We start from the raw sequence: 123124 nt of genomic DNA, 5'->3' as shown, positions 1-123124 counted from the left end.
CTGCCTTTGACAATAATGAAAACTCCTATGCGTATTGTTACGGTTGTGGGGAGTGTTTTTAATGAGAAGTATATTTGTGAAGATGTGAAATTCAAGTATGAAGGCAAGGAGTATTCTGCCGATTTTATTGTTTTGCATCTTGCATCTGTAAATCTGATTTTGGGAATGGACTGGTTGTCTAAATACTGTGTGAAGATTGACTGCTGCAGTAAAACCATTTCTGTTTCATCTCATGATGAAGAAGGGAAGTCTCCTTACTTATCTGTACTTCGGGTTATAAAAGCCTTAAAAGAAGGAGATTCTGGGTTTATTATGGTAGGAGGTCTGGTAGGCGCCATTAAGGAGCCCATTTCTGGTATTCCGATTGTTTCTGAATTTGAGGATGTCTTTCCGGATGAAATTCCGCATTTTCCTCCAGAGAGGGAAATTGAATTTGCAATTGACTTATTGCCTGGTGTGGGACCTATCTCTCTTGCCCCATACCGGATGTCACCTCTGGAATTATCTGAATTGAAGAAGCAGATTGAAGACTTATCCAGTAAAAATTTTATTAGGCCGAGTGTGTCTCCTTGGGGAGCCCCGGTGATCTTTGTTAAGAAGAAGGATGGGTCTATGAGATTATGTACAGACTACCGGCAGTTGAACAAGGTTACTGTTAAGAATAAGTATCCTTTGCCGCGGATAGATGATTTGTTGGATCAGTTGCGGGGTGCGACTGTATTTTCTAAAATTGATCTCCGGTCCGGGTATCATCAGATCCGGGTAAAGCCGGATGACGTTTCGAAGACAGCTTTCAGGTCCCGTTATGGGCACTATGAGTATCTGGTTATTCCTTTTGGGCTTACAAATGCACCAGCCGTTTTCATGGGTTATATGAATCGGATCTTTAAAGCCTATCTGGATCAGTTTGTGGTGGTCTTTATAGATGACATACTGATATATTCAAAGAGTAAAGAAGAGCATTCTGAGCATCTAAAGGTAGTTTTGCAGATTCTGAGAGAGCATCAGTTGTATGCTAAACCGTCAAAATGTGAATTCTGGCTTTCTGAGATACAATTTCTTGGTCATGTCATCTCATCTGAAGGAGTGGCAGTGGACCCGAGCAAGATTGAAGCAGTGGTAGAATGGGAACGTCCTAAAAATGTTACAGAGATCAGGAGTTTTCTTGGTTTGGGTGGATATTATAGGCGTTTTATTGAGGGATTCTCACGGATGGTTTTACCTTTGACACGGTTAACCCGTAAATGGAACCCATTTGTGTGGACCCAAGAATGTGAAGTGAGCTTTCAAGAGTTAAAAAGGAAGTTGACTACAGCTCCGGTATTGATATTGCCGGATCCTACAAGTTTGTGGTGTATTGTGATGCTTCTAAGTTTGGGTTAGGCTGTGTGTTAATGCAGTTCCGTCAGGTGGTCGCTTATGCTTCTCGGCAGTTGAAACCGCATGAGGAGAATTATCCGACACATGATCTTGAGTTGGCAGCCGTAGTGTTCGCATTGAAAATCTGGCGACACTTTCTATAAGGGGCCGATTTTATTGTCTACAGTGACCACAAAAGTTTAAAGTATCTGTTTGATCAGAAAGAGTTAAATATGAGGCAACGTCGATGGGTGGAATTTCTGAAGGATTATGATTTCGAATTGCAATATCACCCTGGTAAAGCCAATGTAGTAGCTGATGCTTTAAGCAGAAAGGTGCTTGGTATGGCCAATTTGATGATTTCTGAGTATAATTTGATTGAGAAATTCAGGGATCTCCACATTCCTGTGAATACAGAAGATAGTCCGCATTTATTGACTACTACGGTAGTCCTGAATTCATTAGTTGAGCGGATTAAAGAAGCTCAATTACTTGATGAAGAGATTCAGTCTATGAAAGAGCAGGACTTTGTGTCCACTGATAGGTTCGGTCTTAAGTTTTACAAGGATCGGATCATTGTTCCAAAAGGTCAGATGGTAGATGAGGTATTGACTGAGGGTCACATGGGTAAGTACACTATCCATCCTGGTGCTACCAAGATGTACCAAGACTTGAAACGAAATTTCTGGTGGTCGGGAATGAAGAAAGACATTGCTCTATTTGTGAGTAAGTGTTTGACATGTCAGAAAGGTAAGATTGAGCGTCAGAGACCTTCTGGATTACTGCAGCCCTTGGATATTCCGGAATGGAAATGGGTCAGTATTTCTATGGATTTTGTAGTGGCATTACCGAGAACTCAGGCTGGTTTTGATTCTATCTGGGTAGTTGTTGACAGATTGACAAAGTCTGCACATTTCATACCAGTTAAAACGAGTTTCTCCACAGAGCAGTTGGCTCGGATATATGTAAGAGAGATTGTGAAACTTCATGGTGTTCCTGAAAGTATCATTAGTGATCGAGACCCTAAATTTACTTCTAGACTTTGGGATGCAGTGCAACAGGCCTTCGGTACACAGCTGAGGCTGAGCACGGCTTATCATCCCCAGACTGATGGTCAGACTGAGAAGACTATTCATACCCTGGAGGACATGTTGAGGGCTTGTGCCTTAGAGCAGGGAAATGCATGGGATAAATATCTTCCTCTAGTGGAATTTTCCTACAATAATAGTTATCATGCCAGTTTGTGCATGACTCCCTATGAAGCTTTGTATAGCCGTAGGTGCAGGGCGCCTACTTGTTGGTCAGAAATTGGTGAGAGGCAGTTATTTGGGCCTGATATGGTCCAAGAGACTACCGATCAAATTATGATGATTAAGGATCGATTGAAGAAAGCACAGAGTCGCCAAAAGAGTTATTGTGATGCAAAACATCAACCCCTTGAATTTTCAGAAGAGGATCATGTATTTATCCGTTTGTCTCCGACTACGGGTGTTGGGCGCGCTCTAGGAGTGAGGAAGTTGAGTCCTAGGTTCATTGGGCCCTACCAGATTCTGAAGAGGGTCGGACCTGTGGCTTACCAGCTTGCCTTACCTCCACATCTGTCAAATTTGCATAGTGTTTTTCACATCAGTCAACTTCGAAAATACGTGCCGGATAAATCCCACATTGTACAGCCGGACAATATCGAAGTAAAAAAAGACTTGAAGTTTGTTGTGGGACCGTTGAAGGTTCTAGCGCGTGATGAAAAAGTGTTGAGGAACAGGACTGTCCCCATGATCAAGGTACAATGGGAAGGATTAACTCCTGAGGACGCTACTTGGGAGCGGGAGAATGAGATTCTCCAGCAGTACCCTGAGTTTGACGTCAGGTATATGTTATATTTGATATTTGATTTTGTGGGCAAAATCCTTATAAGGTGGGGTGAATATAATGACCCAAAATGGTAAATCTTAATTAGAGATTTAATTTAAGGATTTAAATGCCATAATTAGATTTAGTGCGTAATTACGAGTATTTTGACTGAAATCATGACTATGTTATGAGCAGTGCGTTCTGTCGGAGAATTCGCAGTATTGTGAATTAGTCGGTAGAGCTTAAATAAGCAAAAGAAAATTAGAGACATAATTTGACAATTCTGACGACAAATATGAGTTCATAATGAAAAATTGTATAGTCTGGCACTTGCCGTAAAAATCTCGTGAATAGTGTTTCTACCGGGTATTTAGTACTGCTGTTTGAGCAACCGGTAGAGTCCAGAAAATAAATAAATGATGGAATAAGAGTAAGAAAGTCCAATATATGCCATACAAGTCAAAATAGGCCCAAGAAAATGATAAGTTTATAAGTGTTAAATTTCAAAAATAAATAAAGTACAGTTAGTGGTTCACAGTGCTTTTCGTCAAAAACGGTGCAGAAACGGTACTGCGAATTATGAATATTGTTCCTTAGGAAATAAAAATTAATGTAAATAACTTTAGAAAAATAAAAATATATGTGTAGCTTTAAGTTAAGTTTCGGGTAAATTTAAGTGAAATACGCGATAGAAAAACATCCGACAAAAGAGCCACATGTGCCTAAATAGCTTGGCCACTTAAATGAATCACTATTCATTGCAAAAATTTCTTCTTCTCTCTCTTGAAGGGCCGAGCTTCAGCCATGGAAAAGGGGGGGTTAGGGTTTTGCTTGTTTTGTTGATTTCTTCTTGAATTCTCAACCAAATCTTATGACCCACCACTTGAAATTGATTAGAAACCACTCAAGGAATCCATTGCACCTATCCATTTGAGCTATAGTTGAGTGTGTGAAGAGTTATTCCTCCTCTTATTTTCGGATTACTATTCATAGGAGGAGAAAAAGTGGGTTTTTGATGGAGCTTTGCTTGGAGGTTATTCTCTAGGCTTTGTACAAGTGATTAGAGGTAAGAAACCTCTATTTCTATGGTATTATTTTGTGATCTATGTTTTGAAAATTTGGAACATGTTTTGAGTGGGAAATATTTGATGTTAGAAGGTGAAAATTATGATGGATTGTTGTTGGTTAGGAAGGATAGTGTTTAGTAAGCATTAATTTGTGATAAAAAAATTGAAAAGCCCTAGTGCACCTTTCCCCTAGGTTTTGGCCTTCATGGGTTATGTAGGGTTCATCATGCAAAATTTTATTGTATGTTTGAAAAGGTAAAATATGTTGGAATGTAGTGTAAATGGATGAATTGGTGGAAATGCCAAAGTTGAAAAAAAATCCTACAAATACTTGCTCTATGTTTCGAACTATAGGATGGTTAGGGGTATATATATATTGGTTACATTTTATTCTAATAAAATGTGTTGCATTTTAATATACTAATGGATGAGCTAAGAAGTGAAATGCTTTGACAAATGGTTGAAAAATACCTTGAGTCCCTAAGAGTATGCTCGCGACTTTTAAAGAAAAATAGCATGATTTATGTGGAAAATTCTTAAGTAAATGCTTGATTAAATTAAAGAACGCCAACGGGTGTATAGAGGTCTAGACTTGTGTATTAGCATAGAATTGGCAAAAATATAAAGAAAGGAAAATAAGCGATAAAATGTATGCTTATGAAATAATAATGGCATAGTATCATTTTATTGATGCATTGTAAATTATTCTCTAGGTGTGCCTAGGGATTGAGAAGGATCGGAAATCTCTTGAAGCGATAAAAGTAACTTGTTCCACAAGTAAGCGTATTGGTAAAGCTTCAAGAGGTAAGCTCTATGTTTAAGGAGTCTTTTCCTACTTGAGTGCTCCACCATGGTTAGTGAACTGTGGTTGGACTAGATGATTGTTGTTGGTACTCTGTATAGGTGCATTCATATAGAGTGATTTGATGATATGATTTGATATGATATGATATGATTTGATATGATATGACTGTTATGATATGAGTTCTATATTGACTTCTGGTACACTGATGTCTTCTTGGGGTTTTCCTGAGATTGACAATGTACACCTCTGAGATACTCTGGTTCCGCTTGGGGTCATCCCTTGGGAACACGTGCGTTGAATTCCGCTTGGGGTCATCCCTTGGGAATTACAGCGCACACCTCTGTTATGATATGGTTATATGTTCTGTTCTGTTATGATATCTGTTATATGTTGTACTGGTATACTTTGTATCTGACTTTCATGCAGGAGTGAGCCAGGGGTATGGAGAATTCTCTATAAACCTGGAGCTTACTGAGATTTAAAATCTTACCCCTCGTTGGGGAAACATCTTCAGGTGCACAGACTTCCGGTGAGCCTTCGTTAGGCAGGGACACGACACGGGGCTGAGACGTTTGACGGATCAGTATTTTGGAGTAGCTGTAGGCTACTAATCTTTTTGGAGTGTACCTATGTATTTCGTATTTCCGTAGTGATGGATCATTATGTTAGATCCTGTATTTTGTATATGGCATGTATATGTCTTGTACATGTCATTCAGTTGATGCATGTACCTTTTGTATTCAGGCATGTTGATATGACTATGTAGTATTCAGTTATGTTTCTGTATTGGACTGCATGCTGTTAGATTAGTGGCACGGAACCAATTTCTGCATGCGCCCATGGATGGGTATCTGATTATATTGCATGACTGGTACTTCTGAATATGAATATTATTGAAACTGTCTATCAGGAACTCTTGGGAGTGGGAATGGAAAATCCTCAGTTGTCCGATTTACAGAGGTTACTCTGTCCGATTTTTGGTTATGCTTTATATGAAGTTAAGAAGAAAAAGAAAAAGTTAGCCCGTATTTCCGTAAGATAAGTCTTCCGCTGTATCTGTTTATATCATATGTATGTTAATTGAACCGGCTCGAGACGGGGATGTTACAATGTTAAGCTTAGTTTCATTTATTCTGCAATGTCATATGGTTATGGTCACGCAATTGGTTATTTTAAATTCGGCTTTGTTCAAAAAGAAAATTTATCTGGATTTCTAATTGAACCAATATGATTGTAATTGTGCTTAATATCATAAAGCAATGTTAACAAACTGGTTCTAGAACGGGGTGTTACACCATATATATATATATATAGGCTTTAACATTTTTACATATACATTCGCTCCCAAAACGACGTCGTTTTACGTTGAAAAATTAAAAAATAATAATGAAAAAGACTATTATAACTAGAGGTGGAAAAATGGACAGCCCGCCCTTCCTCGCCCCACCCCATCCCGCCATCATCCTGCCAAAAAATGAGTTATCCTGCCCCGCCCTGCTTTTGAAAGTGGGCTGAAAAACTCAGCCCGCCCCGCCCCGTTTGGCGGGTTGGCGAGCCTATTTTAGACTGACCCGCCTCGGCCTGCCTATGCCCGCCATCAACCCCCAAAAAATAAGCTTGGCCCGGCCCGGCCCCCTTTTGAGATGGGTTGAAAAACTCATCCCGTCCCGCCCCGTTTGGCGGGTGGGGCGGGTTGTCCATCCGAGCTGCGCCCGTTTTGCCGGTTCTAATTATAACCTTGAAATAAATTACAATTATAAAAATACCTTGATTTTCTCTTCAAAACGATGTCATTTTGGGCTTAATGTAGATAAGTTATCTACATTGACTGTAGAAAAAACGAACCTTGTTGGTCCCGGATGAACTCAAGAGGGGGGTGAATTGAGTTTTATAAAAATAATTTGCTAATTAAAAATTAACTCAAAGCAATAAATCAAGATAAGGATAGAGAGATATTAACACAATAGTTTTTACATGGAAAACCCAAAAGGGAAGAAAAACCACGGGCCCTAAAACCGAAAACTGAAATTCGACGGACAACTCCACTATGAAACTTGCGTACAAAGAGTTCTCTAGATCCTAGTTTCCTAGTCTACCCCTTACACAAATTTTCAACTGGTATCCTAGTTTCCCAGTACGAAATCCTGACCCTGTAAGATTCCAAAACCCTATCACACAAGGGTTCTCAAGTTACTCTCAATTTCCAAAGAAAAAGAGACATGCTGGTATCCAGTTTCCCAGCACAAGAACTGGTATCCTAGTTTTCCAGTACAGACCTTCAAAAAGGTCAAGAAGAAAATTACAATTAAAGTATTTACCTCAGTGCTTCTTTTCCTCAAGCATATAGTTAATCTGAATTCCTATAGAGAAATATTCACTTTGTCAAAGGATGAATGTATGAATGATTGTTCTTGAGAAAGCTCTTCAATTGATGCACAAGAAAGAATCCTAATCTTGAAAATCTAATTCTCTCTTTTCTTTCTTGTATATTCTTCTCTCCTTTCTCTTTTGTATTTTCTCCCCTCATGAATAATATGCAATGAGCCATATTTATAATAATAATATTTTCTCTCTCCTAAAAGCCTAAAAGGTATAATATTTAAATTTGAAATCTTTTCCAAAATCTAACCAGAAATCTTTTACCCTTAAATCAAATTTTAAATGCAATTTTCAAAAATAAGATTTCTGATATTTTCAAATACAAAATATGTAAATCTTAAATATCTTACTCTATTATGCAATGCAATCCTAATCAAATCTTTAGCAAAGAATATTTTATTTCTCTTAAATGAAATCTAAAAGATAAAATCTATCCTAAACTTTACTTGATCCCATGTTTTTCTCTCTTCATGATATCTTTCATATCTTCTCCAATCTTCATGCAATCTTCAATTATCTTGAATATTATTTCAAATCAGAATAAATATTATTCTGAAATCTCAAACAATTAGCTCATTAGTAATTTCAAGACAATAAAATATTAACAATTAAATTAACATTAAATTGATTGTAATCATTAAAATATTTTAAATCAATTAAACAATTGGGGTATAACAAATATCCAACAAACCAATATATACATATATATATATATGTGTGTGGTGTCAGAATACCCACTCCTCATCATCTTCATTATTTGCTTTATGTATAATTGAGGAATGGGTTTCCATTCCAGCATGGGTTTCCATGTTAGTATAGGTCTCCATGCTTGTACATTATTGCTGAGTGTATTGATTATAAATATCATAGAGCTTCAGAAAACTCTCTAAGCTATTCCAATACTTCGTTCTACATGGTATCAGAGCTAGGTTCATTCAGGAACCAAAACCATAGTGAAGATAAGAAATCTTCACCACCGTACATATTCAAAGAGCTTAGAAATTCACCAACAGACCCCAAAACCTCAGTGAATCAAGATGGAAACACTTCCAGTCAACCCAGAAAGAGCCGACGACCCGATCTGGAGCTCCCCGCCGGCAGAAATTGGTTCACGCGCTGCCATGCACCGTCACAGTCAGAGCGCGTGAAGCCCACGCGTAGTCCAACTCTGAGCGCGTGAAGGCCATGCGACGCCTTCCACTGCTCGTCTCCGATCACCGTCAAGCTCGTCGTGTTCGCCTCAGTCTCCTTTTTCTGTTCCAGTACTATTTTCTTTATGGGTTCCTTTTTACTCACCATTTCTAATTGTTTCTTCCTTATCTTCAGATGCCTCACTGTGCAGGCTGCTTCTTCGTCTCTGTCTTCTTAATGTTTACTGTTGTAGGCCAGCAAACATGACAGATTCCTTCATCTGACTCCATATACCTGCAGTGTTGCTCTTTGTGTTAATAATGGATCATCCAAATCTACTTATTGTTTATTTTTCAATCATTTCTGCCTTGTGTTCTTTGGTTCTGTTTTTACCTATATTGAAGTAAATATGGCTTCAAATGATGAAGAGTCTTCTCGTCCCAAAGATCCTATTTTATCTTAAGTTACCAATCTGGTACGTCATGCTCCAGTTTCTTATGCTTTTTCAAGTTCACCAACAATTACATCTGAAAAGTTAAATAGTAAGAACTATTTAGCTTGGTCCTCTTCTGTTGAGTTGTGGTTCCTTGGTCAAGGTCTTCCAGACCATCTTGAAAAGTCAATTTCTGATATTCCTCAAATAGAACAAAGTCAATGGGAAAGGTTTGACTATCAGTTATGTGCCTTGCTATGGCAATCTGTGGAACCCACAATCTTAATTAATTTTCGCACTTCTAAAACATGTGCCACTTTTTGGAATAAAGCTCGCAGCTTATTTGCTAATGATGTTCAAAGACTCTATGTTGCAGCCCAGAAATTGGTTTCTCTTCACCAAAATAGTCATGATATAACAAGTTTTGTTGCTCAAGCACAGGCAGCAGTGGAGGAACTAAAAATGTTTTTACAAGCTGACAACCATCAAGGCTTGTTGAGAAAGTTGGAAAATCTATACGTAGTCCAGGTATTGCGTGCTATGCATCCCGATTTCAACCACATTCGAGATCAACTTTTGACTAGTCACGAAGTACCTACCATGGACTATCTTACCACTCGCCTCTTGAGGGTTCCCAATTCCACTACTTCAGACCAGCGTCCCAACATAATTGACACTTCAGCTTCCGCTTTAGTCACTAACTTTGGCTTTCGTGGAGGACGTGGAGGTCGTGGTGGACGAGGAATTCGGGGAGGGCAAGGTGGTCGTGGTAATCGCAACAACAATCTTCACTGCACATACTGTAAGCGATCAGGCCACACTTAGGAGACATGTTACTCTCTACATGGTTTCCCTGATAAATCTGTCAATCTCACTAAGTCTGAACCTGGTGTAGAAGAAGGGACGAGATTTAACAGATCTGGTGAACAGTCATTTTCTCTTACAGAAAAAGAGTTTCAGAAATTTCTTCAGTTGAAAGCAGCAAAGCCAACCCAATCTTCTACTACCACTGTTGCTCATTCGGGTAATCCTACAGTTTGTATTTATCATACGGGGTAATAATTCCACACCCTGGATCCTTGATTCAGGTGCCTCTGACCATGTAGCTGGTAATCAGTCTCTCTTCTCTTCTCTTTCTTCACCAACTTGTCCTTGTTTTGTAACTTTAGCTGATGGTTTCAAAGTATTTGTCTGAGGCATTGGTGTTGTCTCACCCAATGCATCCATGTCATTAAATTCTACTTTATTCATACCTGGTTGTCCATTTAATTTAATTTCCTTGAGTCAGCTTACAAGATCCCTGAAGTGTTTCGTAACTTCCTATTCTGATTCTTTTGTTATCCAGGACCGTGGTACGGGAAAGACAATTGGCATAGGACATGAATCACAAGGACTTTATTACCTCCAATCAACCTCTCATATGGCATGTGCTACTGTGGAATCTCCTAGTCTTCTCCATCACCGTCTTGGTCATCCCAGTTTATTAAAACTTAAAAAAATGGTCCCAGGTCTTGAAAATCTAAAGTCTTTCATTTGTGAGTCATGTCAACTTGGCAAGCATGTTCGGTCTTCTTTTCCTAGTAAGGTCAACAGTCAAACAACATCTAGTTTTTCTGTTATCCATTCTGATGTTTGGGGTCCTAGTCGTGTTTCTACACCAACTGGGTTTAAATATTTTGTGACTTTCATTGATGATTTTTCTCGATGTACTTGGTTATTTTTAATGAAGGAACGTTCAAAAGTCTTTCCCATATTTTAATCCTTCTGCAGTTAGATTCATAATCAATTTGGCAAAACAATCAAAGTTTTACGTAGTGATAATGCCAAAGAATATTTCTCTACTGACTTCTCATTGTTTATGTCATCTCATGGGATTTTGCATCAATCATTATGTCCGCATAACCCCCAACAAAATGGAGTAGCCGAAAGAAAATCGTCACCTTATTGAAACTACTCGTACTTTGTTGTTGGATGCTCATATGCCACTGCAATTTTTAGGGGATGATGTCCTAACCGCTTGCTATTTGATTAATCATATGCCTTCCTCTGCTATCAATCATCAAGTCCCTATTCAAGTGTTAGACCCTCAAATTCCTTTGTATACAGTTCCTCCTCGAGTATTTGGTTGTACTTGTTTTGTCCATTATCTATCTCTTGGGAGCGATAAGTTGTCTCCTCGTGCTATCAAAGTTGTCTCCTTTGTATACAGTTCCTCCTCGGTGTTATTCTCCTATCACTCATCGTCAGTATATCTCTGTCAGTGTCACTTTTTTCGAAGACACACCTTACTTCACTTCAACCATTGATCCTGTAGTAATCTCTAAAGCTCTACCGGTACCATACTTTGGTGGTCTCCCTTTGTCTTCTTTACAGGTACCTACAAATACTCAGCCTGATCATGAGGAACCCATCGTTTCTCTGCCAGATCATGACCAGCTTGATCCTCCCCAACAACCAAGCATCGCTTACCAGCGACGTTCCAAGGAAGCCATTCCTACAACTGAGGTAGTCACTGAGGATCCTCATGCATCATGTCCTATCCCAACGGCTTTTCCTACTACGAACCTACCTTCTTCTACTGCACCGACATCAACTCCCGAGAAGTCTGTCAGTGATTCTCCTATTGCTATTCGTAGATGTAGTCGTACCACTCGTAATCCTCATCCTATTTATAACTTCTTGAGTTTTCACCGTTTGTCTCCGTCATATTATGCATTTGTATCCTCTGTGTCCTCTGTTCAAATTCCTAACACTGTTAATGAGGCTCTTTCCCACTCTGGTTGAAGGCAAGCTATGATTGATGAGATGACTGCTCTTGAGCACAGTGATACATGGGACTTAGTTCAACTTCCCCGGGACAAAAAGGTTGTTGGATGTCGTTGGGTATATGCAGTTAAGGTAGGCTCTGATGGCAGTATTGATCGACTTAAAGCCCTTCTTGTTGCTAAAGGATACACTCAGACTTATGGTCTTGATTATAGTGAGACATTCTCTCCAGTGGCCAAAATGGCATCTGTTCGTCTATTCCTAGCCATCGCCACTATTGGGCAACGACCTTTATATCAGCTAGACATAAAGAATGTCTTCTTTCATGGTGATCTAGATTAGGAGATTTATATGGAGCAACCACCTGGATTTGTTGTTCAGGGGGAGTCTGGACTAGTTTGTAAGTTAAAACGGTCTCTTTATGGGTTGAAACAATCTCCTCGAGCTTGGTTTGGCAAGTTCAGCATAGTTGTACAAAAATTTGGGTTATCTAGGAGTGAATCTGATCATTCAATTTTCTATCGTCACACTCCATTTAGTCGATGTATTTATCTGGTGGTTTATGTTGATGATATAGTGATTACAGGTGATGATATAGTGATTACAGGTGATGATAATGAGGGTATTTTGCAGTTGAAGGAGCACTTGTTTCAACACTTTCAAACAAAAGATTTGGGACGACTCAAATAATTTCTCGGTCTTGAGGTAGCTCAATCACAAAGTGGCATTGTGCTTTCACAACGAAAATATGCTCTAGACATTTTGGAAGAGACTGGTTTAACATATTGCAAGCCTGTTGACACTCCAATATATCCAAATCACAAGTTATTACCAAATCAAGGAGAACTATATTCAGATCCTGACAGATATAGAAGGTTAGTTGGTAACTAAACTACCTTACCTTAACCAGACCAGACATCTCCTTCCCGGTAAGCGTAGTAAGTCAATTTATGCAAGCTCCGTGTATTGAGCATTAGGATGTTGTGGCTCGAATCTTATGATATATTAAGAATGCTCTAGGAAAAGGATTGTTGTATGAAAATAAAGTTCATGCTAAGATTATGAGATACTCTGATGCTGATTGGGCTGGATTACCCAGTGACAGAAGATCAACGTCAGGATTTTGTGTTTTTATTGGTGGTAATCTAGTATCTTGGAAAAGTAAGAAACAAAATGTGGTTGCAAAAAAGATAATAAGTATAACCTCTCCTTGTATATATACAAGTAAAAAAGTATCTAATATTACTTTAGATAATTTTTTCTAATATTCACCGAAATGACGTCGTTTTGGGGTTGAAAAATTAGAATGCTAAAGACTATTATAACCCTGAAATAAATTAAAATTTCAAATACACCATAATTTCCGTCCCAAAACAACATCGTTTCGGTGAACATTAGACAAAGTTGTATAAAGTAACTTTAGAAAAAATGAACTCGTATATATATATATATGAACAAATATTTCTCCGGGAATTTGAGATAAGTTTATCTTCGGCCACCCCAAAACCACGTCGTTTTGTTTATTTATTTTCTTATATTAATTGATCCACCTTTGAATGGTTATGATTCTATTTTTCTCTCTCTTCCTTTATCACCATTGATCCATCTTTGTACGATTATGATTTAGTAGCCGGAGATAAAATTATTTCAAGCAACTTGAGAAATGATAAGCCTATATATATATAAAGAGATAGAGAGGAATGTTATACTTACAACCTATTTTCGTTTACAACCTCTTACAATCATATCTTAACCATTAATTTTCGTCAATCAACAGTTATTTTATTTTTCAAATCGAACTCATTAATTAATTATTAAATTCACAATAAATGATAAATATTGATTGGCAAAAATCAACGGTTAAGATATGATTGTAAGAGGTTGTAAACGAAAATAGATTGTAAGTATAACCTTATTCACACACACACACAAATATATATATATATATATATATATATATGTGGTAGGATCTTTTGACACCGGTGTCAAATTTCAATTTTGACACTTCATCTCAGAACCGTTAGATAAAAAAAAATCAATGACTCTGATTTGCAAGCATGTGACACCATTGATCTTTTTTTATCTAACGGCTCTGAGATGAAGTGTCAAAATTAAAATTTGACACCGGTGTCAAAAGATCCTACCTCTATATATATATATATATATATATATATATATATATATATATATGAAGGGTTATATTTACAAACTTTTTGTTTACAAACTCTTACAAACTATATTATCTTCTCCCAGGAGAATATTGGGTTACACTATATTCTCCCGGGAGTACATAGTATAATGTGCAAAAATTTGTAAAAAAAATTTGTAAACGGATCATTTTCCTATATATATATATATATGGACCAGGATATTTTTACACCGATATAACAATAAAAAATCTTACCTCAAATCTTGATCATTGATTTGCTTATATCCAACAGTTCAAATATTCAATAAATCACAATCGTTAAATATAAATAAGATCAACGATCAAGATTGAAAAAGTAACTTACACCGGTTATAAAATGATCATGACTCTATTAACATTTCTGCAGCTACTATACGTGCAACAGTCAAATATTTGCCCAGTGGGATCAACGGACAAGATTGAGAGTGTAACTTACACTAGTGTAAAATGATCTTGACTCATTTATATATATATATATATATATATATATATATATATATATATTTGACCGAAAGGTTACATGTTTGAACCCGAAAAATAATCTCTTTGCATATATGTAAAGATTCAACTAAGAAGGATCAATTATGGGCTAAAGTGTTAAGGAGTAAATACAAGATGGAGGAGACTTTGATTCCAAACATAGTTAAGAAGCCTGGTACTTCCAATTTATGGCAGGGAATTGTTCGAGTGTGGCCTCAAATTATGAATGGTTCCAGAGTTATGGTGGGTAATGGGAAGGGCACTTCCTTTTGGAATGATAAATGGTTATCTGTTGGGCCATTGAAAGATCTTACCACTCATGAAGTTCCAGCAGATTTATTGGGATGTGAGGTTGGGGATATGGTAAAGGAGGATGGAGATTGGAACTGGTTGAAGTTTGGCCACCTAATCACGAGAGAAGCCTCAGATCATGTTGCAGGTATTTGTCCTCCTAACCCTTCGAATGGGGAGGATAGGGTCATTTGGGATTTTTCCCATGATGGAAAATTTTCTATTAAATCAGCTTTTGAAAACTGTGATACAGATGGCAGTTTGCAGGATAATCTGAATTGGAGTCTTATTTGGGACTGGGGAGGGCCTCCTAGATTAAAGACTTTTCTTTGGCTTGCTCTTGGGGAAAAATTGCTCACAAATCAAAGACGGATGCAGAGACATATGTCAGAATCTGAGGTTTGTCCTAGATGCAATTTGTTTGCTGAAAATTGTACTCATGTTTTGAGGGATTGTGGTTGGGCAAATTCTGTGTGGAAAGTTTTTGTAGATTCTAAATTCTGGGGTGTATTTTTTAATATGCCCTTATCAGAATGGTTACAATCTAATTTGTTACAAAAGAAGAGCTGTGTGGGGGGTGACAGTGGGCATATCCTGTTTGGTATTATATGCTGGTCTCTTTGGAAAGATAGGAATAGTTTGGTTTTTGAGAATCAAACCTCAAGTGTGGAAACTTTGGCTAGAGGATCTAGTTTGTTACTGTCCAACTATATGGAGGCAAATGCAATGTACAGGAAGGCTGGGATAGGAAGCAGTCCTAAGTCTGAAGTGATGATTCGCTGGAACCCTCCTGATCCTGGCTGGGTTAAGATCAATATTGATGGTTCAGCAAGAAGCAATAACACTCAGAGTGGGTGTGGTGGTCTGCTACGAGATGACATGGGCTGCTGGATTATGGGATTTACAAAAAACTTAGGAAGAGGCAGTTCTACTAAAGCGGAAGTGTGGGGTCTTTATTTGGGCCTTTTACTAGCTTGGAACAAAGGGTATAGAAGGGTGATTCTTGAAGGAGACTCACAGGTGGCTTTGCAGCTTGTCAAGGAGGGATGTGATTCAAACCATCCTCTGGTTTTTTTGGTGCAAAAAATTAACCAGCTGCTGAATTTCGACTGGCAGGTGGAATTAGCTCATGTGTATAGGGAAGCTAATAGTGTTGCTGATTATTTGGCTGGGTTAGCTCATGATTTTGGTTGGGATACTTTCTTTTTTGATGTTCCCCCAGAGGGGTGTATAGATCTAATAGGGAGGGACCAAAGGGGTGTTGCTTGGCCTAGATTGGTCAGAGTGATGTAGTTTTGTGTCTGTTTTTTGTTTCTGTTGATATACAAAAAAAAAAAAAAAAAGATTCAATGAAGAGTGATTTTTATTTCTTTTTTATAACCTTAGTTATTTCTGTAGGACGAATCAAGTCTTCCAAATATTCTTATAACTCAGATAAAAAAAGAAAAATCATATAAATATGTGACTAATCTCGAATCTGAGCGACATAATAATTATCCCGCTCTCGTTCAAAAGGTTGTCTCCGTTATTCTTTGGTTATATATCTACTTAAACAGTTGACTTGAAGTTGTTCGATCTAGTTAATTTAAAATTTTGTCAGAATTATTCAAAAAAAATTTCCTATGTACGAGTAAAAGTACTTAATATGAGTTGTCAAACATTTACCCACTATTACTTATATTTAATAATCAATAAATATTTAACAACTTACATATCATTTTATTTTTTTTTAAGAATTAGGGTGGTTGTCCTTAATTTAATTAGTGGTTATCTAATCAAATAAAAATCATGGCCCAATGACATCATGATATCCGAGAGGCTCACAAGAATTTGTATGCTGTAAAACGGGATAATAGGAAATGACGAATGCCAATCATATTGCTATATTATCATTTAATTATTTGATGCTACAACACTAGGCTAATTCATTCTGAAACTAGCTTTTCCTTCAATAATGATCACTCCAAATTCGGTTGCTCGAAAATGGTCCAATGGAAGAAGTTTCACATATAGTTGAGAAACCCACGGGAGATATAAGATATAACACAATATTTCGACACGTTAATTTTAAAAAAATATTAGATTTTAACACGTTAGAATACATTTTGATATTAAATAATATTTTTAATTATTAGTGTATATTATATTTAATATTTAATAATTTAACCAAAAAATGAAACTAAATTTATAATACCCATCAATTTTGTAAAGAAATATAAGATATCACAAATACTAATATTAAACTCAATAAAATGATAATCGTAATTCAATGAATCTAATAGTTGAAACTAAAAATGTAACGCAACGCAACCTTTGAAGCCCTTTTTTCAGTCTTTGCAACAGGTATTCAAGTGTCGGGGAGTGCCGGACACGACACGTCAAATTTTTTTGTAGTGTCGGTGTATCATAGGATGAGACATATAGGGTTAAAAATATATAATGTCATGATCATTTTACACCAGTATAAGTTACACTCTCAATCTTGATAGTCGATTCTATTTATATTTAATAGTTTTGATTTATTAAATATTTGAGCCGTTAAATGCAAGCAAATCAATGATCAAGATTTGTTGTAAGACTTTTATTCTTACATCGGTATAAGAATATCATGCTCCATATATATATATATATATATATATATATATATATATATATATATAGAATATCATGTATATATATATATATATGGTGAAATTATTTCTTCGGCCGCTGACGTCCAAAAAAAAATTTTATATCGTTGATTGATTTTGATTCCTCGCATTTAATGCTTTTCACCCACCTTTGTATGGTTATGATTCCCTGATTTTATTTGCTGAACGTCAAGCGGCTGGAAAAATGATAACCCCTATATATATATGTGTGTGTGCGCGCGCGCGCGCAGTGGCAAACCTAAAAAAGTGTATTTATGTCTACACATTCAGTGGCAGGGGTTCGGGAGCTGCATTCCCAAAAAAAAATAAAAAAAAATTTAAATGCATTAAAAAATCGAAGAATATAAATAAGAAAAGAAAACTTCAACTTAATATAAAAAAAATATTAATCAAGAGTTATATAAGGTTATAGATTCAAATCTTAATGTCATCATTTATAAAAAAAAAAAAAAATAGGAAAAAATGTGTATCATTTTAAAGGATACAAAGTTGTGTCATTTTAAGTGAGAGAAAGAGATAGATCATTAGAGAGAAAGAGAGAGTGGAAGAAAAAAGTTTTAAAGATATGGGTCTCACCTCTTTGTGAGAGTAAAATGATGTAAGATATGAGTTTCTTAATTTAAGAGGTTGGATTGATTCTTTAAGGGGTTATGCGGACATAGGACAAAGGGATAGGAAATTTAAGGGGTTTTCACTTAATAGATTTAAGTTTTGGGGTTGAATTATTTCTTTATATAGTATCAGAGTCTCGGTATTACAGGTTCGATCCTCACCGCCCCCCACTTTCTCTTGTGGAATTTCTTAGCACAGATAGATGAGTCTGTACATTATCTACCCTTCAAGCCCAATGAGCTCTCATTTGAAGGAACGTGTTAGAAAATAATATAAACTATTAAAAAGACTTTCACTTAATAAATTTTTTGCGTTTTTGCGTGAATTGAATTGATTGTTTACAATAATGATATCTCTAAAGCATTTTGAGCACAGGTTGACTATCAAAAACTTACAATTCTTCCCACTTGCTACAATATGTGATAATCACTTGTACTCTGGCTGATTCTTGACCCCATTTATATCTCTCCAGTACAATTTCCATTATTTTCCCCCAAAAGTCTGTGTAATAGTTAGATGGATTAGCTTCAAATCAAAAATTTCCCAAGAGATATGCATTGTAAAGTCAAGTGCAAACTTATATGATGCAACCCACGTCCGTTTTACATATAGAGTCTATGTAGATGGAATTATTAATACATAGGACAAAGTGATAAGTAAGTACTAGGGGAGTGGAATTTTGGGTATACTTCTCAATTTGTGATTGGTGGTTAGTAGAAAGCATTGCCAACCTTATGCTTCATACTTATTTGAAGTGGGTCATACAAATTTGCATTGACTTCATCCCTCACCTCTCCTTCTCTAGTGGGTTTGTTGGCCACACCTCCACAGGATCTATACAGCTTTCTTTGCCATTGAGCCCTCATAAGGTCATATCATGAGTGAAAGATGCTTTGCTTTGTTTTGCTTTTATATCATCACAAGAGACAAAATACTAAATAAAATTGAGAGAGACAGAGAAAGAGAGAGGATAACTACAGAAGAAAAAAGAGAATTAAAAAAATACCAGGAATCAAAGTGAATAATCCCAAGCTACAAAACAGTGCATTTTATTCTTTTTTCCAAACTTTCTGAAAATATGTATATACGCCCTTTCCTTTACAATCTTAGCTGTAGTTAATTCATAACTTGCTCATGTTATGTATATTTTTTTAAAGCTTTTGAAATATTATATATATAGAGAGAGGGTACAATCCTTTGACATTGATGTCAAATTTGAAATTTGGCACCTCATCTAAGAGTCATTAGATCAAAAAAGATAAATAGTGTCACATGCTTACAAATCAGAGTAGTTGATCTTTTTTGATCTAATGGCTCTCAGATGAGGTGTCAAATTTGGTGTCAAATGATCATATCTCATATATATATAAAAAGGATATTCTTACCTATATAAGAATAAGAAATCTTATACAAAATCTTAATCATTCGTTTGCTTGCATAACGGCTCAAATTTACAATAAATCAGAACCGTTACATATAAATAGGATAAACGATTAAGATTTAGAGCGTAAGTTATACCAATATAAAATAATCTTGAGTCTTTACCCATATTATATATATATATATATATATATATATATATATATATATATATCAATGGAACCCTAACATGAAGTAAAGTAAAGCATGAACTTTATTGAGCCAAACCAGCTACATATATTCATAGCAGATATTGATACTTTCAGCAACCCATGCAAAACCCTAACATGAATAGTGTTTGTCATTGAAAATTAGCAATTCACAAGTTTCCACTCTATATTTAATTATTAGGTTCAGATCACGATCCAATCATTGATTAAAGCTATAACTTTCCCGGTTAAATTTTCAAGTTAGGCATAAATACCCTCTTTCTACGGCCATTGCATACACCGAAGGCTTGTTCATGCATATAACCAAGCAAAATCTATCATTTTTTTTATCTTGAGCTCAATGCCCGTGGAATAAGAGGATTCCCTTCACATGTGTGTCATATTCTATTATTTAACAAAGTAAAAGGAAAGCATATTTCTTCGGAAATGATTATAGCTTCATTACCACTTAATTTATTATAATGAAAAGCCAAAGTTCAAGGATGAGTAATTGATTAAAAAAAACATAATGCAGACCCAGGCAATTTGCATTTGGGTGCTAATCAATTTTGAACATCATTTTATCTAGGCCACTCTAATTCCCATTATCCCATACAATAATTAGTTCCATATTCCTACACAGGAGAATACAATTACTTAGGTCTCAGAGAATAACTAACTCCTTACTCCTGTTCATTATTTAAATTGAAAATGATATAAAGGCAAAATAATATACAGCTATCATTTTCCTTTCCATTGCAATTCTGTTCGTCTTCAACAAAAATTGAAATAATGGTTCCATTATGTCAAGCATTATAGAGAAAAGAAATCCATTGTTTCTGTTACCAAACCAAATAATACATACGGATTAAGCAATAATTCACCACAATAAATAGGTTCAACATATTTTAATCTAAAATCTTAAAGAATTATATTTATTAGTCCTCACACTTGTATGGTCTTCATTTAACACATTATGAACCAATGTGAGATTCTATCACACTTGAATATCCCAACAATATGAAGTACCTGGAATTTAACTAAAGCTTCTTCTCAGAAAATTCATTTTGCAAGTTGTGTGTAAGACATGAACTTGAGGCATAAAAGTACAAGCTTAAATGTCACTACTAGTAAATCTACGTAGGGATCCCTTTCCACATCCCATATTGCGCCTCAATCAATTGTCAACCTAATAATCTAAATACGTTTGCATTGCCACATTAACTGATTCTATATGAGGTTTTTCTTGGATTTTCCATCATTGTCCTTTTATTGTAGACCTCATCTTAGTCATATTCTTCTATTTTAAACCAATTTCCATCTTTTGGGCATATGACAGAGATAGAACGAGTTGCATTACAACGCATTTCAGACTTTTGTCTTCCTTATTGTGGTTCTTATTAGTTAGGTGTCACTGTCAAAGAAGATTTGCAAGTGTCTAGTACTATAGTAAACCTAACGAAATAGCCACCAGTTTGCACATGCACCGAGCACACTTGAAGAGAAATTAAGGCTATATATCCATAGGACTATGGGGGGGGGGGGAATGTCTGAGTTACTTATTTTTTAACACAAAAAGTACATAATACAAACTGAGTAGATAAAAACAAACTCTAATTATAGAATGGTTCTCCAAATTAAATGGCTAATACTCATTGGACTTAGGAGCCGATTCTGATGCCGGATTTGGTGGTTACACTGCCACTCGCATTGGAACATAAAACAATCATTGTCCTACTTCCCGAGGCCTAGCATATCCCAAGAGACCACTGATTGTGGGGGCAACGTTTGTGTTTCAAGGGGGGTTGCCCCTTGCATTGCATGTATATATCAAGTATTTGCAAAAGACAATCCTACTCGATCAAGGATCTAGAAGTAGCAACTTTGAGTGTGTGACCACAAAACTTATTGTGAAAATATGTTGGAATCTTTCTATGGTTTGCATTTCAATACATTATCATAAAGGACATTATTGGTCTCTTATTGGGGGCTAAAGAATGATCACTGACTAGCCAGAGAATCAGTGAGAAGGAATTCATGAGAATCAAATTTACTGACCAATAAAGATTTAGAACGTAAGGAGCTTCACGATATTAAATGCAGCATGGGATAACTTCTGAGACTAGCAATAATACATAAGTAAAAGATGAAATACTTTCTGACGCAAAAGCAGACAATGCTTATGCAATAATATTCCCATTCAGGTACGCTGACATGGACAGCATATGTGCACATAATTTGCCTTACTCTTTCTCTCATCCTTTGTTACCAGTCACCACACATAAAGGGTGGGGCCAATTCAGATTCATTCACATAAATTCCCCGTCGAGGCACGCACGCGGACGCTCACATACCACATGTTACTCTAATACATATTCCAAGTGTCCATATTCCAATTGGTTTTGTTTGGCCCCTATATGAATATGATAGCCATAGAAAGATTAAACATCTTTTGATGATAATGTTATTGATTATCACGAAACCAAAGATAGGGTAAAAGGGATTCCAAATTCTGTGTTCCCATAGCCAAAGCACAATTTTTATCAGTAAGAAGTGCTCATCGGCTTTATACCATACGATCATAAATTATAATGAGGATTTTTCATCAGTGCGTTCGCAACCTCTACTTTTCAGACAACCACTGTTACTTTGACTATTGTTTTTGGAGCAGCTGATTTCCTCAACGGTTTTGCTCTTTCATTGCGTCCCCCATGTTTTATATTGACCCCATTCAACCTCATAATTATTCACGTTGAAGCCAGAGCTTCTGATAAAAACTCATGAAAACTAAGCAAAAGTGCTAAGCACATAGGTGGGTATAAGCTCTTCCTCCATAAAGAACTATTTTAGTTCAGCAGAGTTCTACACTTCTGGACCACAAAGGAAAGGTCATATATAACTAGAATCTCTTAATTGATATTTTTTTTAATTGAACTCTCTGGTCATAATCATACAGTTAAAATATCCTTCATGTATCTATATCCAACACTTTCAGTTTTTAAGATGGGGTTCTAAGGAATTTCTTTTAGGACTATTCGGAAAACTCTAGAGTTGAAATGATAGATTGAACCATAAAAATAATTTAGTAGTCTTTGTTTAATCCCCGTCGAAAACGAAATTAAAGTGAACAAACACTAAAAACATTCAGCAGATGATAGACAGCTAATAAATGTATTCAGCGACAACTCTTCTATTAGTTGAATCATTAAGTAAGAAGGTGGATAATTCATTCATGTCATTCATATAAACGTACATCAACATCACAATTATAATGGGTTTCTGTTCACGTCTTTGTACAGAAGATACCGTGTTCGAGTTTTCCCTAGGGCAGCATACCTGAAGATAGCAGCACATGTATTAGGACACATGTTTGTAAGACTAAATGAAAAGTAACATATAACGTAATAATGTATCATAAGTAATGTACTTATATACTCGGATTGTGCGTTTTTTTTTTAAAGAAGAGAGGGGGAGTAGTTTTATGCAATTTACCATTGTGGGACGAAGGGTGCCATCCAAATGACATCACCCGCCTGAACCGGGTACCTATTCACAGAAAAACCAACAAAAACTACAATAAAAAAACATATCATAGATGTAAAGTGCCACCTTTCAATGATCACAATGAACACAGTATCCTGCATGGAAAGACCGTGAACAATGTATTCCATCCAAAACTCACTGAAGAACACAGCCCAAAATCTAACCCCAAAATTTGTGGACACTGCATGAAGTTATATACCACTTGTGAGACTTTAACAAAAAGAATTTGCAATGCTCTCCACCAAGATGCACATTCATTCATAACTGACCAGGTAAGTTCAATAGCTCTAACACCATTAGTAGCCAATATGGGGCCAACATCCCAAATCCAACCCAAAAACTCAAGCCATCATATAGACATGACCCAAAGTCATAGATTTGGTATATATCAGTCATACCACTTCCTCATAGGCCAGGTGAAACTTTCACTTTCAATGTACTAGTACCCATATAGTTTAATGGAAGCAAAGAATGCCACCATCTTGAACTCCATGCAACATCTAGGCTAATTTTTTTTTTAGTTCAGGTCTATAACTCTTACCAACTATCACCCAAACGATAAATGCCTTGCCCTTCCAATAGCAGTAAACCATGCTGGTTATAATGGACCTCCTGTAAAATCCATAAAAATAATTAAAACAAAAGGCCTATAAACTTGCATAGGAAGACAAACTAACTCTCTCAAAGACTCATATATGATTAACTCTTAAGAAATGTATCATAGACATAGATCCTAACATGAAGAAGTAAAAGCCCCTGCTGATATCAGATAAAATTTTATAAAAGCGCAGCTGTATTAAGTATGTGTATTTTTTGATAAGATATATTAAGGATACATATTCATGATGTCATAACATTACATTATTTAGTTTTGAAAGCGATGAAATTGAGATCCATTGTCAAGCGAAAAAGGCTACTCATATAGATTCCATATGTATCTTGATTTAAAATTGTCCAGGTTGTTGCTTTGTACAAGTTTCAATTGTGATATCATAGGGAACAACCTAAATTTTTATTTGATAATTAAAAAAAAGGAACTTGAGATAATAGGTTAAATCAGAATTCTATAATCAGCATTCATGGTCGATAGGGTAGTTGTTGGAGTACAACGCTACAATGTCCCTGGTTCGAATGTTGGTAGATGAAGGAGAAAGAAAAAAAACCAGAATTCTACATTAAATGCATCCCAGTGATAACTGCCTAGCCCAAGACTAACAGTACAACTTAAAATTCCAAATAATTAACAGCAAGTTTAACAAAAAGGTTAAATTGTAAGTTAAAGTATGGAACAGGATCTTCATATATGTGGTTTTGTCATTAAGGATGTTTGCATGATTAGATTATTAAATTATACAATAGTTAAATGCCATTTTATGAATAGTTTAGAAGTACAAAAGGAGATGTAATTTTTCAGCACATCCTCATTCTAATACGATCCATATGCTTAATGCAGCTGTAAGGCATACATACGTAACATATCCATATCGCTACTTTACAGTAAAAGCAACAGAAGATTACCTTTACATTGAGAAATTCTCCAGGTTGAAAATCCATAATCTGCAGGCATGGGTACATCAGTTACATATAACTAAAATTAACCAGAAACCATAGCAGAGCAAAATTGGATAAACGCAACTAATAAGACTTTGCCAAAAGAATAGGAACCGAAGTACATTACAGATTTGAGCTTACATGGATATTGAAGTCATATGCCAAAGATGTAGGAAGGAGCTTCCGCAGTTCAAAAACCTAATAATGGGTACCAAAAGGAGTAAAAAATGAACGTGTACATACGCACAATGACATCAATGATAAGAAACGACCTGAACCCAAAGCATGTAAGAATTGCTTCCGACAATGAGTAATGACATTAATATTTGTAAAAGTGGCACAAATGCTTTTTAATGAACTATCATCTTAAATTGAAAAATATAATGGTAGAGTTTGCAACAAAGAGGAGAAAAGGATAAACATAACATAATGCCTTTGAAAATATTGGAGTCAACAACTTACCTCGCCAGGAGTTTCAAGGAGTGGCTGCTTATCTGTTGAATTAACCACAGGCTCTGAGACGTGATTTTGTAGCGGAACATATCTAATAGGTTATAGACATTTTTGGTACATAAGTCATTAGAGTACTCATGTGATTGCTAACTATTCGAATGCACGCAACAAAAATATGATATGTAATCCTTGAAAACTGCACCAACTAATGTTGTGACTACTTGTCAAAGAATCTTGAAATATAAAATGGGTTCCTCAATCCATTTTCAATACAATTAATTGCATGAATTCTCATAAAGGTAAGGTCAAGACGATGAAACGTATATTTATATAGGGGGAAGTACAACGTACAAACCTTCGTTCAAAGATCACAATAGTAGCAGATGCATCACACTCAATTGAATGTTCAAAATTTGGAGGAAAATAAGCATACGAATCCACCTGGAATTGAAAGCATGGTATCAAAAATTTTATAGCCTTTATTAAAAAAAATGAAATATCAAGTCATTTTCCTATCAAAGTAGGTTTGCAACAAGTTTCTATTTTGAGTCCTTATCATTTTGCCCTAGTTATGAATGAGTTAACACAAGATATCCAAAACAAGATGTCAGTGTGTATGCTATTTGCAAATGATATTGTGCTTATTGATGCAACCAAATAGTGGTGCTTATTGATGAGACCACGGGTGGTGTTAGCCATAAATTAGAATTGTGGAGAAGCAAATTGAAGTCTAAAAAATTTACATTAAGTTAGAGTAAGACTGAGTATATGAAATGTGAATTTGTTACGACAAGTGGAGATCAAAATTTCGTGCATCCGCGAGGACAGAAGGTACCCGTGAAAGATGCTTTTAGATATCTTGGATCAATATTGTAAAAAGAGGGAGAGATTTATGAGGATGTATACCATAGAATCAGAGCAGGTTGGATAAAATGGCACAGTGCATCACGATTTTTGAGTGATCGCAAAATCCCTCTTAGGCTAAAAAGGAAATTTTATAAAACAACAGTAAGGCCTACAATATTATACGAAGTTGAATGTTAACCAACACATAAGCAACATAAGTATAAAATGAGAGTAGCAGAAATGAGGATGTTAAGGATGTGTGGTCATACAAGGTTAGATAAGATAAGAAATGAAGATATTCGACGAAAGGTAGGAGTAGTACCAGTGGTTGAAAAGATAAGAGAACAAAGATTGAGAAGGTTTAGGCATATTATTTCTAAGACCCATAAATGCTCCCGTAAGAACAAAAAATTGTTACCGAGAGTGTGATACAAACGAGGAAGAGGTCAGCCGAAATTTACTTGGGAGAAAGTAGTAAAACAAGACTTAATGGAGAGGAAAATAAATTGGCCTACGGTGTGTCCTTGGACAAAGTGGAGGAAAGATATTAGCATTATAGAGGGATAGACCCACTTTTCCTATGTTTTAAGCGGTCCTTTTTAGTCATTTTTCCTACATTATTTATTTATTTATCTTTCTCTCTTATTCACTTTTTCTCTCTTATCTATTTTTTCTCTCATTTATTTTTCTCTCTTAACTATTTATCTTTTCCCTAAGTCTTTTGTTGCTTTTTATTCGGTTCATCAACCGTCCACCCCAACTAATTTGGAATAAATGTAATGTTGACGTTGTTACTAAAGAAATGGTGATCATCAAAAAAAAAATTGAATAATGTTATACAAACTAGTAGCCAAAAAAGAGCATGAAAGACCCCACAACTATTTCCACCGATCTTGATTGCATTCTATGCTGCAAATAGCTACGCAGTGTGAAAATAGTGTAAGGTTAGTTATAAGCATCACACTAATTTCTGTACTTCCTTATATAACATGAAAACAAGAGGGTTCGACAAAGGACCCAGTAATGCATTATAATCTCAATGCTAAAAATTTGAGAAAAAGCTGTTAATCAATTTGTGCCTTCATTCCTTCCCTTTTTCCTTTTGTCACGCAATTTTCCTATCATCTTAACTATTAATGCATAAAACTTCTCTGGCAACAAAAGATTGTAATAGCATAAAATTAAATAAAAACACTCCCCATTGTAGTATCATGGTATAAGTAAATAAAATTTTGAAGCCACATCAATCATTGTTGATTTTTATGTAAAAACATTTCAAGGATTGTATTTTGTTAGAGAGGAATCTCGGAATTATTCTCCACGGTGAAAACATTGTTAAATAATCTGAATTCCCTCTGGGGTATCTTATCTGATTTATCTTGAATTTAAGCCCAATTTAAATGAGTCTGGAATCTGTTACTCTATAAATCAAACACTAATAATATTGAACCTAACCTACCACTGAGATTAAATAATGAGCTGGATCATGGAAAAATGTGACCAAAAAAATTAGCTAAAACAATAATAAGAAAATGTCGTTCATATTCCCAGAAACTAACATGATTAATTCAGCACTTCTTCCACAAGTATAATTGTACAAATAATAATAAGAGGAAATGATATATGAAAGCTTTTTCTCCTGAAACAGTATCCCACTTATTTTTGCATTGTGAGATGGCTGCTGGTGAACACTGGGTGCATCATTCCACATTGGAGCAGTTTCTTATGATATGTCTCAAAGGGTGCAACTGGAATTAGGAGGCCACAAGTTTATGGCAATGTGTGGCATATGCAGCTCTCTAGTGTATTTGGCAGTAAAGGAATGCCCATGTTTTTCAAGGGAGTCTCTTTGCCCTTAAATTTGTTACAAGACAAGATTGTGTTTAGAGCTTCTCTTTGGTGAGCTTTGCTCACGGTTGTTTCAGGGGAACTGCCATTACTGATATGGAAAGAGATTGAAAGATTTGTTTCATTTTTTAGCCAATTTGGTTCTCTGTTGTCTTCAACTGTTTCTTTTAAGGAGGATATCTTACTGTCCCCTTGATATTTTTTTCTTTCTAACAATATTTTCTTCTATTACTAAAAAAAGGAGCTATTACTATTTTTAAAAGCACATCAACCAAACCTGATATTTATATAATAATTATTGGGGCATCAACATTAAAAGTAGTCAAAATTAGCGATCATACTGACAGAATAGCTTCATTTACATAACAATCATAAACTTAGTACCTTCAGTATATGGCTAACGCCAGAAACATTAGTGAGTGTAACAGCACCTTCGAGCACAAAGATTAATCTAGTAGGATACCAAACATGCATTTAGAGCCAGAAAACAATGTGAAATGGTTTGGGTGTAATGGAAATGGAATTGCGGAGGAGGAGAATTTAGAAATTTGAAAAGCTGAAATAACAAGTTCACAACCTCTCCACATCGTGCAGGGGTAGTCCTGATCTTGAATTCTCTGCAAAAGGGGCAAAGCATAAATCAGAAGCATACTAGAAGAGGTTTTTACTGAATTGGGAACTATATCATTAAGTTTCAAGCAATGGGAGTTATTCGGCTATCCATGATACATCCAGACCCTTTACCGTGAGGCCAAAGTATATGTTAGAAGCAATAAACATGGGCCCAAAGAGCCAAGTGGGCAGTCTCTATTAGCTAAAATTGTCAGAGAAGTTGTTCAGAGTTAGTTTGTTAGCCCTCTAACTGCAGTGGCATAGGTAGGATATAAATATAGGGAGAGAATGTAAGTGAAGGCAGTTAGTTAGTTGGTTAGTTTGTCTTGGAGGGACAGACCAGGCTCTCAAATTCTTGAGGAAGTTTCCTTTTGTATGATGATAAACCCTTGGTTTACCATGTTTTTATGCTAAATTCTACAATAATTATATGGTAGATTGCATGGAATCAAGGTGTTATATGATAAAATTATAAAGATTTGAAAATTGAGCTAATGTTTTGATATCTTGCTCATTTTGAAGGTAAATCCACAAGATTTGGTGCTAAGAAGTGATAAAGGAATCATAACAAAGATTTGAAGCCCAATCTGCAAGATCTTAAATAAAAACAGAAACAAATCAAGATTTGATTAGGAATTGATAGAGATTCATGGGGAGATTTGATGAAAAATTAAAAGATATGGATTCAAAGGTTATAAATAGGGAGCTTGGGGTCAATGGAATGAACCAATTCATTGACCAATCCAGAGAATTACACAGAGACTTGAGGGAGGAATCCTGTTGCGGAGCGTTGGAGCACTGAGGAACCAAGTCAACATCACACCAATGGAGGCTTGGGGTTCTCTTTTCTTTATTATTGCTTTTGAATTCAGTATGCTAGGCTAGACTTTTATGTAGTTAAGGGTAGATGGAACCCAATTGAATCGTATGTCTTGAATTAAATTGTTCTTGAATTCTTTTCTTTTTATAATTGAATAAATTTATCTGTCTTTAATGCTTCTATGAGTTTGCTCCTTATAGATTGATTTAGGGGAATTGTATGATAATAGGGATGTTGGTGCATGAACCCTGACTTGGTAAATTTATCATAATCCTTGTGATCTAGGGATAGACATAGGGTAATTGTGCAATCTTTCAATTCTTGATCTAAATGCATGTTTTCTTGGGGAACTAGAGTTCTTTCAAAATCACATAGATTTAGGGTAACAAGGAATTGAGCCCTAATTAACTTAGAAAGAATTGATTGGCATTATATTAAAAACGGATTCTTGACAATTTAATTCATTGCATATAGAGGAGATTGGGGGAAGTCGAAACCTTAACTACGCTTGTTCTTAAATTCTTAATCAATCATCTTTTCAATTGCTTTCTAATTTTGAATTTTAATTTGCATGTTATTAATTGTTTTTAATTTCACTTCTCTTCATCTCATTCTTTGTTGTCCAACTAAATCGTTGTTAGAGAACTAGTGCTTGAAAATCAATCATCGTGGGAACGATCTCGTACTCAGTACACTTTTATGTAGAAAATTAGAATTCAAACATGTTTCCGTTTTTATTTCCTATTAATTAGGATTGATTATGATTGATTAGGATTGATTATGATTGATTAGGATTAATTGTGATTGATTAGAATTGATTGTGATTAGGATTGTGATAGGATTGATTAGTCATCGCTTAGTCATTCTTAGCGATTCTTTCTTGTATAAATACTCACTCATGTAATTTATTCAATATCAATATACAAAAACTTCTTTTCAATATGGTATCAGAGCGGGTTCGTTCCTACCCTAATTCAAATCTGAAATAACCATCCAAACACTTCCATCACCGTCAAACACCTCCTAAACACCGCCTTGAATCTGTCCAACACAGAAACCTAGTTTACTGACCTCCGATCAAAAAAGTGAGGTGACCATTCGACTCAGAAGGATCCGACGAGTCGACCGCCGCTGGACCCATCGCCGTCAGCCGCTGCACGCGCCACCACGCGCCGCCTTCCAGACGTTTTTTTTTTCCGTCGCGACTTGCACAGACCTTCTCGCCGGCTTCTCCCCTTCCTGTTCCAGAGGTCAGATCAAAAGTTTATAAAACTTGATTTTTCATCAACGGTCAACCCTTCTCTTTTTATTCATGGCTTCCTCAAAACACTCTTTTTATTACCACGAGCAACCTCCTAAGGCCACTAGTCATGTGGTCCAGCAAGGTACAACTTTCCATGTTGATAGTCAAAATCATTGGATCCTTGATTCTGGAGCCTCTGATCATATGACAGGTAATCTTGGCTTGTTTTGTTCATACACTCCATATTCTGAACCTTCTCGGGTCAAGATCGCCGATGGCAGTTTTTCCCAGATTGCGGGACACGGAACCATTAAACTTTCTGAGCTGATTACTTTGACATCAGTTCTTTATGTTCCTTCTCTGACTTGTAATCTCATTTCCATTAGCAAGCTCACCTCTGAGTTGCATTGCTTTGCTAAATTCTTTCCACATGGTTGTGTTTTTCAGGAACAGGACTCGGAGAGGATGATTGGCAGTGCTAGAGAGGATGGTGGACTTTACTACTTTGAGGAGGATGTGACTCATGAAGCTGTTTTCGTAGAAAAAAACTCTATGTTTCCTTTTGATTCATGTAATGATGTTATGCTGTGGCATCGTAGGCTAGGCCATCCAAATTTTATTTATCTTCAGAAGTTGTTGCCAAACTTATTTATTAATAAAAGTCCAAGTTTGTTTTCTTGTGATATTTGTCAACTTGCCAAGCATACTCGTGCTCATTATCCTTCTAAAGTTCACCATGACTCTTCCCCATTTTCCTTAATTCATAGCGACATATGGGGTCCAGCCCGTGTTAAAAATATTTCAGGTACTCGATGGTTCATTACCTTCATTGATGACCATTCTCGAGTTTGTTGGGTGTATCTTCTAAAGGATAAGTCCGATGCTGCATCCGTGTTTAAAAAATTTCATGCCATGGTTCAAACCCAATTCTAAGTTGCTATACAAATTCTTCGTACAGATAATGGCAAAGAGTATTTTAACTCTATTCTTGGAGAATATCTTTCCCAATATGGCATCCTTCACCAAAGCTCGTGTCCTGACACACCCCAACAAAACGGAGTTGCGGAAAGAAAAAACCGACATCTCCTTGAAGTTGCTCGGGCTCTTATGTTTACCACGAGTGTTCCTAAATATCTTTGGGGAGAGGCAGTTCTCACTGCCTCGTATCTGATAAATCGAATGCCATCTCGCATTCTGAAATTTCAGTCTCCTCTTTCTAGTCTTGTTCGTATCTTCCCTTCCTTCCGAGGTGTCTCCTCCTTACCTCTCAAGTTATTTGGTTGTGTTGTATTTGTCCATATTCCCTCCCATCAACGGTCTAAGCTTGATCCTAAGTCTCTCCAGTGTGTCTTTATTGGTTATTCTCCTACTCAACGTGGCTATAAGTGTTATTCACCCTCTCTTCGTAAGGTCTTTGTCTCTATGGATGTCACTTTTCTGAGAATGACCCTTTCTTCCCCTCGACTTCTCTTCATGGGGAGTCTATAGGAGTAGATGAAGATCAGTCATGGGAACCTATTAATGCCACAGTATTACCTCTACTTTTAGAAACAGGGGGAGCTACAGAATCCTCACCATCAGGAGCCTCCTCAAAATGGGGACAAGTTTATAGCAGGCGAAAGCCTCCTCAAAGTGTGAATAACCCAGAGCCTCTACACTGCCAGGATTCTGAACCATGTTCTAGTTCCAGCACCCCAATACTTGAGTGTCATGGTGAAAATGATCTACACTTGCCCATTGCTCTCAGAAAAGGTACTCGATCTTGTACTACTCATCCTATTTCTAATCATATTTCATATGGAAAGTTGTCCCCAGGGTTTCGTGCTTTCAATACTATGTTGGATAGTACAAAGATACCGAGAAATATACATGAGGCTCTCAATGATAAAAAATGGAGGGATGCTGTCTTTGAAGAAATGAATGCTTTAGAAAGAAATGGAACTTGGGAGATAGTGACCCTACCCAAAGGAAAAAAGGCAGTAGGATGCAAATGGGTGTTTACAATAAAATTCAATGCAGATAATAGCATCAACAGATACAAGGCAAGATTGGTTGCAAAGGGTTTCACTCAGACTCATGGGATAGATTATCATGAGACTTTTGCTCCGGTTGCTAAAGTCAATACCATCCGAGTTCTCTTATCTCTTGCTGCCAATCTAGATTGGCCTCTGCAACAGTTAGATGTGAAGAATGCATTCCTAAATGGTGACTTACATGAAGAAGTCTATATGGATCCTCCACCTGGTTTTGAAAAGGGAAATGGATCAGTGTGTAAACTAAAAAAGTCTCTATATGGATTGAAACAGTCTCCCAGAGAATGGTTCGACAAATTCACACAAGCAGTCAAAAGAAGAGGCTTCATTCAAGCACAGACTGATCATACTCTCTTCCACAAACACTCTAAGGATGGTAAAATTGCTATTCTTATTGTATATGTAGATGATATAATTCTTACAGGTGATGATATTGAGGAATTGAACACCTTGAAGAAATTTCTAGCAGCTCAATTTGAACTCAAAGACCTTGGCACTCTCAAATATTTCCTTGGTATGGAAGTTGCTAGGAGCAAAACAGGTATCACTCTAACACAAAAGAAATATGTTCTAGATCTTTTGTTGGAAACAGGAATGTTAGGGTGTAAACCTGCTGAGACACCTGTGGAACCTAATACCAAGTTAGGTATTGAAGATGGAAATGAGGTGGATAAAGAACAATATCAGCGATTGGTTGGTAAACTAATCTACTTATCTCATACGCGTCCTGACATTGCCTTTGCGGTGAGTATGATTAGTCAATTCATGCACTCACCCAAGGAGAAGCATCTTAGTGCAGTCTATAGGGTGCTTAGATACCTCAAGAATACTCCAGGAAGAGGATTATTCTTTAAAAAGGGGTATAAAAGGACAATTGAAATCTACACTGATGCAGATTGGGCAGGCTCATCAGTAGACAGAAGATCTACCTCAGGCTATTGCACCTATGTGTGGGGAAATCTTGTTACTTGGAGAAGCAAAAAGCAAACAGTGGTTGCAAGAAGTAGTGCTGAAGCAGAATTTCGAGCTTTAGCTCATGGAGTTTGTGAAGGAATCTGGTTGAGAAGACTTCTTCAAGAGTTGAAGATTTCATATTCCCTACCAATAAAACTATATTGTGACAACAAGGCAGCTGTTAGCATTGCTCAAAATCCTGTGCATCATGATCGAACAAAGCACGTGGAAGTTGATCGTCACTTCATCAAAGAAAAATTAGATGATGGAAGTGTGCATTTGATATATGTTCCAACCAAAGAGCAAACGGCAGATGTCCTTACCAAGGGCCTACACCGTCCAGCATTCGAAGACTTGATTGGCAAGTTGGGAATGATCAATATTTACCTCTCAACTTGAGGGGGAGTGTAGAAAATTAGAATTCAAACATGTTTCCGTTTTTATTTCCTATTAATTAGGATTGATTATGATTGATTAGGATTGATTATGATTGATTAGGATTAATTGTGATTGATTAGAATTGATTGTGATTAGGATTGTGATAGGATTGATTAGTCATCGCTTAGTCATTCTTAGCGATTCTTTCTTGTATAAATACTCACTCATGTAATTTATTCAATATCAATATACAAAAACTTCTTTTCAATATTTTATTACTTTTATGACCGGTGCACTTGCCGAAGTCGCAACATATGCCACTCTTGCTCTTCTAATCTTTGGATACCAATTAATCCAGAGTTCGCGGAGGATATTCAATAAAATTTCCACATTCTCTTTACTATCTATTAGCAAGTTAAAAGTTATAATTGATGCTAATTATTGGTTTTTAGTATCTATTTTTATAGGGACTAACATAGGTTGAGCTTGGTAATAGTTTCAGAAGAGCAACGACCCCAACAAAACCAGATGAGTGAAAACTTGTAAGTCCGCATCTCATGATGTGGCATAACATTGTGTGCCACGGCATAACAACAGAGTATGGATTCTTCTTAAGTGGCACTTCATGCTGCAGCGTAAGTGCATAACATTGCATACTGCAGAGTGAGGCCCTTAATGTCCAAAAAAGTTTGAAAGCTTGTTTTCCTCTTGGCTTGGAGCTTTTGAGGTAAGAAAGCATACCTACCTTGAGTTTTTGAGAAGTTATAACATAGGGTTTCATGAAATTTGGGGAAAATGTGATGGGTGGGTTGAATATTGAAATTAATAGTTGATTGGTTTATGTTTGGTGTAGGAATATTGAAGGTAGTAATGACTTTGTATTGACCATCTTTGGGACCCATATTGAACTAGGGTTCCAACCTTAACTTTTGAAGAATTAGGGGGTAAGTAACCTTCTCCTTATAATTAATGGTTTGGTATATTGGTTGATGAATTCATGTGTTGAACATATTGTTGAATAGTTTAAAACTTTAAATTACCTTGAAATAGGGTGTTTGTTGGTGACTTGTGTTTGGTGACCATTGGAGCAAAATAAAGCTTTGGAACCAAACTTAAGAAAAGGTAAACTTTGGAACTTGGGATTAGTCTCATTTAATGTTCCACAATACCCCTTTTTGGGGTAATGGTTATTGTTTGAACGATTGAGTGGATTGTTAGAGTATGGCGTAATGTGCATTCATATAAACAGTTGTTATTTGTTGGTGTGTGATTCAATGAACAAGTACTAGAGGCTAGATTGCATAGTTAGAGTATCGACTAATGTGCAATCGGATGTGTGATATGATATGCTTACGCGTATAGCCATGGAATCATGAGTTGATTAATTGAGGCTCGTTGGCTAAAAGAATATGGTATGGGCTATCTCATGGAGAGATGTATCCAAAGATATTTCACTCTTAGGAATTCCATACGGACGCTCATTTAATGTCTGATTCATTGAGTGGTCCTAATGTAATGGGTACACGAAAGGCATTCATGACTAGGTAGATTCATTGACCAAAAGAATATGGCATTGGCTTCCCTTTGGAGAATTATCCTAAGAGGTGAAACTCTTGGAAGTCTCATGTGGACACTTGTTGAGTGACTGCTCTTCAAGTGATCTTAATGCACTGAGTGCATAGATTGATCAACTTTAGGTTACTTCACTTATTATATGATGTTATACTATACCATGTTGTTCTAACTTTTCATGCAGGCAAGTGAACTTAAGGGCGTAGTGATCTTCAAGGGCCCTTAGTTTACTGAGATTCATCTCTCATCCCTTTTGGGACATGTTTCAGGTTCTCATGGAGGAGGTAATAGCCCATCTCGAGGAAAGGAGCATGCTTAGTCTACTTGGAATAGTTAGGGTGACATGTTATATTTTGGAATGATATCTTGTGTTTTAGCACTTGTGCAAAACCATATTTTATTAGAACTTGTAATCTTTTGGTTAATGATTTATAAGAATAGTATGTACATTTAGATTCAAGTTCCTATGCTATGGTATGTAATCCAAGTATTTAAATACTATGTACATGCTTTGAACGATGCATTTTATTAGAACGCATGTCTGAAAATGTATATGAGATGGCTTGAAGCCATGTTGATGAATCCATTGATGGATCCTTGGAAAATAAGTGTATAGAGTGATGGATTTCATCTATATATATTGTGCCATAGTCAATTAGGTGGTAGAATTGGCGTTCATGCTCAAGGATAGGGTCTAGGGCATTAAAAAGAAGCTCCATGTAACGCCTGGCAGCTTCAAGAATCAATGACTATCCCCACATACTAACACGAGACTTTTCAGTGTGCTTTTTCCTCACTCGCACACTTCCTGGGAAAACTTCCCAGGAGGTCACTCATCCCAGAATTGCTCCAAGTCAAGCACGCTTAACTATGGAGTTCTTCCGTTCCGGGCTACCGAAAAGAAGATGCATCTTGTTAGCATAGGTAGTACCAATTAATTCTTATAAGCTATCCCAAACTGTGCAGTCTCACACCTGCACAGTCTTTGGAATCCCTCTCTTTCGCGTGTCGATTCGATTCATTCATGCATATAACCCCACGCTAGAAGCCTGTTAGGAGCCGCTCCTTGTCCATGCCCTTTCGCACCGGCGATCACTCCCCGCCCTCGTCAGCGCTCGGGATGTTACACCCCATGTCTCTGCCTCAGCGCGTTAAAACACGCAAGACCCCTACAAACCTATCTCAGCTCATTTTAACGCACAGATTGTGCGTTTTAATGCACTGGCTTTTGGGAGAAGCGCGTTTTAACGCACTTAGAGCGCTTTAACGCATTGTGCCTGGAAAATTATACCTTTTCTGCGCGTTAAAACGCGCTATAAGGCATTTTTTAACGCGCTAGACCAGTGTTGATTTTCCCTCTTTTACATCTCCAGTCTTATGTGGGCCACTTGGTTTGAGGTTATAAGCTTGTGTAGGACCTTCCTAGCTAGATTACTCATTGTAACCAATGGGTTAGACATAATTGAGCGAGAAAAGGTTTATTCACGTTTTAACCATAGCTATCAATTTTTTCATAACTTTACATATAAAAAAGTTGTCTTAGATTTAACTAAGTGATTAAAAGTTAATTCAAGTTGCGTTTAATACCATAATTGAGTTAATACATCGGGTGCATACGGAGTGTTACAGAATGATACTCTTACTCTCACTTTATCATTCCTTCAAGAACATCTTCAAGCTTCTTCAATCGAGCTTCTTGAAGTTTTTTATCTCTTCCCAGTTGTCACCAATCCTCCTCCATTTGTTTCATCAAAGCTTCGAAACCCCTCTCCATTCTTATGCGTACCATGAAAATCTCCTTGGATTTAGGACCTCTTCTACTAGTTAATAGAAACTGTACCAGAAAAAGCAAAGAACAAATAGAAAAGGGATGATTTTGTATTGCATACCACTCTTCTCCATGAATTTGAATCCAATAGAATGTAGAATCAAGAGGGAAGATGGAAAAGAAGGAAAGCAAAGAGGTATATCTTACAGCACCAAGAAGTTTGAGGGTCTTGGAGCTCCCTCCCAACCTCTATTCCAAAACCAAAAACTCCCCCTATTGTTTTCCTCCTATTTTTTATACCCTTTCACTTCTACTTCCCCCTCCCTAATATAGATACAATTGTCAACAAAACTAACTCACTTTCTATTCCCCACTCTGATCCTTATTCCTGCCAACACACACCTTTTTATTGGGGGTCTGCTAACAGACAATAGTCCTTGAACCAATGTGACATGAAGAATTGAACTAGAGAAATACCGTTTTGGATTATACAGTAAGAAGAAGCCTCCACTAGTGATGAAATCAGATTTTCTGACTTACACAGTTAGCTTTACAAAGTAGTTTTTCTTTGTTTGCCTTTTCTCAAGTGTTCAATATTTTCCATGTCACACTTCATTTTTTTAATAATATTTGATCTAATGTTAAGGAGGCTTGTACATATCCCCATATGCTTCATATATTCAAGAAAGAAGGAAGTGATTTCAAAATTATGCATCATTCTACACGAACAGAAAATGGCATCACAAAAATAGTATATGAGCAAATATATTTAGTCTGGAATAATTTATTCCCCCATGCTGAAACAACAATATCTCATCGGATGAATGAAAATATGGCCCATATCTAGGCAACTAAGTAAATATAATAGATTCTGTGAAATAAATCAAAATCATACCTTTCAAGTTAGCTAGGTACATTGTAAAGTGTGAACCAATTTCTGGTGAAATTAAATATGCCCCTGATGTATTGATCCTGTCAAAGCAATTCAAGTTACTACACAACAAGAGGCTTAAAAACATCTTAACCAAAACAAATGAGGAAAGTCAAGAGTACCAATCAGGCAATGGGCTATATACATGACTTTCTGGTGATATCAAAGCATGATCTCTCCTATAAACACTACGTGTGAATCCAGGCAAATCTGACAAACAAAACCATAGTAAAGTCAGTTGACTCAGTTCAATACAATATCACTATATATTTCTCTCCTAGAAAAATAGTTGAGGACTCAACAGTAACAGAAACCTCAAGATCTAGAAAACCTTTTGATATAGATCAAAATAAAACAAAGGATCACAATTCACAACTCAAGTAAGTATCATAATCATCAAGCCCAGTAGTTGATTGTAACATTTCGCCTCTTAGGAAAATGCTTTCAGCAACCAAAAATAATAATCTCATGGTAATTGTGAAGTCCACAACTTTATCTTGAAAACAGTTATGACTTCAAAAGTAGGGAGTGGAAATGAATCAAGCAAAGCAGATGCCATGAACTTCTTCAATTTGACCAAACTCACAAGCCTGCTAGAAAGCATACAGTTTTATATTCATTTTTTACACCTAACTTATATTTTTCACATTTACATAACTTGTTTATAACAAAAATGTTTCATATTTACCAAAAAGACCTCCCTCTGTCATAAAAACAGACACAAAACTCCCTTTTATTTATTTCAAAGAAAAAAAAACACTACAGCTAACTTCGAAATAATGTCAAGTCTAATACCCAATTTTAGGTTTATAGAACATATTTATTTGGTGTAGTCGAATGGAAGGTACAAATGGTCATGTGCCAAAATGAACTTTCAATCCAACTACACCAAACGAATGTGGTCTTCCTTTTTTCCCAACATATAAAACTGAACAAGTATAGGAATGAGTCGAATGACATTTAACTACAACACAGCCACAAATTAACTCAGTTAAAGAAACGTTTACATGCATATTGGAGTTAATTGAAGCATTTTTTGGTAAAATAAATATATTACAGTATACCCAGACAAACATAAACATGTACAAAAATATAGTTCAAAAAATTCTGCTTCTTTAGTTAATCAACTAACAAGTCCAATCCTTTGTAACTCAGGATTGGTTTGATTATTCACCCTAGTTATAAATTTTATACCGACATGATCTCAACTTTTACTCTCCTTCATTAACCTAATCAGTAATCACCAGTAGTCTTTATTTGCTTCTTGCTTCATTAACCATTTACACCAACATAACAACAATTTAATAATTTTTTTTTAAAAAAAAAAAAAATCAAAATACAATTTTTAGAACAAAAATAGTTAACTGACCTTGAAGGTGGAGAGGAGAGAGAGTGGGGTTGTTGACTTTCCAATAAAGAGGCTTCGATTTCGATTCCATGCTAAGCACGGAAGGAGCAGAGCAAAACCCTTCTTCAGCCAATGCATAGTTAAAGAAGCCTGAAAATGCAACAAAACAATGAAAACATAACTAAAGCTATTTCCTCATTAACTAAGAAACACTTTAGCCTCCTTTAGCAATCAGGAACAACCAACAAAAGATTAAAAAAAAAAAAATTAAATAAAACTTTGAGTAGAGAATAAAATAAAGGAGAAGGTACCAAGAATGAGGAGAAGGACAGAGATACTAGACATTTTCGGAAGAAGATGAGAAGGTAAAGAAAGAGTGGTTCAAATGTAAGTATGGAAGTGTCACGTACGTTGTTGACACTGTACAACGATTAGTGATTTTAGTGAATGGAGGAGAGAGAGGAAAGTGAGAACTACAAAACAGAAGAAGACAACTGATATCAGCTTTGGGCCTTTGTCTTTTCTTCTTCTTCTTTTTTTACAGCCCGTTTCTTTTTTTGGTTTTAATTAATTAAATAATAACTGGGCGGGCCATGTGAATAAATTTGAGAACAGAATAAAAAATAGATCGAGAGGTTATATTTATGGGTTTGTTTTTTCTGATGTTAATGTAGATAATTTTATCTAATGTTCATCAAAACGACGTCGTTTTGGGACGGAAATCATGGTATTTTTGTAATTTTAATTTATTTCAGGGTTATAATAGTCTTTATCACTCTAATTTTTTAATTTTTCAACCCAAAACGACGTCGTTTCGATGAACATTAGATAAAGTTATCTAAAGTAACATCGGAAACTTTTTTCCCTATATTTATTACTATTTTTTTACTATCTTTTATTATTAAATTTTAATTGTTGATTTTCGTTAATCTAACGGTTATAATTTATTATGTCATATTTATTAATTAATTATTAATTTTTAATAAATTATAACCGTTAGATTGATGAAAATCAACGGTTAAGATTTGATAATAAAAAAAAAAGGTAGTAAGTAACTAAGTATAACCCCTCCCTAAAAAATAATAACAATATTGTAAAGATCAACACAAAAAAAGAAATTAAAAACAATAAATTTGTTTAAATAGTGAAATATTATCAAATGAAAATAATCCTCTTGATTATTATTCATAAAACAATAACACATTGAAAATAATTTTAGTTGTTCCTGATTAACACTTCACCTAAGAAGTAGGGTATAAATATTCATTTTCTTTAGAGGACGTTTGGTAGAGGATATATTTTTTTTGTACCAGAAAACATAATTAATGAAAAAATGATTATCAAGTAAGTTTGATGAAAAAGTTTAATAAAAGATGTTTGGTTCACTGAAATATTATCGGAGAAATTTATTTAAATTTGCAAGATCTATGTTTGGTTAAATGTAAAATATTGATGCAAAAATAGGTTAAATTGACCAAAACACCCCCGTTATAATTTTTTTTTAAAAGAACCACTGCATACAAGTGCAGGGTCATTTCGGTCCACAACTTGAAACCCCTTTTTTCACTTCCCCGTCTATCCTAAAATACAAGTGGTATTTTGGAATAGTTAATTTCACAAACAAAAAAAAAACAATTGTGAACTTGTTTACTAGGCTTCCTATTTACCTGGATTTTTTTTTCCCCAAATTTGAACCACACGTGGTCTTTTTCAATTGCCACCCACATCTTTCCATCAAACTCAAATGAAAACATGTACCAAACACACCCTTATTGATCTCGTAACCCATTTTTCTTGAGGTAGCATAAAATCCTAGTGGTCGTTGGAGCTTGTTCCCTAATTTAATTTGTCATCTACACAAAATTATAAGATGAAAAATATGTCATATGAGCATAATATTCTTATTTATGAAGTTGAAACCAATTAAAAAGCGAGAACAGATGTAAGATAGAGATTACACCATTCATTCAGGGGGCGTTTGGTTTAGGAGAACTTTTTTTTACTAGGGAAATAGAATTAGTAGGAATATAGTGGGGAAATGGGTTAGGTAAGAAAGTTAAAAAAAATTGGACCTCTCAACATGAACCTCTCACTCTGCTTCTCAGTCCTATTCTCTCCCTTCTTCTCGCACACGTCGTTCGCTCCTTCTTCTCGGGTTATTTTGGTCTGCATATAGTTGCCATCTTGCCATTTCGCCGGTTAACTATAGAATACCACCATAAACTTGTCTTTCAGAAGAGTAACTTGTACTTCCATTTTACAAGCATTTCTCAATAGCTATGCAAATACACCAGCCGGGCAAATATTTCAAAACTCTCTACCAAACGTGGATGTCACACTTTTCCAAACTCAGATTCATAGGTAAATATTTGAAAATCTTGAACCAAACGCCACCATATCCACACTTTTTAAATCTATCAATTGTATTTTTAATTTGATTACTTTATTATGAATTAATTTTCTAAGAGTGTGCAAAAAATTCAAATGAACCAAATTGGATTGCGAATCAAACCGAATCATACCAAAAGAATCACATTTTGTTAACCGGTTTAAGAACTGAGCCATTTTATGTAGATTTGATCAAGAATTGAACCACTTTATTTGAACAAGTTTGAGAATGAAAAGAACCGTTTTAGTTCTTTTTTCCTTAACTACTAGCATTTTCAACTTTTTTTATATATTTTATTCAATTTATTGCCTTAAAATCGATTCTAAACTTATTTGGAAACAAAACTAGTTCGTAAAAAAATTAAATCGGTTTGGTTTGATTCAATATAGAAAATTGAACTGAAACGAATCATGCTAGACCCTTAATCTTTACATTTGTTTTGACGTAGAGTAATAAGTCGTTTGGTTTGGTGTGGCCCAAAAAAGGCCATATGGTTTTCTATCAATCTATGGAACGGGGCATAACACCTAGCTAAGCTTCTAAGAGCTCACCATAGTAGATGGTTAACCAGAGTTACTGTTGAGACCTTACTAGCCTTCCTGTACTAGCATGATAAATGTGAACATTCCTCGCTTTTGTCGAGTAGCCTTTGAGTGGAAACAATTACCGTGGAGTGAGGTGGAGTTTGCATAGTTGAAGGTGGATAGCTAAGGATGAAGACTATATAAATAATTATATGATGCTATTATGAATCATGTAAGGACTACTCTAAAGCGTAGGGTATAGCTCTTAGCAGGTAGCGTGCTAGTGAAACTGCACTTATGTATAACTAAAAATGGACTTGTTAAACATGCATATTTGTTTCCCAAGAAACACATATAAATTTTTTCTACCACATGTGAATTTACTTAATGCAATGTTTAAGTCATTATTCTCATTATTTGATATTCCACATGAGATACATGATGACGATAATGATGCATGATCATGTGATAAACATTTAGCACAACTATTAATACCCAACTTAAGAGTTTCATTTTCATTCTTTAGCTTTTTTACTTCCTTATTTAAACACTAATAATTTTCTTTGAAACTCTAAGAAATTTTTCAAGTTTTAAGGAATTTTCATGTATTTCATCAAGAGCAATTTGCAATTCATTACCTAATGGAGAAAATATAAAGAAAGTAGAATTTACCTCAGATTTTAATTTATTTTCATCCTCTTTTGCCATTAAGCACATTTGTTGAATTCTCTTGTGTATTTCATTTGATGACTTTGACTCATGCAAGAAACACATGTTTGCCTCTTCATTTGAAACTGCATAAGCATTCTTTTTAAAATTCTTCTTCTCCTTGAATTGATTCTTTTAAACTTTTTATTTCTTTTGAAGCTTAGGATAACTGGCTCTAAAATGTTTAACCCTTTTACACTCATAACATGAATTAGGGGGTTAAGAGCTCTTCATCTATAAAACTTTTAAGTCGATGTATTATTTGTGAGCTCTAATTTTTAAATAATTTGTCATATTTCTTCACAAAAAGTCTCATTCCATCTTCACCTAGTTTATTGTCGGAGAACTCCTACTCATTTTTCTTCCTCAATTTGATTCTTTAAACTTGTGACTTGTAAAACTAGCCTTTTACTTTTCTTATTACTTGCTCCTTTAAGGTTAGCTTTGTCAACTCTAGCTCATTCTTGAAGCTTCTCAAAGAGTGTTGTTACAATCATTGTTAGGATTATGGCTTCCATACTCAAGAAGAGAGTGAATTGAGTATTACAAGATTTTCACAAAAGTCTCATTCTAGTTTCTAAATAGTCATTTCAAACAAGTTTTGATATGTGGAAAGCTAATCAATATATTCAAACAATCCATAATATATAATGTATTACAATTATAGAACTTATTATAGCACATACAATATATCAAAGAAGCAATTAAAGTGTTAGAAATAAAGAGTTTAGAGTTTAGAGAATTGCAAACACTATATATCCTGGTTCGGTCACCACCACTCGTGACCTACGTCAAAACTGAAGCCGCTCGATCAACTATTTCACTAATGGTCAAGCTTCACGGGTGCTTGACAAACCTTTACAATCTTCCAAGACTTCGGGTTCTTGGATACCTTACAATCTCCAAGCTTGCGGGTACTTGACAACCTTACAATTCAATCCAAATTTACTTAAGTATTTGGCTACCTCTCAAACAACGGGTCTCAACTCTTTCAACTCAATAATACAAGGAGAGAAATATTTGAAAATGAATATACACTCTCAAAGTGTGGATATACAACTTGAAGCAGTATGGGTATATGAATTTTCAATATATGAGCTCAAATATGTTTGATCTTTTAAAGATATGAAAGAATATGCAAATGATAGTGTAGAAGCTCTCAAGCCATCCTTAAGATGTGTAGGAATAATGATCTATGCGTTTTAGGGTCATAAAGAATGTATTTATAATGATTTTTTGCAAAACTAGTTGTTTATAGCTGTTATAGGCTTTCTATCGCATGGGAAATCGATTCTCATACTTCGGAAATCGATTCCCAACCTTTCCAGGAGGAGGGAATCGATTCCCAACCTGTTGAAAGGCTGGAGATTTGACAATAATAAAACTGTTTCGTATTTTGGGCATAACTTGAGTTATTCTTGTCTTATTGATGTGACCTTAGTTTTGTTGGAAAGATAAGATAAAGATCTACAACTTCTATGAAGAACACAAGATCCAAATCCATCATATTGGATACGAAAAATTGTATGGAAGGCAGCAGTGAAATTATGCAACAAATTTTAAGTTCAAATGTGTTCTAGATTGCTTCCAACCATTTTTTTGTGAAAGATTTTGACATGATAAATATGTTTTGAAGTTATAAAATATGTCAAGATCTTTTTCATGGGTTTTTCAAATTTCTTTCAAGTATATAAAGGCTATAATTATGCAATTCGAATAACACGTTTACTTTGAGAAAACTTTGAGCTCATGCAATGCAATCTACCATATACCCTCACATATATTCTAAGACCTAAAGATATATTCTAAATATAATTTTAGACTTAGCTTCAAGTCTTGTGTCTTGAATCTTTACTTGAGTTTGATGCTTTGAATTGTTGGATGTGACAATGCTTGACACTTGTTAGTTTAGATCATTTTTCACCATGGTTAAGATGTTTAGCTTCTCTTAGATGTTGTATATAATTTGTTGTTTTTGATCTTGGTGTTGCTCTTCTAATTATTCCTTGTTGCTCTTGATCCAAGCATCTTGTTACTTTGATATGTCATTACTTTTCTTGTGTGGTTACATCATATATCTTCAATATCCACATATGTTTGATGCTTTTTGCTCTTGATTAATACTCTTCTTTTTTTGTTGTTGCCACTTTGTAATCATCAAAACATACATTAAATCTACAAACATAGTATTGAAGTCATTTAATTCACAAATAATTGTCACTTTAGGTTGTCGTTCCCTATTCAACCTTTTCAAGATTTTAGTGACCAGATGTAAAGCATCTAATGCATCTAAATGAGTGACGATGTATGTGTGAATCTCTTTTGTATGCTTTGAATGGTTTCACCATCATTCATTTTAAACAATTCAAATTGTCTAGTACGTACATTTGCTGTAGAAAAATTAACTTTATTAATTCCTTCATGTGTTACTTCAAGCACATCTCAATTTTCTTTTATCGTTTTGCATTCCAACTTGAATATTAAATTTCTTCATTTCAAAATTCTTTCACCTTCTTAGGAATATATTTGTTGTTTTCATCTTTTTTAGTGGGAATTTCATGACCCTTTTCAACAATGTTCCAAACTTTTAAATCATTAGACTTAATAAAGGTTTGTGTCCAACTTTTCCAATAGGGATAATCGGTGCTAATGAAAACTGAGGTCTTGTAGTTGAAGTACCCCATGTCATTGTTCAAATAAGTCATACATTCTCTTGAAACTGTTAAGCTCTTTATATAAAAGTCTAAGCTCTATATCTAAAAGTCTAAGTTCCAATACCATTTATTGGACAAGTGGCCTCGAAACTCAAGGAGGTGAATTGAGTTTTAAAATCTTTTTCTTAAAATGCATCATTTTTCTTTTTGTAAAATCAATTTCTTAAGATACTTTGATTCAAGATAAACAAAGGTGATAGATAACAACTAAGTCAAGCAAAGAATGCTCAAATTGAAAGCTAAAAATACTAATATAGAAGAGATAAAGAATAGTGAGAATGAAAATTCAATTTATCCTGGTTTGGTCGTAACCTATGTCCAAATTGTAATCACCAAATTGATTCTCTTATATTGAACAAGTTTTAAGAATGTTTGAACAAACCATTACAACCACTAAGATTATGGTTCTTTAGCACCTTACAATTTCACCCAAATTTCAATAACAATGGACTACATTTCGAACACCAAGTGTATCACTACATTTTCAACTTAAGTGTATAAAAAAGAAATGTTTGAGATTGACTAAGTACTCTCAAAGTATAAGTTACACAAATTGAAAGCCTATAGGTATTTTCTCATAAGAATAGAGCTCAAAGGAATTAAATGATCAAAAGTAGTAGGAATGGGCAATAAATTAATTTCATGCAAGGAGAGCAATCAATGATAGCTCAAGATAGATAAATGAGTGACTAAAAGTGGTTGAAGACATAATATATGAGTATATAAATCTTTGTTAATAGTCATTAAAATGCTTATCAACTAACAAACATTCAAATATTTTTTAATTTACATTTGAATACTTTTCCAAGTATTTGATTACTTGGAAAAAAATAATCAAATATTTTTTGTTCTAGTAAAGTATTTGGCTACTTGAAAATAAAGTATTTGAATACTTTCCCTTTAAAGGCCAATTTTATAACAAAATCCAATTCAACTCGATTCCAATTGGTTTTCAACTACTTTTATGAAGGGTCTTGGAATTTATATTTTTGATATTCTACGACCCGTAAAAAGACTTTTCACGAGTTTTCAAATTATTCTCAAGTACCTCAAGCCATAGTTTATGCTTTTTGAAAAATAATATTAGTTTGAACTATTCATTCAATTTTGACCAACTATCTTTATATTTAAGTCTCGGTCCTATGGTTACCAAATAAATAAATAAATAAAATCTAGGTCCTATAAATATACTACTTGTAAGTTTTTGAACTTAGGTTCTTGCTTGACCTTGATCTCCTTTGAATTTAGATATATGCTCGGATAGATTATACATATGTTTACTTTGTTATTTTTCCCCGACTTCTTTTTAATTAGGGATAGGTTATTCTGACTACTCTTATTTTGCCTACCTTTGCCTACATCTTTCAATACCATTAGATTACAATCTCATCCAACAGTGAAGATTTGCATAATAAAATGAATTTTTTCCCCTTTCTTTCTCCTCATTGTCTCCCACACTCTTTCTTTCTATCGATTTGCATAATTTATAACCTGAATTTATATTTGAATATAAATCCATGCAATGATTAATGGCATGATAGTTATGCTGGATGAGTATAATTTTTAAAATTTATTGAATATGATATAATTGAACACGACAGAGACCACAAAATTACAAATAAATGATAATCATGAATAACCCTTCATTTGAATTAATCTATGATTAACGTAACGTTTCTACTTTGCTGTTGATAATTGAAACGAATCAACTTATCTCATTCTTTTTATCTTGTTTTTCACCTTGAAATGGAAAAAAGGATCTCTGTTCTTTCTATGATACGCTCAACAACATGCCTCCTTACCCTGGTTCCATAATATAGGGTATCTGGATTTATTTCTTCTTGACACCCCATTTCAATTTCTTATGTAAATGTTCATAACAATGACTGAGTTGGATGAATTGAGAAAAAAACTTGTACATTTTTTTATGCTAAAACACTATTGAAGAAAAAGAAAGGGGAGAAGAGAGAAAGAGAGGCAGTGTGAGAGAAAAGGGGTAAAAATATTTATTTTATAACGTAAATCTTCACCATTTGATGAGACTGTAATCTAACGGTACTGAAAGAGATAGGTAAAATAAGAGTAGGTAGATTATTCCTTTTAATTATTGTAAGATATATTTTTCCTCACGTATCTTTTCATATTTATATATTATCTTGAAAACTCTTGCAATTTTTTATCTTAGACTTAAATTCATTATCTCCGCATTCTCGATTATATATAAAAGACTTTTCATTATTCATCGCAACAAAGTGTTGTCTATATAACATCCATTGAATATCCATCGATAATGATTTGACCAATCCCTTCTACCTAATCATAATTCATGAATTTAGTTATTATAAAGAAGGAAAAAAGTGTGTATCATTTTTAAAATGTAAAATTATGTTATTTTAAGTAAGAGAAAGAGATAGATAAAAAAGCGAGTGCGAAAAAAATAAATAAAAATGTGGATACCATCTTTTTATAAAAATAAAATGACACAAATTATATAATTTAAAATGACAAAAACTTTTATCTAGAAAGAATGTATTATGAATATTGAATGTTCAAATTTCTTAAATGCAAGATAACGTGAAATTTTGTCTTTGCTAATTTATAGAACAAAAATCAATTATATTTTATAACATTAGGAATAAAAATTTATTCTCAAACTTCATCTTTACCCGATTGAAACGTGAATTAAGTTCTACAAAATATTAGATTTCATTTGTAAAGAACAAAAAAAAGAAAAGAAAGTAAAATGAACTAAATATTATAAAGGATATAAAGTAAGGGCGCGAACAATTTCCGATGGAAGTTGCGGCGGCGAACCCAGACACGTGCTTGAGGGTTTAGCAACAGAGTATTAGGGTTTTACTGAGCTTTGAGCTGAGTAGCCCCTCTTTGATGCTATTTGAGCCAAGAGAAAGCGATGAGCACTGCAATCTCAATCGCTGATACAATGTCCGAAGCAGAAGCAGCTTCCATGGCTTCTCTCGTTGCTTCGCTGTCGAAAAGCTTCTATCAGGTGCCTCCGTCGGCCGTTCCGGCAATGCTTGATTGCATTCTGGTGTCCACGGGTTTGTCTCCATCTTCGCTCTTCGCTTCGCTTCTCCATGATTTCCCTCGTCTTCTCAAGGTACTACTGCTCTTCACTCTATCAATTCTTCTCTTTGCTTGTCCTCATCTATCTTCATGTTTATTCCTCTCTCTCTCTCTCTCTTAGTAATCTGAAGACACTCTTGAAAAAAAAAAAAAAAGCGATCGTGAGAATCTTCGTTAGTGATTTGGATTTCAGTCATTTCTAGAAATGATAGGATTGTTTTTATTTAATTTAATTTTTCTTTTTTAACCTTACATTGAGTGTTTTGGGGTTTGCATTTGGTTGTCTTTGTTAAATTTAATAGGACATTATCAAGGAGGATGATAATTTTGATTCTGCTAAACATCTCCATCTTGTATCACTGTTGGGCGCATTTTGTCACCTCCTGAAGAAAACAGGTGAGTTACCGTCCCATTTATGCCGTTGTTTTATTCTTTTTGTTTTGAACATTCAAAAATGGTTTTTCTGAGCTATATATGGTTTTTTCTCTGTTGTTCATCTTGAAGTGCATCTTTAAGTAGAAACGTAATGCTGTGCTGAAATGGAGCATTTGCTGCTGTCACATTACCTGTCTTCTTCTTCTAGGAACCCTTCCTTTTAATTTGTCTCTTTAATTCTTTGCAGGGGCTGATAGTGACGCATTACAATCTTTTGTGTGGAGATGTTTTGTTCCTTTAGCTAAGGTGCTACAGGGGTTTCAGCATGACTTGCTTAATCCGGTATAATACAATGTTAAATAGCCAGGCTACTGTGTTTTATAGGTGTTTAACTATTTATTGGAAAACATTTTATCATATAATTGTTTTTTCTTCTTTTGCCTCTATTGTTGTTGGATATACATCATTTTGATGTTAGATTACAGAATTATTCATGGATGTTGTGGTTGAAACTCGCACCTGGGAAGTTCTTGAAGCAACTTTGGTGCCAATTTTTCTTAGATCAGTTGGTCTTTCCTTGGGTATGCTTCATAATGATGATTTGAATTTCTATGAATGGAGTAGCAAATCATCTCACCAGGGTTCATATGATGTCAACATCGATCCACTAATGGACAAGGAACTGTTGCTGTCTTCGTCATGTAGTTTCAAATTGACAACATCATGCAATGTTTTGTCTGTAATTCTGGAAGTTTCCGTTCAGTTTCTGCGGACAGATGCAGTCTCTAAATCAGCAGAAAGAAACTGGTGTTTTGCAGATAAATTTGTTAAAATTTTGATTTGGGAATTATGTAATATGACTGAACGGATGCTTTTACATAGTCCAGAGCACAGGTCTTGTGCTGTTGCCTTTCTTCTTCCTACGGTTCTCAAAGCATTTCCTGCCATTTGCTCATTTGAAGTCTCGTTTCGTGGGCAGAAACACGGTTTTTCTTGGTAGAATCAGTTGAATTAATTAATGTTCATCTGACTTATATACATTCTATTATCTGTTTATTAATGCATTTTGTATATTATTGGTTTTAGGGAGCATTTCTTCATCAAAATATGGAACTGCTGCCGTATACTGTTTACGACTGGGGCTTTAGAGAGAAGAGAGGCATATAATATACTCTCTTTGTATTTCTCTTTTTCCTGGCCGACAGAAGAATGTGCAGATGTTGATAGTGATACAATCGTTAGAACTGAAGAATTTGACATACGAGCAGAAAAAGAGTTCTGGGATGAAATTAAGATGGGCCTGGTACTTTAGTTTTGTTTAGTAGTTTTCAGTTAGATTGTCTAATTTGTTGTTGCCCTGCTCACTTAAGAAACAAACTGAACCTTGTCAGGTTGACAAAGAGAGTGTGGTGAGGAAGCAGAGTTTACATATATTGAAGATAGCTCTGAATATACAAGGAGGAACCAATTCCATCTCTAACATTTCAAAAAAGAATACCAATGGAAAGCATTCAGTACCTCATGGTGTGACAAAGAGGGATCTATGGGCTTACAAGGAAGCCAAGTCACTTGGTGTTGGGAAGCTTTCGACTTCAGATGACCTTATTTTCAACAGCCAGCAGTATTGGGATGCATTTGTACTTTTATATGAGATGCTTGAAGAATATGGTACTCATTTAGTTGAAGCAGCTTGGAATCATCAGGTTTGTAGTGATGTGCTCACATTTTTCGTCTTATCTGTCTTAGAGCATTAACACCTTACTGTAAAATGTAAATGTGTGGTTTTGGATTCATGAAGATGGGCTATACTTGGTAGTAAGGAATAAGTTGAACAGTAGAAAATGAGTGAGAAGAACAAAGAGGTAGCAAATTGTAGTACATCCTTCCCTGCTTTATTGATTGCCATTTTTGCCTCATACTTGAAAAGATTTTTATTTATTTTTTATATAGAAAAAATGAGGTGATACTGCAAAGGCTAGGCCCCTTTTTTGTTATTGATATACGTGTTGTCTGTGTAGGTCAGAAACATATGTACATTTATTTTTTAACAATCCTTTTTATATGGTTGGAGTGGTTGAGAAACCCTTTTAAGTTGCAGAGAATGTAGTGTATTTTGGAATATGAAGTTGTGAATACATTGTTCTTCCTCGGGCATTATTTTAAGTTTCTGGATCAAATAAATCCCAGTGCGTGTAACTAATTCTATAACTACTTTGTCCCTAATTCTATAACTTCCTAATATCCTGGGTCCTATCATATACTTTCTGTACACATAGGTACCATCCCCTGTCAGATACTCTTGGTGCATATTTCACTTGTAAAAATGTCTTTTCTCTAGGACTTGGTATTTTGATTTCTAATTTTTGTGCTTTCCACAACCAATGCATCTAATGTGCTAAAATAATTGTTTCATGCAGGTCTCTTTGTTGCTTCAATTCTCTGGGTCATATCCCAATGTTGGAACCAGTTTCAGTGAAGATCATAAAAATCAATTTGAAATATATGGTGAGACTTTTGATTGGTTATCTATTTTATGGGAAAGAGGCCTTCATCATGACAATCCTCAAGGTTAGTTTGGTTGTCTTTATGAACAAGTGAGGAATCAATTAATATTTTTGCTAGTAAAACTTTAAAGTCAGGGTTACAAATACATATTACCCACATTCCATAGTCTGTCATCTATCAAATTAGTCCTTTCATACTTCCTCATCATTTTTCCTTTTATGGTATTTCCCAAATAAATGCAGTAAGATGCCTGATCATGCAGTCTTTTCTTGACATCAATTGGGGGAATTATGAGAACTACATAAAATCAGTGCGTGAAACTTTTGTTCTCGGTCCATTTATGCAAGGGTTGAATGACCCAGTACACCACAAAGAATTTGGTTAGTGCTTCACTCCTTTGGGCCCTTTTCAAATGAATTTCTTTTTACTTATATTGGAATTTATGTTGAATTTTTTTTATGGATGATTTAATATTACTTATATTATTACTTTCTCCAATTTCGATGTTCTGTTTGTTAACATGATAAAATGTGTCTCCTTCATCTGCTTATGCTACTATTATATATATATATATATATATATATATATATATATATTGTACTTAATACTGCCTTGATTGACTTTAAATTTCAGGTGTAAAAGGAGTTTATATGTCAAGGGTGATTGAAGGTGCAGCCCTGTTTCTACGCCATTACATTAGTTACCTAGCTCCAAGGTATGTTCAGAAACTTGTGTTTGTAAGTAGACAGGTAATTTATTTATTTATTTGTGTGTGCTTGTGTGTGTATAAAAGAAGAAATCATCAAGAAATAAATGTGTTCAAAAGCAGGGGGATTAGGAATCCTTTAAGGTCACAAAGAAATGACATCAAGAATAAAAAGGCTGCTTAGACCTGGAGGCATCCACCCATTATGGGGTTTGAGGAGGGAAAAGTTATCAAATGGATTGTGGCCTGTTGCGGCAACCCCTGAAAAATGCTATAGCATTATAGTGAGTTGCGGTTGCAGTTGCAGAAATAGCTGAATAGATCAATAGAAGCTAGATTTACCGCACATATCAACATCAACATCAACAACACCTTTATCCCAAATTAATTGGATTTACCGCACATATATATGCTAAAAAATAAAGACATTCATTCATAATAAAGAATTGTTCCAGAACAAAAAAGAATTCCAAATAGTCAATCAAAAGTATCTAAATATTGTCAATATTCTATTTCTATCAATAAAAAAATTAAAGCATGCTATTACAAGACAAGGACAGTGGCGCAGAAGCATCAACAAGTAACAAAATAATTCTGTAATACAAGTAACACAACAAATTAGTAAGAATAAAAAATGAAAAAAGAAACAGAGAAAAAAACCATTATAAAAAAAAGGAAGCCTTAGATATCAAAGACAGAATAAAAAAGAGTTGGAAACATCTTCATAAAAAAAGCCATCATTAAAAAAATAATTTAAAGGCTGGTTATGGTTTTTTTATAGTAAAACAGAGTTAAAAACCAAAAACAATACTTACAGAACAAAAACAAGAAAAGAGAAAGAGAGTTAAAATACGTTTTGCATACGCAGAGTTTTGTGAGAAAAAATCCATATAGCAGCTGGTCAGTTTACAAAAAAAAAAGAGAACAGTTTACAGGGAAAAAAAAACGAAGAGAACAGAGTAGAAAGGAAGAAGAAGAAAACGGAGAGAACCCAAAACAGAGAGAGTTGTCGCTGGAAGTCAGTCACTGGTCACCGTTCGTCGTTTGCCGGAATAGGAACAGCTGGCCGCTGCTGTTTTGGGTTTTTTGTTTTGATTGTTTGACGTACCAGAGAGAGTGTGTAGAGTCAGATTATAAATAAGGGTTAAATGACAATTTAACCCTTAAAAAAAAAAACTCTTGGGTCTTTATACAAGGGGAAAAAATGAAATTTGAAAACCCATTTTCTGTAGCTGCGCAATTGACTGCAATTCTCCCTCAAAAGCGGACGCTACAGCAGCTACCATGAACCAATGCGTTGCGTAGCGAGTTGTAGCGGATAGTCTCCGTGAAGCGCAATAGTGGCACATTTAACAACTACGGAGGATGGTCAGAGAAAAAATAAAATACATTGGTTCAAATGAAAAGTCTAGTTCCTTTGCATGTAGAAGCTGCAAACTCAAATAAAATACATTGGTTCAAATGACAAGTCTAGTTCCTTTGCATGTAGAAGCTGCAAACTCTCTTTAAGAAAGTACATCACGTCTGGAATTGGAAGAGTTAAGAAAGTTTTGAAGATAGGAACTGATGAGAAAATGGATGAAGTAGAAGGAAAATGCTAGAAACAGAGTAGAGTAGAGGGAAAACTGAAGGATAAATTCTTATATGTTTTGTTTTCCATTGATTTAAGTCAGGTCTGAGATTATGTATTTATACGGATATCGTATTCAATTAAGAATAGTTGGAAACAACTGTCAACTGAAAACAGAGGTAGTTACCAAACTTAAAGACAGTTAATATCTGTTGCAGCTGTTACAATAGACTTAATTACAAGTCTTAACTGACTAGCTCTGTGCTAGATACAGAACCAGTCTTCACTACATGTATCATACACTAAAAGAAAGAAGTCAACATGCATTATTCAATTGGTTTAAAATTTCCAAGCATGTCGGAGTGTTGGAGGAAGTTGGAAAGGTGATCTATTACATTTTGTTCTGGGATGGGTTTGTCTTCATAGCCTTCCTTTTGCGTGCTGCCCATGGCCTCTTGGAAGGAGAAATTGCAGACCATTATTGTATAGATGGCCTTGTTTACTTCTTGTGTTTTCTTTTGTGCCTTAATTTAGGAGGATATATTGCCCTCCATCTCTTTTGTAGTCTCTCTCTCTCTCTCTCTCTCTCTCTCTCTCTTTTTCTATCTGAAAGTTTTAGCTTACATACAATACACCTACTACTTATGGTTTGTTGGATTTTGATTGTTTGATATGACTGAAACATCCATTTTTAGATGCCCTGGTGTTCATACTGATTGCAGTGGGTTAATCCTTAGTACTAATGGAATTAATGTCTTGTTGGGGAAGGAGAACAGGTACAGGGAAGGTTTATGGCACCAGCAGAAGTGTTCTATTGTCTTTAAATTATAAACTTTTCCATACTCTTTTTGGTCGGTGAATAAAGCTTTTAAGTTCATATTTCTATTTACTTTAGCATGATTTCCTAGATATGTATTAGGTCTTTGGCTATGTTGAGACTTGGTGTGTTTATTTTGATCTAGATTTCTATTTGCTTGTTATTGAAATTTTGATTTGGATTTTAGATTTTCAAAGTCTTGCATAAATGCAAAGTGTAAAGAATCCAATCAACTCAAAAGTTTAAGCTCTTAGGTGAAGACCATATTAGGGGTTCTGTATCATATTTCTCTAACACGTTGCTTTACACAAGAACCCATCGGGCTTGGAAGGTGGGGAATGCACAAGTTCATCTACTTACGCTAAGAAACTTCAAACTCCATTATATTTAATTATTTATTAATAGAATAAGGGGCAGTGGAGATTGAACTCCTGACCACTTGGTTACAGAGACTTTGGTTCTGTGTAAAGAAAGCTTAAGTTGTTAGGTGAAGGCACATGAATGATTTTTATATTATCTTTAACACAAAGTAACTGAACCCTATGCTTTTGCAATCTTATTGACATAACCTCTAATAATATGATGAATGGTATGCTTCCTGCCCTGCTTGGTAGATTAGTTTCTCTATTTTAAGGTTTCAGGAGTAAAAATGCTGTTGCTGAATTCTGGTGCTTTTGGCTTGTGTGTAATTTGATAGTCGTTAGCCAGAGATCCTTGCATGCAAAGTTCATGGGTATTTTAGGGGTTTTCTTCATTGTTCATTCATGCAAAGGGACCAGAGAGAATCTTTTGAGCTGATAATACTTTATTCTGAATAAAAGAAGAAAATATTGGTATAGAGATTTTGAACAAAGGTTTTCTTATCTGTTCTTTTTGCTAATGTTTTTATTTGCTTTAGGAGGACTTTGATTCTCCTGTTATTTCTGTTCTGTCTCTCTTTCTCTATGTTCACATATTCTTCTTTTATAGAAAAAATCATGGCATGTATGCATTCATGCTTGTCTGTCTATATTTTAGTTGTAATGCTATCCATAATGCTTTTTAAGCTTATCCTTTATTTCTCTGTTAATGAAATTATGTATTGCAATACTTTGGCTTTACATTTCTTATTGTCTAGAAGTTAGTTACAGGAAACACATTGCATTTTTGTGCAATTTAGCATCTACTGCTAAATATCAATCTTTCGGACGAGCTGGACTTATGGGCCTTGCTGAATGCATTGCTTCAGCTGCTACTGGAATTGGAATACTTAAGCATGCCAGGACAGAATCATCTAAAGGCACTTCTCCAGTGGAATTTGTTTCTGGAATGGAAAATCAAACTGACAAAAAAGAATTACTGGATGTTTTTAGATATGTTGTTGAGAGCAGCAAACAACATTTCAATCCCAGTTACCGTCTTCAAGGTTTTTAATTTAGTCCGCTTGGATTATGTTATTTTTAATATTAATATTCATTTGATTATTTATAAATTTAGGAGCCGTATTAAAAGTCAACTTATACCTTGATTATGGTTACAGTTTGTGGCAAAATTCTGGAGGCTGCTGTTTCTGTTGTGTGTACATATGATATTCCTCTTGAAATTCTTTTACTTTTCATTTCAGCAATGCCAAGGGAATTTACAGATTATGGTGGTAAGTGAAATATCTAATGTTTAGTGCTTTTTAACAGTCTAACATTAGTCATGAACTTGCATCTCTATACTATTTTTAACTGTGTAAACTGTATAAAAAGAAATAATGCTAAAAGCCTCATTTTTTCTTTAATTGCATACGCACTGAAAACCAATAAACCCACATTTTCATCATGTTGTTCATATCTTCTGATCCAAAGAAACTGGATGAGAGAAATATCAAATACTATCCATTTTCCATCCTGAGTTAACAACTGGACATCTTTTATAAATTCACACTTTTTTTTGGTAAACAAATTTCTCCCTGCTTGCCAGCTCATTTTTTTGAAAGTTATCTACTCTAGTGGCAACATCATATCACATAAGATCAAGCATTAACCCAATGAAGAAGCAGTTGTATACATGTTTCATAAAAGATGTTGGATAAATGCGCTGTCACAACACTGAACTGAACCACCGCATATGGTTCATATTCTTGTTTCTCGTGACTTGCTGAATGAATGTGTTCTCATGATTCATCTGTCTAGGATTCACACTAAATTATTACAAATGAGTTCATATATATCAAGTTTGACTGTTTTTTAATTTAATGTCAAAATTAGAAAGGGTTTAATGGAATGAAAGGAATGCAGACACACTGCAAATGTGGGATTCTGAGTAATTATCATTGCACGATTGGACCAACTTTCCCTTGTTAGATATCTACTAAAATCCTTTTTGATATTGTTCTTCCTTCCTGATATTTGTGTCACAATTTGAGTTGGGACTTGGGAGCATTACTAGTTACCGTGTGTGTTGAGATAAGAAATACTAGCAGCACACTATTTGACACACTTTATTTTTGGATGAAATCCCATGCTGCTCCCACTAATTAACCGAGTACCACTCTATTAGTGGGGCTAACATGTAATTTCATGAAATAATAATGAGTGTTGAAGAGTGTGTTGCTAGCATTTCTCTTGTTGGGATATCTACTAAAAATATGGCTGGAGATTGATTTTTTGTTACAATTGACTGCTCTCCCTAAAGTATTTTTCAAGCTTTTGTGTGTAGCCATTTCTTCAAGAAAATCTGATGATATGTGATTTTGAGTAGGTAATTTTGACTACACTCTTCCTCTTCCCCCCCAGGTCAATTAAGGGTGAATGTGCAAAGATGGCTTTCAGGTTGTGGTTACAAGGACAGCTGTGCCAATTGCTGTATGAATGAGATGAAGCTCTGGAAGAGTCTTTATGACTTCCCTCAAAATTTTGTCCGCAATCATCTTTCTATTGATGTTGCTCTTAATTATGATGATGAAGACTTGAGTGCATGGAATTTTGAAGCAAATAGATGGGCTAGAGTACTTTTCCTCGCAATCAAGGAGGAACATCTTATGGAACCCATTTTAATGGTTTGCTTTTGTCTTCTTCTGTAATTTCTTTAATTGCTTATTAACTCCCTGCAATATTGGGCAATTAATTAATTCTAGGAAAAGAAATAGAATCACCATTAATGGCTTGGGTTCTATATTAATTTTACTATACGGCAGTGGTAGAACAATTTTATAACTTGCAACTGATAATGCTAACCACAGTGCTATCCCTGTATCAATTCTCTGGTATATGAAGTCTAACAATAACAACGGATACCTGTTGTTGCAGTTCATTCAAGACAATGGCACTAATATCTTGAAACAAAATGATGATACAAAATACTTGGCAGTCAAATTCTTGATTCTTGCCTCGAGCTTGCTTCTTGAGCTTCATAGGACAAAGGAAAGAGTGATTGAGTATCATAATAAAGCCAGAACAGATATAGGGAATGGCTTCCCTGTAGTAGATGATGACCTGAATTTCACAGAATACGTCTCTGAGAAGCTTGTTGATAAATTTCTTTCTTTATTGGTATAATCTCTTATACCACTTTATGTTATGGTGTAGGAATCCAAATACCTTTTTATGATCCTTAAATGTTTATTGGACTGCAGGATGATCTGGTTCAGTTTGCAAACCAGTGTTGTTCTGTTTTATGGTCTGGTGTTGTTGCAGAGGACACTACACTGCCTGGTGCAGTGAAAGGAAAACTCGGAGGTCCTAGTCAGCGAAGGTTGTCAATTTCTGCTACAACTGCTGTATTGCAGGCGGTAGGTACCTTCTGCACTTTTATTATGGTTGGCTGATTGACTTTTCTACAGAATTCGTTACTAGAAAATTATTCATCGGAGGAGATACCCTAGTTTAGTAAAATTAGATCTAAAGCAGCGAACTACAGACATAATCTTATACAGAAAAGTGGTCAAGTATTCATGCATTCATTTTGTCAATCTTTGAAATTTCTTTTCTGATAGCTTTAACGTTTTACTTTATTCATCAGTGGACTCAGTCTAACAGAAGTCCTTGAATAGTTTGGGCACTCAATTAATTTCTATAGATAGAGCCAAGAAATCGTTAAGGAACCATCTTGGTAAAAGCTAAGCTGATAGGTGTATGGCAATAATATATATATATTAATAATTTTTAACTCACCCCTTGTTGTGAATATTCTTTGGGCTTGAAGCATGCCCCATTGTGCTGAATTTATCTTAATGAAATTGAGTAGCGAGGATCAAACTCATGACAGCTTGGTCAAAGAGGATTTAGTACTAAGTCAAGAACCGTTTCATCAAAAAGTCTAAGCTGTTAGGTGCAAGCTAAGGAATTGGTCTTTATCTGTAATAGAGGGAAAAATTTAGGTCTAAGTTTCTGTCCTGGAGTTATCTTTGGAACTTGCAGGGGTTTTGATTATGGTAATTTGTTTTTTCCTTTATAAAATATCATCATTGATGCCTCAAAGGATGTAGTATTGTACATGCCATATCATTATGAAGACCTACAATTTGATCCTGTTCTATTTCTATTTCTTTTCGAAGGACTGATTTGTTCTTTGCTCAAAGCATGATTTTTTCTGAGTTGATATAGTTAAATGTAAAAGAATACGTTGTGTATTGATCTGTGTCAGGGAGTTACAATATATAGAGATCCTAATGGGCTTAAGTGTAAGGCCCAAACCTAATCCAAACCTAATCCTAATACAGTCAGAATACAGTCAGACTATTTACGGATAAGACAGAATCCAATCATATCTAATCAAATCTAATCATATCATATCTAATATTCTAACACTCCCCCTCAAGCTGGTGCGTATATATTATGAGCACCAAGCTTGTTACAAATGTATTCAACCCGAGGACCTCTAAGAGCTTTAGTGAAAACATCTGCTAGTTGATTAGATGAGTTGACAAAAGCTGTCTTGATTTCTCCTGACTGAATCTTTTCCCGAATGAAGTGACAATCAATCTCTATATGTTTGGTCCTCTCATGAAAAACAGGATTAGAGGATATATGTAGCGCAGCTTGATTATCACAGATGAGTGTCATGGGTTGTTTCTGTTCACAAAGATGAAGCTCCTGAATCAACTGCTTTAACCAGATCAACTCACAGGTAGTATTTGCCATTGCACGATACTCAGCTTCTGCACTAGATCGGGAAACAACAGGTTGTTTCTTGCTTTTCCATGAGATTAAGTTTCCTCCGAAGAAGACACAATAACCAGAAGTAGAGCGTCTGTCCGAGGGTGATCCTGCCCAATCGGCATCTGAGTAACCACAAATTTCTGTATTTCCCTGATCCGAATACAACAAACCTTTTCCTGGTGCTCCTTTGATGTATCGGAGGATCCTCACAGCAGCATCCCAATGTGAATCACAAGGGGAATCAAGGAACTGACTGGCCGTACTGACAGCGAAAGAAATATCTGGCCTAGTCACAGTAAGATAATTGAGCTTCCCAATCAGCCTTCGATAACGTCCAGGATCAGATAACGGCTCCCCCTGTCTGGGCAATAACTTAACATTAGGATCCATTGGTGTATCAACTGGCTTACACGCCAACATACCAGTCTCTTCTAGGATATCCAAGGCATACTTCCTTTGACAGATAGAAATGCCCTGTCTAGATTGTGCTACCTCAATCCCCAAGAAGTAACGCAGCTTCCCAAGGTCCTTTGTTTGAAATGCACTGAATAAATGTTGTTTTAACTGATGGATTCCGTCTTGATCACTCCCGGTGAGAATGATGTCATCAACATAGACTAACAAATAGATGCACTTATCAGGAGATGTGATCCTATAGAACACAGAGTGGTCAACTTTACTGCGAATTAGGCCAAACTCCTGAACAGCAGAACTGAAGCGACTGAACCATGCTCGAGGAGACTGCTTGAGACCATATAAGGATTTTCGAAGACGACACACCTTCCCAGGCTCCCCCTGAGCAACAAAACCAGGTGGTTGCTCCATGTAAACTTCTTCTTGTAAATCACCATGAAGAAAGGCATTTTTGATGTCAAGTTGAAGGAGTGGCCAGTGACGAACAGCAGCAAGGGCAAGAAATAGGCGGACGGACGCCATCTTAGCGACCGGAGAGAATGTATCGCTATAATCAAGGCCGAATATTTGAGTAAAACCCTTTGCAACTAGGCGGGCCTTGAGTCGATCAACATGGCCATCAGGTCCAACTTTCACAGTAAACACCCAGCGACAACCAACTGTAGACTTCTGTGGAGGAGCAGAAACAAGGTCCCAAGTGCCATTGGAATGAAGTGCAGTCATCTCATCAAGCATCGCTTGGCGCCACCCTGGATGGGAAAGTGCTTCACCTGTGGTCTTAGGAATAGAAATAGAAGAAAGACTAGAAACAAAGGTGAAATGAGGTGAAGAAAGGCGGTCATAGCTCAAAAAAGTATAAAGAGGATAAGGGTTACGAGTAGTACGAGTACCTTTTCTTTGAGCAATGGGAAGAGCCTCTGGTGAAGGATCCGGAGAGGAAGAAGCAACAGCAGTGGGCGATGAGTCAGCAAGAGTCGAGTCGACAGGAGGCATAGTTTTGCGACGCTGATAGGTGAGAAGTGGACGGTCCTCAGGTATAGAAGCAATAGGTTGCTCATTTGGAATAGAAGCACCTGCAGCTGGCAAAGGCAAGTTAAGAAAAGGGACAGGAAGAACATGATCAACCTGTGACAACTGAGATGGAATAGAATTAAAGGGTTGTTGATCAAGAAAAGTGACATCAGCGGAAACTAAGTAACGCTTAAGATCGGGAGAATAACAACGATAACCCTTTTGAAGACGAGAATAACCAAGAAAGATACACTGAAAGGCTTTGGATGTTAACTTATCCTTACCAGGAGTGAGATCATGAACAAAACAAGTACAACCAAAGACATGTGGAGTTAGAGGATAAAGAGGAACATCTGGAAGCAATAGGTTATGAGGAATGTCATTGTTGAGCACAGATGAGGGCATGCGATTGATGAGAAAACAAGAGATGAGTACAGCATCTGCCCAGAAGTGAAGGGGAACCTGCATATGAAGAAGAAGGGTACGTGCAGTTTCAATGAGATGTCTGTTTTTACGTTCAGCCACCCCATTTTGTTGTGGAGTGTGAGGACAAGTAGTTTGATGTAAAGTACCTTGTGTGGCCAAGAAATTAGAAAAATCAATAGAAACATATTCCTTAGCATTATCACTACGTAGAATATGAATAGAAACACCAAATTGAGTATGAATCTCAGTATAAAACTTTTTATAAATGGAAAATAACTCAGAACGATTTTTCATTAAATAGACCCAAGTGCAACGGGAAAAATCATCAATAAAGGTAACGAAATACCGAAAACCTAAAACAGACAAGGTACGACTTGGACCCCAGATATCTGAATGAACAAGAGAAAAAGGGGCATCAGCTCGTTTATTGACTCGATTGGCAAAAGAGGAACGTGTATGCTTCCCTTGTTGACATGACACACAATCTAAAGACTGAAGACCGGATAAAAGAGGAACCATTTTCTGCAACTTCGAAAGACTTGGATGACCGAGGCGACTGTGGATAAGTTGTGGAGATTCTGTGAGAGAGAGTGCCACTGAAGGACGAGGCACATCCAGATAGTAAAGCCCCCGTGACTCACGACCCACTCCAATCATTTCCCCCGTACCCGGATCCTGCACAGAAACAGAATGGTTAGAGAAAGTAATGGTGCAAGTGAGGGAATGGATCAACTTACTAATAGAAATTAAGTTATAAGGGATGCCAGGAATGTAATAAACAGATGTCAAGGCCAAGGTAGAGGTCGGACGAGCTTGTCCAATCCCACGAACTGGGGCTTTGGTTCCATCCGCAAGGGTAAAAGAAGGTAAATGATCAGAATAAGTAAGAGATGTAAAAAGTTCCTTATTACCACAGAGATGATCGGTAGCACCTGAGTCAAATATCCAAGTGCCAAGTGATGTAGAATGAGAAACACAAGCAACGGGATTACCAGTATATGGTTGAGACTGAGGAGAAGCTTTCTTGAGAAGAGTTTGGAGTGCAGCATAGTCCGCAAGTGAGAGAGAAACTGAACCAAATGATGCATTGTCTGACTGAGCTATATTCGCAGCAAGAGAGGTAGAATCCTCCGAGAGATCAGTGGACGCTGCTGCCATTTAAAAACAGAATATAAAAGCCGTAAACGAAGGCAAACGATATCCAATCAAGGAGAACCACGCGTCTAAAGTGAGACCCACAAAGAACCAAGCACAGATCCAGAAAGAGGAGAAGAAGGCGAGAAGTTCTGTCCAAGAACGGCCGGAAAAATCCACCGGAACAGTGCACACGCGCCGGTTGAAGGTGGCGCGTGAGAACCACGCGCAGAGGAGAAGAACGGCGCGTGGAGGCGCGTTGATGACGCGACGGTGGTCGGACCACCACAGAACTGGTCGCCGGGATGAGACGGTCCTGATCGCAGGTAGTCTGGGCTGAAAACTCGCCGGAACAGTGCTCTGGTGGCCGGAACAGTGACGAGCGGCGGTTGTTGGCGGCCGGAAGTGGTTCCGGTGGCCTGAACAGTGACGAGCGGCGGTTGTTGGCGGCGGGAAGTGGTTCTGACAGTTGAAGAAACAAGCCGGAGAGACACACGGCTTAGAGAGAAACTCGCCGGAAGAATGCACGGTAAAGTAGAAGAGAACACCTAAGCAGTGGGCTTAGGGTTTTAGCGGAAGCGGATCCCCAGAGCGAAAAAGCTCTGATACCAAGTTAAATGTAAAAGAATACGTTGTGTATTGATCTGTGTCAGGGAGTTACAATATATAGAGATCCTAATGGGCTTAAGTGTAAGGCCCAAACCTAATCCAAACCTAATCCTAATACAGTCAGAATACAGTCAGACTATTTACGGATAAGACAGAATCCAATCATATCTAATCAAATCTAATCATATCATATCTAATATTCTAACAGATATTATCACTTATCAGTTCATTCCTGTTCTCTTCATGTTCTACAGTTTTCTTTGATTAAACCACACCTTTTATGTACAACTTGTCTGATTTTCCTGTTTTTCCGAGCAGGTCATGTCAGTGAAGGCAATATCATTAATCTTGTTGTGGTGTAAACAAATTAAAAGAGATGCTCCACTTAACTCCGCTTTCACTTTTATGTGGCAGTTCTTCTGGAGGACTACTAGATCTCCACTCTCTATCTCAGAGGTTCCTAACATATTAGATGAATTATCTGCCATAAAAATTCTGTTTCTATCATGATTGAACATTGAAATGTGTGATGATGTATTTTTTGTTGTTGCTATGTATGTTTAATGCAGACGGGAGCAGAAATTTGTCTTGCAGCATATGAAGCGTTAGTTTCTGTTCTCAGAGTTTTAGCTTCTACTTGCTTTCCTCAATCTTTTTATCTCACCGAGGAGAATGAGCAATTGTTTTCAGAGACAGAAGGCAGGCCTCAGTTAGATTATATGTGTGTATCTTTCATTCAAAATATCAATGATCTCCTAGGAGCCGGAGTTTTGGCAAGAACTCGAAGGGCTGTTTTGTTGGATATAAAGGTGCCAATCTCACTTTGTCCCGAAACACATATCTTTATTGCCATAGCATCTGATATTTGGGTCGTGTTAAGCTGACTCTGAGTGAACCTTGCATATTCATTTCCTCTTTTGTTTCACTGTTTATTTGTTCTGGTCAGTCATTACCCCTGTGTCTTGGCATATCATCCTTCAAATTAATGGTCATAAAGCTTTAGCATAATGGTTAAGTTTAACTAATTATAGGATGTTAACTGATTAATTGAAAGATTTTAACTGATTTCTTACTGATTCAGTGGGCGTGCCTAGAATCTTTGTTGTCAATTCCTTCATATGCTCTCAAGAATGGGTTTCATTTGGAAGAAAACCATGCTTTTCATTCAGATGGCACTCTGAGATGTATCTTTGGTGATCTCGTCGAGAGGTAAGTATCTGGATGATCTTTTTCATCTGCATGTGTTCGTGTGTGAGCACTCGATTTTTGTTCGATTTGTTTGGTTGCAGTTAGGGTTACTTATGGATTAGACTATCAAACTAGGTGAATATCCAATTATGTGTCAAAACTATGGGTGTTCTTTATATTTTTGGCTATATCTTCTTTACCTTCCCACTGTCTGGTCTTATAGATGGAGCTTAGCTTACTCAAAGCTGTGTTTTGCAGCCTTCAAAATGCTGGAGAAAGTTCTGTTTTAACCATGCTGAGATCAGTCAGAATGTTATTAGAGCTAGTTACCAAAACGACGTCAAGTGCAGTTGTTTCCCATTGTCATATAATAGATGCGCAGGTTTACTTCATAGCTGGCTGTTTATTTTGTGTTCTATATGTTCCATTTACCATGTAGCCTTTTATTGAATGAATTCACGGCCTGCATATTTCCATGAAGCAAACTTGGAGGACTGATATTCAGGTGGGCAGTCAGCATTGTGCCCACATATTAAGTGGTGCTAGGTAGGATGCTGATAACCCCAGTTAGAGAAATATAAAATCATTAATGTGTCTTTAATCTAACAGCTTAAGTGTCGGGTTGAATTAATTGTTTTACATGGTATCAGAGCCTTTGTGACCGAGGGGTCATTCTCACCGCCTCTTCTATTAATAAATAATTAAATATTTAGGAGTTTCTTAGCACAGATAAGTGGGTCGGAGCGTTGTCCACCTTTTCAAGTCCAGGGCCCTTGTGTGAGTGGGCGTATTAGATAAATATAAAACCATTAATGTGCCCTTCATCTAATAACTTAAGTTGTTAGTTTGAATTGTTTGCTTTACAAACCCCAGGACCCTGATAATTGATAAGCTTGCCTTAGTTACTGGTTTTGTTAATTTACGTTTGTAATATGTTGTATGGCACCTGAAATTTCTTACATCTCAAGATGCTATTCTGTGAGGAATGAAAATTTCCTACAATTGTCAAAACTAATTGGAGCATATATGCTACTGTTTTTATTGGAATAGCATAGTCATTGAACATTGTTATCATTGATTGGGAATTTGGGGTCTGCAATTATGGAGGCATTTGGTGCCTAGATATGTTAGATGCTTGAGCAAGATGCCCATGTTCGGTATATAAACATGAAATTACCACATGCATTGCATATTCCCTCTCTTCATCTGAGATGCCCAGTGTATGTGGGCACATGAATGTGATGCCCTGCTAAGTGAAACAAGAGTATCAGCTTGCTTGGGAATTTAAGGTGATTAACAAGTTCCTTACCAAACATGTGAATTATGCCCACATAGCTTGACTTTCTTTAGTCTGCATGACTTTCATTGGTTGAATGGATTTGATCTTAGTTGATATTGATAACTGCTAATTTTGATCCTATAATAATGGTTGGGTAAAGCATTTTTGTGATTTAAATGATTTCTGTATTTTCCATCACATAGCTTCTAACTTAGTTTAGTTTAGTTTTTTCTTAGCATGCATGAAATTGCGAAAGTGTAGTTCACAATGGTTTGTGAATGATGAAATTTTCTTCCTCTCTTCACCGTACCAGCAATGCTCATTGATCTAATGAATTGCAATATTTGATTAGATGATGTGGAATTTGGTTCATTCCTCTTGGATATTGCATATAAGCTGCAATAAGCGAAGGGTTGCTTCAATTGCTGCTCTTTTGTCATCTGTTTTGCATCCTTTGGTATTTAATGATGAGAGCATGCATCAAACAGACAATGCACCTGGTCCTCTGAAATGGGTTTGTGTTTTCTTCAACTATTTTTCTGTTCCCATGTGTTTTCTCTGCTAATTTCTTACAAATAGTCACTGTTTTCTTTTAATGTCTGGCTTTCAGTTTATTGAAAATCTTCTCGTGGAAGGCACAAAGAGTCCTCGTACAATTCGTCTTGCAGCATTGCACTTAACAGGGTTATGGCTCTTGAATCCTAGGATCATAAAGTTTTACCTGAAGGAGCTCAAACTGCTATCTCTCTACGGTTCAGGTACCAAACATGTTTATTTGCTGTATCAGTATGTGATTTACTTGGATGCCTGTTGTTTTACTATATAAATAGCATTGTGAATTTGAGATTATCTCTTTCAGTTGCATTTGATGAGGATTTTGAAGCTGAACTAGCTGACAACAATGATGCAAGACTGGAGTTATCTTTACTGGCCAGAAACCCTGATCCTGAGCTGACTGAAGTGAGCAACTCAACATTTAAGTGATTTCCCTAATTTAATTTTCCGGCTTTCTACCCAAATTTCTTAAAAAATTAATGCATTTGATCTTAACATGATATGCTGATTGCTATTAATTGCAAATTTGTTAATTTTTTTTTTAAATTCTAAAAGCTTTTGAATTTCTAATAATTGGTCAATTCTCTTATCAGGCATTTATTAATACAGAGTTGTATGCACGTGTATCAGTTGCTGTTCTGTTTTACAAGTTGGCAGACTTGGCTAGTATGGTGGGATCACCAAATGAAGATGCAGATTGCATTGCGGCTCTAGAATCTGGCAAATCGTTTTTGCTAGAGCTTCTTGACTCTGTGGTAGTAAATTACTGTCAATTGATGTTCAGGAATAGATTCTATGCTAAATTATGCTGTTATTTTTTGCTACTAGAGTATTTTAAAGACAGAAATATGCATTGTGTTATATATTTGGGCTGCTGTGCTTCTATTCTTCCTGGTATTTTATAACCCAGATTTGCTTTGCTAGTCCTGCTGCTATCTGGCTTCAAATTTTCCAAGAATGTTTTAGGCTTACTTGAAATTATGAATAGGTTTTAAGATAATGTCATCTGGTTTTGAATAATATTGATATATGAAAAGAAAACTGAAAAGTAGCTGCACTGTTGCATGCAAGAAATACTCTGCAGGAAAAAGGAACCCTCAAGAACGTAAAAAGTTGTACGTCTACAGCGGAAATTTAACTGTGTTAAGAGATATATAAAGCTATTAATGTAGCCTCACTCATCAGCTTAAGCTTTTGGGTTGAATTGGTTCTTTACATAGTATAGAGCCTCAATGTTACGGTTCGATCCTCACCGCCCCCATTTAATTGATAATTAATTAAGTCTTGTGGAGTTTCTTAGCACTGGTAGGCTGAGCCTGATACATCATCCATCCTTCAAGCCCAATGAGCTCTCGTGTGAGGGGGTGTGTTAGATATATATAAAACCATTAATGCAGCCTCACTCATCAGTTTAAACTTTTGGATTGAATTGGTTCTTTACACTGTTCTAAGCTAGTAGTTGTTTACAAATCACTGTGACATTATAATGTTGACTGATTGCTGATACAAATTCAGAGAGCATGCTGACTCTAGGAGTATAAATGTTATCATTCTTAATTGATGTGGCTGCCACTATGCTATGCAAATTTTGGAATGTAATTTCTTGTATAATTTTCTTTGGTAATGCCGTATTTGATTCTATCCATGGCCTTTTTGGTGCAGGTTGTTCATTTATGACAAAGTTCTGATTATTATTTTGGAATGCTTATGTTGAATATAATATTTGTGAATGTAGGTTAATGACAAAGATCTTGCGAAGGAGTTATACAAAAAGTATAGTTCTGTGAGTATCCTTTATTGACCCTACACTTTAAGTTTTTGGGCTGAATTGGTTCTTTACAATATATTTTCGACGTGGGACTCTAAATCCAATACCTTACAATTGGATTGTAAAAATCTTCTAAAAAATATTGTGGAATTTCTTAGCACATTAGGTTTGCCTGTGCATTGTATACCCTTTAAGCTCAATGAGCTCTTGTATAAGGGGGCATGTTAGAAATATAATATAAAATATAAAACCATTTATCTGGCTTCACCAAACAGCTTAAACTTCTACTAGAGTTATTTGGTTGATATATTAGAGGAGTTCTTGACTCCTATACCAAGGTGTCTAGGAATCCTAATGGTTAGGTCAAAACTTGGTCGGATTATATTGTGTGATGTTAGGGGGAATGCTTTTTTTGAAAAGAAAGAAACCAGTGAGGATATATACAGGTTACCGTTACAATGGCTGAGGCTTAAGCTACAACAAAATTTAACACAAGTGAGTATGTGTAACAAAACCTGAAGATAAAATTCTTAGATTTTAGAAAGAGAGCTGAGAGAGAGAGAGAGAAGGGAGAAAGAGAAAGAACACTTCTGTAATGATTTACTGAATCTCAGACATAGACCAAAGGAGAGAATTCTCCTTCCAAGGGTTTTCCCTTCAACAAAGGGTTTCCCTTTTTACAACTGAGCCACTGCCCTGTTTTCTGAAACTAACAAATATCAATCTCCCTCTTCTACCCCTCTGTTATTTTAAGCTAAGTCCCTACTCTTAACAACTTTAACCACCCAACCATTTCCATAACTACTTTAACAACTATTCTCTGGGCCCCATCACTAAGTTAGAAGTATACGTACACAATGAGGGGGTGTGTCGAGATGTAAAATAAAACCATTCTTGTGTCTTCACCTAACAACTTAAACTTTTGTGAGAGATGGTTGATGACAATCATTATTAGCATTTAATTAATTATTTTAAATTTGTTGCATTAAATATTTATGTCTCCTCCATTCATCTAGAAGGTTGCCTGGAATAGAATAATTAGCAATGCATATATTGAACTAAAAAAAATAACTTTGATTGATTAAAAATTAAAATCTGTAAATGAAATGTCTACCTGTGAATAATTTTCCTTGACATCAGTGCAGATTATCATTTATAACAGATTCTCTTCTAAAATCACTTTCTACCTTTGTAAAGTTTTTCATTGTACTTGTTAACTTGGATCTGAAGCCTTTATTGTCATGATAATATCTCTCAGTGATATCTATAGTGGCGGATACCTTGCCCTTTGTTTCTCTGTGTAAATGGAATTATATCCCAATTAGCCTCGTGTCTAAGAGAGTATCTCTAAAGATTTGCTGCTTTCAATGGTTTAGATGTGGCGTGAAACTGGAAATTTCTTATTGTTACCCCAATTTTTGCTCATATCAATCTTTGCTATAACTTATTTTGTTCATTTTGTTACATTGATTTTACAGATTCATAGACGCAAAATACGGGCTTGGCAAATAATATGTGTCTTGTCACCATTTGTTAAGGAAGATATAGTTGCGAAAGTTGTAGATTACTTGTACATATCACTTAATGTAAGTAAATTTTGCATTATACCAATCTTTTAATGTTAATTTTCCTATCGAAGTATTTGATATATTGTGCATTTGATGCTACTGGAAGTATATATTTTGAACTCCTATAACATATGCATGATCTTCTCTTTTAAATTTCATGTAAATATTTTATTGGATCTTTTTACTTATGTTTTCATGTCTTCGCTTTGAATTTTATGACAATTACCATGTTTTGCTTCTCTCCTCTTTCTATGTGTTTGTTGATGATGCATGCTAGTCTTCTTGTTTGATTATATTTGCATTGCATTCTATTAAATAGAAATCACTTCTGACCATAAAAAGGAAAATGGCTTAAAGATATAAATTATTTTGTGTCCAGTTGCCGATTTCTATAAACCTAATTATCATTTCGACTCTTGCACTGCCATTTTTTTCTGTTTTCAACATGTATTCATTCTTCTATGATACTAAATGGCAATAATACATCTTTTGTATTCTTGCAGAGAAATAATTTACCTGCTGTTCGTCAATACTTAGAGACATTTGCAATCAACATTTACTTAAAGTTTCCATCACTTGTAAGACTTTCTTCTTCCCCCTTTTTCCTTCTGGCATTTCCTCTCTATATTTATGCCCCTATTCATTTGGAAGTTGGAACTAGTTTTTTTCTTTTTTTGGTTATACAATAGAAATAAAGAAGTACAAGAGCAGAGGATAAGATACCCTTGAAAAGGAAACGAAAAAACTCTTAAAACCAAAACAGAGAAGAAAGCACATCATCTAAGCATAGAACACTAGTCTCTCTGCATGTCTAGCTGAGAATCCCTTCTAAAAGCCATGGTTAAGCACCATATAGCCGCTTAAGACCACTTCTTCCCGTAACAGAGGCAATAGCAAAAAATTATCCTTTTAAGCTCCATATAATAGCAATACCAGATTTTCTGCTTTTGCTTTCTAGGAGAAGTGCCACTTTCTTGATGCATAAAACCACTTTATACTTTGGCCAAAAACCTCAAAAACTTGGAAGTGCTTGTTAAAACTAAAAAGCAGTTTTTTGTTTGTTTTACAGCATGGCCAAGAAAGCTGTATGTTGGTGTTGTTTACTTGAGATTTGGTTTCCTGGGCCTAAATAAATTATTTAAATGAAGTAAGGTTCATCCCTTGGCTTCTTGTACATTTTTTTCGGGGATGAGAAAAAATAATTTCTCTTTCAGTTTCCTTGTGTTTTCAGATTAATTTCACATAAAGTTGTAAGAAAATTATTGGCAGGTTAAACTTCTTGTAAATCTGTTACATACCCAATTCAGTGTCCACCTATTATGCAAAGTTTGTAATCTGTTTCCTGTCTCAGTTGTAATTCTCTTCTGTTCAACTTTTTGTAATGTCAAATTAACAGGTTAAAGAACAATTGGTCCCTATATTGCGCGATTATGACATGAGACCACAGGTAAATATTGTTTTCTATGACATGAGACCTCTGGTTTACTGTGTTGTATTGTTATCATGGACTGGCAGTTACAAGTTCTTCATTGGTTTGACGTAAAAAACACTTATTTCTTATCTTAATTTTTTTAGGTTAATATGTTTTGATACTTCGCAATTTTTTAATACCACATTCTTTAACATAAATTAGGGTTTTACAAATTACATACGTAATATTCTAAGCTGTTAGAACAATCATTCTGCTATATGCTTAAATATATCTCCTAATTTGTTAGGCTTAAAATGCAGGCACTATCTTCCTATGTATTCATAGCAGCTAATGTCATTCTCAATTCATCTAAAGATCTTCAGTCTAGGCATTTGGATGAATTGTTTCCTCCTCTAGTTCCATTGTTAACTTCACATCATCACAGCTTACGTGGTTTTACCCAGGTTAGCATTTATGGTGTTGATTGTTCTCTCTCTCTCTCTCTCTCTCTCTCTCTCTTTCATACTCAAATAAATATGCTTGAGTGTTTTGCAGTTACTAGCATATCAAATTCTGCATAAACTGTTTCCGCTGCTGAATTCTGGATCTTTTGAAATACTACCATTAGAGAAGAGGTGCTTTGTGGATTTGAAATTGTACCTTGAAAGGAATTCAGATTGTGCACGGTATGATTCTAATTTTTATTTCTCTTATTCTATACCTATATTCTATCATAATATTTTTCAATCTATAGTTGATGTACATAAACTTCCAATTTTATGACATTTGTAAAACTCTAAGTGTGTTTGTCATTGTTTGGTATGCTCTTCAATTATATTATGTTGCTGTAAGCTTAATTTTCCAATCTAGAGAAAATTAAGAAAAAAATATGAATAGGAATGACCAACTCATTGTTGTTAACCTTATAAGTAGATATATAACTTAATAGCTATTCTCTAACACTCCCCTTCAAGTTAGAGCATAGATGGTAATCATGCCTTACCTTTTACAAATATAATCTTTTCTATTCTTGTTGAGTGCTTTTGTGAAGAAGTCAACAAGTTGTCCTCAAAGCCTATGTTGAACCTTTTCACTCATAAAGCGACGATGTCTTAGTATGACCATTAATGAAAATGTCCCGGCAAACAATTATACGTATCAAGAACTAAAACTTCTCCTCCAAGTTCATCAAGAACAACATTTGGAAACTTCAAACCACTAGAAAACTAAGGAGGCCCAAAAATTTAATATTGAGGCTAGTGTGCATCATAACCACACTGTCGGTACGATTCATAATGGGAGGTTGGTAAAAATCACATCCAATTCATTACTAATTCATCATTGCATGACTCATTGGTAAGAAAGAAGTCACCAGAATGATCGTTAGTGGAAATAGGACATACATAGGGTCAAGTAGACACTTGAAAGTAAGAACTTGTATTGTATTCAATTGTGTATTAATCTAATACAAAGAGTTACAATATATAGAGACCCTAATGAGCTTAAGTGAGAAGCCCAGAATATTAACAGATAGGAAGTAATCTATTCAAATCTAATCATATCTAATCATATCTAATATTTTCTATTCTAATATTTCTAACACTCTCCCTCAAGCTGGTGCGTATATAACATAAGCTCCCAGCTTGTTACATATATGATCTATTCGGGGACCTCTAAGAGCCTTGGTGAAAACATCCGCAAGTTGATAACTGGAATTAACAAATGCTGAAAATTGAGTAGAAGCACCAACTAATTAGAAAATTAGAAAACATCTAATCATAAGAGCCTTGGTGTAATGTCCCACGTTTCTCCAAAAAATTAGAAAATTCAAGAGACACATATTCTTTTGCATTATCACCGCGCAAGATTTGAATAGAAGCACCAAATTGAGTATTTATTTCAGCACAAATTTTTTGATAAATTGAAAATAATTCAGAACAACTTTTCATTAAATAAACCCAAGTACAACGAGAGAAATCATCAATAAAGGTGACAAAATACTGAAAATCCAAAACAGACATTGTTCGACTCGGACCCCAAATGTCAGAATGAACAATAGAAAAGGGAGCATCAGCTCTTTTATTGACTCTATTAGCAAAGGAGGAGCGAGTGTGCTTTCCTTGCTGACAAGACTGACAATTTAAAGACTTAACACTGGATAAAAAAGGAACCATATGCTGAAGCTTGGAGAGGCTTGGATGACCCAGAGGACTGTGAATTAGCTCAGGAGACTCTGTGAGAGAACATGCTACTAGAGAAGGTGGTGCAATCAAATAGTGGAGACCTCGTGACTCAATGCCCGCTTCAATCGTCTTCCCCGTACCCGGATCCTGCATAGAAAAGGATTGCTTAGAGAAGGTAACAGTACATGAAAGAGAATGAATCAACTGGCGAACAGAGATTAAATTAAAAGGAATGTCAGGTATATAATAAACAGAGTTCAAAGCTAAAAAGGGAGTTGGGTTGCCTTCCCCAATTCCACGAGCAGGAGCTTTAGTGCCATCAACAAGAGTAACAGAGGGTAAGTTATTAGAATAAGAAAGTGAAGTGAAAAGATCCGTATTATCACAAAGGTGATGAGTGGCACCTGAGTCTATTATCCAGGGCCCAAGAGATGATTGAGAAAGACAAGCAACATGATTACCAGTGTCTTGAGTAGGATGCTGAGAGGAAACCTTCTTGAGAAGTGCCTCATAGTCGGAACTTGAAAGATTTACTGATCCGGTAGAAGGTGGTGTAACATCAGTCTGAGCAAAGTTGGCAGTCGGTGGTTTCAAGTGAGGGTACTTCCTGTTGCAGCGTTCTTCAAAATGTCCAAGATTCTGGCAATAATTGCAACGAGGCCTCTGTCTGCGGCCACCCTGTCCATGGCCACGTCCGCGACCGCGTCCACTGTTCCAATTGGAATCATTGGAACGAGAAAAGAATGCAGAGGAATCAGTAGCTGGCACATGTGTGGGAGCTGTTGATTTATCCTTAAGATTCAAAAGACGCTGGAAAGTGTGTGACAGGCTAGGAGTTTCAGCACTAGTTAGAATATTCTCACGAACACTTTCTAACTCCTCGGGAAGACCAGAGAGGGTTACGACCATAAAGAAGCGCTCTACCTGCTTCTTGTATGCAGAGGCATCTGCAGCATGAGGTAGCATAGCTAAGAATTCTTGCATCAAAGAACGAATCTTACCAGTATAAGTTTCCATTTGAGACTCTGGTGATTTGCGCAATTCCATGATCCCAGAAACAATGGAATAAAGCTGCTGAATGTCATTGGTGTAAAGGTTTTTAGCTTCCTCCCATACGTCATAGAAGGTCTCAAAGGAAATGAAAATGTCTATAATCGTCGGATCAATGGACTGCCAGAGGATACTTAGCAGTTGAGCATCAGTCTTTTCCCATTCAGGTGTCTGACCGGCAGACTTGGTTGTGAGATGTTTACCGTATCCCTGACCAGTAAACCATATTTTAATTGAGGTAGACTAGGTCTTGTAAGTAGCAGATCCGGTCAGTTTCATTGCTGTAATGGAGGGGGTAGTACTGGAGATGACGCTAGTGATGTTTTTGGATGCACTACCTAAGTTCTCCATCACAAAAAATATAAAAAAAAACAAAGAATGACAAGATAAAAGCAAAGAACTGCAAACTCACAAGAAATCACGCGAAAGTAAGCAAACAAAATGTCCAAACAGCAGATGACCCACAACAGAGGACCAAACAGAATGTCCAAACAGTGCTGGAAAGACATCCACAGCCAAACAAAATGTTTTTGGCTGATATCTTCTCAACGGACGAGACCCACGACGAACGGAGAACAGATCTGGAAAGATGAGGGAAGGGCGAGCCGTTTTGTGCTGGATTCACCGGAAAAGGACACCGGAACAGTGCTCATGCACTGGTGAGAGGCGACGCTTGAGCACCACGCGCAGTAATGGTCACCCGCGCGTGAGCTGGCCGCCGGTGATGGGCCTTCCACAGAGACAGTCGCCAAAGGGAGGGGAGCCTGTTCGCAGGTGTTCCGGTTGAGATCGTCGCCGGAAAAGTTTTCCGGTGACCTTGAACAGTAGAAAACGGCGGTTTCGGCCGCAAATGGAGGCTGATTTCTGACTAATTAAGGTTAAGGAGGCTGGTTTTTGATTTTTCAAGGTTAAGGATAAATATTTGGTGATTAATTAAGGGTTAGGGCTAAAAAAGGGTTGCCGGTATGATGCACGGCGAGAGAAGGGTTTTACGCGGAAGCTAGGTTTCCCAGAACACAAGCTCTGGTACCATGTAAAGAACCTTGGTTGGTATCAGAGCCTCGTGTCCCGGGTTCAAACTTCTCCGCCCCCCCACTTTCTTTTGTGGAATTTCTTAGCACAGGTAGGCTGGGCCTGTTGAATCATCCACTCTTCAAGTCCAATGGGCTCTTGTGTGAGGGGGCGTGTTGAGATATATAGTCCCACATTGGTTGTATGAGCAACTAATGTGGAGTTTATAAGGCCTTGGGCACTCCGACCCTTTGAGCTAGCTTTTGGGGTGGTGTATCCCAAGGTTCTTTACATAGACAATGCCAAAGCATTAGAGACAAAATCGATGGCCAAAGCATGTCTAGGACAAAGGTTGGGGTCATAGTGCATATAGAACAAAGAATGCTAGGGCTAGACTGTATTTGGGACGAAGATCGGGGGGGCCATACATACACCTTGGAAATTGAAAGTTGGCATTGGAAAAGAGCCAATTGCACAAATAACACTACTGGATAGTAGGGGTGGTAAAACGTGTCGTGACGCACGGGTCGACACTGCATGAGATTGCATTTGGAGTGAAGATTGGGGCCATCCACCTAGGAAATTGAATAGTTGGCATTGAAAAGAGCCAGCTGCGCAGATAACACTACCAAATAGTAGGGGTCGCAAAATATGTTGTAACCCATGGGTCAACCCGCGACACGACATGTCAAAACGCGTATCATGTCGACTTTTGGGCTCAAACAGGTCGTGTTTGGGTTTTGTAAAATGACACGCATTATTGGTGTCATGTCACGGGCTGACCCGTGAGACTTGGGTGTCAACCTGGGAATTTTTTTGTCCAAAACAAAAAAATTAGTTGGAATTATGGTGATTTTGACACGTCCCACTGTAAGTCATGGGTCAACCCGCGTATTTCATTCATGTTTTCTTGCTATAGTCAAGTTCTTTTTTAGAAAAAATCATTTTTTCAATTTTTGCGTGTCAACCAGTGTGACCCGTGACTCACAGTTGTGTCCAAGTTTGAATTTTTGACTTAAACGAATACATATCGTGTTGGGGTTGGACGATTTCACACGCGGGTTTGACCTTGACTCGACATTAACCCTATCCATCCGCCGTTCGGACCGCTTTCTCACGACGATCCTATCTGTCCAAGACCTAGCCTCCATCTCCCTGCGACACACTCACACATCAAACAAAGTCGCGTCATCTTGTCTCTTCCAACGGTGCGTGACAGGCCTGTGACTTGGATAGACTTGGTCGCCCTCCGCTTCCGATTATGGATTTGAACTTTTCGTCTTGATTGGAGCCTGTTCCCATGTATTGTTCATGTACTCCTTATCCCGTGTGTTTGTTTGTCTTTTAGTGTGACTATGGCTAACTCCCAATCTAGTGGTGTGCCCTATGATGCTTGTAACGACCGACTTGGAAATTGAAGTCACCACCAATTTTAATTTAAATTTGAAAAACCTTTTTGTCTTTGTGAATTGGTCTTTGAAACTGAGCAAGGCTCGAGAATCCATTATGCACGAGGAAGGGTGGATAATTACCCCCCCCCCCCCAAAAAAAAAGTATGATGGTTACCTTAGATTGATTTGCATGAATTTTATTTTACCCATTTGATAAAATAAATAAAAATTTTAGGAAAACTAAATTCTAATATTTACAATGAATTAATTTTTAACAATTTATAAGGAAAAAAGGAACAATTAATAAAAAAATTACAAACCAAAAATAAGATTAAATTTTTATATATACACACACACAAAGAATAATAACAAAGTTAACATTTTTTAAACAAATTAAAAATCTATAATAACGTGACAAAAAAAAACTAAATCAATTAAACATCCTAAAATTTAACAGTATCCCCGAATTGAAAAATAATTATTTTTTTAGTTGTTGTATTTTGTTATTTTCAACGTTTTTTAATAATTTTTTTAACATATATATATATATACCCTAAAATGACAAATTCTAAGAACAACAACGTATATGCAGAAATGAGATAAAAAAATAATAAAACTTATCCTTCCTTTTTTAAGTTCAGCACTTACTCTTTTCATTTTTTATTATGTCAATTTAATTTTTTTTATCAAAACCCAAATTAGTGTGTACCCCATCATTATGCCTTTGGACCATGAATGCAGGAAAAAGGAAAAAAATATGAATAATCAGTCATCAGAATTCTATAAAGGAATCAAGACAAATGAAATGAAACAAAGTCATCAATTTACACTTTTAAGAAGAACCTGCAAACATATACTATTGGATTCTTAAAAAGTAACCCCAAAATTGAATAAAAAATATATAACAAGCAACCATGCGGTGTAGTTAACGAGGCGTGAAGATGAAGTCTACCTACTGTTACCATTTGAGTGGGAAGGAAACAATCTAACTACATTTACAAAGGACAACACCATCATTCCACTTGTTATTAAATTTCAAAAAATATATTATAACTGTAGCATAAAGAAAAGTTTGAAAAAAAGAACGGCTAATGTACGGTTTATTTAAAAATAACTATAGCAACACAAAATATTCCATTACATGTAACATCCCGGGCGCTGACGAGGGCGGGGAGTGATCGCCGGTGCGAAAGGGCATGGACAAGGAGCGGCTCCTGGCAGGCTTCCAGCGACGGGGGTACATGAATGAATCGAATCAACACCCGAAATAGAGGAATTCCAGAGACTGTGCTGGTATGGGACAGTACAGTTGGGAATAACTTATAAGAATTAATTGGTACTACCTATACTAACAAGATGCATCTACTTTTCGGTAGCCCGGAACGGAAGAACTCCATAGTTAAGCGTGCTTGACTTGGGGCAATTCTAGGATGGGTGACCTCCTGGGAAGTTTTCCCGGAAAGTGTGCGAGTGAGGACAAAACACGCTGAAAAGTCTCGTGTTAGTGTGTGGGGACAGTCGTTGATCCTTGCAAGTTGCCAGGCATTACAGTACACTTTATGACCATAGCATACAGAAGGTGAGAAGTGGGATTAGCAGGGTTAGGTTACATAAGGATTGTGTCAACAATTAGAGAACAACTTCAGGTGAGTCCTTAGTTTTCTCTACAGAATTCTGTAACAATAATAGCAAGCTTCTCCTCCTCTTGTCCCTCTTTCTCGCCTCTCTGTGTTTGTTTCTCGCGGTGTTTTAGTTCAATTTATGTTGGTCCTCAAGGACTCAAGGTGCTATGATGGAGAAAGGATTCTGTATCTCCTCTTCCTCTCTTTTGCTATCTCTCCCCCTATCCCCTTTTTACGCTTCTGATGCCCCTTTTTATTTCCGGTCAAGAGTGGGTGTGCAATCATGTTGAGGAGCGTCCCTAAAGCATGGACCCCTTCAGTTGTTGGTGCCCATCCCTCTATGATTCATCTGATGATGGCCACGGTATAGAGAGAAGAAATTGTTGTATCCTCTGATCACATGCTGCTTTCTCTTCTCTTTCTAGCCAATGCAAAGAGATCTCCTCAGAAAATCTACTTTCCAATGAAGCATGACTTCCTTTTGCCTCTTTTCAGAGTCATCCCAACTTGCTTGATTATGGAGGGTATTTGTCTTCATAAATCATCAGAATTTCTGCTTCCCTTGAGTATGGCTCCTCTTCCTCTATAATGCATCCATGAGGTGAACCACAAAAAAGTAGGTAGAATAATTGAAAAATGAAATAATCGGAGAGCAGTTTTTTTTTTTTTTAAATTTTTTTTAAAAGTATGGGGCTTGGTCAAAAAATGAGTGCTTACAGTGCTCCAAAGCACAAGACACCAATTTTCTATAATTACGTTCATGCTCTGTTGTATGTGGACATGTTGGATGATTCTAATTATGATTCTTGGGCATTTGAGCTCAAGCTTTGGCTTGATGGGCAGGATTACACCGACCATCTCACCAACTCAACTGAGTCTGTAGCCATCGCTAAGCGCCATCGATGGAAGAAGATTGATGCCCAGCTAAACAACATCATCAAATCTACTATTCACCCTTCATTTAAGCAGATCTTTTGTGCTCACGTCCAGTGTTGTTAAAACGTAGTGTCGAAACGGTCGAAACGTACGATTCTACGTTTTTTGCCTAAAAAACGTGTTAGGTTGCTGAAACGCAAAATGGGTTGAAACGGCGAGTCAACTCGGTTGACTTGGCGAGTTAACCGAGTTGACTCAGTTTTCAAAAAAATAAAAATAAATATTGGGCCGGACTGAGTGCGTTTTGGGTCTATAAAATAAAATAATGACTTTTTTTTGTTTTAAAAAAGGAAACACCATGTTTTAATACCCGATTGTATCTTCTGTCTACTTCGTTTGGTTTTTGGATCTTCTGTCTACTTCTACTCTCTCCTAGTCGCAAGCGGTTGACGGTGGACGGTAAATCAGATTCGGACTTCGGACAAATCAAGCGGTGGACGGTGGTCTTCTACTCTCTCCTACTTCTATTTTCTGATCTCATTTTTTTGGGGCTTCGGACTTCGGTCTTCGGACGGTAATCTTTTTTTTTTTCCTATTCTTCTCTTTCCTATTCTGATATGTTTCTCTCCTAGTCTTTTTATCTCATATTTTTTTTTTTTGGATCGTTTCTTCCGCTTGTTTTTCCCAGTTTTATTTTTAATCAGATTCGGTCTTTAATCTTGTTTTAACCTCATTTACAGATTGACGGTAGTCTCTTGTTCTTTATTTTTTTTATTTTTGGATCTTTTCCAGTTTACGGTAGCCCATTTTAATTTTATATGATAAATATAATAATCATAAAAAAATATATATGATTGTTTCTGGCCATTTTTATTTTATAGAAAAAATTATAAAAAATAATTATATATTTCTCTGAATTTTATATGTAGTTCTGCGTTTATTATGCACATAATAAGGCTCTATCTATGGATTCTGTTTGTTCATTGTATTATCTATTATTTTTTGATTGAAATTTGAAAGCTTAGAACTGAGATCATTTCTTTGAATTTTGATTGAATATAGTTTGAAATCATATGGCTTCATCAAGTGCTGTTGGTAGTAGTAGCAATCCGGCTTCTATTAGTGTAAGTAACACTACTATTGGAGGGAGGAAATTGTCTAGAAATGCTCCTGGAAATAAGTTAGATCCTGGATGGAAGCATTCAATTGAAGTTCCAGGAACAAAAAAGCTTAAATGCAAGTATTGTCCCAAAATAATGTCTGCTGGAGTTTTTCGTGTGAAGCACCATTTGGCAGGAACATCTAAAGATGTTGAACCATGTATAGCGGTGCCAGATGAAGTAAAAATTGAGATGTTGAATCTTCTTATTGGAGGAGCACATCAAGGAAAATCATTGAACTAAAATTTGGGGTGCAATGTGCAAGAAGTACAAGAGGAAGTTGTTAGTGGTGGCTCTGATATTTTCAAGAAAAGCAGAACATCTCCTCCTATTACCCTCAATACCATATTCAAGAAGAACTTGAGGGAGGAGGCATGTCTTGACATTTGTACCGCTATGTATAATAATGGAATTCCTTTCAATTATGTGAATAGCGATGATTTCAAAAAGATGTGTGAATCAATTGCTAAGCATGGACCGGGTTTCAAGCCACCATCTTATCATCAGTGTAGAGTGAAATACTTGAAGCAAAAATATGATATGACAATGGCTGTTGTTGAAACACATAAGGCTCTATGGAAGAAAACTGGATGCACAATAATGACTGATGGATGGACGATAAAAGAAGAAGAACAATAATCAACTTTTGTGTGCATAGCTCTATGGGAATTGTGTTCTTTAAGTCCATTGATGCTTCTCACATCAGCAAAACAGCTGACAAGATTTTTAAGATGATTGATGAAGTGGTACAAGAGATTGGTGAAGAAAATGTTGTCCAAGTTGTGACGGATAACGCTGCAAATTATAAAGCTGATGGGGCTTTGTTGATGGAGAAAAGAAAGAAAATATATTGGACACCTTGTGCTGCTCACTGCATTGATTTGATGCTGGTAGATTTAGAGAAGAAAATACCCCTTCATAAAGACACAATTTATAAGGGGAAAAAAATTACAACTTATATCTATTCAAGAACATCTCTCATTTCAATATTGCACAGCTTCACCAGTGGCAAAGATTTGATTAGACCCGCCATGACTCGCTTTGCCACATCCTATTTGACTTTGAAATGCCTCCATGACCATAAACTTCCTGTAAAAAGAATGTTCATGTCAGATGAATGGAAGAATAGCAAATATGCAAAGTCAACAGATGGAAAACTTATTGAAAATGCAGTGATGGATAAACCCTTTTGGAAAAGGGTTGAGATTTGTTTGATAGGGGCACTTCCTTTGATTGAAGTGCTTCGGTTAGTTGATTCAGATGATGCAGCCATGGGCTCCATTTATGAGGCAATGGATCGTTCCAAGGAGAAAATTGAAGAGGATTTAAAAAAAAACCTTCATTGTAAGTTATCAATTAATTTGTTTAATTCAAAGTTATAGACATTTTTAACTCAAAATTAATTCAATTGTTATCTTTTTATTTTTTTAGTTATCAACCTATTTGGGATGTCATTGATGCAAGATGGGAGAGGCAGTTACATAGGCCTTTGCATGCTGCAGGCTATTACCTTAACCCAAAACAACATTATTGTCCTACATTTAAAGTTGATTATGAAGTAAAGGTTGGAATATATGATTGTATAAAAAGGATGGTGGGAGATATAGCTGTAGAAAGAAAAATTTGATGAACAACTTGAGGAATTCAAGTATCGTAGAGGTTTTTTTGGGTCTACCTTTGCTAGGGATGGAGTTGAAACCAAGAGTCCAGCAGCATGGTGGGAATCTTATGGTGATGGTGTTCCAGAGCTCCAAAAATTGGCTATCTGTGTACTTAGCTTGACATGTAGTTCCTCTCGGTGTGAGCGGAATTGGAGTGCTTTTGAGATGGTATAATTTTTTAATATGAATTGCATTTAATTTCAAAATATGATATTAGTCTAGTATTAATTATTTTCTTGTATTTGTTTAGGTCCACACAGAAAAGAAATCGTTTGATGCAGGAGACAATGAATAATGTTGTTTTTGTGATGGATAACTCAACATTAGGCAAGAAAAAACATAGAGAATCTCCTCGAATTGATTATAACTTCGATGAAATTGAGTCGGATGATGAATGGATTGTGGAACCAACATATGAAGAAACTTTGGAAGATGTTGAAGAAGATCAAGATCCCCTTGGCTTGGATGATCCAAATGAAGAAGAAGGGGACTTGAATGATTTGGAAATTCCGGAATTTATTAGTGGAGGAGGAGACGAAGAAGATGATATTGACTTAGATTCCGCTGATTTAGATTAGAGATGTTGATCTCTTTAATAATTTTATTGCCTTAGTATTTTGATTTTAGTATGTATTATGATGACTAAGTTCAAAATTAATTTTTATTTCCTTAGTGTTTGGACTTATGTATTGGTGTGTTTTGGTTATATGTTGGATATTTTATTTTTTTGGGTATGTAGTAAACTCTTACGTTTCGTTTACGTTTCACGTTTTTACGTTTTTGCTCACCCCTACTGTTTCGGCGTAGACTCTACGTTTTAACAACATTACTCACGTTACTTGTGTATTTGTTTGGTGTCAGGCCAAGGTAGTATATACTAATGACACTCGACGTCTCTATGGAGTTTGTCAAAATTTGATAGATGTTATCGCCCCTCGGCATTTTGGTGGGTCTATGTTTGCCTACTAGGGGAATGTTAATGGCTTGATCCACGATTTCAATAAGCTTCTACCCTTGCTGAGGATCGTGCTACGAAACTTAAGCAACAAAACACTTTCTTTTTTTTATTTATGTTTTTGGCCCTTTATGGCTTGCCCTATGAGTACTATGCCAACTAGGATTCAATTTTGGGCTCTACTGAGGTCTCAACTCTGAACTCTGTTTGTTCTACCTTGCTTAGGTTCCTATTCTTTTTTCCAAGAATTGTTCTCATTGCACTCATTACAACAAGTTGGGCCATATTGCTGATCTGAAAGGGTCTTCGGACTTTGAAGAGTTGCTGGTAGGATGCACAACAAGGATGGCTTGCCAGTAAGATGCGCGACATGGAAGGTATCGGTTAGGTGGCGGGCCTAGCGGGATTAGGGTTTTGCGGAAACGAGTTTTCTAGAATGTAAGCTCTAGTACCAACTTAGAATTGAGGAATTGTGTGTCTAATGTGATCAGACAAGGCTTATATTTATAATAATAGACAAGGCTTATATTTATAATAATAGAGTACATGGGCTTGGCTCTATTTATACCATGTTGGACTAATAAAACAATGACAAAAAAAATATATTATAACATTCTGACACTTAATATAAATAGGTGTCAGTACTTTCTATTTCACATCACCAAATCAATCCAATATCATATTATTCATATTTTCATTTCCTACTCCCCTACCTTAATCCTCTAATTTCAACATTTTGTATTCATTTTCCACTAGTCGGGTTTAATTTGGGAGTGTTTTTTTTTTTTTCTCTGATTGTATTGGAAAAATGTTTAGCTGTGAAATACTGTTATACTACTTTCTAATGAATTAAAATCATTACTTTATATTATCTTTCTTTCAGCTTACGATCATCAATGAAAGGATATCTTGATGCTTATAACCCAAGTAGCTCTGCCACACCTGCTGGGATTTTTATCAATCGAGTTGAGGTGAGGGTCTGTCTGTATTTGAACAATCATATTAATGTTAGGCTTTCAGGAATAAAATTGAAATTGCAAAATGAGGCAGTTAATATTTTAGTTTCAAGTTCTGGATCAGTTAGACATAAGCTAGGTTTGGTCCAATGGAAAAAGATCCAATTGAACATACTTATCTTTTATCCTTTCATATATAGAAACAGTAATTGAATCCTCATATTGCTTTGCTGTTTGGTTGTGTAATTGTCATAAGAAGTTGAAAACATTTTCAATTTTTTGCTGTACTGAGATGGTACCATTGTACCATCACTTATATTTGCTTATAAGTTTGTCTTATTTGTATTTAGAGTCCTCTGGGCTTTCATGCTTAAATTTCTTATTCCCTGAAGCATATAAGTCAGAACTGGATGAAATCTACATGCGCAAAACTCCACTACAACTTCTTGAATATGTGAGCTTATATTTCTGCTTTTAAAGATGGTAAATTTGTTGATTCTCTCTTTTGTTTGGTGTTTAAAGGAGGATGATTTTGAATGCGTTCCAACATCTCTCATGGAGCAAGTTCTCAAATTTTTAAATGTAAGTACTTTGTCATACTTTCCTATCTAAAAGGCCATGTTTTCTGTTTCTTCTTGTAAGTTTTTCTATCCCATTATTGCAGGATGCTAGAGAAGACCTACGGTGTTCAATGGCAAAGGATGTGGTGACTATCAGGAATGAGACTCTGAAGTTCAGTGGAGATAAGAATTACATGGAAAATCTCTCTGGTGGAATTGAAGGAACCCTGCTTAAAGATATGTCTTCAGATTTTCAGAAAAAGGTTACTCTTAACAAGCATGACAAGGGGGACACAGAAGCTGGTTTCCTTCATGGCAATGACGAAACCTACAGAAAAATGGCTGGTATGTTTAAATTTGTTCTGCAACTAATGAAGGGATGGAAAAGGAAATGACAATCTGTTACTTTCGTCATTTTGTTTTTGTTGTGTCATAATGACCATTTTGTTTTGTCTGATGTCTGTGTTCCCAACTTCCCAGTGTGTGTGTGCTTCATAGTTTTGTATCTACCATAATTTAATGTGAATATGAACGTGACAGAGATAGAAAGGGATGATCTCCTTCTGGACCGATTATTGCAGTCAAGAAGATCATCTCTAGATCGAGTTAAGGCAAGTCGACAGGATTTTATCCTCCTAGCATCACTGCTTGACCGCATTCCCAATCTTGCTGGTTTGGCGCGTACATGTGAGGTAAGTTACTCATTCTGCTTCCTTTCTCAATCTTATCTATACTAATATTTTATTTTATTTTCTTTTCTTTTTCCTTTTTTCCCAAGAAAAACTTTATTTTCTTTACTCCAAATGTTGTTTAAAACAGGTTTTTGGAGCATCAGGGCTAGCCATTGCCGATTCAAACATCATAAGCGACAAACAGTTCCAACTAATCAGGTTTTGATAGTAGATCTTCTGTTTTTTCCCATTATACATGTCACAAATTTTGAGGAATGGACTTACTACGTGGGTTCTGCTTAAATGTCAAAAGGATATACTGTTGGCCCAATAACAATTCTAAATGCTCAAATCTTTAGAGAACAGGGATTTTTGATGATGGATCAGTGATTTCTTATATGTGGCTTTGAGCTGATAAGTGATTGCAAAGTAGAAATAAGAATGAGTGTACTTGATATTTCACATTCTTTAAACTTATATAATGGACATATTGGGATATTATTTATTGAAATTTGTTGGCAATGGGAACAGTCAAACACAAACACTCATCCTTAACTTCATGCCTTTTCATATGCCCATTGACATTCACTTGTTTAACAGATCTTCAATCTATCCTCGTCAATAAAATCTTCCTTTTCGCCAAAAGAATCCTTCTAAAGTGACAAGATTATGGATTTGTGGTTGTGTTTCATGGTAAAGAAATTTATTAATTAGAAAAATTAGAGTTTTAGACAGGCTCTTGTCAATAAAAGATTATAAATACACGTGATTCGAATGTGTATTGGGAGTCCAAGTTGGATGCTCAATATCCTGCCCTTTTTTAAGTTGTCTACTTAATGTTTCATAATTGTTTAGGACATCATATGTTAGAAATAATATTAGTCTATTATTATTAGATTAGTCTAGATTGTGGGCTTAGCCCATTAGGTCTTTTAGCATTAGGTCTTTTAGTCTCTATAAATAGAGAGCCTTCTTGTACAGTTATACACACTTGAATATACAATAATATTCAGATTCAATTTGGTATCAGAGCTCTCAACCCGAGGGCTCTGCTTCCGCATATACATATCTTTTCCTTTCTTATTTACTGCCGTGCATCATACCGGCACCCTTTTACCGCCGTGCATCATACCGGCAACCTTTTTCAACACTCCGAACATTGTTAGACCCTTTTTCGATCTCAGATCGTCATCCTCCTTCATTATTTGACCGGAAAACACTGTTCACATCACCAGAAACACTGTTCCGTCACTGTTCATCACTGTTCCGGCCACCTTTCCGGCGAGAAACCACGCGATCAGGCTCCCCTCACGCCGGCGACCGTTTCTGTCCAAGACCCGTCCTAAACGGCCGCAGACCGCGCCCCCACGCGCCACCACAGCTGTCTGCGCGTGGGCCTCACGCGCCACCTCTCTCCGGCGCGTGTGCACTGTTCCGGCCACTTTTTCCTGCCAAACCAAGGCAGACAGGCTCGCCTCTGCCTCCTCCTTAAGATCTGGTTTACCGGTCAGGGCCATGACACACATCTCACCACTAAGACGACTGATATATCCAAAGATCAGACGTCTGAATGGGAGAAAGTTGATGCTCAGCTCCTCAGTATTCTTTGGCAATCCATTGATTCATCTCTTATCAATATTTTCATTCCCTTTGGGACCTGCTATGATGTGTGGACGGAAGCCAAAAACCTCTACACTAATGATATTCAACAACTTTATTCCATTGTCTCCCAGATGATGGATTTGCGCAAATCACCCGAAGCTCGTATGGAAGTTTATGTTGGTAAGGTTCGTTCTTTGATGCATGAATTTTTGGCTATGTTATCTTATGCTGCGGATGCTACAGTGTACAGGACGCAAGTGGAGCGTCTCTTTACGGTTGTGACTCTCTCTGGTCTCCCTGACGGATTAGAAAGTGTTCGTGAGAACTTTCTAACCAGTACTGAGATTCTCAACATATCCCATACCTTTCAGCGCCTTCTGAATCTTCAAGATAAGGTGGCCCCCGCACACGTGCCAGCTACTGACTCTATTGCTCTCTTTTCTGATTCTGCTGCTTTAGTCTCTCGTGGTAATTGGAACAATGGTGGAAGCGGTCGTGGTCGTGGCCGCGGACAAGGCGGTCGCGGACAGACGACGTCATATGGACAGGGTGGCCGAGGACAAAGGCCTCGGTGTAATTATTGCCAAAATCTGGGCTACATTGAAGAACGTTGCTACATAAAGTACCCTCACTTGAAGCCACCACATATGAACTTTGCTCAAACAGATGTTGTGCCGCCCTCTACCGGATCAGTGACTATTTCCGCTGCAGATTATGAGGCCCTTCTCCAGAAGAGTTCTTCTCAGCCACCTGCTCCAGATACTGGTAATCATGTTGCTTGTTTTTCTCAATCGTCTCTTGGACCCTGGATAATAGACTTAGGTGCTACAGATCATCTTTGTGGTAATAAGGATCTCTTTACTTCCCTTACCTTTTCTAATAATCTTCCCTCTGTTACTCTTGCTGATGGCACCAAGGCTCTTGCTCGTGGCATTGGACAAGCCAAACCAACTCCCTTCTTGACTTTAACCTCTGTTTATTACATCCCTGACATTCCTTTTAATTTAATTTCTGTTAGTCAATTGACCCATTCTCTTTCTTGCTCTATCACCTTTTCTAAACAGTCTTTTTCTATGCAGGATCCGGGTACAGGGAAGACGATTGGAGCAGGCGGTGAGTCACGAGGTCTCTACTATCTGCATGCACCCTCTGCTCCAGTTGCATGCTCTCTCACAGAGTCTCCTGAGCTTCTCCATAGCCGTCTGGGTCATCCAAGTCTCTCGAAGCTTCAGCATATGGTTCCTTTTTTGTCAGGTCTTAAGTCTTTGAATTGTCAGTCTTGTCAGCAGGGAAAGCATACTCGCTCTTCCTTTGCTAGTAGAGTCAATAAGAGAGCTGCTGCTCCCTTTTTCTATTGTTCATTCTGATATTTGGGGTCCGAGTCGGAGTATGTCAGTTTTGGGTTTTCAGTATTTTGTAACCTTTATTGATGATTTCTCCCGTTGCACTTGGGTTTATTTAATGAAAAATCGTTCCGAGTTATTTTCAATTTATCAAAAGTATTGTGCAGAAATAAAAACTCAATTTGGTGCTTCTATTCAAATCTTGCGCAGTGATAATGCAAAAGAGTATGTGTCTCTTTGAATTTTCTAAATTTCTGGATACATATGGGATGATACACCAGACTACCTGTCCCCACACTCCACAACAAAATGGAGTCGCTGAACGTAAAAATAGACATCTAGTTGAAACTGCACGTACCCTTCTCATTCATATGAACGTCCCACTCCGTTTTTGGGCAGATGGTATTATCACCTCATGTTTCCTTATCAACCGCATGCCCTCTTCTGTGCTAAATAATGATGTTCCCCACAGTATTTTGTTTTCCGGAGCACCTTCTTATCCTCTGCCTTTACATATTTTTGGCTGTACTTGTTTTGTTCATGATCTTACTCCAGGTAAAGACAAGTTGACATCCAAGGCCTTCAAATGTATTTTCCTTGGGTATACACGTTTTCAAAAAGAGTATCGTTGCTATTCTTCTGATCTCAAGCGTTATATCGTTTCTGCTGATGTCACTTTCCTTGATCAGCAGCCTTTTCACTCTACTCCGTCTCCAGGGTCACAGGTTGATCAGGTCCTTCCTGTTCCTTTTCTTAACTTGTCTTTACCAGCTGCAGGTGACCCTATTCCAGAGGAGCAACCCATTACCTCCATACCTGCAGATCGTCCTCTCCTCACATACCAGCGTCGTCAGCCTGCACCTCCTCCGACTTTGCCTCTTGAGGACTCATCGCCCTTTCCCGTCGGCTCTTCTCCTCCGGATCCTCCATCAGAGACTCCTTCCATTGCCCTTCGGAAAGGTATTCGATCCACTCGAAATCCTCATCCCCTTTATTCTTTCTTGAGTTATGACAGACTTTCTTCACAACATTTTACTTTTGTTTCTAGTCTCTCTTCTGTTTCCATCCCTAAAACCACAGGTGAAGCACTATCTCATCCAGGGTGGCGCCAGGCGATGCTTGATGAAATGCAGGCACTTCACTCCAATGGCACTTGGGGTCTTGTTCGTGCTCCTCCCGGGAAATCTGTTGTTGGTTGTCGATGGGTGTTCACAGTTAAAGTTGGTCTTGATGGCACTGTTGATCGCCTTAAAGCTCGCTTAGTGGCCAAGGGATACACACAGATCTTTGGTCTTGATTATGGGGATACCTTTTCTCCTGTTGCTAAGATGGCTTCTGTTCGCCTGTTTCTTGCCCTTGCCGCCATTCATCACTGGCCCCTTCTCCAACTTGATATTAAGAATGCTTTTCTACATGGTGACTTGCAGGAGGAAGTTTATATGGAGCAACCACCAGGTTTTGTTGCTCAGGGGGAGAGTTCTGGAATGGTATGTAAACTTCGGAAATCTTTATATGGCCTGAAGCAATCTCCCCGGGCCTGGTTTAGCCGCTTTAGTTCAGTTGTTGAATCCTTTGGCTTAATCAGAAGCAAAGCCGATCATTCTGTCTTTTACCGACATAGCTCTTCTGGCCAGTGCATTTATCTCCTGGTCTATATAGATGACATTATCATTACAGACAGCGATCAGACCGGGATTGATCAGTTGAAAGAGCATTTATTCAATCAATTTCAGACCAAAAATCTTGGCAGACTTCGATATTTCTTGGGGATCGAAGTTGCACAGTCTAGGCGGGGCATTTTCATCTGTCAGAGGAAGTATGCACTGGATATCCTAGATGAGACTGGCATGTTAGGCTGTAAACCCATTGATACACCTATGGACCCCAATGTTAAGTTATTACCAGGAAAGGGGGAGCCACTGCCAGATCCTAGTCGCTACCGCCGACTAGTTGGAAAATTGAATTATCTTACTGTGACAAGGCCAGATATCTCCTTCGCAGTGAGTGTGGCAAGTCAATTTGTTGATTCTCCCTATGACTCCCATTGGGATGCAGTTATTAGAATTCTCCGATATATTAAAAAGGCGCCAGGAAGAGGTTTATTATACACAAATAAAGGGAGTTCAGAGATCTCTAGTTATTCAGATGCTGACTGGGCAAGTTCTCCTTCTGATAGACGATCCACCTCAGGGTATTGTGTTCTCTTCGGAGGAAATTTGATCTCTTGGAAGAGTAAGAAGCAAACTGTGGTCACCAGATCCAGTACGGAGGCAGAATATCGGGCAATGGCAAATGCAACCTGTGAGCTCATCTGGCTGAGACAATTGCTTAAGGAACTCCATCTCTGTGAACAACGGCCTATGAAGCTCATTTGTGACAATCAAGCCGCTTTGCATATATCCTCTAACCCAGTATTTCATGAGTGGACCAAGCATATAGAAATTGACTGTCATTTTGTTAGAGAAAAGATCCAGTCAAGGGAGATCGAGACAACATTTGTCAATTCCAATGATCAACTTGCGGATGTATTCACTAAAGCTCTTAGAGGTCCCCGAATATATCATATTTGTAACAAGCTGGGAACTTTTGATATATAGGCACCAGCTTGAGGGGGAGTGTTAGAAATAATATTAGTCTATTATTATTAGATTAGTCTATATTGTGGGCTTAGCCCATTAGGTCTTTTAGCATTAGGTCTTATAGTCTCTATAAATAGAGAGCCTTCTTGTACAGTTATATACACTTGAATATACAATAATATTCAGATTCAATTTTTGTGGGGAACATCATTATTTAGCACAGAAGAGGGCATGCGGTTGATAAGGAAACATGAGGTGATAATAGCATCTGCCCAAAAACGGAGTGGGACGTTCATATGAATGAGAAGGGTACGTGCAGTTTCAACTAGATGTCTATTTTTACGTTCAGCGACTCCATTTTGTTGTGGAGTGTGGGGACAGGTAGTCTGGTGTATCGTCCCATGTGTATCCAGAAGTTTAGAAAATTCAAGAGACACATACTCTTTTGCATTATCACTGCGCAAGATTTGAATAGAAGCACCAAATTGAGTTTTTATTTCTGCACAATACTTTTGATAAATTGAAAATAACTCGGAACGATTTTTCATTAAATAAACCCAAGTGCAACGGGAGAAATCATCAATAAAGGTTACAAAATACTGAAAACCCAAAACTGACATACTCCGACTCGGACCCCAAATATCAGAATGAACAATAGAAAAAGGGAGCAGCAGCTCTCTTATTGACTCTACTAGCAAAGGAAGAGCGAGTATGCTTTCCCTGCTGACAAGACTGACAATTCAAAGACTTAAGACCTGACAAAAAAGGAACCATATGCTGAAGCTTCGAGAGACTTGGATGACCCAGACGGCTATGGAGAAGCTCAGGAGACTCTGTGAGAGAGCATGCAACTGGAGCAGAGGGTGCATGCAGATAGTAGAGACCTCGTGACTCACCGCCTGCTCCAATCGTCTTCCCCGTACCCGGATCCTGCATAGAAAAAGACTGTTTAGAAAAGGTGATAGAGCAAGAAAGAGAATGGGTCAATTGACTAACAGAAATTAAATTAAAAGGAATGTCAGGGATGTAATAAACAGAGGTTAAAGTCAAGAAGGGAGTTGGTTTGGCTTGTCCAATGCCACGAGCAAGAGCCTTGGTGCCATCAGCAAGAGTAACAGAGGGAAGATTATTAGAAAAGGTAAGGAAGTAAAGAGATCCTTATTACCACAAAGATGATCTGTAGCACCTAAGTCTATTATCCAGGGTCCAAGAGACGATTGAGAAAAACAAGCAACATGATTACCAGTATCTGGAGCAGGTGGCTGAGAAGAACTCTTCTGGAGAAGGGCCTCATAGTCTGCAGCGGAAATAGTCACTGATCCGGTAGAGGGCGGCACAACATCTGTTTGAGCAAAGTTCATATGTGGTGGCTTCAAGTGAGGGTACTTTATGTAGCAACGTTCTTCAATGTAGCCCAGATTTTGGCAATAATTACACTGAGGCCTTTGTCCTCGGCCACCCTGTCCATATGACGTCGTCTGTCCGCGCCCGCCTAGGCCATATGATGGCATGGGCCCGCGACCGCCTTGTCCGCGGCCACGACCACGACCGCGTCCACCATTGTTCCAATTACCACGAGAGACTAAAGCAGCAGAATCAGACAAGAGAGCAGTAGAGTCAGTAGCTGGCACGTGTGCGGGGGTCACCTTGAAGATTCAGAAGGCGCTGAAAGGTCTGGGATATGCTGGGAATCTCAGTACTGGTTAGAATGTTCTCACGAACACTTTCTAATCCGTCAGGGAGACCAGAGAGAGTCACAACCGTAAAGAGACGCTCCACTTGCGTACTGTACACTGTAGCATTCGCAGCATGAGGTAACATAGCCAAAAATTCCTGCATCAAAGAACGAATCTTACCAACATAAACTTCCATACGAGCTTCGGGTGATTTGCGCAAATCCATCATCTGGGAGACAATGGAATAAAGTTGCTGAATATCATTGGTGTAGAGGTTTTTGGCTTCCGTCCACACATCATAGCAGGTCCCAAAGGGAATGAAAATATTGATAAGAGATGAATCAATGGATTGCCAAAGAATACTGAGGAGCTGAGCATCAACTTTCTCCCATTCAGACGTCTGATCTTTGGAAATATCAGTCGTCTTAGTGGTGAGATGTTTGTCATAGCCCTGACCGGTAAACCAGATCTTAACGGAGGTAGACCAGGTCTTGTAAGTGGCAGATCCGGTCAATTTCAGAGTTGTGATAGATGGAATAGCACTTGAAATGATGTCGGAAGGATGTTTACTGGTTCCTTCCATCAGAAACAGCAATCAGATGACCAAAAAACGGTAAAAGTCACGCGAAAAAGGCAACAAAGTAGCAACTTTTGCACTGGAAACCCCCGAACGGAAGAGACCCACAACGAACGGGCACCGGATCTGGAAGGAGGAGGCAGAGGCGAGCCTGTCTGCCTTGGTTTGGCCGGAAAAGGTGGCCGGAACAGTGCACACGCGCCGGAGAGAGGTGGCGCGTGAGGCCCACGCGCAGACAGCTGTGGTGGCGCGTGGGGGCGCGTGCTGCGGCCGTTTGGGACGGGTCTTGGACAGAAACGGTCGCCGGCGTGAGGGGAGCCTGATTGCGTGGTTTCTCGCCGGAACCGTGATGAACAGTGTTTCTAGTGATGTGAACAGTGTTTTCCGGTCAAATAATGAAGGAGGATGACGATCTGAGATCGAAAAAGGGTCTAACATTGTTCGGAGGGTTGAAAAAGGTTGTCGGTATGATGCACGGCGGTAAAAGGGTTTGCCGGTATGATGCACGGCAGTAAATAAGAAAGGAAAAGATATATATATGCGGAAGTAGAGCCCTCGGATCGAGAGCTTTGATACCAAATTGAATCTGAATATTATTGTATATTCATGTGTATATAACTGTACAAGAAGGCTCTCTATTTATAGAGATTAAAAGATTTAATGCTAAAAGACCTAATGGGCTAAGCCCACAATCTAGACTAATCTAATAATAATAGACTAATATTATTTCTAACAATAAGTATATGTTGAGATATATAGTCCCACGTTGGTTGTATGTGCAACTAATGTGGAGTTTATAAGGTCTTGGGCACTCCCACCCTTAGAGCTAACTTTTGGGGTGGTGTATCCCAAGGTTCTTTACATGGTATCAGAGCCTCGCCGCCCAGTTTGGAAGAACTACATGGTATTTTGAAATACCTCATTAATGACCTTGTAGTCACTTAAGCTCTGATACCATGTAAAGAACCTTGGGATATACTACCCCAAAAGCTAGCTCAAAGAGTGGGAGTGCCCAAGGCCTTATAAAGGCCACATTAGTTTCCCACATAACCAATGTGGGACTATATATCTCAACACGCCCCCTCACGCAAGAGCCCTTTAGGCTAGAAGCGTGGAAATTGCACTGGCCCAATTTTTGGTTTACCTTTTTGTACTTTTTATTTTTAATTCCACTTTAAAGTGGGGGTGCAGTGAGGATCGAACTTGTGACTTTATAGTCACTCAAGCTCTGATACCATATAAAGAACCTTGAGATACATCACCCCAAAAGCTAGCTCAAAGAGTGGGAGTGCCCAAGGCCTTATAAAGGCCACATTAGTTGCCCACATAACCAATGTGAGACTATATATCTCAACACGCCCCTTCACGCAAGAACCCTTTAGGCTAGAAGCGTGGAAATTGCACAGGCCCAATTTTTTTGCATGGGTGAGGCTACATTAATGATTTTATATATATCTCAACAGTATAACACGTCTTTTAATGTGTGTCCACTGGCTCTCCATGCTTAGTACCTGTTAAATATGGTTATTCCCCCCAGTACTACACATTTTTTTATTACAGAATTAGTACGTCACTGTAGAGTCATGCAATTAGGTAATATGCTTTAGGCTTCTCTTTGTTTATTAATTATAGATAAACCAGTTTCATCTTTTTGAGTTCAGATTTCCTATGTAATAACTTTTCCAGAGAGAAACAGAAGAAATAAGAGGATGAACCTGGAGCAGTAGGTTACCTTCGCTAGTCGGGGTTTAATGAGATGTTTATTTATTTATTTAAAAAAAAAAATTATATAGAATGTTGAGCCCTTCATGATAGCAGCACTTTTCATGATGTATGTTATAGAAAATATTTTAATTCATTGCACTATGATTTTGTTATTCTTTCACCAAATTATTGTTTACAGTGTGACAGCTGAAAAGTGGGTTCCTATAATAGAAGTCCCGGTAGATAGCATAAAGGCATACTTAAAGAAAAAAAAGAGAGAAGGATTCTCCATCTTGGGTTTGGAACAAACCGCAAACAGTGTGCCCCTTGATCAGTATATCTTTCCAAAAAAAACGGTAAGTTGTTCTGACCTTCTAGTTCTTTCAATATTTTGTTGTAAGATCGAGGACATGTCACATTAGTTGGGGACACTGCAATAATAGTCAAATTTCCTCCTTACATACTTTTTTGGACTTATTTTACTTTGGTTCCTCACTCCCTCTTGGATTTTCTTCTGTAAGATCTCTTTCTCTATATGATAGAATAGTTATTTTCATGGAATGTCAAAATTTCTGAGTAGAAAATATTTAAGTAAATGAGAATAATAAATTTTACCTGCTAAATTACTGGCCAATTAGTCGCCTAATGGGCAGGTGAATTGTCTGAGGTTTGCATCTTCAGGTTCCATTGAATGGCCTTGTGGAATGATTACTTGATGGGAGCAAATTTTTCTTTCTGCATGCTACATGTGTAGATAAATTGCACCCTTTTTGAAATTGCACCCTTTTTGGTCACCTTTTTTTTTTAAAAAAAAAAAAGAGAAGTCGTGGATTGAAATTGTAGCTTTCTCGAGTAAAAATTTGTTACGATCAAATTGCAAGGAATGAGACTTGGTTTCCAATATTGGAAACATAAGGTTCTGGTGTGGGATTTATATGGACTTTGAACTCTCCTATCTTACGAGCTAGCTTTTGGGGTGAGGTTCTCGAGTAAAAATTTGTTACGATCAAATTGCAAGGTATGGGACTTGGAGTCCAATATTGGAAACATAAGGTTCTGGTGTGAGATTTATATGGACTTTGAACTCTCCTACCTTACGAGCTAGCTTTTGGGGTGAGGTTCTCCCATGGGTTGTATCAATTGGTATTAGAGCCATCTATTATGTCTCCCACTTGCAATCGAGTGGAGCGGGTGGTGATGCTGGGATTGCAGTGTTCGCCCAAGGCTAGAAAAAGCTAGCGCAAAGGCAACCTGTTGGGTGCCGGGGCTGCGGAGCGTGGTGAGATGTTACGATCCAATTGCAAGGTATGGAACTTGGAGTCTCACATTGAAAACTTAAGTTTCTGGTGTGAAGTTTATGTGGACTTTGGGCTCTCCTACCTTACCGGTTAGCTTTTGGGATGAGGTTCTCCCAAGGTTTGTATCAAAACTAGTAGCGGAAATAATATTTGAATAAGAGGGTGACAAGGTGATTTTTTCCCCTATGAGATATCAAAGAGAATTTAAAATAAATATCAACCTTACTGGTTTAGATGTTGAATCTCTAAAAAGATCTACTGAGATATTGAAAGAAGAAGGTAGAAACAGGTAGGGATAAAGTAAATATACATTAGTTCTCTAAAGATATATATGATATGACATCGGTTATCCATTTATAAGCACATTTTAGCTATCAAATTGGTCCCTAAAATGATATCTAACTGAAGGACGGAACTAATGGAATTAATTATTATTGAATGACCAATTTGATGTTACTGATAAATGAAAGACGAATTTGATGTTGAGTATATATTTGGACTTTGGAGGTCTCAAATGAATAATTAGTGGATAAAATTTTCTGCTGTCGTTTTGTTTTTTTGTTTTTATTTTTATTTTTGTTTGAGATGGGTGAGGAGTTTACAGGTCAAGGATACTTAACACGTTTAGTTAAATTTTATTGAGATTTGTAAAGAACCAATTCAACTCAAATGCTTAAACTGGTGGGTGAGACTACATTAATAGTTTTATATATCTCTACATACCCCCTCACATGAGAGTCCATTGGGCATGTTAGAATAGGAAATATTAGATATGATTAGATTACTTCCTATCTGTAAAGATTACTTCCTATCTGTAAATATTCCTTTTTGGATTAGATCTGGGCTTCTCACTTAAGTCCATTAGGGTCTCTATATATTGTAACTCTTTGTATTAGCTTAATACACAACACAATATTTTATATTCAAGTTGGTACCAGAGTTCTTTTGTTCTGGGGAACCTCGCTTTCGCTTAGAATCTTGTTTTCGCTTTAAAACCTAAGCCCACTGCTTAGGAGTCCTCTTTTCTTTGCCGTGCGTCCTTCCGGCAAGTCATCTAGGGTTGTAAGCCCCTTCTGAGTGATTTCTGAATGCGTCAGCACCTCCGACCACCATCGGAACCATCGTCCGTCACTGTTCCGGCCGCCGGAGAAGTTTTCCGGCGAGTTTTCAGCCCAGACAACCTGCGATCAGGATCCTCTCCTCCCGGCGACAAGTTCTGTGGAGGTCCGACCACCGTCGCGTCAGTCACGCGCCGCCCGTCTCCTCTGCGGGTGGTGCTCACGCGCCACCTTCAACCGGCACGTGAGCACTGTTCCGGCAGCTTTTTCCGGTCGTTCTTGGACAGAGAAGCTTGTTTCCTCCTCCTCTTTCCAGATCTGTGGTTGGTTCTTTGTGGGTCTCACTTTTTGTGCGTCCCTCTTCTTGATTTGCGGTCAGGTTAGTTTCTATTCGCTTGGTTGTTTATCCTTGTGATTTATTATAATGGAAGCATCTTCTCCAGCTCACTCGGAGACCAGTTCTCCCTCTCGTTCTGTCGAAAGTTCCCCTAATGTCATCTCCACCAATGTTGGGCCCATTACCTCTTCAAAGCTGAAGGGTTCTGTTAATTACAAGAATTGGGCCACCTTTGTTCGAGTTTGGTTCTTTGGACAGGGACATGGGAACCATCTCACAACTAAATCTATTGATATTCCTAAGGAAGAAAAATCTGATTGGGAAAGGATTGACAACCAGCTTCTGAGTATCCTTTGGCAGTCTATTGATCCAATCATCTTGGATATTTTCTATTTTCAAACCTGCAATGACATGTGGGAGGAAGCAAAACACCTCTACACTAATGATGTTCAGCAGTTTTATTCCATCATGTCTCAGTTTATGGATCTGCGCAAATCATCTGACACTCAGATTGAGACATATGTTGGCAAAAGTCGATCTTTGATGCAGGCATATTTGGATATGTTGCCCTACCCTACTGATGCTTCTGCATATCGGAAACAGGTGGAACGTCTCTTTATGGTTGCCACACTTTCTGGTCTCCCCGAAGAATATGATATTGTTCGAGATACTATCTTGACTAGTGAGGATCCTGATCTATCAATGACGTATCAGCTTCTTCTGAATCTTAATAAGAAATATGCTCCCGCATCGTCTTCTGTTATTGATTCCACTGCTCTAGTTTCTCGTACTTTCTTTCGCGAGAACATTGGAGGTGGTCGTGGTCGTGGTAGAGGCCAGGAGGACATGGCCAGGGAGGACGTGGCCCAGGAGGACGTGGTCATTATTGTCAGCAACTCGGTCATTATGAGGAACGTTGCTCCACAAAGTATCCTCACCTGCGACCTTCTCTTGCTGCTAATATAGCTCAATCGGATACTGCTTCAACTGGTACAGTCTCTCTCTCCTCTGAAGACTATGCAACACTCCAGACCCTTCTCAGGAAGGCCTCTCCTCAGTCTCAGGCCTCTCCTTCAGAAACTGGTAATCCCGTTGCTTATGTTTCTCATTCTGCATCACTTGGTCCTTGGATATTTGACTCAGGTGCTACTGATCACCTTTGTGGTAATAAGGAACTCTTTTCATCTCTTACATATTCTGATAATTTACCCTCTTTTACTCTTGCTGATGGCACTAAAGCCCCTGTTCATGGGATTGGACAAAATTTTCATGTAAAGAATCAATTCAACTCAAAAGCTTAAGTTGGTGGGTGAGATAACATTAATGATTTTATATATCTCTAACAAGTTTATTCACCAAAATTAAATAAATTATTGAGCTGCATGCATAAGAAACATATTTTCGTGCTAACCGGTTGGATGCTTTTCTTCATCATTCTCTTACATTGCTTATATTTAGTTCCCGTTTGATGCCTCAAATTTCTGACATTCCCTCCATAATATGTTGTTTGGTTGTTTACTCAGGTCCTGGTTCTCGGCCGAGAGAAAGAAGGTATACCCGTGGATATAATTCATATTTTGGATGCTTGCATCGAAATTCCCCAATTTGGGGTTGTTAGATCTCTCAACGTTCATGTCAGTGGCGCTATTGCTCTCTGGGAGTATACTCGACAACAGAGATCTCAATAGCCCATAATTGTGAGTGTAATTTTACAAGCCAATTACATTATATATTCCATATTACAAATTTTTGTTGTATTCTACACTTTGAAATAGTGGTTGAGGGTGTTGGACTAATGTCGCGTTGAGAAACTCATAATGGCTATAAAATTTAGAGTCCATTTATTTGCAGTAATCCATAACAGCTTTTCATACCTCTCAAATAATGATTCCTGTTACTTAGTTTACCGAATGGCTTTAAACTTTTAAATAACCTGATCTGCCGAATTAAGTGTTTATCCGTTTCAATAAATCTCTATGGTTGCGTCTCTTAAACAAAGATGCAGCTCAGACGGTGTCGCGTCCTTGATTCTTTAAACTTGACAGTATCCAAGTGTCAAATCTTTTCATCATCTCTTAATTTCGGTCCAGTCGCACTTTGCTACAGCATTGTATTAACCTCATACTATTTGGCCTTTGGATTAGTATTGTAACCTTTACGACAAGCTCTAAGCCGATTTCATTAATTTTTTTTAAACCCAAAAATAAAATAAAATAAAATAAAATGGTGAGATACTGATCCATCGTTCCCTACATGCATGACTGGATTAGTATTAAAGGAGGCACGTTGCACCTGCACCGTTTTTTGGAGGTAAAGAAGTTCGGAATCAATGTAGAAATTTGGCTATATATACAGGGGTAGGTTATATTTACAAATTTTTTTGTTTGCAAACTATGCTATCTTCTTTCGCGAGAACACTAGTTACACTATTTTCTCGCGGGAGAAGATACTGTAATTTGTAAAAATTTGTACAAAAAATTTGTAAACGGATCATTCCTTATATATATATATATATATATATATATATATATATATATATATATAAAATTATAAATTTTATGTTAAATGTTGCATACGTGTAATATGAAACTGAGTCTCCAATAAAGTAATATGTATTTTTTATTTTTTTTGGAATAAATGCTAGAGTGAACCCCACTTATTCCAAAATTTATAAGGGTTGCGATTCGTAAATGACAACAATGTGGATGCTGCAGTTTCAGCAATATGTAAATCGACTCGGCAGTAATTATTATGAAGGTAAGACCAGAACTTAAATTTGAATAACAACTATTCCCTATATCATATAGATGTTGTTTTTTTTTTTTTTTGATAACATCATATAGATGTTGTTAAATTTAGGTAAAATTCGAAAAGTATAAATAAGAGAAAAAATATATTTAGAATCAAATGTTAAGATTGTTAGGGAGAGATTAAAAGAGACAAAAAAATTTTAAAATAATAAAATTTTACATAATCAATGCAAGAGAATTTAAAACGCAAAATTTTTTAGAAAAAAGGTTAAGGATGACATGTCTCATTAAGGATTGAACTACTCTCAAAAGAATATACTCTAACTAATAAATATCACGTATATTGCATAATTATTTTTAAATTCAGGTAAGATATAGAAACAATTAAAAAAAGTTTTAAGAGAGAAAATATTTGAAATCATAAAGAAAATGTTTATTTAATTTAAAAGAATTTAAATTTATGATTTTAAATTTTCAAATATTCTGCTGGTCTTTATAATTTTACTGAAGTTTTAAATAAGTCCCAATAATTTAAAAAATTTAATGGAGTTCTTATATTTTTAAATATAAAATTATATAGAGCTATTTAAAAAGTCAAATTAAGTATAGGAATCTAGTTAATTGTGCTTTCTGTTACATAAATCTCTATAATTTATTTAAATTATCAAATAGGTTTCTATAATTTAACTAAAGTTAATGAAGCATTAACGACTGATATCGACTAAAAGCTTATTTTTAAACATTTAGATAAAAACTTTGAAACACAAAGGACTTATTTAAAAATTTAGTGAAATTACCAACACTTATGGAGTGATTTAACTTTAAAAAAAAGATAAGTTTTTTTTTTTTTTTTTGAAATCATAAAAAGAAGAAGAAGAAGATAAGTTAAGAAGATTACATATCATTCCTTTAAAATATTAATATCTTTATACTAAAGGATTTAATCACTTTAAAAAATAATAAATTCTAAGTGTGGATTTAATATATAAAAGTACATTACGTCATGGATTCCAGACAATACACCTTGAAAGAGGTGAACGACCAGCACAAAATTGAACCTCAAGCACACTTGCGTGTTGTTGAAAACACATTGGGAATGAGACTTCTTCCTCTCCTCACCTTATAGATTAATTAAAACATATATCAGAGTGGGCATAGTATAAGGGCTTATAATTAATAGCATATTATTGTAAAATTTGCATTCAAATACCTGTAATCTTTTCATTTCATTTCCTGAAAATCCTCCATGCACCTGTTTCTTCTTTTTCTCCTTTCCTTGGGAATTTGACCATGATCTTAAGAAGCTTGGAATCAGAAGTTTCCAATTGCCAAAGCAACCAGGTCTTGGCTTCTTCTTGGAAGGGACCATCTGCAAAAGGGTAAAAAAGAAAAAGATGTTTTTAATTGCATAATTCCTGACACTGAAATGATGTTGCAGTGCAATATAATAAAATTCAGGCACACCCCAGAAAATGGACTAAAAACCAAACCTTCATAACATTAAAAAAAGAAGATATTTTGTAGCTCTTCATGAAATTTAAAATATCATAAGCATCTAATTATTATCTACAATGTCAATGGTACCTGGGTTGGAGGTTGGGGATTGTTGTTTGCAAACCACTTGTTGAGTAAGGGTGTGGATGATTCTCCTCTTGCAGACTCTCTCAGATGATGCGAGTACATAAGCAACCTTGCTCTTCTATCATATCCCTTACTTGCAGAGCCATGAACTACCTCTTCTCTAACTGTGTGATGGATATGATAATGGTGGTGGTGGTGATGATGATGTTGTTCAATTGATGATGATACCCTCTTCCTAGGATTCTCAACATATACTCTCACTAACACTGCCTTATCATTGCGGTAAGTTACCTATAAATGATCACATGAGAAAAACAAATGTACTTCAAGCACAGAACACAACACAAAGACACTAACAAAAACCATGGAAGTAATGAAATTACCTTTTTGGTTGACATTTTGGGATAAGGAAGGAGCATAAGTTTTTTGAGAATTCAGATATATGTTTGGTTTTGCTCAAGTATTCTACTTGATAACATCATGCAGGCCTAGGAGATGTTGGCAATACCAATGAAGAAGTTAGTGTGATAGAAGAATGCATATATATATATATATATATATATTACTTTCTTTGGTTGGATCGATTTCTTTGGATAAAGCAGCATAATGTAATTATTAATCTATCGTTATAACCAATATTGGGGCCAATTGTGGTGCAACGACACCATCAGCTTAAACCTGGGATCTTATGGCCTGTTTGTCTTTTTTCTTTCCTTTGTTTTCTTTTCACTCGACAAAATTGAGTTGTTATATTCACCCACCTAGAGATCTTTTAATTATTTAACTATGGTCGTGATTCATGAATATTACATATTTTTCAGAAAAAACAAGTACATTTTTTTTTTTGTTAAAGTTGAAGCTTTTACAAATAATTATTTTGAGCTCTCAAAATGTGTTAATTATTGAAACTCTTAAATTAAAACTAGTATTGCAATAAATATTTATTAGAGTAAATATCATTTTTGGTCTTCAACAAATTTCATCATGCCCGCTTTAGTCCCTAGCAAATAAAAAGGCCCATCGTGGTCTTTAAGAAATTCAAAATGTACCCATTTTAGTCCTTTTAGGGACTAATATGGGTCTTTTTTGAATTTGTAAGGGACCACGATTTCAACTAAATGGATTCATTTTGAATTTTTTAGGGACCACGATGGCCTTTTTATTTGCTAGGGACTAAAACGGGTATCGTGAAATTTGTCGAGCACCAAAAAGAATATTTATTCTATTTATTATTTATGTTCTGTCCCATATCAAGGGGTGCTTCTGTCACCAATTTGAAAGTCACCAGACTGTTTATACGAAGGAGGTCTACTAGAGAGGAAGGACTTGCGAGAAAAAAGACCCATTTTTGGTTCTCCTTTATCTCTTGTTCTGTCGTTTCCATGTAGTCATTTTGGTTAGGGGGGTTTCTGCACTTGCTGTTGTAGCTCCCTAATCTTCATGAGGCTTTATAGGGTAGGGTGATCATGATCATTTGTAGATGATGAAGCTTGGTTCTTAGTTTGAACCATGTTAAGCATCAAGCTACAGTTGGGAGTTACTAATGAGCTTGTAGGATGGGAACATTTTATTACAACAAGTTTGGATAAACCAGTGATGAGTGATGCAATATTCATAGAAAACCAGTGAACTGGAAACCCAAGGGACACAACAAATGTTGAGCATATAAGGCTTGAGTTGAGTAGAGGATGTTATATGAAGACAATGGGTTATATTATATCACCAAGGCTTTGTTTGAGAGTTTGGAGGGGAGGGGAAGGAAGAGAATTCAAGGGAGAGGGAGGAAAAGGAAAGGAAGAAAATTGAAGGGTATTCCCTTCTATTGTTTGGGAGTTAAAAAAATGGTGAGGAAGGAAAATAGAGAATTAATGAGATATTTTTATCATTTTATCTCATTTTTAAAATAAATATAATTATTATATTTAAAAAATTAAATTAAATTTAAAATTTCTAACAAAATTATTTATGTACTTTTCGCAACACTAAAAAAGATCATATTTTTGACAAAATTTCTATGATGCAAATTATGAAAATTTCGTCACAATTATTTTTTCGTCAGAATACTTTACATTGAAAAGCGATGAAATTTTTTCTCTGATAAAAATTTTCACAAAAAAAAAAATTTCTATCAAAATTTTCGACGAAATTTTATTTTTGTCAAAAGTTTTGACAAAAATGATTTCCTCCATCAAATGTTTTAAAAGAAAAAGGAATTCCATCGAAAATTTTGACGGAATGTTTTCCATTCAAAATTTCGATGGAAATTGTTTTGTCAAAATTTTTGAGGGAAATGTTTCATTCGAAACTTTCGATGAAATTTAGATTCTGTAAAGAATTTTGACATAATATTTTTTCCGTCATAATTTTTTATCGAAATATCTTTCGTCAATTTTTTAGATAGAAATATTTTCTGTCAAAATTTTTAGACAGAAATGTGTTCTGTTGAAAATTTTGATGGAAATGTGTTTTATCAAAAAACTTGACGAAAATATTTTTCGTTGAAAATTTTTTATAGAAATTTTTTTGTCAAAATGTTTAACGAAAATGTTTCTGTCGAAAACTTTCGACAAAATTTAAATTCTGTAAAGAATTTTGATGAAATTTTTTCCATCAAAATTTTTTGATGGAAAAGTGTTTCGTTGAAAATTTTGATGGAAATCTTTTTTGTCAAAATTTTTGATGAATATGTTTTTTTATGAAATATTTTGAGGGAAATATTTTGACAAAATTTAGATTCCATAATGAATTTTGACAAAAAAACAAATTCCCTGTAATTTTTTACTAAAATAGTTTTAGTCACAAATTTTGAAGGAAATATTTTCGTCGGAAGTTTTTGCGAAAATTTTTGATGCAAATGTTTTTCGTAAAAAAATTTGACGTAATTGTTTTACGTCGAAACTTTTTAATGGAAATGTGTTTCGTCAAAATTTTGGACGAAAATATTTTCGTTGAAAGTTTTGACGGAATTTAAATTCTATCAATAATTTTGACTGAATTTTTTTCCGTAAAAAATTTATGTCACTGATTATGGCAAAATCTGGTTTCGTCTCTAATTTCGTCTTTAGTTTTGACGAAATTTTTTTGACGTATATGATTTTCATCAAAAATTTCATCACTATTTTTGACGAAATATTTTTCGTCGATAAATTCTGTCAGTATTTGAGACTTTTTTAATAATGTCACATTTATGTAGTTTTCACATTTTAATGTTAAGGGTAGATAAGTAATTTTTAATATTTTCCCCTTCAAACCCCCCAAATTGGGGGGAACTTTAATTTTATGAAGAAGAAGGGTTTTAGAGAGTTTAATAAAAATTCTCAATTCCTTCTCCTCATTTTTTTAAACTCACAAACAAGATAAGAACTTTCTAAAACCTTCTCTTTCCTTTCCTTCTTCTCCTAAAACCAACTCTCAAATAAAGCCTAAGAGGTTTGATCCCATGTATAGAACAGAGGAGATTAATAATCAGAATTATCATACACCGTGCAATTATGAAAATTAGAACAGACTTACTTGATGTCAGTACTTGATGTTAGTATAATGGAACAGACAGATGAATGTATGTAGAATAACGAAAAAATCCAATCCTACAGAATGTGTCTCCTTAAGACAATTTGCCTCATCACTGATACCAAAGGTTGATGGACAAGTGTCTCCCAGGATAGAATGGATTTCGTCTGAGGAGTGACGGCATTGTCAGTCGATAGCCCAAACGAACACAAAAATATGCCAGAGGAAAGTACACCGGAAATTAGAAAGGAGTATGCAAACCGGAAGAAGGAAAAATTACGGCAAAGTAACAGTGCAGAAAATTGGATAATTTTTCTGGGGGGTCAGGGTCTATTTGTAGATACTGACCGGTCACGATGAACCGCCGTGACTGACGGCCGCTAACGGGCATGATCGATGACCGGTTCGGTGAACAGGTACAGCCGGTGATCGATTCGCGAAAGGTAAGAACCGGTTCGGTTTAAAACGTACAAAAAATCGGTGGGTAGAAATGTTTGGGTTTGAAAAAATTGGAGGGAAGTAAGCGGATAGTCACATAAGGCCTTTGTCATATTAAAGAGAAGTGTGATGCAGAACAAACATTCAAAAACTTCTAAGCTAAGGTACAAAATCAGTTTCAAAATTCCATCAAAATCCTTCATACGAACAACAGCAAGGAATATTTCAATTCTATCCTTGGAGAGTACTTGTCCTATCATGACATCTATCATCAAAGTTCTTATCTTGACACTCCCCAACAAAATAGGGTAGCCGAGAGAATAAATAAACATCTCATTGAAGTTTCTTGCGCCCTTATGTTCATCATGAATGTACCTAAACATTTATAAGGGGAAATTGTCCTCGTTATATTCTGACTTCTCAATTACATGCATTATTCTGTCTTTTAATTTTAGTCTCCAATATTCTCGCCTCCTAAACACATTCCTTTCCTTTCAAACCATCTCCTTTATTCCTTCTAAAATGTTTGGTGTTGTCGTGTTTGCCTGTATCACATCACATCTACAATGTAAACACGATCTGAAATCTCACAAGTGTTATTCTCTATCCTTACATAAGGCCTTTGTCTTTCTTGACATCACTTTCTTTGAATCACAATCTTTCTTTTCCCTGATTTCTCTTCAAAGGAAGCCTATAGATGAAAATCAATCATAGGAACCCATAATGTTACTTCAAGTGAAACAATTTTCCTACTTCCTCCACCACCTAATTCACCACAACTACAATTGCAAACAAGAGGGGATAAACAAATAGAAATAAGATGAGATGACAATAAGCAAAAACAATTAATGGTTTATGGATGGAGAGAGCTACCATAAAGTGTAAGTAATCCATAACCTCTGCACTGCTAGGATTCCATCTCGAGTTCTTGTTCCAACAATCTAAATCCAGCCTTGAACTATACACCCTATCTCTCGATTTATCTCCTATGAAAAAATTGCCTCTAGGATTTTGTGCCTTCAACATCACATTGGATAGTACAAAAGTACCTTGAACAATTCAGAAAGCCTCTGATGATCTTAATAAATGGAGAAATATTGTCCTTGAAGATATGCTTTGAAAAAGAATGAAACTTGTGATATTATGGCATTGCCTCAGAGAAAACAGTCGATGGAATACAAGTGGTGTTTCACTAATAAGTTTAATATTGATGGTAGAATTAAAAGATATAATGAGAGACTTATTGCTAAAAGGTGCACCCAGACGCACTAGATTGATTATCAATAGACATTAGCTCTAGTGGCCAAACTCAACGTGATTAGAGTTCTCTAGTCTTTTGTTGTTATTCTCGATTGGCCCTTACAACAATTGGACATAAAGAATGTCTTCTTGAATGATGATTTACATGAGGAAGCCTATATTGATCCTCCACTTTGTTTTGAAAAAGGAGGTGGCTTGATAGGTAGACTAAAGAAGTCTCTTCATGGGCTTAAATAGTCCCTAGAAAATGGTTTGATAAATTCACTCAAGTAATTAAAGCGAAAGGGTTCCTACAAGTGCAAACTAATCACACATTATTCCCCAATATTTTAAGGACGGTGAGATTGTTATTCTTATAAGTTATGTGCATACCTATTTGAGTTAAAGGGTCTTGGAGCCTTGAAGTACTTTCTTGGAAATTGGAATAGAAGTAGCTCAAAGCAAGACAAGAGTCACAATTTCTCAGAAGATACATATCCTAAATCTTCTTTAAGAAAGTGGCATGTTCGGATGCAAACTAGTCGAGAAGCCTATGAAACTTAATTTAAAGTTGAGCATTGAAGGTTGACAGGTGGTAGAAAAGCAAATATATTAGAGATTGGTTAGTAAACTAATCTATCTATCTCATATACAACTCAATATTGCATTTGTTGTAAGTATGGTTAGACAATTCATGCACTCACCTAAGAAACAACACTTGGATGTTGCCTACAAGGTCGTAAGGTATCTTAAAAATACACCAGGACAATGATTGTTCTTCAAAAAAAGTGGTGGTGGTGGTTGCTAAGTGTAATATTAAAATGATACAATTTCCATGAACTTAGTTATCATGTTTTATAAATCATATAGCAATTATGTAATGTAGTTTTTTTTTTCATGTTAATCCTATAATTCTCATCAAACGGAAATTAAATAGAGTTCTTAGCTTCGTATTTGGTTCACTGAAAACATAAAATCAATTTGATTCAGTTTAAAAGTTAAATCGTAAATTTATAATTCGTATACAAAAATTGAATTGATTTACAAATTGATTTTAATTTTGAATTTTTTCCCTCATAACTAAAAATGGACAAATCATGTTATGACATGTATTAACAATTATATATTCACACTTTTGATATATGATTCATTTTTTCTCATGTGAAAATTTGAATTTCCCCTGCAAATTATATATTTCCTAAAATACATAGTTATAATATTAAAAAAAAAAAATTTTTAATATTATAATTATATATTTTCTAAAATACATAATTATAAGAGATACGAAAAAAATTAATATTATAACTATATTCTTATATTGTTTGTAGAACAACTTCAGATCAGTGCAACATAAGGTGTATTATCTCTTTAATGTATATGGTTAATCAGCTAATAAATTAGCCGACCTATTCAGATTACATTCAATAGGCGTATTGTATAAAGTAAACAATAAATTGGTGGGATTCATGATTATTCAATCACTGATTTAAAAGTGGTGATAAGAAGAAAATAATAATGTTATCTACACCTTATCTTTTTAAATCATTTTTATTATTTTTTAAGAAAAGTATTTTTTACAGGAGATAAAATTATTTCCAATAACTTAAAACAACATCAATTAAGAGTTATAGGAGATTTTTAAGGTAATACTTTTCTTATGTTGTATAAGAAAAGTACTATCTATTACTCAAACAATAAATAAGAGAGAGAGAAGAGTTAGAGATGAGAGAGAAAAATTCTTGTGGGACCCATTTAAAAAATGTGAATGTAAGAGATAATACTTTTTTTATGTAACATAAGAAAAATATTACCCATAATTTTAACTCTGTCATTAATCCATTTATTTTAAATAGCAAAAAAAAATACATATTCTAAGACCAATTTTTTTTAAGTTGTCTAAGATATCCCTTCAACACAACATAGGTCATCGAAAAGATCTCGAAAACCCACCAAAGTACGAAAGTCCAGGTCATTTCGGGGCAAGCAGATCATTTATGATGAAGATGCTTTCAGCAGTTATCCGCTCCGCACTTGGCTACCCAGCGTTTACCGTGGGCACGATAACTGGCACACCAGAGGTGCGTCCGCACCCTTCTACCCTTTACCGGGAGTCAATGACTATTCATAGCTATTACCTTGACACCAAAGAAGAGTTCGACCCAATGCTTTATTTCTGTCCTAGTTGATCCCGATTCGACATTAGAAGTATATTGATTTTTCACCAATAACCTAATACTTTTATCTGTAAATACTGCATATTTTATTCCATTCATAAATTTATTTTCTTCGGCCAACTGCTGAAGATTAATTTTTTTAAGATAAAAGATCACATTAAATAAGTAAATCTCTCGTATTCATTTTTTAACTTTATCTTTTCAATAATGAAAAAAACGTGTCTCGTTCTAGATAAACTTGATCTCATTAAATTTATTGCTTTTAACTGCCAACTAAGCAACACGTCTGCAAGAAAAATCCAAATCAGCGTACCTAGCAGCTCTGACATTTTTATAGAAGTTAATAAACTATTACTTTAAAATCCAAATAAGTGTCTTTTTTGGATAACAAAAATAAAATTTTAATTATAAGGCCTCATGGCCCTCGTGGTCCTCATCCATACGAGGCGACAATTACATGCCAAATCCATTTTAAACCTTCCATATTAAAAGCAATTACATTCACGGTTCTTTTTAACCGACGTATTATATTTATAAATTTTTTTTTCATAAATTTTTATAAAATATATTATTTATTTTAAGGAGTACATGATAATTTATAAATAAAGAATTTATAAATATAACTATATCTTTTTATATATATAATATGATAATAATACAATTAATATAATATACGTTAACCATATTCCACAATTACGGTTCCATTTTCTCCAAAGTTTCACGCAATGCAATCAATGCCTAGTTTCTCTCTTTATGATTATATATATACAAAGAAATTGGTGCGTTTTGTTTTGTATTCTATAACCTTTGATTTTTATTGACAGAAACACTAACTGAGTCTGTCACTGTTGTATTCTTTCTTGTCAGCTATGAATGCTTTAGCAGCCACCAACCGCAATTTTCAACGTGCAGCTCGCATTCTCGGCTTGGATTCAAAGCTTGAGAGGAGCCTTCTCATACCCTTCAGGGAAATCAAAGTATTAATCTTTCAAATCATCCCTTTTTTGGGTTTCAGTCCTTTTTCTTTTTCTCTTCTCTGTTTTTCCACTCTTTTGGTTTCAATTTTTTCATTTTTGTATGGTTTTCTCTTTCCTCATCATAAAAAATTGTTCTTTTTTTTTATTTTTTTTTATTTTTTGTGGGGTGTATTGAAAAGGGTTTCTCTGTGGCTTCTGATTTCGCAGGTTGAATGTACGATCCCTAAAGATGATGGAACTCTAGTTTCCTATGTGGGTTTTAGGATCCAACATGACAATGCTCGTGGTCCTATGAAAGGAGGGATTCGTTATCACCCTGAGGTTCTCATATGTAGTTCTCTTAATTGTTTTGTTTTCTCATCAATACAGATAGAATTGGAATTTGACTTTAGGTTCAATTGAATTCCTTCTGTTTGAAAATTTCACTGCTTGAACTTATGATACTACAATTTAGCCTCCATGCGTTCAATTTAATATGCCATGTTTTTATCGAATTACAAATATTAGATAGAACCCCAATTCATAAAATAGAGTATAAAGTGCAGTTCCACAACCATTGGTGGAAAAATTGTGGGGGGAAATTCTCAAAATTGTATATAAATAAAATGTTGCTTGACATGATGGCTATATTTGATATGGTTTTCTTCCCTATCAGAGAAGAATTTTATAAAAAAACAAATTGATTGACAAACCACGGAAGCTTTGTGTAAGGTTAACTCATAATTGTATCACAGTGCTTCATCTTTAATGTTAATGTACAAATTGCTTACCAAAAAGATATGTTAATCTACACAGTTCTTCTAATGAGTAATGACCATTTTGCGTGTTAATGATTTTAAATTACAGTAATGAGTGTTATCAATATAAATTCTATATACTGCTTTTAAATATAAAACTGTCAAATTTTCTGGTGCCAGGTTGACCCTGATGAAGTGAATGCTCTAGCTCAGCTGATGACATGGAAGACAGCTGTAGCTGACATTCCCTATGGAGGAGCAAAGGGTGGGATTGGCTGCAATCCGAGGGACTTAAGCCTCAGTGAGTTAGAACGTCTAACTCGGGTTTTCACCCAAAAGATTCATGATCTCATTGGCACTCAGAGGGATGTTCCTGCCCCGGATATGGGAACTAATGCACAGGTACTGATTTCACAATATAGTACTTACTTTCTGTCCATTTCTTGTAGATACTAGCATCCAACTGTTTCATATACCCTTCTCATTGGTCCACTGTTTCACAGACCATGGCATGGATTCTTGATGAGTATTCAAAGTTTCATGGTCATTCACCTGCAGTTGTGACGGGGAAGCCTATTGTAAGTATCAAATACACATGCAAAATCCTCTGTTATTGTGTATATCAATGATTAAATGAAATTGGCTTTGAATGTTTTTGCCTATAGGATCTTGGAGGTTCATTAGGAAGGGAGGCTGCCACAGGTCTTGGAGTGGTTTTTGCAACAGAGGCTTTATTTGCTGAATATGGGAAATCAATTTCTGATCAAACATTTGTCATTCAGGTATTTCTTTACCACCATGGAAGGATGATGATATAGTTTAAATTCCACTTTCATCATTCATTTGATTTTTTACCATGATATCCAGGGCTTTGGAAATGTGGGCACGTGGGCTGCTAAGTCTATTTTTGAGAGAGGGGGTAAGGTGATTGCTGTGAGTGACATCACTGGTGCTATCAAAAACCCAAATGGAATTGATATCCCTGCCCTTCTGAAACACAAGGAAAGCAATGGAAACCTGAAGGACTTCACAGGAGGTGAGGTCATGGATCCAAAGGAATTGCTTGTTCATGAATGTGATGTTCTTATCCCATGTGCCTTGGGTGGAGTTCTAAACAAGTATGTTTGTCTATGTCACCTTGAGCTCAGAAATCATAAGCATTAGAGTGAATTTTTTTAGTTTTCTCTTGATTTTGCATATTAAGATTATATTAGCATCCTCCTTATTTAATTTCATCTTTCCCATTGTTCTTTTAACATTTTGGTATGTTATTCTTGAAGGGAAAATGCTGCTGATGTGAAGGCAAAATTTATAATAGAAGCTGCAAATCACCCCACTGACCCTGATGCCGATGAGGTAAGGTTACTCATTTGCGGAATCTACTATTTCTTATGAGGTATATATATCCTGAACTTATATTAGATAATGGATGTGATTTCTTTTTGCAGATCTTATCCAAGAAGGGAGTAATTATATTACCTGATATTTATGCCAATTCTGGTGGAGTGACTGTGAGCTACTTTGAATGGGTTCAGGTAAATGGGATCGATAACACACTCTAGGACTAGCTTGGAAACCAAGCTTAAGTGTTTTTGTTTTTCTTAATGTTAAATCTCCCTCTGGCTATATGCTGCATGCAGAATATTCAAGGTTTTATGTGGGATGAAGAAAAAGTGAACCGTGAGCTGAAGAAGTACATGACCAAAGCTTTCCAGAACATCAAGGCAATGTGTAAAATTTATAACTGTGACTTGCGAATGGGAGCCTTCACTCTGGGAGTGAACCGTGTTGCACGTGCTACACTTTTGAGGGGTTGGGAAGCTTAAGGAACCACTCTCCTTTGCTCCTTTTTTTTTACCTATCAGACGCACCATTGCTTACTACTGAAAAGTAGGAGGATTTTGCTAACTTGCTTATGGTTTTTGCTTTTACTTTTTCACTTTTCGCATAAGGCTTTGTTTTCTATTTTTGATACCTTAGTGTTAGTCGAGTAATTAATTGAGTATAGTCATGCGAGACTTGCCAATAAACATTATTGCTAGCATTAGTGCCCCTGGAATGAGATCAAGTTGCAACCACATTTGTTTTTTACTCTCACTTTGGCACATTAGACATCCATTGAATAACAAGTGGTTTTTTATTGTAACATTTTACTTGCCGCAATGAGCAAGTTAAAATGCATGTAAGTCCAAAAGAAGTTTAATGCATCGCGGATTTTGAAAAACAGCAACTATGTGCTTCTGTTGCATTTCATTTTGAAACCTTAGTCATGGCTTCACCGACTGATTTAAGGAGAATTAACATTCTTCCTTTGACTAGTAGGTAAAATATCCACCAATCTCAAGGACTGTGTAGAGAGGGGATTACCAAATTCCCGAAATACTTATAACTTTCTTTTTCTTGTCATTTGTCGTCGTATCAAAATCAAATCAATATTATAAAATTATATCAAATGAAAGTCATTAATTTGATTTTAGTGGAACGATAACAAAATAATTATAAAGGAAACATCATCATTAATAACTGATGCTATCCGACAAGTATACCGTTTCGCATAAGTAGTAAAGTAGTAAGAAAGATCGTCTCCTCAGGGATTGAAAACCAAGTACTAAAATAATCAGTCACTTTAAGTTGAAAAACTTGATCTTTTGTTGGGAAAATTAAATTGAATCTTAGTAACCATAAAAGTAAAGACTTATTTTTGAGTTTTTGTATTTTCAAGAATGAAAAGAAGAATAATAATGGAGTTGGTTTTGAAAATATGAGAAAGAATTGCAGTTAGGGAACACTCTCCCTATGATCCCCACTTATTACTTTGGATTGATACAAAATACTTATTTATATAATTTCTCAGATAATTATGATCTCAATATATTAATAATTAAATCCCAATCCCTTGGTAACTTAACCCTTTAACCTCACTTAGAATCCTAATCCCTTAGTAACCCCTCATGAGAATTAAGCAATGAACACAGTAATTCCAACATCTGCAATTAAATATACATCTATCCCTAGTATGCATACCAATAGTTATCTTATCTCCTTTCGAGATCAGAAACCCCAATATCCCTATTTAAGGTTCTAACCCTCAAACTATTTTCAACTATCAAATTGATCAGGTTTAATAAAGAAAATATCAAATACGCACAAGATGAGATAAAGAAATTTATATAAACGAGTAAAATAATTTAAATCAATCCGTCATAACAAGGGTTCACATAGGGTTGTGACCCTAACTACAATAAAAGAACTTAGCCAGACATAGTCATATCCGACATAAACAAATATTCAAAAGAAAGCATAAAAACTATAATTACTGGAAAGAATGGAGAAGAAATCTTGATCTTCAGTCACCCTCTGCTTGCTCCGAGTTATGAATTGGTTCCTTTGTTGTGCTCCCAATCTCCTTATTTATAACCACCGGCATTGAGCCCATCCAAGAGTTTGTATTTGATTTAAACTTTGTTTCCTTTTTTTCATGTAACAACCTTGGAGATTTGATTGATAAATTAGAATTTCAAATCTTGATTCAATCTTACCATAAATCATCTAATCTTATCTCTAATTTGGATAGAGATCTCATTGCTGAATCAAAAACTTGATTTTTAAATCTTTTTCTTTTCCAAAATTGCCCCGTTGCAAAACACGGGGTCTGAGAATTTCCAAGCTGACGCTCTCAGCGTCAAATTCACGCTTCAAGCGTGAACGCTTCTGTCTGAAAAATTCCTTCCACGCTGCCAGCGTGAGATCCACGCTTTGAGCGTGAATTTTGATTTTGCAAAATCCTCGTTTTGCTCCAGTTTGTTTGCTTTTTCCTACAAAATTAGCATAAAATCAGTATTCAATCCTTGATTAAGATTTTGACAAATTAACAGTGATTCTTGCTCTTTTTCTCAAGATTTCATCAACATTCTTTCTCTTTTTGGCTCAGATTTCCTTATATGCTAGGCGCATATCAAACAATTCCCAGATTAGGACTTTGCTGTCCTCAGCAATGTAATATATTCAAGTTATCAGCAAAGAATAATTCAGTGAAAACATGGAACACAACATCTTAAGAATTCAGATTGCTATGCATGTATAACTCTTTGTTAAAAACTCCCAACAATGCTTTTCAGTTATGTCAAGAATTAAAACTCCAGCATGAATATTCCTCATCAGTTATAAATATACTCTCATTACGCTCAGTGTTTGAGGGTTTCACACTTATTCCATCAGTGTAGCAGTAATTCCATAGGCTTGAACTTATTCTCAATTCCTAAGAATGAGGAATCCATTTGTCATGCACAGACTGATCAAAAGGTCTTTGATAGGTTGTAACTTGGCCTGGTTTGGGGGTGAGAATCATTTGGTCGGAAGCTTTATTGGAAAGATTGAAATACTGATTTTAACAATACTTCCTTCTCTTCTTCATTATGCCTCATTTTACAAACTTGGGATTCTTTTCCTTTATTTGCTACCTTTTCCTTTCCTTGTTGCAGTTGTTTTCTTTCTTTTCTCTTTTTAGCTGCAATCCTTCTTCTTTTCCTTGTTCAACTACTTAACTTTTCCTTTGGAGAAGTACTTTGATTTTTCTTCTTTTGTTCAGCGTTCAATCTCTCAAGGTGTGTCAAGAGGAACAGGATTAAGTAATTTTTATCAGGTTGAAATGAACTGGTTTAAGGCTCAAAGGGGCTTAACAATGGAAATTCTTATGGGTAGGCTATTTGGCTCTAAGTTAATAAGAATAAAAATGCCCTTATCATTTTAGTTATGCATGACAAGCCAAAGAAACAGTTCAAGTTCTAGAATCTACTACAGTGAGGCCTCTCTAAAATAAAATTTTGTTTAGGCTCAAATCCTCACAGTTAAAATCCAAACTAGAATCTCAATTCATTGTTTCACATCAAGCATTATCAAACATTTTAGCAAAACAGTTATAAAAACGAGCAGTCATCATTCTCAGATTAAAACAAGTAATTGCTCACAGTTATAATGCTTCATCCAACTCAATCTAATTACTTACTGAGTAAGCTCAGAACATTCTGGAACTGCTTGTTTAGGAATAATCTAAATTTTTTTTTTCTGAAAATAAAAATTGAATCTAACTCAAAACAGCAAATAAAATAAAATAAAATAAAAATTGAAGGTTAAAATATCTCCCCTTTTTAGAAAATTTTCTGTTTAGACCGTTCTTTCCGTGGTGTAGTTCTTAACAGGTCTCGCATACAGCATGCCATGCGACAATTCCCAGATTAGAATGTTGCTGACCTTAGCAACAACTATACTAGTCGGAAAGTAATGAAGTGCATAATCATCAGCAGTCCTCCATAGCAGCATCATCATCCTCATCATCAGCAACAACATCATCCGGAACGGCCTGTGATGCTGCCTCTGCTGGAGATGGAGGTGGTTGAAACTGTGGTCTGAAACTCGCAGTGTCAATCCCGCGATCACTGCATAGCCTCTCCATCATCTCCCTCAGGTACCTCTGCTCGATCCTCATCTCTTGTATCTGAACCATAAGGGAATCTGCATGAGGTGCAGCTACGGGCTCTGCATCATGCTCAGGTGCAGGTGGTGATGCTGGAGGTGCTCCACCTGCTGCACGGGTTGCCTTCCAAAGAGCATTCCGACTAGATTCTGCGCTCATAGTAGCAAAATTTGTCTGTGTGAGGTCTGTTTTAACCTGCACATCATGGGGCTCATCATCAGGAATCTCCACTCCAGCCGCTTGACAGAGCTTCTGTATCAAAGAACTGTGAGCAAGGTGGATCTCAGCCTTCTTCTGAGTGATGATGTATACTATTCTGTCAGACAAAGTATCAGCAATATGGAGATTTTTTGTACCCATAAGGGTATATAACAGCACTGCTCTCTCAACATTGACATCACTTAAATTAGTAGATGCAATGATTGTGGAATTGATGAAAGTGTGCCAGAACATTGCTTCTGGATTTAGATCCTCCCTTTTTAACTTTTCTGGCACGTGTGGCTGCCCACCCTTTGATTTCCACTTAGAATGAGGATGAGTGATAGCAGCTCGGACTCTCTCTGCAATTCCAGGCATGTCTTCCCAGTACAAATCTTTTTCAGCCGTAGGTTGCAATCTATTAAATGTCCGTATAGAGTGGCATGGCTTGCTACGGTCATATGTGGTCCCCAGGAATTGCTCTATTGCGTCAGAGGAGAAAGAGATCTCATGTCCTCTCACCCAGCTCTTCCTAGTTTCATCCACTGTCTCTTGGTCAGCATTGGCACAAAATTCTTTCAGAATTGTGCTGGAGCTTGGTGCAGCAAATCCCACTAACTTCCCCCATTTTCTCCTCTTCACTGTTCGTTTGACTGGGCAATCATCATTTAGGAAGGAACTGATTCGCCTTTCTGGTATGATTTTCTTGGGGCCAAACCATTTGTAAAACCTGTCTTGAGCCTCATGTGATAAGAACCTGGTACTATCAAAAACAGATGAAGAAGAGGTCCGAGCCCTTTTTGTGCCAGCATCACGACTTGCTCCAGTTTTCTTGCCAGAACTAGTTCCTTTTGTGGTGATCTGCTTCCTTTCTTTCCCTGCACTCAGAAAAGTAACACAAAAACAGGGAAACTCATGCATGTCAAGATTTAACAATGAAAACCAGTCATGAAATTCCCAGAATTATTTTTCACAATGGTTCTTTTGGTATCTTTGATCATCAGAATACTTATCCAAAATAGAAGTGCACTGGATCAATAGAGTATGCTAAAAAAAATATTACATGCTTACACAGAATATCATAAGCATGGCCTGTAATTTGAACATTTGAATTCCAATGATCATCAATCAGACTTAAAGCATTGCTGACATGAATATTTTCAAACTACTGAAATAATCTAATAAAACCCAATTTAGCATTTAATGCACTCATGATTAGGCCAACTCAGATAAAAAATGTGATGCTCCCAATTTCAGATTTGTCTTGGCAATGAAAACAACACAAGTAATATGTAATATGCTCAATATGAGAGGCAAACACTGATAATAAGAAACCGTAACAATCACTCAATTGAATGCATGGCAGACATTTGTCTAAGCAAATTTTTAACACAAAAATCATCATGACAATCGATTACCGGTGGCACAATTTTTAGCTCGACAAGCACATATGCATTCCTTACCATCATATCGTACTTCTTTATCAGGCAAATCATCGAACAAGTAGAGTGCATGTACGTAACTAATATTTGACCCTTATATGCTACTCCAAATAAATTTCTATCATGAGTATTTTCAGAACAAGCAACAATATTCAAGACCCAATACCAACTCATGCATAAGGAAGTAGTAGAGTTGCAACGATACCTTATCTCCTGCCATGATTGCTTAGTGACCGACCAAAAATCAGAACCCAAAATTGATGTGAGAATGATATACGTTAAGAAGACAAAGTGCTTGTTGGGTTTGTTGTAACAGCCCGTTACGTACCGGTATTGTTAACATTAATTATGATATTAAGCGCAGTTACAATTACAGCAGTTCATTTATAAAAACGAGAATAAATTTTTTCCGACTATTACGCGAGCATTTAAATCATAAAAAGGCGTAATAATTAAAAGCTGTGACCGTAACCGTAAACTCTTGCGGAAGACTTATTTAAACTGTTTTTATCACTTACGTTACTTATTATAAGTTACTAAGGAGTTCCCATAAACTCACTTAGCCAATTTCCAACTTTACGTTTTATACCAATTCGAACATGTTACACTCTAAGTTTTTCTGCGACCAAACCGATCGCAACCAACCCTACTTCTCAGATTATATCTTTGTGTTACTTAATTCCCTTTTTAACAAGCTAAAATACGCTCAATTCGGAGCTCATTTGCTCCACTTATCGCCGTTTGAAGTTGGATAAGCGATTAGCCCAAACAACCCCAAAAACAGCTCCAAACCACTCACATTGCTCGAATTACTGCACTCAATCCACTCAACCATTTGCCCTCAAATTTTTATCCTACAAACTAGGCACCTCAAACTTCATTTTGATATATCACACGCTCAATTTGACCGAGAAACGAAGCGGGAATTAATTTCCCAAATCCGGTCCAGAATCTGCCTCAGGTGCAGGGGCACATGGGCAGTCCGTGTTTCTCTATTTTTTTCAGGCCGAAGATCAACCCAGATTTTCCTCAAATTTGGACACAAGGTAGAGGACATCTCAACCTTCAAAATGGCGTATGGCACGTCCCTAGGGGACTTCTATGGAGGGAGATATGCTCTCCCGAAGTTCTCCTAAAATCTGCCAATTCTACAGAAAATTCGCCAGAGTTTCCTTTGTTTTTCCAATAATCCCAAATTTGTAAAAGATCATTTAACCTCAATTGTACCTAATAAACACATGATAATACAGTAATAATCCAATGGGTGGCACACACAAGGACCAACAACGCCTTGGGGCACTTACAACCCAATCCAGTTTATAGTTATTAAACATAGAGTCCATATTAATCATTCTTAAGTAGTTGCAATCACTAACACCTTTTTCATGCATATTTCCATCATACATATTATCATAACCTAAGATAAGCCTAAGGCCCTTCCATCATAGTTAGACATGCATCAATACTATTACAATATGGCTTTACAAATTACAACTTGAAACTAAAACTTCAAATTCCATTCTTCTAAAATTTCAACTTAATTAAAAGACAACATAACCAAATACATCACTACTAGACTTAGGCAAAATGGCATGAACAAGATGCTAATGAAGCTACTAATAAATACAAATGACATGTTCATGCCCTAAGTCTAGCCTAGGCCACACGGCCAACAAAATGCAAAATAAGAAACGCTCCATCGCTCACTCTGCGGGCCTCTTGCCCGAGGCTCCTGCTCCACTGCTACCTCCTGAAATAAATGCCCCGAGACGGGGTGAGATATACGAATATATCTCAGTAACCAAGAGGTTCTGGAGAAAACTCCACCCAATGGTTCACTTCGATGCATATCAATAGAATACAACAACCACTTGAAAACGGGATATAGCAAGGGATTTAGAGAATGGGGAATATAAAGAAAACAAAATACGACGATACGGGATGGTAACCCCAATTCCACGTACGCCCTCGGCATATATAAGCCTATGGGTATCATCCAAGGTGTGTTCACAGAAACCACAACCATGATGCCCAAACCAACCAAAACGCCAAAGACATTCCTAGTGTGCTCCTACCCGGATCACACACCATGACACGCAGTCAACTGGAACTCCCTCCTGGAGACCTATCCAGCGGAAGTCCGAAAATGCCCGAAGGCTAATAAAAACTGTCTACTGGCCAGAGACTCGGTACTGCAGTACCCATAGCAATAATGCATGCTCATGTGTTCTATACTATTCATACACACTTCCTACCGTTGCCATCAACTGGCAAGGTGGAACAGAAAAGGGGAACAAGCCCCAGTACCAAGAGGTTACCTTAATTCGTGTTTCCACAAGCTCCGCAGCAGCTTATCCCTCAACTCGGTACACAGCGGAATGCCTACACAGAGGACATTCCCAATCACTCTCAGTTCAACCCATACATGTTAATTTATAATTACACATGCAATGAACCAATTTCTTACCTCAATCCACTTGGTCCCGGACCAAGGGCAATTCACTGATTCAAGATTCGGGATTCAGGTCGACGTACGGCAACCTATACAATAACGTACATCCATCAGTACTCGTCAAATAGTATCAAAACGCAAAAACACAAAAATCCTCCCCATCCTCCCTTGATGGTTCGGCCATTGTAGTGTAAATGTGAGATTTATTTTTCTAAATTTTCTTTCTCATTTTGTTACGTCTCATTAGGTTGTCAATAGGCCAGTTCAAGTGCTGGTTCGTCATTTTCGCGTCGAATTACATCAAAACGCGAAAATCGCCAAATCACCCCTTTTCCCTTTGGAGGTTCGGCCATGTAGGTGTAAATTTGAGATTTATTTTCCTAAATTTTCTTTCTCATTTTATAACACTCCCTTAGGTTGTTTAGAGGCTAGTTCAATCGTCGTTTTTCCGTTTTTCGACATTTACGCATCGTTTTGCGAAATATTTCATTCTGGGCTCATTTAGGTCTCTAACACAATTCATTTTTTTCCATTGATTCAAACACTCTCCAAGCACAACACAACCCATCTAAGCACCATATAACTACACAAATCATTATCCAAATCATTTTTCAACATCAATTCCTCAATCTTTCCTCAAAGAATCGAATTTTAACCTATGGCATTCCAAGGAATTTCCATACAACTTTAATCATTCCAACCATCATACAACCTATTATATCATCATACCATCATGCCACCATCATCAAACAAGTCTCAACACCAAAATTCACAAATTCCAAAATCATGATCATCAATTTTTCTAAGTTAAAAATCATCACATTTCACTTAAAATTTTCATTGCATTTCTAGCATTACTACATCCTATTCATCATATCAAAGTTTAGGTTTTCAAAATCAAATCATCACCATCAACCATTTAAAATGCAAGAACACTCACCCAAACGGAAGGTATAGACTCCTCCTAAGCATACTCCACCATTGGAGCATTTAAAAGCTCCAAGAACACCAAATCTACCTTCAAAACCGCGGCTGTAATAGGGCAAGATCTCCTCACACACGCGATTTCAAGGTTCAAGAGTGGTACCAATGTGTTTAGGAGGTGTTTTCCAACAAGTTTCAAGACAAAAATCGTTGGATTCGGTGTAGAAATGACCAAGTTATGGAAGGAAGAAAGCTTGACCAATCCTTGGCCATGGTGGCTGCTGCGCGCGGGAGAGAAGAGAGGGAGGAGAGAGAAAATGTCATGAAAATGTGACTTTTAAGTCACTTAAACCACATGTGGGTCCCATATGCGATTTAACTCTAAGTAAATCACTAATTTCAACCATAAATTCATGACCTACGTATTTTTCTTGTTCATGTCATATTTTTGTTTCCCTAAAATACTGATAAAATTTTCACGCTTATCGGTACAATTATACCGCAGTATTTTTACACCGAAAAATCACTATTCATCAATTTTTCCCAAAATGACTCAATTCCATCAAATTTCATCAAAATTATATTTCCTAACTCAACAAACCATTTATAACTCATATTTGAAACCTAGAGCTCAAAATTCAAATGGCACGTTTTACGGTGAAATTGTAACGCGGTATTTTTACCCGCGAAAAACACTATTCACTGATTTTTCTGAAACTTGCCTGTCCACTCAATTTTTCGTTCTGAATCCATTTCCAGGGTTATTTTTACCGTCTGAGACCTTCTACTCAATTTTTATCTTCCTAGGGTTGCGTGTTGGCTAATTACCGTTTTGCCCTTTCTTTGTATTTTGGCCTAATCTTTTGGATTTTCACTAATCCATCACTTGATTGCTCACTTAATATTTTAATTACTTGATTTAAAATTGTGAGGTGTTATATTCACCCCAACTTTTTAGAATTTTGTCCGCAAAATTAAATCATACTCATCCGCTAACTCAGGACACAGTCGGAGAATCTCATCCTCCCGCTCCCAAGTAGCATCCTCAAGTGTGTTCCTTTACCACATTACTTTTATCACAAGTACGATCTCCTTTTTATGATACTTATTATCCTTTGATCCTTCACAATCACTTGTCTCTCATGGTTCTGTGACATTTTAATTCACAATACTTTACACTTTCTCTGGTCTCCCGTTACCCTTTCGCTGATCTGTAGGTAATAATATAACAATATTACGGATTTGTCGGTATTAATTTACCTCATTCTCATCTTTATCCATATTTCTGACCCATGGTCGTTCTCAAAAGCATCTAATCGTTTTCATGCACATTCACTAGTTATTCCTGGAGTATTTCCAACTCACACGTTCTTTAGTACTTAACTTTTTTCGCTGTCCTCACTGTTTTGACAATACCCCAACAACCATTTCTTTCCATTACTGTTACTACTCTTATCATTTCGCTGTTTTCTTGGCTTTCACCCAAGCACATGCTTTCTAGTTTCAAAGGCACTTTGTCGTGTCCTACAATTCCGATTCACATTAAATTCTATACTCATTTACTTTATTTTTCCTTGTCACGTGCCTTCACCTC

At 36.4% G+C, this 123124-nt stretch overlaps 3 protein-coding genes across 5 annotated transcripts; 2 read left to right on the top strand and 1 right to left on the bottom strand.

Annotated features, from left to right (window-relative positions):
* Nucleotides 1-22712: 22712 nt before the first annotated feature.
* On the bottom strand, nucleotides 22713-39925 carry LOC133293932 ((S)-ureidoglycine aminohydrolase). Its single transcript, XM_061492556.1, has 13 exons — nucleotides 39793-39925; nucleotides 39503-39631; nucleotides 38256-38343; nucleotides 38098-38174; nucleotides 28400-28439; nucleotides 28207-28273; nucleotides 25484-25569; nucleotides 25138-25219; nucleotides 24817-24873; nucleotides 24643-24681; nucleotides 23666-23736; nucleotides 23074-23127; nucleotides 22713-22917 (listed from the first exon to the last, which is right to left on the bottom strand). The coding sequence occupies exons 1-13, from the start codon at nucleotides 39824-39826 to the stop codon at nucleotides 22848-22850; spliced, it is 894 nt and encodes a 297-aa protein (XP_061348540.1). The 5' UTR covers nucleotides 39827-39925; the 3' UTR covers nucleotides 22713-22847.
* An 8859-nt stretch (nucleotides 39926-48784) lies between these two features.
* On the top strand, nucleotides 48785-99431 carry LOC133293931 (uncharacterized). Its single transcript, XM_061492555.1, has 34 exons — nucleotides 48785-48937; nucleotides 49221-49299; nucleotides 49526-49620; nucleotides 49757-50203; nucleotides 50670-50981; nucleotides 51696-51846; nucleotides 52026-52163; nucleotides 52417-52498; nucleotides 56007-56285; nucleotides 56367-56509; nucleotides 57639-57901; nucleotides 58152-58394; nucleotides 58478-58633; nucleotides 63915-64052; nucleotides 64166-64405; nucleotides 64678-64805; nucleotides 65043-65166; nucleotides 66416-66577; nucleotides 66674-66821; nucleotides 66923-67023; nucleotides 67212-67373; nucleotides 68354-68401; nucleotides 69865-69972; nucleotides 70458-70532; nucleotides 71351-71401; nucleotides 71686-71829; nucleotides 71921-72051; nucleotides 84158-84245; nucleotides 84753-84812; nucleotides 84895-85135; nucleotides 85331-85482; nucleotides 85610-85680; nucleotides 95142-95298; nucleotides 99159-99431. The coding sequence occupies exons 1-34, from the start codon at nucleotides 48785-48787 to the stop codon at nucleotides 99321-99323; spliced, it is 5235 nt and encodes a 1744-aa protein (XP_061348539.1). The 3' UTR covers nucleotides 99324-99431.
* Nucleotides 99432-110058: 10627 nt separating this feature from the next.
* Nucleotides 110059-113131, top strand: LOC133293929 (glutamate dehydrogenase 2). 3 transcript variants are annotated; one of them, XM_061492553.1, is made up of 10 exons: nucleotides 110059-110106; nucleotides 110195-110304; nucleotides 110512-110625; nucleotides 111222-111443; nucleotides 111545-111619; nucleotides 111707-111823; nucleotides 111909-112159; nucleotides 112322-112397; nucleotides 112490-112576; nucleotides 112682-113131. In XM_061492553.1, the coding sequence occupies exons 2-10, from the start codon at nucleotides 110197-110199 to the stop codon at nucleotides 112865-112867; spliced, it is 1236 nt and encodes a 411-aa protein (XP_061348537.1). In that variant the 5' UTR covers nucleotides 110059-110106; nucleotides 110195-110196; the 3' UTR covers nucleotides 112868-113131. The 3 variants fall into 3 exon arrangements, with proteins under 3 accessions (XP_061348537.1, XP_061348536.1, XP_061348538.1); XM_061492552.1 differs by lacking the exon at nucleotides 110059-110106 and having other exon boundaries at nucleotides 110156-110304; XM_061492554.1 differs by lacking the exons at nucleotides 110059-110106; nucleotides 110195-110304 and adding an exon at nucleotides 110341-110402.
* Nucleotides 113132-123124: the final 9993 nt, after the last annotated feature.

This window comes from Gastrolobium bilobum, unplaced genomic scaffold (assembly GCF_033153095.1).
Source record: "Gastrolobium bilobum isolate Gb01-03AN ecotype WA unplaced genomic scaffold, APGP_CSIRO_Gbil_v1 utg87744, whole genome shotgun sequence".
In the NCBI taxonomy this organism is placed as follows: Eukaryota; Viridiplantae; Streptophyta; class Magnoliopsida; order Fabales; family Fabaceae; genus Gastrolobium; species Gastrolobium bilobum.
Note: the sequence above shows the minus strand (reverse complement) of the source record. Positions and strands in the feature narration are given on the sequence as shown.

Coding starts and splice junctions, on each gene's coding strand:
- LOC133293932 (XM_061492556.1), bottom strand. CDS start 39,826: ATGTCTAGTATCTCTGTCCTTCTCCTCATTCTTG. Junction 24,874..25,137: donor TCCTTGAAACTCCTGGCGAG/GTAAGTTGTTGA, acceptor ACCCATTATTAG/GTTTTTGAACTGCGGAAGCT. Junction 23,737..24,642: donor GAGAATTTCTCAATGTAAAG/GTAATCTTCTGT, acceptor TGGATTTTACAG/GAGGTCCATTATAACCAGCA.
- LOC133293931 (XM_061492555.1), top strand. CDS start 48,785: ATGGCTTCTCTCGTTGCTTCGCTGTCGAAAAGCTTCTATCAGGTGCCT. Junction 51,847..52,025: donor TCATCATGACAATCCTCAAG/GTTAGTTTGGTT, acceptor AAATAAATGCAG/TAAGATGCCTGATCATGCAG. Junction 71,402..71,685: donor ATTATGACATGAGACCACAG/GTAAATATTGTT, acceptor CTTAAAATGCAG/GCACTATCTTCCTATGTATT.
- LOC133293929 (XM_061492553.1), top strand. CDS start 110,197: ATGAATGCTTTAGCAGCCACCAACCGCAATTTTCAACGTGCAGCTCGC. Junction 112,398..112,489: donor CTGACCCTGATGCCGATGAG/GTAAGGTTACTC, acceptor TTCTTTTTGCAG/ATCTTATCCAAGAAGGGAGT. Junction 112,577..112,681: donor GCTACTTTGAATGGGTTCAG/GTAAATGGGATC, acceptor TGCTGCATGCAG/AATATTCAAGGTTTTATGTG.